Here is a 144,179-nt window from a genome sequence, read left to right as displayed (position 1 = left end):
GGACAGCGGACAACAAAGGCAGAGCACAGAACCTTGTACTGCCCAAACTTATCTCATTGTTCCCCTGTTTGACTTCAACTCATCCCCCCTCTCCCTCCTCAAGGCACTGAAAGTTCATTAAGAATGTCTATATATCACATATGGTGTATCTTGTGAATATGTTGTTTTTCCTTTTCATGTTTGGTGTCATTTTAAAGGGCACAGTGCGATTGGTAAAATGGTCTTAATTTCATTGCAGTCATTGGTTTAATGAAAAAGATTGAAGAACTTAGGAGAATCCTGTATCTCCTCTCTGGCTGATATCTCTTTACGATATCTCAAGAAACCAGGTGCTACCCCCCTGGGGTACATGGATTGGCCCAACCAACTCTAAACAACATTTGTTTAACCCCTTTTGTTCTGGTCTGGTATTTAAGGTGAGGGGACAGAGCAATCATTGGGAATCTTTTACCGGGATCATCCCCCACACAGTAATGCATGGCAGTATTTTCCTGTTGGAAAATCCTGACACATTACTGTGTGTCTTTGTCAGGAGAACATTGCTTACTTTTAGATTCATCTTTGAGTAAATGTATATTTGAATTGGCTTTTAATAAATTACTTCTGTAATTGGCATAATACATTTTTACCTGACAAATAAATGTTACATCTTGATTTATTCTGAGGTATTCTGAAATCATTATTTTAATATATTTAAGGAGGCTGGTGCTACCGCAAACTTAGTTAAGGTAGGTCAAACTACAGGCACATGAATGAACGGAGCAGTAGGCACGTCATCTTGGAGACCTGTTGATTTCTGTCTATCACTGGTTTAGCAAGTTGTATGGAAATGGCTAAAATAAACTACACTCTCTAGTCCGTAAGCAGTAGGCGACTGACTTTAGGGGTATATTAGCAAACCCTACATCCTCTGACTCAAATCAGAATTAACAAGTTTGTGTCCGTGAGAAACACGAATTGGCCGACGTGATCTCTGTGCGGCATTCGGGTCCATAACGTATTAATAACTGAAAGTATGGGATAATCAGGATAATCAAAGATCTAAATTAATTCATAATCGATGTTTATGATTAATTTCTAATCAGAAATACGATCTAAATTTGATTATCATTTGAAATTGGAGTCAGAGCAAACGTAGAGCTAAAGTAATACTAAAACTAAGTTCCAATAGATTAAGTGAACTTCACTGGAGCGCTGAAAAGACATACACGCTTTAAACCTTCGCCAGGCCGTTGGATTCCGTCGTTGGGCCAATGGGTGGTCCTTACAACATTCACTGATACTCAAGAAGTAAACATCATGCATTAAGAGCCAAGGTGTGGCAACTTTTTTGAAAACAATGATCAGGGTAAATCGTACTTATTTTGTCTTCTGGGAGACATGCAGGTATCTTCTGTAGCTTCTGAAGGGCAGTATTAATTGAAAAAATATGTCATGCCCCAACTCTACTTAGAGTTGTAGAATATGTGTCTAATTGAGATGGAGCGCTATAATCACTTTCCTGTCTTTGAAGTGTCCTTTGCAAGTATATTCATTATTGTTTTTGGTTTTAATTAGTGTACAGTCTTTTGGTTTCATTTTTATTCACTTTGTTTATTCCGTTTTGCTTAAAGTGTCATGTTTTTTGCAAAATATTTAAAACCTTTTTCTCAATGTAAATGTTAAGTTGAATGTTGCAGTCCTGCTGCGTTTGTTGAAAATATTTGCAGTCCTGTTAAATGTTGCATTCCTCTGAAAAAGAAAATCTAGTTTTGTTGATGCCTTGCTGTGTTTGTGGCTTTGTTGAACTACTTTTGATTAGACTAATATGAAGCATTTTTATGTTGAAGGCCAGTAGCATTTAAAATATGTTCAGTGTAGCCTACGGTAATTTATGGAGGTTTATTTAGACACGAGTGGCCGTTTACAGAGATTTAACTGCTTGTACTCTGGAATTTGTGGAGATTTTACATCTCGTGCACAAGAAGGTACGGGGATTTACCGGTGAGTGAGAGAACATTTCCGTCCGTGTCCGGAGGTTTATCGCGTTGATGAACGGACTGAGAAATGGCTGCACACAAAGTGATCCGTTTCTGGCCGTGTCAAGAAACCAGACACGCCAGAGCACATACACGGAAACTGTCAGAATCATGCTGTTTACTTCCCTTTTCATGCAGTGGTATATACTGTGTGTGTGTGTGTGTATATATATATGTATATATATATATATACACATACGTGTATGTTACATGCGATTAATCATGATTAATTTGACGGCAATAATATACATAATCTGAGTTCGATCAGATTCATCAAACAATATTTCAGCCTCTAAACTCTTGGTGATAAAGCTTTGATATGCATTTTGTTAATCTATGCTGATGTTTGACTTCAAAGGTAACCTAGAAACTTTTTAAAAGCATTTTTGTAAAGGCCACTTTGCTTTGCAAATTATCCTGAGTGTACTTTAACAAGGGCCCATTTTGTATATTTTTTCATCAGCAGAAAAGAGTCTGTCCACGCCTGTCAAATCTCTCTTCCTTTTAACACTGCACGCATACCCTCTCCAGCCTCTCAACCTCTCTCCTAATTGCATTGCTTTTAGCACAGTAAATCTCTCTGTGTCACTGGCTGCACTCTCCGCACATAACGTATTGCCTCCGCGCCGGCACGCCTGGCACTTTCAAAAACTTGCTGCCTTCAAAAATCTCAACTGTAATGACAAGATTAATGCTCTTATTAATTAATCGCTAAATGTATGCTAATTGTTTAATTGGTCGCTTGATCTATTTAAGATCATTTATAAATTAAATGAGTTGATTTACCCTGTGTATTGATTGGATCTGACAATGAATTATTTGGCCAGCTACCTGATTTGCAATTTCTCCAATTAATTCACAAAACGGATGTGTGAGGCTACCGAGGCTCAGGGTGAGGTAAGCACCATCCAGGTGATCTACACAGGGCCTGACAAAAACTCTGCTTATTTATGAAACCGAGCAGGTGAGAATAATCCATTAATATTAATGCAGAACTGTAAATTTTCATAAGAGCTGGCTTACGGAGAGCTAATCTTCGAGCATTTGTCATTGTAAATCTAAATGTGCTTCAAAAAATCGGGTTAAAAAAAAGGGAGCTTACCTTTGAAAATCCTCAAGGGGGATAAGAACTGATTTTCACAAAGCTTTGGAATGGTTTAAAATCAGACAAAACACACACACACACAAACTGAACGCTCTGCGTCTCAAAGTTTTGCCTCAGCAGGAACAAATGTTTCAATTGTCATTGTGATCTCTTTATATTTGTAGGTATAAAGTATATAACACAAAACAGAACTTATATTAAATTAGGTCAATGTTAATATAAATGCATTAAAAAAACATGATGCGTTAAACAATCTAATTCATTATAAATACAAGAAAAATCAACCTATACATATCAAGAATTCCATCATCTTTTATAGGCCTATTCTATATTTCAGTATCCATCCAAATGTAAATATTCCATCCAAATATTAGTGAGATTATGTTACAATTTTGCGTTTATGATGCAAGATGAAAGCAATTTACTCTGTTTTGTCAGGTTAATATATTTACATTGCACATACTACTTCAGAATAGGGCTGGGTATCGTTCAAAACATTTTCAATACCAATATCTTGACTTTGGGAGACAGCGTAAACTAGTGTTTTTCCACCACAGCCAATCATGCTGCATGCTTATTGTCTCACTGACGTTGACGGAATGAACCCCTTAGGTGTCCAAATTTGTTACCGAACGACAAGACATGTTTCGATACTCAATAGTATCCAGGCAATTCAGTCGGTGCCTAAAAAGTATCGAAGTCGATACCTAGCCTTACTTCAGAATGACCAAGTAAAAAAGAAAATTCTCAAAAATGAGAAAAATGACAAAGTGCCATGAAACACCTTTAAAAGCTCAGAGCTGTTTGTGCATTAAGACCTATTTCAATATTGGTTTACAAGCCTCTGAGATGATAAATTCAACAGGATTTTGCTGTTGCAGTTTCTCTGGCACCGATTTACGGTGGAGTTTAAAGACATTGTTTGGTGAAGCGTAGGGAACTACTGGGGCCCTCGCTATAAACCTACTTAGAAACGAGCAAATAGAGGAACAGAGATATAGAAAGCCATATAAGTTCTCCTAAATGCAAGACAAAATCAGACCAGCTCAGGTCTATTATACTCGCCTGTACTAGTGCAATAAAAGCTGCTCTGGTGGTCTTGTTGCCTTCAGGCCAGACATTGAATGAAATGTATCGCTGCTCCTCACTGTAGGCTAAACACCAAACAGCTCTTCCATAGAGATTGAATGATTTAATGCAATTAACAAAAGGACAACTAACAACTTAGTTTTTAGCAAAGTAAGAGTCATTTAAGCACAAAAATTTGTTTCCATTTGTGATTTATTTTGTTGTGACACGTCTTTGCTGTGGCCATTCATGTATTTCTTTAACATCACACATTACTTCACAAGCTAAGATAGCTGTTGTCATCTTTCAGTGGGAGTAGTAGCATACTTGACAAGAACTGTAATATCATTTTAGAAGAGTACACCCACTGAGGGAATAAATAGAAGAAGAAAAAAAGTCAGTGGAGAAGCTCAAATTCATGTGAAATATATGGAAACAATAGTGCAAATTAGCTTCACAATAAGTGCAAGTACAACACAAAGGGATTATCCCTGTTACCTGTTATACTTTTTATACTAGACTTTTAGGGAATATTCTTCAATAAAGCATGGGTAGTTAAATGTTATTAACTGTTGATTATTTGAACAATGACAAGAAAATGAACAGAATGAAACAACAGGATGGAAATAAAAAGCTATTGTTGGCAACTGCTCAGTGAGGGATTGAGAGTTTGCTTACATGACAGTGATTTATTTGCTGTCTTTTGAAATATATAATACTTATTTCAGTATGGAATAGGAAGTAATGTTTTAGAGTGATCTATTAAATCTATTGCTAACACTTAAATATGTTTGCCTTTGCCGTGTTGTTTACAAACCAACAGGGCCGGAGTGGGGCCCCTTTTCAGCCCGGGAGTTTCAGGCCCAAGACCGGCCCACTTTTTCCATGGTGGAATTCCAAATTAGCACTTTTTCTAAATTGGATAAATGAAGCAACAGTTCAGCTCTTACTATTGTGTAGCTTGTATTAATACCATGGGTTAACAAATAATGTAAAAGTTAAATAATAATTCACTTAGACTTTATGAGAAGCAATTACGATTTCACACAATTCTGACTTTATATTTCGCAATTCTGACTTTATATTTCGCAATTCTGACTTTATAACGCGACTTTATATCACAATTCTGACTCTATATCTTGCAGTTCTGACTTTATAAGCAACTGCAACTTTATTTCACGCAGTCCTGAATTTATATCTTGCAATTCTGACTTTATAAGAAGCAATTGTGACTTTATTTCACACAATTCTGACTTTATATCTTGCAATTCTGACTTTATAACACACAATTGCGACTTTATTTCACACAATTCTGAATTTATAACACACAATTGCGACTTCATATCACACAATTCTGACTATATATCTTGCAGTTCTGACTTTATAAGCAATTGCAACTTTATTTCACACAATTCTGAATTTATAACACACAATTGCGATTTTATTTCACACAATTCTGAATTTATAACACACAATTGCGACTTTATATCACACATTTCTGACTATATATCTTGCAGTTCTGACTACATAAGCAATTGCGACTTTATTTTACACAATTCTGAATTTATAACACACAATTGCGACTTTATTTCACACAATTCTGACTATATATCTTGCAGTTCTGACTTTATATCTTGCAATTCTGACTTTATAAGAAGCAATTGCAACTTTATTTCACACAATTCTGAATTTATATCTCGCAATTCTGACTTTATAAGAAGCAATTGCGACTTTATTTCACACAATTCTGAATTTTATGTCTCGCAATTCTGACTTTATAACACACAATTGCAACTTTATATCACGCAATTCTGACTTTATATCTCGCAATTCTGACCTTATAACACGCAATTGCGACTTTATTTCACACAATTCTGAATTTTATGTCTCGCAATTCTGACTTTATAACACACAATTGCAACTTTATATCACGCAATTCTGACTTTATATCTCGCAATTCTGACTTTATAACACACAATTGCGACTTTATATCACACAATTCTGACTTTATATCTCTCAATTCTGACTTTATAACACGCAGAATGTAAGGTCAGAATTGAGAGATGTAAACTCGCAATTGTGAGATAAGTCGCAATTATCTATTAAAATGTTTTATTCTATTCTTAAAAAAAGCTTCCATACCTCCTTGCCTCTTACTCCCATCCATCCTCCCTGACGCGTTATGGTAGGGCTGGCCCAGCTATCGGTAGGCGCCGGCGGTGCCGCGGTAAGCCTACCTGAGAAAACGTTTTGGAAAAGATGGACTATGGACCCAACCAACTCTATAGGAGGGGAGGGGAGAACTCCCTCACATGGTACAACCCATGCAGAGGCTGCGCGCTACGGTGTCAGAATGCGAAACGTGTGTAGCCTATGTAACTAACGTGATATTGAAATGTGAAAAAAATAAATAAAATAAAAAAAATCCTCGACCGGCCCAAAAGTGAAGCGGCCCACCGAGAATTCTCCCGATTACCCACTCCGGGCCTGCAAACCAACAATTATGTCACTTCCTGAATGATGATGTCATCAGTGATTTACTTTTGTTATTTAAAGGGATATTACGAAAGAATACATGTGTGAAAAAGGTATGAAAGGCCTATACATACATTACTAATTTATTTCCAAGAAAACACGTTTTGCATGAAACATTTCAAATAGAACAGGTAAAAAAAAAAAAAAAAAAAAAACCTGCATCCCTAATATACACCCTCTCAGTATCTACCTGCCACATGTGACACATTTCAATCAGATACATTCTAGAGTAATTAAAGTAATAACAAAAGTCTGAATTCTGGATCTTATGTTTCTCCCTCTTTCACACTTTTATTTTCTCCACACTTTTTTCAGTCCATATATCTTGTTGTCTGATGATTTTTATGAGCTCCGTTGCTATTATGGCTTTATCACAATCTTTGAGGCCAACTGGATAACAGCAGCCATTTTTGATTTAGGCTAATGTTAAGCTCATTGATATTGTGATTCGTGAAAAATGTACATTATCTCTCAATCTCTTTCTCTCTCATTCTCTTTCCAGAGAAGAACCTCAGGGGATCGTGCACCCCATTTCACTTTTGTAGACTTATTACCTTGCATGCCTAAAGACCTGTATGTGATCAGAGCCGAAGTTTCTTGACTGAATAAACTTGCACATAAATGCTTCTCCAAGGTGTTATTCTGTGACTCTGAAATGGCATGTTGCCTCTAGTTGGTAAAGTAATTCCGGTATCACTAAGATTAGGCTATGCTGTAGTGACAGTTTGAATAATAGAAAGATATACAGAATGCCATTTACCATACGAAACAAAGCAGTTAACTCTTCCAGCAATCAATGGTTCACACACTGGCCCCAAAGTTTAGTGAGGAACTCACAGCAGTTTTGACATGGTAGGCTACTAGTGATGCAGTGGTGTCTGAAAAGGTGAGTATATGAATTTATCAAGATGGCAAAGCTTTTTATAGCTTATATGTTAAGCTTTTAAGTCATACTTCATTGCATGAAAGTTATTTTGCCTGTATATTGCACTTTACTAAAAACCATAGTTTAGATTATATGACAGTTATTTAAAAACAATATCCATATAATTTAAGTTATCAATTCAAAAGTGTGGCACCAGTAAGATTTTTTTGAAAATAAATTATTATTTTTTTCCACAAAAATATTAGGCAGCACTATTGTTTTCAACATTGATAAGAAATAATTCTTACGTACCAAATCATTCGAATAATTTCTGAAGGATCATGTGACACTGAACTGAGTAATGGCTGCTGAAGTTTTTCCCATTACAGGAATAAGTTACATTTTAAAATATATTCAAATAGAAAACAGTTTTTTATAATTGTAATATGTAATTTGAATGTAAAAAAATAAATATTTATGTAGCCCTAATATGAATAATAGATATAACCTTCACTACAGTATATTTAGGTCATGCTGACAGCTAAAGCTATTGTAATTTGAAATTGGCCTTGGTGATGAAGTTTTAGATGGGTGTGTGGCAAAATCCTAGTTGGTCGCCGTACGCCGTATGGTTGCTCTCAGCTACACTATTGGTGGTGCTTTCCGAGAGCATCAAAAGAGTCACTGAGAGGGTGGCTGGACGAAATGCTCTCTTACTGGTGGGTGGTGAAGACTGTGAGATGGTCTGCACTACTTCCTGTGGCCTTTAAGAGAGCAGGAAGGAAAGGAGGGAGGTGATGAATGGCGATGGGTAGTGCCAGCAGCGAGGACTGCAGGAGAAGCTCATTCAGGCCTGCCTGCCTGTCTGATTTATAGCGCAGGGAGGGCACTGTGTACACCTCACCATTTGCCATTTTGCCCTCTTGCTGTTCTCCTTCACTCCGTCGTCGATGCAGAAAAGGTTAGAGGGCATCGTACTGACACAGGCGTTGCACACATCTGGCTAAGTGTGGGAGTTCTTTACTTTGATGGGGAAAGCACCAGGGATGTAGCTTAGTAAATACACTCAGTGCCAGAACAACACCTGTCGTAGTTTTGATTCGCCGCTCAGCCATCCTTTTTTGTTTTTTAACTATCAAACGCAGTGGATGAGTGACAGAAAGACGGACAGATGGTGAGATATTGTTATAAACAAGAGTTGAAAGGCAGCTGATGTTTGAAGGGCCTTTTCACAATAATCACAGTAAGGGCGAACACAGTAAGTCGCAAACATTGGCGCAACAGACCCGGCGTCTACCTGAGTCGTGTGATTACTCCACCCCTGAGTCGTGCCCTTCTCTGGCTAATTACCACCTGTCACCTCAGCTGCGTTTCTCAAACACTCCTCTTCTTTGATGAGGTTCAAAATATCATCTTTCCGATGAAGAAAAAGCAACGTGTGCATGTGTGTGACTGGTGGGGTAATTATCATGTTTGCGCTGTCAGTGGAGCTGATTAGCCTGACTCATAAAAACATGACCCTCCGGCCCAGCAAAAACAAGGCCACCCATATTTATAACAGGCAAAGGGAGAAAACACCTGAGCGGACTATTAGTCTGTCACAACACACTTTTGCCATCCAACACACACACACACACACACACACACACACACACACTCACTTAAACACTTCCACATGGAGCTCAAGTCAGCATTTTATGAGCTCTCGTTAAACGCACCTTGACAACTCAGCAGGCGAGCTTGTTGTCACTCAGTTTGAGTTTGTTTAAATAAAAAAAAAATAAAAAAAGCAATTTAAATATATATATATATTATATTTACTATTACTACACTATATTTACTTTTTTTTACTCATTTTATCTGTTATGTTATTCCTAATCAAATGAATATAATCCCTTTTCATCTATCGTTCTATCGATCGTTCTATCTATCGTTTTATCTATCTATCGTTCTATTCATCTATTGTTCCATCATTCTATTCATCAATCTACCTATATCTTCTTTTGGAGTTAACATAATTGTATATAATTGTATCTTTAATAATAATAATAATAATAAAACTTGTCATGAAATTAAAATATAAAAATATATTTTATGATCGCAGTTTATATAGTATCTTTAAAGATTGTGAGCAATTATTTTTTCACTATAGGTTTTAATGCTATTTAGAACTTGGGAAACATTCTATAAATGTTCCCTTTTATATACATACTACTTGACTCCACACTTGATTTTTCATGCAGAAACTGTCATTTAAGAAGTGAATCAAATAACATCAAACTGAATGAAGAGAGAGGGAGGGGGGAGAGAGAGAAGGAGAGAGAGAGGGAAAAAGAAGAATAAAATTGGGAGTTTGTTGGCAGCTGAGTGACAGAAACAAACAGTCCAGGCTTGAATAGCGCTGCGTGTTGACTCTGACAGGTAACATGTCACCCAATCGAAGGCAAGCCGTTAATTAAGACTCTCTCTCTCTCTCTCTCTCTCTCTCTCTCTCTCTCTCTCTCTCTCTCTCTCTCTCTCTCTCTCTCTCTCTCTCTCTCTCTCTCTCTCTCTCTCTCTCTCTCTCTCTCTCTCTCTCTCTCTCTCTCTCTCTCTCTCTCTCTCTCTCTCTCTCTCTCACACTCACACACACACACACACACACACACACACACAATGAAGTCTGACACACCATGCTGCATATGGACTTGCACTGTTAGCAGTCTACACAAAAACAAAGTCAGAGAATTAGCAGAATATTAACTGTTAACAGAGTCAAAGTCACAGAAACACAAACATGCTAGCAAAAAGAACAAATTCAATCTTTCTGGCATTTATTAAAGTGTCCTTGTTACAGTGAAATTATACATTTAAGTACTGAGTAATATTAACTACATGTACTTGCTATATAAGGGTTTATATTAGGGTTGCTTGTAATTATGCATCATTTACTGTATTACTATAGTAAATAAATGTAGCGTGTAACAAGAACAGTGTAAAATAAAGTGTTACCAAATGTAAGTCTGTTTCAGCAATAATTAATATGCTATATAACAATATACTGAAAATTATATTGCTAAGACAGATAATTGTTTTATCTGCAAAGACAGATAATTTTAACACAATTTCGTGAATTCTTCAGTAATGCACTTAGTTCGCAATGAATAATAATATTATTTCTTCATAAATATCACCAGGCTGTGAGTTGATATGACCAGTTAAAGTTATATGTCATAGTGAATTTTCTCCAACTTCTACATGGAGTAAATAAGCTGCACCAGGTACACAAATAAATGCCTCAATGAAAGTCATGCGTAACATTTAAGCTTCCAAAAATCCAATACCAACGTGAATTGATCTTGCTGCCGTATATTTTTATTGTCCCTATGCACTGTTAGAGACCCTTGTCTTATTAAATCATATTTAAATAATATAATCAATGCTGTTAAAATGTTTTGCGAGGATTTTAAGGCCATGGAGATGATATAAGCATTTGAAACTCTATTAATTTCATCGGTACATGGCGTCATATTTAGATTTAATAGAAAGTTTTTAATGAAGCACGATTGGAAAGAGGATCTTCTACTCCATTACGGTTTGATGGATGGTGGAGAAAGGTTAGCAGACACTCATTAGCACTCTCTTAAATTACCAAAGCAGTAGCCACCCTCTCTCTCTCTCTCTCTCTCTCTCTCTCTCTCTCTCTCTCTCTCTCTCTCTCTCTCTCTCTCTCTCTCTCTCTCTCTCTCTCTCTCTCTCTCTCATCATTTTGCTCTGCTGAAATAAATATAATCTTGAGGGAAGAGATGCGGTTTTGGGTGTATGTGTAATTAGGACATTTCCCCCAGAGGTAAAGAGTGGCAGTGAATCAGAAAATCTAAATGTAGAAATGAAGATACACTAAACAAAATGTACAGATGTGCTGCCCAAATATCTGATTTCTGATTTTTCACATGCTTTTCTAATGCAAACTCCAGTGCACAAAACAATGTCACATGAAAAAAATTTGAAAATTGACATGAAACGCAGCAAAATTTGGACATGGCGTTTGATGTTGATCCTGCGGTAGGTATAATCCAGGTGGGCGTCCGTCTCTGAGTATGTAAATGTGCTGGTACATTTGATGTGATATTATCATAATGGCCCCTGCAGGAAAGTCTGCATCTCCATCATCTCACGTGCCATACAGATGATGGAGACCCTGGTGAACTAATATACATATTAAAATAGATGTACATATAAATTATATGGGGGTGTTTTATATTCGGATGAATGATGACACAGAGCTAATGCAATGCCGTTATGAATGAAAGGCAGATGTTGGGCTGGAATATCACATGCATGTAGCATGGAGATGGAAAAAAGGCATAAATTATAAGTTGTGCTTAAAGCAAGATGTAGAGACATGGCCAGGATAACTACAGTTTATGTTTCTCACAGTATACTGTAGAAATGGCCCCTTGTTTGCAAACAAAATAGCCTATAATTTAATTAATATAATTAAGAATTGAATAAAAATAAAAGCTTCAGGATTATCCCAATAGGTGTGATTTAAACTAAGAATAAAAGAATAAAAAAAATAATAACAAAAAACCTACAATTCTTAGTAACACTTTACAAACAGGTTTAATTTGTTAACATTAGTTAGTGACCAATGAAACTAACAATGAACAATATTTCAACAGCATTTCGTAATCTTAGTTAATGTCAATGTAAGCATTTACAAACACATTTTTAACAAAAGTTGTATCTGTTAACATTATTTCATGCATTTTTTTTTAATATATTTCGTTGACTTGTGAACTTACATTATCCCAAATGTTTCCAACAATGTTTAAATCCAGAGAAAGCGGCTATTTTATTTAACCTGTGTAGCGGCTCGTGTCATTGCGTCGCCTGTCAATTACGTCATATCAGCAAACAACAAAGACGCTTTAATATATTACGTGGTTTGCACTTTATTTTACAGTACGTGTACTTACAGTGTACTAACTTGAGATAGTACTGGGTAATTAAGGTAACTACATGGGCTAAGGTTAGGTTAGGGGTAGATTCCGGATTAGTTATTACCCAGTTATTGCAATTACATTAATAAGTACATAGTACTATGTACATGGGGATCAGGACTGTAAAATAAAGTGCTACCATTATGTGTTCTATTAGACAGTTGAGCAACTGTTTGGATACTTTTATCGGCAGAAAACTAATCATTGTTAAATAGCTCAGTGAATAGTCTGTGAATCTCTTGTGCCTCTGAGACAATGCTATTTTGTCAAGTGGCGAACATAGCATAATCAGAAAAAGCTTTACTTGTATTAACAGTAGCATATTCTCCACCATACAATATATTTTTTATTAATTGCATGCCATTTAGCAACACAAGTTATCCAGCTTTTATTAATATGATATTCTAATATCGATCTAGCTTACTGCAATGTTCAAATAGTGTCTCATATACCAGCCACTGAGCGAATGCACAGAGTAACATTAACATAACTTTCAACGCACTCAAACGTATTTATAGTACGATTGTTTTGACCAAGTAAAACAGCCCTGCATTACCCTACAATTTTAATTTGTCAACATACACACTATATATATATATATATAAAAACATACTTGTATATTTAAAAATACTTTATATTATATACAATATATTCAAAATACAGAGCTAATTTTAAGCATAATTAATACAGATAATACGCCGACAGCATCATGACAGCTGTAGGAGTAACATGGTATGGATGAAAACTGCTCTGGAATGAACTAAGCACACCCTTGTGCACATACCTCCGGCTTAGTACGCCGATCATTACAAAACCCCTCAACTCCCCCCGACCCTCTGCCACAATCCATTGCCCCTGCAGCCTCCTGTCTGCAGATCATTACAGCTCTGATTATTAGTGACAACAGCGAACGCCCATCACTCAGCCTGCGTGCCATATTGGCAGATGAACAGTACCCTCCGCTCCACACAGCCCCGCTCCTGGACCACAAATCTCGCTGAGAGGGGCCCAGACTGATGATGAGTTCTTTCAGAGGGTATGGCTTGTTGACTTTGAAAGGGGTCAGTGCAAGTGCACCATACGAAACTAACTTGCAAAAACAACCAACTCTACCTACCAGGGCCGTAGGTAGGGTTTTATAATTACCAAGGTCCAAAATTTGAGGTAATTAGGGGGATTGGGGGGCATACTCTCCCAAGAAAATGTAGATTTTTCTGATCTGTGCATTCCAAGATGTTTAAAAAAATTGGCTTTAAAACTATGTCAGTGGGCATTAGATTATTTGTCAGTACCTGCTTTCTCCTCTACTCCATCACTCTTCCTTTTTCTCTTCTTATCTTGCCCTGTATCTCTTCCCCTCCTAAAGCTGAGCTTTGACTGATAGTCTTTTCATTTTCATCTGTGTCAGTGAAGAAAGTAAACATAGGGTTAGCCTATATGTTTTATTAACCATTTTCTTAGACAAGTTTACTGAAGGCTATGAACGCTAGCTAAAGAAGTTTATCAAATTCATTCACAATATGTACACATTCATTATTAATCTTATGCCTAATATGATGAAAAAGGCTTTGTTAATGTTTCTTGTACCCTCACATTGACAGCTACTAATTATTACATTACATGAATAAAGTAAATATTTTCAATTCAAAATGCAAAAAGTTATATTAGTTTGACTGATTATTTTTGTAAGTTGTTTAACATTTCTATCCTAAAACAGCTGTCAAATATGAAATGTTTAGTTTAGTATCTTATCTCGCACTTTATGAGAGTTTACTGAAGTGTCGCGTTGGAATTCGCTCTCATCAGCTTCTGTGAACATAAAGCCCGCCTACTTTGATTTGATTGGTCATCTCAAATATTTTGAAATTGTCGAGCAGTGACAGACAGACCGCTGAGGCAGCTCTGATGAGAAGATTTTGGTGTTGTGCAATATCCTTGCTGCATTAAAGTAGTGTTAGTACTATATAGGTAATTATTTCATAACATTTATTATATACACCTCAGAAAAATAACGAGTTCTGGACCTCTGTGACCTCATAGCGGCCATGGTACCTACCTATCTTTGTTAACGCCATAATTTTGCAGTGTCCATATTACACACATTACATTTAAATAGAATGAATTCCAATAGGACTGATACCTCTTTCCCCGCCACTGACAGAGGCTGCGTCCCAAATCACGTACTCTCTTGAGTAGGTACTTATTCTGAATAAGTAATTACTTCACGACCGCTAACAAAGTATGTTATATGTAGTATAAATGTGTGTAGTATGAATGTAATCCGGACGTTCTACATTCGCATTGTTGTCATTATCATGTGACCTTCCAGCGTCAGTTGCGCCGCTTCACTGTCGTTCACAAATCCTCTCCCGTGCACTCATGGGATAGTAAAGTGTCCATCATATGCACACTTCAGAATCTCGCCAGAAGAAGTAGGTCATCTGGGTACTTTTTGTCTGTGAATTCAGACTGTTTTTCACCTATTATTTAGTAGGGAAGTATGCGATTTCGGATGCAGCCATACATTTCCGTCATTTGTGAGACAACGCTTCCCTGCCATTGACAGAAATTTCAGAATTAAACAAAAAAAAATTAACTTATTGGTGGGTTTATTTAGTGACTTTATCTTCGTTAGGTTATTACGCCAGTAGGTGGAGACATCAGGTGACTGTCTTTATGAGTGAATCATTAAAATATTCATTCACATGATTCATTCTAAAAAACTGATTCATTTGGGAACAAAAGTAGTGACTTTCTTTATGATTACGTAAGTCATTAAATCTTTGACCCAACCAATTCATTCAAAAATACATTTTAATTCAGTTACGAAACTATTGACTGTTTTATGAATCACTGAATCAGTGATTACTTCATGACCGCTAAAATGTATGCTAAAAAAAATCCATGAATCAGTGGCTTCAGGTCTGTTGTTTTTTATTGTTAAATAAAATAAAACATAAACTAGAGTCAAAATTATTGTAATCGTTTGGGGATTTCAATGTGCCTCATCATTCATTTAGATTACAATAATGGTAATTATTTTTTTATTTTACTGCCTATTTACAGAGTAAGTAGCTGATATGAAGTACTTATGAACTACACATACTTGGAATGTGATTATTATGGACACATTGTGGATCCAAATGCTTCAGTAATTAATCATAGTAATATTCATACACTGTAATGTAAAGTGTTACCTATTACTCAGCATTGTGATCATATTCAGGCAGTTTATGATCTTTTCATTTATTAGCCAACAGTAAAATCCTCAAAGCAAGGTATAAGTGAGGAAAAAAAAAAAACTTCAGTTCATAAATTTGCATAAAGCAACAGTAATAAATTATTTTCTCATGCTTATCCAAATGGGCAACGCAAAAGAAGCTTAATAATAATTATTTATTCATGCAGCATGGTCCCCACTGAATGTGGTCATTTTTTAACGTATGTGTTTATTCTTTTTTAATAATGCTGGCGAAACAAAATAGTCTCCCCTCTGCCACTGGCCCGTAAATAATGATAAATCAAATGTTTCATCTCACTGGAACGCCAAATAAGCAAATAATGCAATTTTATCAATTAGGCTTTTGTCTTAATTGTTGACTTCACTTAGTGTGCGAGCAGCAGCAAGGCAGAGCGCTGTGCCATTTTTCAATTAAAAGGTCCAGATGTTTTCGGAGGCATCAGTAGGCACCAGCAGTTATGAGAAATGCTTCATCTGCATTGTAATAATCACTACAATATCAGCTCCGGGCAGCATTTACATACTCATGTTTTATTCCGGCCCTCTTTTCTAATGTAGCGCTTAATTATAGTCAGCATCCCACAATAGCAGGCCTCTGGAGCACCCAAATTTATTTACTCTGTAATGTGGAGAGGCACCGGTCTCTTTCCCAGCAAAGCTGTAATGTGCCACTCTAACTGTGAGGTTAATGACAAAAAAAAAACATATGAAATGGCACCAGTTGCACTGTAGGGAGGAAATAAGAGCTTGGAAAAGAAGAAGTGAAATGTTGGACTGGTCTATTTTTTGGCATTTGGTTAAAGTTCACAAAAAAATGGTTTGTTTGACACACAGACCAAAATTTGAGTCAATGAATTGTGTTGGCATTTCAAGCCTTTCCTCAGGAATGGGGCACAGGCCCCCATGATATACTCTCTCTCTCTATTTCTTTTTTGATAATGTTATGTATATGGACATAAATAGTCTACCTGCAGTCATTCACAAGCTTCACATGCAAAAAAGAGCTGATTCATCACATGTGCTTTTTTGGTTTTCTGTCTTTTCCCATACTCTTTGGGAGTGGGAAAAAAACTACAAATGATTCAGTGCGTGAGTGATCTGTCCGGATGAATTGCAAAGCCGTTTGACCAGTTAGATCAAATTATTGGTTCATTTGTGTATCTGCCATCTCTGATTCTGAGTGGATAGACAACATGGATGACTCGAGTGCTGCATTATAATCAGGGAAAATGATTCCCAGATTGACATATACGTAATCTACATCATCAGATGAGTATATGTCAGTTATATTTTACCTCAGCACGCCAATATTTCACTGGGGCTCATGCCCCAATAAAGGGGTCTAGCGACGCTTCTGGAGAGTTGAATTTGAGAACTGAATCAGTCCTATTTGAGAATGAATCAGACTGATTCACTGAAAAGATTTGTCTTAAAAGAATGATTGAAAGAATGAAGTGAATCAGTCAAAACTAACTTTAGAAAATAACTTTATTCTAGAGCTGCTCTAAAGCCAAACAATCTCTGTTACTTTAATTTCATATTATCACTGTAAAGCTGCCTTGAAACAATATATATTGTTAAAAGTGCTATATAAATGAAGGTGACGTAAAGTATGTAAACATTTTCATTCAATAGCAAATAAAAGTTTTGTCTATTCCTGAAAGCATTCAGATGACTCGGAATGTAGTGCACAAGTCTTATGAAGTTTTTTTTTTTTTTTTTTTGCCCAGTCCACATTTTCTTTTTTTACTGAAAACCATTGAAGTCTATTTAAAAAGTGAGACCAGCATGTTATTCAGAAATCAGAAGAGGAAGAAAGAAAGAAAGAATGAATGAATTTTGGTAACACTGCACAATAAGGTCCCATTATTAACATGAATTGTTACCTAATGTTAACAAATGGAACCTTACTGTAACATTTTAGCAGAATTTTTTTTTTTTTAGGTGAACTATTCCCTTTCCTTTAAAAAATATATAAATAAAAATGACAGAATATTTATTTTTAGGTTAACTATTACTTTAAGACTGGCTACACCATTATGTTCTTGAGCACCGAGTTCTTCCAGTTGTGAAGGGCAGGTCATATTCCTTCTTCCATGTCTCCATGCGTTCATTAGAGAGAAAAAGTGAATGAGGGCAAAGGAGGAACATTACAATTGGGCAAGATGCATTCATGCTCAGATAGAAAGAGCTATTCTCTCTTTCTCTCTCTCTCTCTCTGTCTGTGTGTGTGTGTGAGCATGCAAGCAAGAGTAAGAAAGAGAGAGTTGTAATCCACTTTCTGTTCTCGCTGCAGAAGGCAATCAAATGTGCTGCTCATGTGTAAAGACACTTATCTGCTCGGGGAGTATTTCAACATCATATTTCCACAGGAAGTGAGTATCAGCCTTGACAGGCGATTGCCTCTGTTCTCTCATATGTCTCTATAGACAGCACCTCAGAAGGAGACACAACAGAGCGAGAACACAGGGAGGGGGAAAAAGTGACATTTTCTCAAAGAAAGGCCTTTTACAACAATCATATAAAAGTTATCGATATCCTCAGGAGTGTCAGAGCCGTGCACGTGAGGCGCAGTCGTCACGGGGGTGATCGCCTGGTGATAAAGATGGAAATTTTAATCAGGCCCGCTCATCTTCCCTGTGTGCGGCACCCTAGTTCTGCAGCTTGCTCAAGGCGCTTTTTATCATTTCTTTGTAAAACGATTTCTCTTCATCATTTTCAGAGCAGGTAATATACCCCTTGCTACTGCTTGGAGCTAGACAGACTTAATGTGTTCTTAAATTCACAAACAAATAGCTTATTTTGTGATTGTTTCGCCGCTCGCGTCATTCTGTTCAGCTGGTGCGCTGCATCTGCATCTTGGAGTCGATTTCAGTAAAGAGGGTATTTCGCTTGCTCCACTCCTGTCCTATTCTTCAATCTTCTTCAAATCAGGTAAATGTCACCGCTGGAGTATTACTAGCACGGCGCGGGAGGAAAAAAGTGTGTCAATTTCAATACCACCCAGATAAAACAAGCTCAGCTCGGCTTCCCACCAAGCAAGAGAGATGCTAATCAAATTCACACAGTCTGAATTTTTTATAGCTTTAAAGGATTGTCAAGGCTAATGGCGCCTCCTCCTCTGAACGTCGTCTGGCAGTAAATCAGTGCGCGCGGGCCTCTTCCCCAAAAACAATGACTAATACCGCACTCTGTCTCTCCAAACGCCGGACTGGTGTGAAAAATCTGGGCGAAGTGGCCCTCCTGACACTGATGCATCGCAGACGCAGCCACAGCTGCATTCATCATGTCCAATGCTAAATTAATCTTGATAGGCTGGAAACCAAATTACATTAGTCCTCTGTTTCACACACTGCTCTCGTGAAGGGAGCTGAACAAATATTTATGGTTAATTACTGTTTTTAAGATAATTAGAGACAGGTTGTGCGGCGTTGAACATGGAAATCTGAGATATGAATTTAAGAGATCAGGTTGGGAAAGATGAAACTTTAGCCAAACTTTACAATATATTAGGCTAAATGCTATTTAACAACAACTACAACAACAATAGATAAATATAGCTATTAATTCATTCCTATAGCACATACCAGGATGCATATGGACAATTTTAGGCATTTAATTTAATTCAAATTATTGTAATATTGCACACCAATGTCTCGAGAAAAAAAAAATAACTCACATGATTACATACACACACACACACATGTTGTGTCATTGTTTTGAGGACTCTACACAGACAAAATTATTTTTATACTTTACATTGTAACCCTTACCCTACCCCTAAACATAACCCTTACAGAGAAAATACTGTTTTTTTAATTGTATAATAATTTTAAATATAATGATTAATAAAATAAAAGATAATAATGATAAGCTGTTTTCCTCATGGGAATTTTTATCCACAAAATTGACCACAATGTATACACACACACACACACACACACACACACACACACACACACACACACACACACACACACACACACACACACACACACACACACACACACACACACACACACACACTTAGATTGCTAGCTTTTTAAGCAAATAATTGCTTGACTTCATACATCTACTAAAAATGAATCTGACACTAGCTGGTTAAAACCAGAAATGCTCAGAAAAAGCTCTAACTGTGTTTGTTTTCATGATTTCTGCCTGGGTAAGTTCTAAGTACCAGGTTTGGGTTAAAGTACTTGAAGAGACAAAGTCATGAAAAATAGGTTTGCAAGTGTGTTATTTGTTAGTGAAAGGTCCATAATTGTTTGTAATGTTGTTTTTTTATTGTTTATGTGTTTACCTTTGTTCAGCTGTTTAGTCACGGAAGTGTTGTGTGTGTATATATAAATGTGTGTGTGTGTGTGTATATATATATATGTATATTATATAATATTAAAACAATATTAAAATGTAAAATGTTTGTTCAATTTGAAGTAGACACTGATACACACAACAGCTATCAGAAAGAGAAAAGAAATAGCAGTCTGAATGAGATTTATTGCCAAGTTTGCTTAGACACAATTAATTTGTCTTGGTGAAGTTTTCAGTACTTAAACAAGCGCACACACACACACACACACACACACACACACACACACACACACACACACACACACACACACACACACACACACACACACATTAAAAATAGAATTAAAATAGCAATTGAAAGCTGCCGCTATTTTAAATAACTGAAGATAAATTCATTTACATTTTCACATACAACACTCGGGAGACAAACAAACTCGCTCTCAACACATGCATAACTCAAATTCTTCATCTCACAAATGAACTTGTTTTCTTCTGAACTAATTAATACATGTCGCAGGAGAAGGACCAGACAGAGAGCTTTTGTTCACTTGTTGTATAATCATTAATTCATATTTACATGTGAGTCTCACAGAACAGAGCAGCAGCAAAAAAATGCTGCACTTATACAAAGCGAGTTGTCCTAATAGGTAAAAGGAGCCGTTTGCAAGCTTTTGCTAGTGTTGACACTTCATTTGCATCAATGGGAACCCTCTCCAAAAAAAAAGAAGAAAAAAAAAGTTGGGAAGTTTGCCAGCCTGGCAAGGTGGCCATATTTTAAAATACATCATCATGTCACTTCTTTAATGTACCATAATCTATTAGGCACATGGCAAACTAACAGGAATCTTTTTAAATGATGGCTTTTTATGGCTTTGTGCAGGTGATTAATTAAATAAAAAGTCAGCGTTGCACAAATCATCCCTTTAATTAGTCGGAGGAACGTCACCGCAGCGTTCTGCGACGTTTCGCGGCGGGAGGACGAGGCAGCGGGGGGTGCCAGTCAAAGTGCCACCAAGAGCGAACACAGTTGTGGGTGTGTGTGTGCGGGTGTGTGTGTAGCAGCTTTCTCCGGGCCTATGGTTGTTACCCGGCAGCAATTCCAGGTGCTCATGTCAGCTGGAATTCAACTCCAGCTGTTTGGAGAAGATTGATTTCATTATGTTCTTCTGCCTCGATTGTTTTCTCTCTCAGTTTTCTCTGTGTTTTTCTTTAATTGCTTGTCTTGTGAATTGGCGAATGTTAAATCAGAGAATTACCGGTTTTATTTCCTCGTTCGTTTTTTTTTCTTCAGCGCCCTGAACTTTTCATGCTTTGCCAAAACTGCGAGAAGCGGAGAATATAAATAAATTAAAACAGCAATTTATTCCCATAATTGTGCTTTGCTTCAAGGCCCACAATTATAAATATACATCATACATCTGAAGCCTAATTAACTTTTGCCAAATTAAAGAGCAAAAATAAAGCCTCGAACAATAACGTTCGACAAAAATTCAGCTGTGACATTCCTTTGGATTCATATCCGTTTTGATATAATGTCACCGTTTTCCGGGGTTGCGTCGTAATTACTCTGCGAGAAATGTCCCATAAGTCTCTGCTGCTTCGCAGATCACATGAATTGTGTTATCAGGACTCTCCTTTTATTGAATTTACTCAGGTTCCTCTTTTCTGATTAGAAGAATCCATTTCTCTCTCCACTTGGATAGATCTGTCCTCCATCATGGTTAATGTTAACTTCATGTACACACTGAAGAGGGACTGCTGGGATCATCATTCTCATTAATGAAGCTCAGACACTGGTCCCTGTGTCCTCCTCTATACAAAATGCTTCTTCATTTCAGAGTTGCTCTGCTTTATTAAAGCTCATTACCATTTCTCTTTTAATAAGGCCTCTTTAAAGTCATTACCTGCAGTGGGGTTTAAAGAGTACTGCTATTAAAAGGTTACTTAGATGTGAATAATAGCCCTGCGATATACTCAAGTTAATTACTATTGGAAACTGGTTGAGGTTTAATTTAATGCTGACCCGTTCCATTGAAGAATATGTTGCGCTGACAGAATTGACGAAAAACGAGGGAAAAAGAAAACCATTCACGGTCACTAAGCCCATTTATGTCAGATCGTTTTGAGCTGGATCGTATTCATTTTCACAACAAAGAGAAGCGTATCTTTGAGCAGAGGCCAGATGTTCGTATTCTTCAGCGCAGTCCATTGGAAACTGTATCTGAGCGGCGATATTTTTAAACAATCGAACGGTCCTGTTAGATGTTCTTTTTGTATCAATCATATTACGTGCCTGCAATCAACATGAAAGAAGGAGAACTAATGATTTTTCCTTCTCGTTCGCTCTCTCTCCAATCACGCCCTCCTCCGCCGCCTCATTGTCACCATTGAACCAGACATAATCTGACTTCAATTGTTCTTGCTGTTCCAGACTCTTTACTCTGTCTCTGTCTGTTGTGAGCGAATAAGTGTGTAACAATCTGAGTCGTGAGCGAAAAACTGCTCTCATTCATTTGGAGACGCTTTCTAACCCGTTCTCGTCTCGGTAAACGAGGACGCACAAGTTTACTTCGCCTCAACATCGATATCGTGTGTCAGTCCGGTACAGAGACAAGACACAAAGGAGAACAGCAGAACTGGTGGTGGGGGGGGGGTTCAGAGACCCCCCCTGCTCCGACTCAGATGAATGTTGTATCCCTGGCTGGCGTCTCCTCATACATAAATCTGCAAGCCTGCTTAATTCAATCTGCCTCGTGCATCTGACTTGGCACACCACAATTTGATTACCACAACTGTACTTTTTAACTCCTGTCAGGGAGCAAGTGAGGCTTATGTAAACATCTGCCAGAACACATGGTTGCTTCCGATTAGGCCGGCCTTAAATCAAACCGCAGCAATGAATCTTTACCTGACACTAATACTTTTAAACTTCATACGCACAATTAAAATGAATTGCGGCTAAAGAATACAGGACAAACCACATTAACGGGTCATCTCCCATGTATAGGATCTTTCCCTGTGTCTGTCTGCCACGGAAGCTAGACGATGTGGTTAGCTTTCTCTGCTACACTGGAAAACAGATAAACACAGGGCTTACAGACACACAAATCAATTTGGCATGAGGGTAAATTACCCTAAACATAAACATGATTGTATGTTTCCCAAGTTTTAAATATGTATTTCAGACATTTGACAGTGATTTAAGAAAATGCTAAGTTATTATTAAAAGTACAATTTTATTAAATCGTATTTGCAGAAATAGACTGTTAATATGTTATTAGTAGTAGTAGCAGTAGTAATTTTAACAGTTTTTTTCAATAGTTTTTTTGGACGATTGTTGTTGTTCAGCATGCACATTATAGTCTATGTGGTTTCGTGAATGGAGAACAAACTTCACCTTCTGTTTCCAAGAAAACATATTTATTGCTATTCATCTTAATGTGTTTGAAAAAAAGAGCAAAGTTACAGCTATCCATTTTTTAAAAGGATTTGAGTATTAAATGAGAAAATGGGGTGGTGAATGTTAGATTAGACTGGGTTTACTCATTAAACCAGAGGGACTCTTAATGACTTCAGCAGTGCTGAAACGGCACATTCATGAGAGATGAACAGGCAACAGCACTGCATTATGTATCGCTCCGCTCCGCTCACAAAGTTAACATTCAAGTTGAAATGCGTCGTCGTAGACTCAGTTCCTTCACTTTTTGTAAAAATAGCACTACAAATACACCCTCAGATTAATAGTGCATGTATTGGCAGAACAAGCTGAGAAATTAAGACTCATCGGCCATTACCTTATTGCTCTGTTATCAGCCCATTTGATTCAATGCATGGAAAGCTCAAGTTTGCTTTGCTTTTATTATCAAACCAGAGGGTCTCCTCTCAAATTTTTTTTAGTGTAATGTAACATATTGGAATGTAAAATTATTCACTGCTTATGGTATCATACACTATAGTCTCACACAGTGTAAACCTGAATAAGTTGGCGTTACTCAAAAAATTTGAGGTAATCAGATACCAGCTATTTTTTTACATCTCAACTTAGATATTTTTAGTAGTGGAAACTTGGCTAGTTTTAACTAGATAATTCAGTAAATGCTACCTTGCTAATTGGTTACACAATGCTTTAATTGCATTGGCATAGCATAGCTTAATGAGCACAGAAAATATAAAACATTTAACAGATATCTGTTCTTAAACTAAGCTCGTGCATACAAAAAACAACAAGACAGAACTCTTCTAAACTGCAAAATATTAAACACTACTAAATCAACAACAAAAACATTATATAACACTTAATTTGAGCATTTACTCTCCCCTTTGAGTGTCATGACAAAGCATGCTGGGAAATAGAAATCCCAGCCCAGTTTCAGTTAAATTTAAGTTTGTCTAAATTAAAAGAACTCACAAAACACAAAACAATGAAACAATTCAGATTACTTAAAATGTTTTAGTTTTGTGAACTCAAAAGAGAGAAAAAATTGTAAATACTCATAAAAGTTAATCTGATTGAACTAATTTGTTTAATTCAGTTGGCTCTACTCAAACTAGTTAATTATTTTGAGCATTAGGGGTTATCAAACAATCATTTAAAACCATATATAAAAATAAACTTTTACATTTAAATCAGCTATAAATCCTATATATTGATCAGACCTCTAGTTTTCTTTTAAAAGTGAGAATTTAACACCCCTCATCTGCCACTCACTCCAATGATTGACAATTTGACTTAATTCTACGTCAATTCATTCACCAAGGAGCAGAACTTTAAAATCCACAGTTTTTTTTTTTTAATCTCATTCACAAAACAGCAGGCCTGATAATATTATTCAAGCTAAAAAAAGAATTGTGCTTTTTTTTTTTTTTTTTTTTTTGGCTGGAGTGGAAATTTCCCTTAATGATAAGGATGTGGAAATTACTGCATCACTCTTAAAAATGCCCCAATTTCTCTCAGTAAAAAATATGTATTGCAATTGGCTTTTTAATTAATCTTTGTGCGAAATGTGCCGCATGAAGATGTTTTCTTTTTTTGTGAGCAATCTGTTTGGCTCCGTCTCAAGGTTGCTTGACTTTACACCGGTGCACAGGAAAGACTTACGGGTGTAGGTTCTAACCCTTTCATAAATCTCCAGGCCTTTCTTGCTGGATTCTAATTAGCAAAGGGCAAAAAGTCTTCTGATCACTTTTTCACCACAGACTACATTAAAACAATGGCAGAGAATGAAACGGGTGATGTCATACATGGGTGGTAAAAAATATAGTTATTCTGCACTGACTTTTTTTGTATGGGTAATTTTTAAATATATATATTTTTTTTATGATGCAGTTTGTTCAGACACTGTGTTGTGTTTGAAATGATAATATTTACTCGGACATTCTGTGATGAACCTTTTTAACTTTAATCTTCTTCAGTCTTATGTGAGACACTGGTAAATTTTTTTGTAACTTTCAAGAAAGTGTCATTATGCATACATTATTTATTTGCTGAATTTATTGATGTACCTTCAGATATATATATATATATATTTTTGAACATATGACCATTTGAATGTTCATTCATGATCTGTGAAGCATTATATAATATAATAATGTTTGTTAATGTTATCAATGAAAGTTATTAGCCATATTAGACTATACACATTTGGACAGTCGCCGATAAATTAAAGAATTAAAGAAATGTAACATAAACAGCAAATACAAAAAAAGTTGAGTTTAAAAAATATTTGACAGTTTATTGAGCAATAGGCCATCTTTTTTGAAATATTTTTTTTGTTTTTGTTTTTACTTCAAAATGCACATTAAAGCAAGGGGGGAAAGAATGTAAAGACATACTGTAATACTGAAATATGTTGTAAACCAGTAGGGTTGACAGTCATTGTGTCTTAATGGTGTGTGAATGGTTCAGTTTTAATCATTTCAACTTTCGACAGCCTCTCAATTACAAGTGATGTGGACAGCAGAAACAAAGGCAAACCCTTTCAACTCTTATCAAGAGTTGATAAGCAGCCTTTTGTGTTGCTCCCGTGGACTTCCACACATTGTGTCTGTATCTGTCGTTCTTTCCTTCAGACGCTTCAAGTCTTTGAGCCTTTGCAAACGGACATACAAAGCTCTGCTCATAATACAGAGAGCTGAGTGATCACAGGAAGTTGTCGCACATTAAACAAGTCCTCCTGTCTGTGGTGGGCCTTTGAAAATAACACTGTCATCTGTATCTGACAGCAGAGATGAGCAAGTTCACTAGCAGAGATAGCTGAGATATCGGCTGCTCACTTAGCGTGGAAACACACCACACAGCGGCACTACAGAGTGTGTAATCTGGTGAGGAGAGAGAATGGAATGGAACCAACATGACATGACTGCTGGTCTGGGAAAAATTATACTGTATATAGTATATACTGTATAGGCCAGGCCTAGTGTATGTGTGTGTGTGTATATATATATGTGTATATATTCACATATATATATATATATATATATATATATATATATATATATATATATATATATATATATATATATATATATATATATATATATATATATATATATATTCAAAACTTTTTCCATACAGAATCATTTAAAATTAAAGTCTCAACAGTTCACACTGAAATCATAATGGGCATTTATGAGACTTAAATATCTGTTTTATGCAAATATATGCTTTAAAAATGTTATGGTCATGAAAACACACAGATTTGTCAGGGGAAAGGTTGTCAAAGAGATAAAAAAAAAAAAAAAATATATATATATATATATATATATATATATATATATATATACGAATGGGAGAGATTAAAATATTGCACAATCTAGTTCAGCTGAATAAACAAAATCTTAGCATTCAAAACACAAAAGCTTTCTTTGTTGAAGAAAAAGGTTCACTAGGAAAGAATGGTACAAAAGCTGTCACTGGGACGGTTAAAAGGGTTTTAATATGTACCATTTAGGTACTAATATGTACAGTTTTGGTGTAAAAATGTACATTTGAGGTACTAATATACACTGTAAATAAATTGTATGAATAATAAATATGACAACATATGTTTTTACATTGCTTCAACTCATCAAAATAAGTTAAGCAAATTTTTATCTTTTTTATAAGATTCAATTCATTTTTAAAATCAGTTTAATGCAATTTAAGTTGACAACTTTTGTACCTTTTTTTCTGAGTGTTCTTTAGACTAAAAGAAAAGGTTCCTCAGACCAACACTCTTGGAAAAAAAAAGGGTTTTCGTAGCAATGTCATTAAAGAAGCATGTTTGGTTTCTTAAAGAACCTTTGAGTGAAAGGCTCATAAAAGAACCATTTCATTCTTCATTCTTAAAAGTAAAGGCTCTTAATTGGCATCTATGGTTACATGAAAAACCTTTAACAACCACAGAACCTTTCCATTTCCCAAAAGGTACAAATAGTGGAAAAATGTTTTTTAGGTTCTTTTCAGACCTGATCACTGAAAGGTTCTTTGTGGACCACAAACTGGTTCTTCTATGGCTTTGCTGTGAAAACCCTCTTTTGGAACCTTTATTTCAAAGAATGTTGGTCTGAGGAAAATTTTTTTTTTGCATACATGCCAACAAAGAACCTTAATTGTGAAGTGTGCTGGTTAAATCTAAAAGAGAGAATTGTAGAAAACCATCCACAATCTGCAAGTCGTCTCCCATCAGCAGCAGGATTATGCACATTAGGCTGATTAATGGTGTCCGCCACCAGATTACTTTGATTTGATAAGCAGTACAACCCATCACGAACGTAATACATCACAAATTGTTTTGTCAACAATTTATGGTACTATTTATCAAATGACCATCGCGACTCGCTGAGTAATAGTGTCATATCTGACATTATGTCAATAGAGAAGTTGAGCTAAGGGCAGCCGGGCTGCAGTGATTTAGACACACTGTGTGCTGACCTGCGTCTATGTTTAATTCATAGCAGATGAGCAGAAATAGATGGATTACTGTTCCTAGATCTGTGTTTAAAGCAGAGATGGTTAGGAGTGGCTAGGTTGGTATGCCAGTCACATACCTGGTCCTGGTATAGTGTTAATATCTGTGAATGCACAGATGTGATAAGAGAAAGCATACGCTTCAAATAAAGAATTTTTCCTATAGCATATAAATACTAAACATGCATGAATACTTGTCATAGCAATCATGTTTATTGAACAAGTTAAACTTTAACGATAGAATTAATGGCATAATGCTTTTTTTTTGTCTCTCATTTGTTTGTTTTTAAAAAAAGCAAAAATTATGGTTTAAACGGGTAGTGAATGGGGCTATTTTTGGAGTTTTAAAAGCAGAAAGGTTAGACTTTACACTTTTCATATAATCATTTTTTTTTCTTGTTTTATTTAAACTGTAAAGCTGTTTAAATAATCATTTTCATTGTCGTTTTAGGGTTAATGGTATTGTGTTGTCAGCGATGAAGTTATAAAATTGGATAGAACACAAAAAAGGTAAGTATGTGATTTCTTTCCCACACTAAAATCATGTTAACATTCATATTGTTTATGTCTTGAGTTCATTGAAACAATGAATAACGTTTACAAATTGGCCCTATTCACTTGCATAGTAAGCGCCTCACTTTAATCCAGATTTGAGATATGAAAGTGAAAATTCATCAATATTATGCTTGCAAATGCTGTCGATTGAGCTTAACTTGTACTAAACCCAGAATATTTTCTTCCAGAAACACCACTACTTTATCAATTTGTTCACATAAATGGTGGTGATGACTTGGCTCTTTATAGGTCAGATAAACACTCCTTATATGATAGGACTTGGCGTATTGTATCAAAAATCAATAATAAGTATAGAAATAGGAGATATTCAGGCTGTCTAACATTTTCAAATCAAGAACAGCACAAAAAAAAAAAAAAAAAAACAGTTCCTCATTCAGTCCAAAATAGTTTTTCGCTTCACAGTGCGAAAAAAAAAAAAAAAAGGCAATCTAAAATCCCACCTCCTCACATAATCATTCTAGTCATCATCATGATGGTCAACAATTTCTGGCTGCTTGTTTTATGATGTTGTCAAAACAGGTCTGCACACCTTCGTAATTTGACAAGCTTTCCGGATAGCTTGCCCTTGGAATGAAGGCCGCGGTTCAAGCCGTCATCGAGGGGATCAATGCTGCTCCTGAGATTGGGCTGCGAGTGGCAAATAAATTCCACAGCAAAAACATCAGTTCCACAGGTATGAAAATGGCGAGCCAGCGCCGGCTGTATGGCTCTCGTCCAAAGCACCACTGGCTCATCTTAAAGGTTACAGTGACTACCCTGTGCACTAGTGTTAACAGAGCTTTCCCTCTCTGGGTTTATGGTCTGTGTAATAATTTTAAGCAAAGTGAAGAGTGTGTTTCCACAGGAGATGTTGGAGGAACAGCTGCGGGCCAGGGAGGAGGACAAGTGGAGAATGATTGATCACTGGGAGCGGAGAGGCTGTGTACCTCTCACCTTCCCCCTGCGAGGCTCCACGTCTGCCCCTGATCCCTTACATCTGCCTGCCCTTAGCAGAGCTGGAGGAGGAGGCCCGGCTGGATCTACTCATGTGTCCCTGTGCTCTGGAATAGGGGAGACGCCGAAAACACGGGCCAAACCTTAAACTCCGATGCCATTGCTTTCGTTATATGTGTGAAGGATATGTTGCATATGTTTTTCAATTAGCCTACTTGCAACAATAACAAAACTGTGTGAAAGGAGACTTGAACATCACACATTATAAAAGACATACATGCTCACATGGAATGTATATTGAGTAATAAAAAATAAAAATCAGAATCAGTGATATTCACTTTCAAAACAAGGAGCTGCTTAAAAAAAAAAAAAAAAAAAAACATGCCATATTGACAAATTTTATTATAGTCTAAAATACTAGATTAGTAGCCGGATAAATTTGCACCGCTTTTTCCCTTATACATCGTTACGCCAATAGGTGGCGACAAGTGTCTTTAGAGTGAATGAATGAATCGTTTACCGATTCGTTTAAAATAGTGATCGAGTCATTGAACCATTCACTAAAACTATTTGTTCAAATCACAGATTTATTCAGAAACTAAACAAACGACTGCATATATGATTGAGGAATTAAATTATTTACTTTACAGATTCGTTTAAACACTGGTTCATTCAGGAACGAAACAAGTATGGGTGACAGAGTGAGTCATTGGACCATTCACTGAAGCAATTCGTTCAAAATCACTGATTCATTCTGAAACTAAACAAATAACCGCATATACAGTATGAGTGAGGAATACTTTACAGATTCGTTAAAAACACTTTTTATTCAGGAAGGATAAGTGAGTCGAGTGTGTGTTTGTGAGTGAGCCATTCATTCAAGCGAATCGTTTGATTCATTCATGTTGCTCGGAGACTGATTCTGTTTTGGGTTCTTTTGGACCTGTTTCGATGGCGGTTCAAAACAGACAATCGTGTCTAAAATGTAAGTTACTCAATTTTAACTTCTTGTTTGTGTAAGGGAGGTGTAAGCAATACTATAATTGCCTAATTATATTTGAAATTAATTTTAATCAGCTGTCAAACACAGTATTCTGTAAACCAAAAGCACTCTCCACTCTGAACACGCACGCTAACGTTTTTATCACGTTAAAGATCTTCTTTTACAACCTGAGGGGCCTATTTCTTTTTAACAGGACATTGTTACTAACCTGTCAAAATTGAAGCGATACTTTATAAAAAACATTAATTTGATATTTGATTGAAATACACCATTATGGTTTCATTAGCTCATCGATTTAGCAGTAATCTCATACCAGAGACCATCAAGCAAGTTACATGCAATAACCTGGGGCTAAATGTTAAAATATGATCCAGACTAGCTAATGACCCTATTACAATCGACCCAGGAAGCTGAGAAAGAGATTCTCCAGGTTCTGCGGTGCCTCATGCGGGCTGCCCTCTGCTGTACCATCATCCTCACTATTACAAACCATGTGATTCATCCAACCAACACAACTCATAATCTAGCAAATGAGAAATGCAAGATAGAAAGGGAAAAGCCCTCCATGTCTCTCATATTTTTCTGCCTCTTTCTTTTCTTTTGCTCTATGATGTAAGAGGTGAATGTTCACCACCAGTGACCTATTAAATCAGCCCTCATTCCTTCAATTTCTTCGCCAAACAGGCACCAGACCAAAATGTCTGGAGAGACCGACGGTCAGAGAGAGAGAGAGAGAGTGAGGCTGAAAAAAGAGAGACAGGCAGACAGACAAACCGAGGGGGGATGAATCGGAACCGCCCAATCAAAAATTATTGCAGCTCCATGAATGTGTCCTGTAAATGTTGGCATGCTAATTGTGCATTTATAACATTTTTAATGGTTTGTTAATTTACCTCCCACTCTATGATTGCACTTGAAATGAGTTAATGACTGTGGGGGGAGAGTTAACAACATGCCCTGGCAGACACACAATATTTCCCGCTTATTTATCAACCTGGCCTGTGAGAGAGACAGATCGGCTTTGGGTGAATGAAGGGGATGTCTGCTGGGTGAAGAGCTTTAGCTATAGGGACATATACAGACCAGAACTGGACAAATAGAATTAATGTTTTAATTTTCTTTTGCCCTTAAAAAAAACATAATAAGACATAATTATCAAAATAACAGTCAGTTGGATAACAATTTTGCCTGTTTAAACATAAAAAGAAAGTGAAAAACTCATCTAAACTACACTTAAAATCACATCACAGTGTGAAAAAACATACACTTACTAACCTGCGTTAGTGAAAATGAATAGAGCAAGTTACTAATATTTTAAAGTAGTAAGAACACAGAAAATGTATTTATTGCTATTTTCAAACACTCATACTATTTTCTTCAAAATATTGATTTTATTTTCAACACATTTTCAGCACATCACTATTAAAATGTAGTTCCATTACTATAGCTACAAATAGTAATTAAATGCTATTTTTATGTTTAAAACTAAATTATTTTGGAACTGTGTGTGTGTGTGTGTGTGTGTGTGTGTGTGTGTGTGTGTGTGTATCACGCAGAGTTTCACCATCATTTTAATATAGTTGTTGCCATTTTTATTATCAGTGTGTAAATGAACTGGATTGAATATAGCATGTGCGGCTGACAGTGTGTGCATGTGTGTGTATTTCTTTCTGCAATTTCGAGTAGCATTTATTTAAAACACAAAATATCTCAATTAGGGTGACCACTACAGCATTACGATAAATACAACAAATGAAACTAGAAGTAAAGTAATTTAACTTAATATTTAATTAATTTAACTTAATATAATACTTAACTTTAACTTAATATTTTGATATGTAATAAGATAAAATATTCCACAAAGAGTTTTCTACATAGGTATGAATTAGCTATAAGTCTGTGAATAGTTTATTTGAACTGCTTGGTTTACATGAGCCACTGTGAACTGATTCATTCAAATGAATTGGACTTGCCAATTCAATACAAAAGATAGCACAGTTTAGTCGAGCATGTTTGATTACTCGCTAGACTGTAAAGCTGCATGTGCAATAAATATGACATAAGAAATAGTGATGTATCTTTTAGTCATTATAACATTACTTGTTCAAAAGTTGCAGAGACACTACTGAAGAAAAAAAACACTGGCCTTCTTAAACATAAAGCATGCCTGATGGTAACATTGACATATGACCTGCATGCAGTGAATATCGGTAAATGAATAAACAAACACATAAACTAGATAAGAGACTGGTGCTAACATAGTTAGTAACGTCTCTGGCACTGTCCGTTCGAGTCATTTCCTCCAATCTTCCTCAGCAACAGGACATGACTTGGCGACATATAGACGAGAGACTATTGAGTTGCTAGACTACTTGTGCTGTATCCCGGGCAATCAGACAGAGAGCAATGCTCAGCAGTTCAACTGGAATCTTAAACACATTGTGAAGGTATGTTTGCAATTCTTAGGCTATTTAGAAAATAAAATAAAGCAATATAGCAACATAATGTGTTTATTGTTAAATCCTCTCTCCTAAATTTCTTCTTAAATTTAAAAAACATTTTTTTATCAATAAGTTACCATTTATGTGCATAACTTTTCAATGCTATTTTCTTTCCATCAAGGCTTTTAATCTCTGACCCGGATAGAGATCGGAATGAATTGGGAGGCACTTTAAGGCGACACATTCGTAACTTACTCCACTGGAACTCCACTCCACCCCTCACTAAACAAGCCACTCTATCAGTAAATGCTAATCTCCTAATTAACAAGCTAATTAGGTAATTATGGCTTTGCAGAAGGATGCCTAAATGAATTATGACAACACAGTCACTGCTTTCTGAGACACCTGTGGGCCCCTTTTTGGCTGTCACCACAAAAAAAAAGTAAGGTGACAGCCTGTTCGGTTTTCAAAAACTTAATTCTCTCGGAAATGATGTGTATGTTATGAGACAGGGGCTATTTGTTTTGAGACTGTCAATTAAACCTGTCAGATAAGACCGATTTTATGACTAATTAGCACCCCATATGCATAAATAAGCGGTAAATAATTAAGTATTTATTAAACATTGAAGAGATAAATGGAAGCTATGTTGTATATGCTGGCTTTTTCCTTAAATCTTACATTAATGATATAATAAACATACATTTACAGATTAATATTATTGTTTAACACAATTTTTCTTATATAGCCTAACTCATTTTGTACACTTTATTTCGATGCACTTCAGACATTCTACTAACTACAAGTAACATGTCAACTAACTCTAATTAGAGTATAAGTAGACTGTTAGGTTAGGGTTTGGGTTAGCAGAATAAGCCGACATGTTCTTGCAAAGTTACTTATAGTCAGTAGAATGTCTGTTGAGGATCCATCAAAATAAGGAGTTAGCAGATGTTAAGCAGACGGTGTACCAATACTCTAATGAGAGTTAGTTGACGTGTACAGTGTAGTTGCAAAATTACTTGTAGTTATTAGAATGTCTAAAGTGGACCATTGAAATAAAGTATTTTAGCATATTTTGTCTGATACGATTATAGAGAATATAATCTGATATATAATCACACACACACACACATATACTATATATGGAGTAACCACTTGGGGTGAAAAATTGTATGAGTAGGAAAAAAAGCCTGGTGTGCTCATTAGTGAAAATAATCATGAACGGTGGGCTTCTTTCCAAGAGCAATAATATCAACAGTTACCACTGACAACAGCGAGGTTACCGTGGCCATATTTGGCAGAAACTTCAGCTGATATTTTCAAGACGCTCGGCTTATAAGCAGCACTGCATTGCACGATTTTCAGTATTCACTGCTTAAATGTTCATACGATTCAAACTGCTGTTGAATTATGATTTCATTGCTCGTTCTCCATAAATTGTACCTTTTCAAGTCGGTTGAAGGAAGTGGGCAGTAAACATCCAATAATAGAAATTGTGTTTATGTCATTATGTAAGCATGGCATCATGACCACAATAAGCTGAAGTGTCTTTTTTTCCCCCTCCCACCAAAAGATTTGCTGTCATACTTGGGGAAAATGAATTATGTTGACATATGGCTGAAAACAATGGTGGAAAGGCATGCAACGCAAGGCAATGAAGAATCATGCGGTGTTGTGGAGGAGAGGATCTGGAGCTGTTCCTTTGAGCCCTCTATGACAGGTATACAGAGCCACCTGACAGCACAGTATTTCAGTGATAAATGCAGTGGGTCTGGGACTTCCATTCACTAAACTCAGGAGTGTGCCGGGCTGATACTTCAAGGTCAAGTGAATATGAAAGAGCCGAGCCACACAGCTTGCTAAAAAGAACGAGAGAGCGAGCGTCTCTTGCCGCCTCCTTAACTTCGACAACTTCTAAATGTTATGTTGCTTAAATTCATGTGACATGCTTTATAAGCACAGATGTTGTGTTACAGCATCGTTCCGTGATTATTGGACGCTTGCGATTTTAAAAATCCATAATCCGTCAGCCGCACATGCTATATTCAATCTAGTTCATTTACACACTGATAATAAAAATGACAACGACTATATAAAAATGATGGTGAAACTCTGCGCGATACACACACACACACACATGCGCTCAGTCGCAGCCAAAACAATTGAATTACAGGGCTTGTGGCATGTTGTCTTACTCTGTGATATGTGTGAAATGGTTAATTAAAGGTGAGCTCATTATTCTTGCTCAGGATCCAGTAACTGTGTTAACATGATCCATGACTAATATATCACCCACTTATTGCACCCGAAGAATTGAATCAATTGCTCTGAACACCAATTCATACACAAGAGTTGAAGTAAATATGCCACTATAAATTCTACTGTTTGATCTGTATTGTTCAGGAGGATGCGTGTAAATCAAAAGCCTATGTTTGTGTATTAATAAATATGGTGTCAAACTATAACAGAACACAATCATGCTGTGGTGTATTTAAGCGAAATCGCCTAATATCACATTTAATTTCTGAACATGATGGGGGATGTATCTCAAATGTTGCTGTAATGTTTCCATATTTATCTGTTACAAATTAAAGTCGTTTAGAAAAAAAGAATTTGAATGGAAACATGTACGAATGAATTAAAACTTCAAAACAATTCCAAACAAATGCAGAACAAATACATAAATCAAGCTATAAAAAAAGGCACTTAAAAGTCACATAAACATATTTTGGGGGACATTTGTACCCAGAAGTGAGCAGAAAATGTGTTCTGTTAGAGTATTTATGGAAGAATCAATAGAAGTCCATGGAATGTCACCATTTAGAAAGCCACTAAGTAAACGTGTGCTCATGCGCTCATAATTTTGGCAAATACACCTTCCCCAGTTTCCCTTTTTTTGTGTGTGCAAAATCTACAAGTTCTTTGGAAAAGAGGTTTACAACCCTTGCCGTCCGTTCAAACATAATATTTTTAAAATATAGATGAAAAACTTGTGTAGGTGTTATAGATCAAATTAAACAACAGAAACCGCTGATTCAGATCATACCAGTTCTGTCACATAACGTTCATTAACAATCACAAATCAAATTATAAATAAGACATGAATTTATTGCTTCAAATTAACTCATAAGTGAAGGTGAAAATTATTTTTTAAAATCTCAATCTGTTACAACAATGTCCTATAGGCTACACTTCTACTTATATGTTCTACTTGCATAAAAAAAAAAAAAAAAAAACATGATCACTGGTTTCAATTTTTTTTTTAATATCATGAAGCTCTTAAAGCTCCAGGCATGCTGACAGATTCTTCAGCGCTTTTCGCATTGTTTATCCTCAACTGGATCATCCCAGAGGAAGTTTTGATTTTCTGCATATCTGATTATTCGCTCTTTAATTAGCCTGCGTTAATTTCCCGTGTTGCGCGTGTCAGTGATGGAGGCGGTCCACAGGGCCTTCAGTCAGTTCATGCACTGTATGGAACGGGACTTTCTGGTGCCAGCTTTCACAAATTCTCAGCGTAGCATCACATTGTTGCCATTGGAAGGGTGTCTGATTGACTTTCTTGCTGTGCAAAAATTAACAGCTCTGTTTCCTCTGTATGTGTCTCTGATTCATGGTAATTAGTCCCATCATATCAGAGACTGTCATGTCACAAGTGCAACCCTGCAGAAGTGCATTACCTCAACTGTGGCACCAGAGGATTTCATAATGAACATTAACTTTAGATAGGTACATATAGTATCTGGTTGCAATGTGAGTGTCTATAGGTCATTAAATTTTTTACAAATCTTTTCTAAACTGATGTAATGCATATTTTTTGAATCGTGAACAATGTGTTTAAACAAGTTTCAGTTGTTAAATAGCATTTCAAAGTGTTTACAATTTTTTTTGACTGTTGTTATGTCAGGCGGTACAACCAAATAGTCACTGTAAATAGAAAAATGGTCAATACTTTATGACAACATATGTTTTACATTGCTTTAACTCATCAAATAAGCTCATTTAAGTCAGTTTAATGTAATTTAAGTTGAAATGACTTAAACATCCAAGTTGATTGTACTTGAAAATTGAAGGCAGCTTTTTTTTTTTTTTTTTTTGCATGTGGCTAGTTGTACCACATGGAAAGTGTACCAACCCATACTTGAAATTAGCTATTTTTTACCAGTATTTGAGATAGATCTACAAACTGTTTCACTCTGCCACAAGGATCAGTTGGGGTCCTCTGGAAGATGCATTATGTTTACTGTTATTACCTTATCAATTCACAATAAAGAGCCATGTTTGCAGTTGAGAATATAAAATATTTCAATTATCTCAACAGCTGATATTTATTTATTAGGTTTCAAACCTAAAATGATGCCAGTGTTTTTTTTTTCTTTTCTTTTTTTTTTTCTGTTAAGACAGTATTTTAGATATTTTCTTAATCTGTTCATTTGTTCGGACAGTTGCACCACCTGACATTTTTGCGGTTTAAGATAACAAAGCATAACATAATTATATGTATTATTTAATTGTAATTCAAACTAAATATGTTTTGTAGGATAAAGTGATATTAATTTATCAAATTATTTTAAAAGGAAATAATGCACTTGGACCCTTGTAGAAAATGAAAACAAGAATAAACAGTGTCACAAATGCTTTTAACCACTGTGTAAAGATACATTAGTCATTACAACATGCAAATAAAATAGATACAAATGAAAAAAACTAAGTGAATGGATTAATAAACAGTAGCCTAGAGAATAAAAAAAGTTAAAGTTTCTCATAAGGATGTAAAAATATATTTTAGTAGACCTAAAATATACACATCATCAAATAATGCAAATCTGTATAGTGGAGTTGGCAGTAGCCAGTTTTGGTCTCTTATTTACCTCTGCACTAGAACAAAAAGCAAAACGGTTTAGGTGTATGACATTGAACAAAAGACGCGCAGCCCGTTTTTAAGGCGCTACCACGCCAGGACATGAAATGTAGCGATTTGGCATCGGAAATACAGTGGTTTGGCGGGAAAGCCACCGTGGGTTTAGTAAAGGCGTATGTAAGAAGCGAGGCAACCGGAGGAAGGCGCAGAAATGTTTCAGTGTGTCTCTTTGCTTCGAGCCCACAGAGCGCAGTCTGCTACCATAGCAACTGCCGATGAGTTCTGCAGCGCAGCGCCGCCTGCTTTTGCAGTAGATGTCACCCTTGGCAACGGCCAATCAGAAGTTGATATCTCTCTGTACAACCGTAGCAAAGGTATTGAGCTCTGTAGGCGGGCGTTCGTGGTCAGCGGGAGTCACCCATTGGTCCTTCGGGCCGCCACTCAAAGACGGACTCTTCGCTGATTGGTTCGGGGCGTCTATTTCCAATATTATAAACATGTCCTCTGCTTTCCTGCCCCTGCAAGCACGGCTTGTTGGAGGCGACCATACTATGGTGTAAGGAAGCGAGGGGGCCCGTGCAATTCATTATTAGTTTGAATCAGACAATATCAAACTCCGACCTTTTGTTTGTTTTATTGGAAATTGGTATAATGTAACGGCATCTCAGTGCACGGGCACGCTTTTAAATGTGGCACGCGTAAAGTGGAGACTTAAACGCTGTTGATTTGATGTTCTGCTCTCATCATTATCATCACCAGCAGTATCATTAGTAGCTAACTGGCATTTTGTTTTCGGGGGCTTCGGCGAGAAGTGACAAGAATCTAAGACCCCTCCTCTGCAGGGCGGAGCGTGCATTTTGATGTCGATTTTGTATCTTTTTTTCTTCTCTGACACGTCCGCACTGAGTGAATGGCATTGGCACATTGTCAATCGCTCACTACCGCTGCCATCAAACAACATAAAGCACACACAGCCCTCGCGCTCGACTCATAAATTTCCGCCAGCAGATATTTTTGCGCATCGCTTTATGGCGCGTGATTAATTTTTTCGCCAGTTTTTCTATTTTCCCTATTGAAAGTGAGAAAAACTTTTTTATACATTTTTATATTTTTTTTCCTACAATCTTTATAGCTCTGCGCGCCGGTGCTGATGGTTTAATTTATTTCGCGCGGCTTCTTTTATTTTCTTATATTTTATTTTTTGAAAAAAAGAAAGAAAGAAAGAAAAGGCAATATTTTGCCAGTTGTTCACACGCAGTGTGCTTGTTTTTAATTACATAATCATTAATTTTGATTAATTGTTACTTTCCATCAGAGGCATGGGATGTTTTGTTTGCAACTCTTTGTAATACTACGGATTTGTCCAAGTTTCCAAGAAGTGCACAAGGCGAAATTATCCTAAGAAGACTGCAAATAAGAATTCCAGACATCTGCAAAGGACTCCAGCTCTTCAAAGAAAAAAGACAAATTGGCATGAAGATTCGGACAGGATTGAACGGGAAACCGCTGTCACTTGAATGCTGAAGTTTACTTAAATAATAGACAAGAAAAATCATCGCTAATTTTTCTCCAATGGACATTCATACAGGAGGATCAAAGACGATTTAAATCTTTTTCCATAAAGTGATTCCTGGGACATCAATTCCACTATATTTCATCCAGCGATTTATTGTATTTGCCGCGTTGCTTCACGGTCAATATTTTGTGCACGATAGCGACCCGTTAAACACCGCACATGAAATAATCAAGTTGTTTTTGCATGTGCATTCTCCGAGTTTCCTTCACCCATCTCAGTGACTGAGCACGAGCGCATTGATTGTGTTGCGGCGGACTATGGACGAGCAAGCCCGGATCATGCAGGCTCTCGGCGGTGTCAGCCTGGCCGGTCACTCGGTACAGGGAGGCATGGCTCTGCCGCCTCCTCATGGACACGACGGAACCGATGGGGATGGAAGAAAACAAGACATCGGTGACATTCTGCATCAGATCATGACCATCACCGACCAAAGCCTGGACGAGGCGCAAGCAAAGTTGGTGCATTTTTTTTGATAGCTAAACGTTTTCATTGTCTTGTTTTGAGAGTCTTTTATATGTATATGTTATCTCCTTTCATTTTATACGATAGCTTATAGTGCTAACATTAACACGTCACAATAGCTAACTTTTATTTGACGGTAGTGTCCCTTATTGAAACTCTTGTCCCAACATAATCTTCACAAATGTTACCATAGTAAAACCTTGAGAGTCACGTATGCATCTGAAATCAAGGTGGCCGTATCTTAGGTTGAAATCACATTTTTGTAGCCTATTTTTCAAGTTGTACAGTTTAAGACAAAATATCACTTACTGTTCACTAAACTTGTGTATTGAAATATTCAAAATAGCCTCTCTGTCTTTCACATTGAGAAAGACGCACAGGTAAAGTAGCCTACTCAACACATGTGGGCATCTCATTAAAAGTTTCTACATCACACTTTACTACTTCTAAGGCCTTGACACTTTCACAGCCCTTATAGCAACTACGAAAAAATAACTTAGTTGAGAATTAAGAGAAATATTAGTCATTTTATGTAGCCTTGTTTTGAGCTTTTGTGATGAGTAAAGCCATGTTTGCCACTCTTTTTATCATCACTGTCAAACTAATGCAGTTTAAGTGTAAATTTAAACTCAAGACTTGTCTTATAAAGTTTCATTGCGAGAGAATTATGAGTTTTAAGTGACTATATATCAATCTCGTCTCTTGCTCCCAAATGGCACAGGAAACATGGGCTCAACTGTCACAGAATGAAGCCAGCCCTCTTCAGTGTGCTCTGCGAGATCAAAGAGAAAACAGGTAAGATTATACATACCCTAACAAAAAAAAAAAAAAAAAAAAAAGCAAAATTACCTACAGACATCTCAAGAAAAAAAAAAGCAACAGTACAATGCCACTAATCCTTCAGACACCGCCATCTTTACTGGTGTATTTTTTTATTTGGTCGTCAGCGGAGTCCAGTTGTATCAAGCCATAACCAGCATCCACATTTCTCTGCTTCTCACTTCTGAAAACGAATAGTCATAATTGGATGTATCAGCATAAGAGAGCGAAATATGATGATGAGCTTTCCCCCCCCTCTGCGTTGCATCGTGAGGCTGAACTGAGCGCCTTCTTTTGGGGGCATGTGTGAGAGAGGCACCCCGGCAGTTCCCTTGTTTACAGCGCGCTGTTCTCCCACCGTCCGTTTAATCTTTCAAGACCCACAGTTGGTGAATTGCTAGACAATTATGCATCTTCGGGATATTCAGCATTTGTCATTGAGGATATGGTTTGTGCGGTGTTGGTGTTGTAGGCTATATCAAAGCTTGTTTTGCTCAATTGTGCCACTGCAAGTCCAGTGAGCGTTTACGCGTGTCCGTGGTTCGGAGAGCGGTCCAATTCCTGCGCTCCTCTGCCTAATTATGCGACCAATTTACTGGATAATTATTGGCACTATCGGCGGTCCTGCAGTTAATTATTGCCCCCGTTTTATTATGAAAGACGCCAGCGCTGTGAAGGTTACATCGTTCACCGACACGTGCAGACGCTTGGCGTCTATGGTGCGTTATTGTTGTGTTAAAACGGACTGTGACCAGGAGTGATCGATATGCCATTTATTATTAGTTTGGTGTAAGTGTAACCTGTAAAATATATTTAGATGACTTAGTTTACATTGGAAAATGTTTTCAGTGGTATACAGCAATTTTGCTTTTATCTTGTCATGATAATTTATGCAATGCTCTCATTTGTGCCTGTTTAGAGTTTCATCTTGATTTTCTTTATCAGTAATTGAATGCAAAGTGGTTGAAAAAGTGTAACGAACTGTCACTTTTTCACCAGCTTAACATTTTAAAACTGCAACTAAACTTGGTTTAATCGTTGATATTATTATTTACTTTTAACTGACCATTCACGAGATCTTATAAGTATTTTTTATTTATTTAGTATTATTAATATTATTATTTTGTACATTTCTGCATTTGACTGAAACAAAACGTTGACCCTGAGTGTCATGCTTACTTTAATTGACTACTAACACCATTTAGGGACCTTTTATGTATTACATTTTGCGGCAGAAGTACGAACGCACGTTATTATTCAAAATGTTTACTTATTAAACCACATGTATTGTTGAAATTAGAACGGTGCTGTCAAAAATATTTTTGAGTGCTTATGCATGTCTATCCCAAACAGACATATTATATCCCCACTTTTTCTGACACTCAAGCACCTCTGAAATAGTCTGTCGCGCGCGCACTGTAAATGAAGTCCAATGACAGATACAACATCAATTCAGCACGTGCGTTACCAAGGCTATACCGCCTGCCCCAATGACACGGAACATTAGCATATGTCACTGTCTCACAAAAGATAGTTTTTTTTTTCCTTTGAGGGAGAAATCAGCTCCCGTTGAAGCAGAATCAATTCAGTACGTCCAGTAGCTTAGTGGATGTAATTTAATGTGCAGTTTTCCTTTATGCTGCGACGGTTAACACAGGCGCGTGATGTGCGCAAAGGCGCGCGCGTTCTGCAATCACGCAGGGCGCAGGTATAAAGAGAGAATGACCACATAACCAGATATGCAGAATCCAGAGAGACCCTTAGATAATGGGCTTTTACCAGGAATGTGCAGTATGTATTTCTGGATAATGCGGAAGGAGAATAGCAGAGCGAAATCCGTAAGGTGAGCCCAAAACACAATGGCAAACGCACTGAATTAGACTAAGAAGTTTCGTCTTTACTTTCAATGTTTAGAAATTTGATTCTTTAATATCATGTTGAAATAGTTATGTTTTTAAAATATTATTTTAGTGATGTTTTTAATCATATGTACTTTGTAAATAGGTTAACAAACGATTGATTTCATTTTTGAAAAAGAAAGATAGTTATTTTACATAGAGCCTTAGTTTTTGGACTATGATAAATACAGCAATGTAATTACATTTGAATATCAGTTCATGTGTTTATCTCGTCTCTGTGTGGTTGTATCGGCAGAATAGTGCTTTGCCAGATTTGTGGCCTTTGTGGCTTATAAGCAGAAGTGACTGGAGGAAGATCATAAAACTTAATGAACTTCTCGGCTGTTGGAGGTCTCAACTGTGGGAGGGCAAGGCCCTGCTCCACCGCCCGGTCTGCTTGAGTTGTTCTTTATGCCTGTCCAAAAACAGAGAATGAGGAGCAAAACAGAAAGAAAGAAATTGATTACTAAATGTTGTGGCTGTATCTTAATGTAGCTGTTAATGTAAGCCGTAGCTTCATGTAGCTACCGTTGCTGTTGTGTCTCAAGAAAAGATGATAGTTGCAAGGAGAGAGGAAATTTACATGTGTATCTGGTGTGAGTAATTTCAAATAATATTTCAGTATATTACATTTTATATTTACTTAAATCTCAGTACCTTTCAACTATACAGTATATATGTGTGTGTGTGTGTGTGTGTGTGTGTGTGTGTGTGTGTGTGTGTGTGTGTGTGTGTGTGTGTGTGTGTGTGTGTGTGTGTGCATGTGTGTGTTATATTATCTCAAAAACTTGTGTTGGATTGTGTGATATATAGTTGGACACATGCAATACTTTTCTTTGAAATTCTATTTTTGCGTTTAAACAATCCAAATACCGTTAAATGTAAGCACATTTATAGCATTTTCATATAAAACCTTTTTTATATTTAATTTGACATTGTACATGTATTTTCATTACTATAAAGCCACCTCCAGCTGTTGACTGTGTTTCCATATGCACCTATCATGTTACGTTTAATACAGCTATGTCCCTTATTGCATTATAGCTCTAATTAAATATGCATAAAGAGTAGAGTCCCTAAGTATGCTAATTATTTAAATGAGCTTGTTTACTAGCTCAGTTGCTGTAATCTCGGTTAATCCCTTTGACGCTGCCTTTTTGAATGGTTTCCTTCCCCCCCCTTCTTAACGCATCCGGACTAATTTCCTAACAAGCTTCTCTCTGCTAATTTGTTTATTAACTCACAAGTGAACATAAGCATGATATTTTCTTACTCTGTACATATATGTTTGCTTTTCTTTGTTTCCCGCTTTGTAAAATAAGACATAAAAGAAAAGGCTTTTATAATATCACAGGAACAGATTTTTAAAAGTAAGTAAAATTTGTTTTAAAGTAGACAGTGTAGAACGACCGGTACTTCAATTTTCCTGCTATAGTGTGTAGGTCTTGAGAGATGAGGAAAGCTGTCTTTTTTTTTCCCTCCCCTCAGTGCGAGACATTTTTTTTTCTTTTTCTTTTTCTTTCTCCACAAGCCCGTTGAAGGACATTGTCTCATCAGAGTGATAAGAGACACTTTCTCTGATAAGCATGCTACTCCTTGTTTTTTTTTTCATGGTTTTTTTTTTTTCATTTTCAGCCATACACATCTTCTGTGAGGCTTTTTTTTCCTCTAACAAACCACACACATAAGTGAACACCTTGTGTCAGAGCATTATGTATTTTGCTTATCGTACTCAACAGATGCGTAGAAGAAATGAGGAGTTGAGAGGTTCTTGTCAGGGTTTGATGCCGTTGCAGTGAGAGGAAATCTGTGAAAATGGAAAACTATGACATGATTAAGTTCCTGAAAGTTATTGGATGATGCTTGCACAATTAGCAAATGCAGTCTCTGCAACTTGTTGTACATGTCGGACATGTTCTGTCAATCTACGACTGCCATGGAGATTTTAATATGTTACGTTTAGCTAATTTTTATTACATACAAAAGAAAATAACAAAACTTCAAAGTTGCGTCTCAGCTCATTTAATAGTTATTTTTTTCGTAAATAGTAGTTTTCATCATTGAACTTAGTGTGTGTGATATTGATATTGTACAGTTTATGTCATGCAGTCACTGCTAAATGTATCTCTCTTTATACAGTAAGAGAAAATGCTAACAACTGCCAGTGCTGATGTATGAATAAGTTCCAATCGGAGAGATTTCTTGGCCTTGTATTTGTGAATCGCAGCAGAGAACAGAGCTTTGAAAAGATGAAACATTCATTGTTGCTTTTGGATCTGATGCAAAGCGGGCTTAAAGGCGAAAAGGGGTAAATCAAACCTGAAGTGTTTGTACTGTAACTATGTAAACAGTGAGAAGGAAAAGCTGTGTATGTACATCTGTTTGTAGAGCGAGCTAACAGAGATTTGACTTCGGGATGCTTGAGTGTGTACCTTTGCCTTAACTATGAGAATGTCAGGGATGTACACAACATATACGCCCTGAAACTGTGAAATGTAGATGTGCGGAGAGACTCAGATCTCACTTATCGCTCATTCCGAAGGTTGTGAATGACAAACGTCATGTTGACGAGTACAAAAACGTGCCGAGTTAATTGTCAGATTAACCACAGATTACTGCAAATTCAAAGTCTTGTCGGGCTGATAGGTTTGAGTTGTTTTTGGGATCCCCGGGGCACTGCGGAGAATCGGCATGAAAAAAAATTCTTTCTTTCTCTTTTTCAAAGAGTAGCTGGGGCTAGATGATGTGTTTGAGAGAGAGAGAGAGAGAGAGAGAGAGAGAGAGAGATACATGCATGGCGGATAAATGGATAGAAGCGTTTTGCAATGCAAAGCTGTCTGTAGTGTTGGGGAGCTTTCTTGGCACTCCACTAACTGCTACTGGAGGCCCTGAGTAGATTTCCCCATTGCTAATGCCCTAGAAGTATTAATTCACTTTGATATGCTAATTAGAGGGCATTATGCAAGAAATGAGATTAAGTGGCAGCGTGAAGTCATTTGCCTGTCAGTAAATTGAGTGTTTTTAGCAGGAGGGGTTTGTTTTTTTTCTTCTCTTCCACTTTCTCTCGCTTTTGCATTTAAATGAATCAAATGAAAGGAATGTGGCAGAATGCTTGAAAATCATTTTTTGTTAGCAGATGCTGTTTTTTTCTTTCTTTTTTGCTTTCTCAGTCTCTTCCTCTCTCCCATTTAATTTTTTTAGGTGTCTGTTTTTCCGAGGTCTCTTAAGCACGTTTCGTTCACTGCTATTTTTTCCACGTTTCCCCCCCCCCTGCATAATCATTATAACGCCATTATACAACGTCACCGCTAACATGTTCGGGTCAGATTATTGGGCGGCATAATTAACAAATCAGATTATTTTAGTTTAATGTCCGCGGTGCCATTAAGATATAATGTGTCTGATCCGGGCTACAGCGATGGAGGAATCCCTGCACAAAGGGCGAAAGAAGCCTTAACGTGTGGAGAATAAACTTGTCTGGTTTGTTTCGAGAGGGAATACAGAAGTGCAGCAGCGAATTGAGGAAGACCTCTGCTGGGTTGACTGTGTGCTAATCAGACAGTGAGTGTGTGCGTGTGTGTTTGGGTTGTTTGCTTTCTCTCCGCCGGTAGAGAGCAGGGCTGGCGGCAGCAGTGGCAGATGCAGCGGGAGCAGCGAGGAATAACAAAGGTGAAAGATTACCTCCATATGGCATTTCTGACCAGGAAAGAGAGAAAGAAGGGAGGAGGAGTTGGGGGGGGGTTAGGTGTGCTCCGAAGCAACACTCCTTTCTGAAGTGAGGTTTAATCAATACAGAGAGATTACAGAAAACTATTACAGGGCCAAAATCATAGGCTCCTCTTTCTCTCTCGGTTTCTCTCTTCTCTTCTCTTGTTTGCTGCCTCGGCGGCGGCTGCCTGCCTATTGACTTGTTGTTTTTCTGACCTTTGACTCATCAAGTTCAGAAACGGGAGGTCTGGAGGAGAGACTGCAGGAAGCCGGCAGTGTGGCCCCCGCAGCGCTGTTCCCCTCACACACGCACACACACGCACACGTACGCTATTTTTCAGCAAAGGGCTGTGTGTTGTTATTTGTGCATCGGCGAGACCTTTCTTTGTGCACTCTGAACCGGCTGAATTAATTTGTAGGCACCATCGTAATTAACCACATGCGAGGCCGGCTAAAAGCATTACCTTGAAAAAATGGAATGCATGGATTTCTAGAGTAAGCGTTTCTTAAACCCTCGGGGACCATTCATTTTGAGGCGCCCCGACAAAGCGGTAATGAGCCAACTAAATCTAGCCTGAAGTTAATTTGACATCTGCTGGGTTATTGTTGTTATTACTTGAATTGTCATTGTTATATATATTTTTTGCTATTTACTTTCTATTTTTAAATAATAAGAGGAAAAATAGCATGAAAGCGATATTTTCGGGATCAGTTGACTGGATTATTATGAATGTGACGGCTTATTTTAATACTCCATGATTACAGATTATTAATTAATGAGAGAACATACTCATTAATTGTTTGCTAATTACGAAATAACAAAGGAGCACTTAACCATGAAACTATGAAAAATTGACTCCGGCTTGCGATCCATATTTGTGTAGGTGGGAAGCCGTGCGTCTCAGTCTCTTTATGACATCATCAAGAGCCCGGTCGTTATGATCCAAAGTAAATATTAGTGAGCGTCGCCCTCCTCTCTCGCCTTTAGTTACAATAGCAAAAGCGTTTTTTTTTTCTTTCGCGAATGTCTGAGTAAATGTATGCAGCCAGCAATAGAAAGCCATTCAGCAGTGGAGACAATTGACTTTGGGCTGCTTTTTGTTCCCGTCTGCCCCAGCGATGCGTCTGCAGTGACAAGATAGTGTAAGGCAGAATGGCTTCTGCTCAGCAGGGCGCCTGGACTCCTGAATGCCGTGGCCTCTCTCTCTCTCTCTGTATCTCTCTGTCCTTCTCTCTCTTTCTCTGTTTCTTTCCATTACTAGACTTTGTGTTTGAAATCGAGGAAGAGTGACTGCTATCTTCCTTACAGTGCCGTAAAACCCTTTGATTTTTCCTTTCCGGTAGAAGGTGGGTATGGAAAAGAAAGAGCAGATGAAGGAATTAACAAAAGAAAGAGAGAGGGTACGGATGGATGTCAGGCTGGTGAGAGGCAAAAAAAGACTGCAAAAAAAGGAGAGGAGAAAATCTTTAATCACAAGGTTTCACACGCTTTAAGCATTTGTCTTTTTTGAACAAATGTTCCCACTCTGTGCCTTGTCTGAAATATTTTTACATATATGAGGCTAATCTACTTCTTGTTGCATATGGCAAAGGCTTTGCTGCACAAATAATGCTTCTATGCATAAACATACATATTCACATCAGCATGATTTCTCACTGTACTTATCCGCTGTAGTCTTTGTCTGAGGTTTTGTGAAAAACAGCTCCATAGTTGTTTTTTTGTACTTATTTTTTTGTTTACGTTTTGTGTAGCACATTAGCTATGCAAATAAGCCTTTTATGGCGTAACATTTTGGCAGGTTTATTGGGAAATGTCCCAAATGTACATGTAAATAGACCGTTAGCAATGGCAGAGCTGGTGAAAATGCTGTTTCTTATATGATAAAAAAAAAATGTTGTTTTTGAAATGGCTCTGGCTTGTGTTTTTTATTGAGAGACAGTCAAGGAAATGAAAACAGGACATGTTGCAGGTTAGATTCAAATCCGTTTTTCCCACATGAGCACCAAGGATCAGTGTGTCTAGAGCTACTGCTAACACTTAGACTTTTTCAGTGATCGTGAATCTCAATCTCCTTTGGGTTCAATAAAAGGCTTAGTGTCTTGATAGAAAGTGTGACTTTAATAATCCACTGCAGTGTTTCTCAGTATGTGCTCTGTGCATTAGAGAGAGAACATTCAACTCCCCAGAATCTGTACGGCTGTTTGTGGCATTGTCTTTATTTTGCTTGTCTTATTCATAAATTGCCTCTTGATTCCTCAACACACACACACACACACACACACACACACACACACACACTGCCAACCCCTTTCCCGTTCTACCCAGGCTAAGATGAGCTCATGTTTCATTTAATTATCTCTGACTTCAGATTGCTCCTGTAGCCTGTATATGAGGAAGTGGACATGAAAAAGTTGATAAAGATCTTTTGAAACTCATGGCCAATCAGAGCAGGATTTCCACAGCCACTTTTGTCTCATTGTTTTACTTTGTCTTATATAAAACTACACTAATTAAATATGCTATATGATAATTTTTTTCCCCCCTTGATGCTTTACCTACACCTTAACCGGTGTCACATAAATGCTCTCTATATACTGTACATACACACACGTTCCTCAGATGCGGTGACTGGTGCAAACCTCTGATGAATCTCACATCACCTTTGAATTGTCAGCTATCCTTTGCCGTTTAACTAAATTGTGCTCTGTATTGAAACATTAAATTTTCATTTAAAAAAAGTAAATGTTCCCACCCGGCGCTGCTGTTTTAATATTTTACATCGCCCCCCCCACGGCCTGTCATCTGTATATGAAATAAGTGCAATTTGTGATGCGTTGTCATCAATAATTTTGTCACCAGGGCGTAAAAGCTGTGAAACACCCATCCACCCACAGCACTGTTTGTGTCGCATACAGAGCAAACTGTGATGCGATGAGCAATGCTAACGTTGGCCAAACGTTCTGGATATGATATTTGTGTAACTCAATTCATACGCCGCTGTCTAACACGGGTCCCATTTGTTATTGACACTAGGTTCATGGGCTGTTATGTTCAGTTTTATATAGATATTTTCGATATTGCAAGCTGTGGTACTGCATCCAGTAATGGAAATAAAGCCTTTTTTCTCTTGAATTATTCTCAGTGTTGTGTTACACTGATTTACGTTCAACATGGCACTAAAATAAAGCCAAGGTTTTCAACCATGAACACCCTGGAGGCCCGTGAAGGTTCTGTAGGGGGTTCTTAGACTTATACAGAATATTTTTACATATATCTCAAAATTTATTTCTCAAAATGTGGTTAATTCATGGTAGAAAGACACAAAACTCTTCTAATCTGATTCGGTTGATTCCATAGAGCATAAAACCACCATTTAAAATTGTGACAACACACTGGCACAATAAATGTAAATGTAGTTGAGAGGCTAAGCATTTTTCAAGCATTTTCATATTAGTTGAGTCCTTGGACTGAGCAAAGGCCAAAAAAGGATAAGAGTCCAAATGTTACTGTAAAATTATTGGGAGCCCCTGAAGGGTCATATTTAGGTTTCAAGAACCACCTGGAGAACCGTAAACTACCACTCTGCAGTACGTGCAATTATTCCACCTCCGCTACTCTTACAGACCTGAAAAAAACTCTGGCATGATTATTAATTTTGCAGGTGATTACACAATTCAAGTGCATTACTCAATTACGTCTCCGATTTTTTACAGTCGCACACTGAGGTAATGTCCAAGTGCTTGCAGAGGTTTTCCTGGGTCACAGATACCACTCTGGTCGCAGGACCTCGGCTCTGCACGGCTATCCAACAGAACCTGCATCACTGTCAGGATGCTTATTAGCACAAAAAGGGTCAGGTGGGTGGGAGGGGAGGGGAGGAGAGTGGTCCTCTCATTGTAATGACATCGCTATTTATAGATCTCCATTTCATTAGCCTCCTCTGTTTCAGTGGTGAGATTTTCTCAAGGGGCAGAGGATGCAAGTCCATATACTTCCTCATGTGTGTAATATGAAGGGTTTGTCGATGCACACTTGCCTTTCTAGGGCAGAACTATTGCATAGCCATATAATTATTATTATTATTATTTTTAATCCTTATGGTTGAGTTTAATCAGTGTGATTGGTTGGTGGTTATTTATTTATTTTCATTCAATCTCACAGTAATCCTTATATGTATTATACATTTTTAAAGAAAGTTCAAATTTTGTTTATAATCGCATGGATATTCTGGTTTACTAAGTTTACTTTTTTTAAAGCAGTTTATATGTGGAATGTGTTCAGAATATCTAGTGAAACCGCATACTATTGGCTGATGCATTTTTAGAGCTCAGATCAAAATGCCTGATGTGTGTGCAGAAATCCAAACGTTTCCTTTAATAGTAAATTAGACTCAAGTAAGCCTGTTTTTTTTTTTTTTTGCTTAAAGCAGCATTTCAGGGTCTTATTCTCCCCACAGCACTGCTCTATCCTCCCCTCTTCCTATTTGCATTCCTCAAATGAAGTCCCTGTGCCATTGTTCCTTCAGCATTTCATACGTTAGAATGATATATTGAAAGCAGAAATGGGAAAAAGACTGCAACGCAATGAAATTTTAATCATCGTCTTCTGCTGCTTTAACAAGGCAAATAGTTCTTATTGGCTGCTGTGTTAAGATTTCTAATATTTAATTCATAACAAAGCTGGCGTTATTCTGCCACTGCCTTGTCAAGCCTAGCTTCGTCTGCACAGAGCAGCGGCTAAAAAAAACCTATAAGCAGACGTAAATGTCCGAAAGCGAGCGGGCAGCGTCCTCAGGAGTGGTTTCTAAAAATCGACTACTAGGCATTCCTTGGATTTAATCGCTGGAGGGGTTATATATCGATTGATTTGCACTTATTTATTTAACATCAAGAAAGCAGCCTAATGCCATCGCTCACTTTGACTGTGGCGTTTTCGGTTAATGCTCACACGTTTAATGTTCCTTTTTTCCCCGAGTTAAACATACACTCCCATAAATAAATGATTTTTTTGTCACACACACAGTTGACAGGAATTTTTAAAGCCAACCCGCTACTGTAACCGAAAAGTTAAATGCTAATGTATGTGTTTTTGCAACCATGGGGACATTTACTGTCTTGGGAGAGGAAACAAGTTATGCAGGCCACGCAGAGTATCTCACTGAGAGTAAACTGTTGAACTCCTGACTGAACTAGATTTACGCTACGTGTTGCTAACGGTGCTAGAGGGAATGCTCCTCTGTCCAACTTTTCCATCTATATACATCCCATCAGTTAAACAATCCAGATAGCCTCAACTAAATGTAACAACATTCTTTTCTTCAAAAGTCTCCAGTGAGCTGCCTACGTAGGCAGCATTTTAAGTCGTCATTCCAAGGTGAAGGCCGTTCCAAAAGATGGTCAACATAATTATGCTACTATAATATGCTACCTATTTTAGTTAAATCCTAAGGCAGCATCACATGTCTTATAATCAATGAGAATTGTAAGTTTTTATTATTCAGTAATATAAACGGAATAGTTTGGGGTAAAGATGATTTTAATGTTTTTGAAAGAAGTCTCTTATTCTCACCTACCTGCATTGATTTGATCAGAAAATATTATTGTGAACTATTATTACAATTTAAAAGGACTGTTTTCTATTTGAATATATATATATATATTATTCCTGTGATGGCAAAGCTGAATTTTCAGCAACCATTAATCCAATGATCCCTCAGAAAGCATTCTAATTTCTTTAAGATGTTCTAAAAACATTTCTTATTATTGTCCATGTTGAAAACAGAATTGCTGCTTAATATTTTTTTGAGGAAAGGATGATACATTTGGTTCTGGATTCTTTGATAAATAGAAGGTTCAAAAGAACAGCATTTATTTAGAATATAGCCTAAGTCTTTTATAAACTTATGAATGTCTTTACGGTCACTTGATCAGTTTGCTATATCCTTGCTGAACAAAAGTGTTAATTTCTTTAAAAAAGTCTTATTCTCTCAAAATCCATGAACAGACGTGTATGGATAGAATTAGTGCATTGTGATTAAAAATAAATGATTTTACCCAACATTTATCTGTGCTATTTAATTGTTTTTACAGTAGTGCTCCATTAGTTTAGCAACATGCCAACTGCCAACATGCTTGAAATCAATTGCCAGTCGAGCGATCGCTATTTATGTCCCACAAAGATTTGTCGAGTAGAGCGTTCCAAGTCACTTATGATGTTCCATGATAGTCAGAAGGCAGCTGTCTGTGTAGGCAGCTCACTAGGTTTTGGAACAGTGCTTGTCTCTTCACCCTAAGCCCTTGAAGTTCATTTTTGTAAGCTGAAGCAACGGAAAGATGGCGCAGGGCCAGCCGGAGCTAGGTGCTGTCTCATGTTTCAGGGAGAGGGGGCAGATCCTGTTCTGGGCTCATGGTGAAATGGCTTAATTGGTGTCAGAGCCCCTGGGATAGTCTCTCTCTTTCTCTCTCTGGTTATCTCTCTCTCTCTCTTTCCCTTTCTCTCGGTGTGCTCTGAAAAAGCAACTTTACATCCTCTCCTCTCCTCTCCTCTCCTCTCCTCTCCTCTCCTCTCCTCTCCTCTCCTCTCCTCTCCTCTCCTCTCCTCTCCTCTCCTCTCCTCTCCTCTCCTCTCCTCTCCTCTCCTCTCCTCTCCTCTCCTCTCCTCTCCTCTCCTCTCCTCTCCTCTCCTCTCCTCTCCTCTCCTCTCCTCTCCTCTCCTCATTGAAACCTGGCCAGTTCGTGCTGCTTGAATGAGGAGTGAGCAGCACCATAACAATACTTGCTGATGTTTGGGATGACAGAAATGAATACGCACTCAGCTCCTGGGAAAGTGGTGATTAATGGCAGTGAGTAGGGGAACATTCTCCCTTCCTCCTGCTACACTTTGATGGGGATTGAAAAGCAGCAGAAGTAAAGGGTCAGGTTTTTATTCTCTCCCAACGCGGAGGTCATCCTCAAAAACATTATTGCTATTTCCTGGTGCCTTTCTTTCCATTTTCTTTCCTGTTCTTACTTCTTCACTCTCTATTTCTTCATCCTCGTGTTATTGTCGGTCGGAGGTCCTTGCCGTGATATTCTCCCATTGAGGCGTCCCAGTATGTGGTCGAATGATATGGGATTTTCAATCGCTATTCGTTATTCTCAACTGGTAGGTTGAGAAGGTTCTGTTCTGATAGTTACAAATAGTAGGGAAAAATAATGCTAACCCAATTCTAAAATGCAACTGAATGTGTAAAATGCCATAGAATTGTGTATTTTTATGATAACAGCTTGTGTCTGTTGTTGATGTCAGAGGGAGGTGTGTCCATTCAAGGTTTATGGTATTTTTCAACGTTTTATGTCACTTTATGCAGATGTCAACCAGAAAAGGTTTTATGACATGTGCTTCCATCTTTTGAAAAAAAAATTTAATAAAACTAGACAAAGCAAACGGAATACACGTACAAAAAAAAATATAGGTTACTGTGAGCTAATGCAATGAAAGACAGCTAATCTAGTTTTATGGTCTAATAGTATATTTATGGCTGGCAAATTTTCTCAATTCACCTGCCAAAAGGTTTGGACCCTAGTTAAAATCATTCATATGTAAAACCACAATTCACAGACTAGATCTGATTTTGTTCACACCATGTATTCATGCCTTCATATCAGTTAAGATAGTGAGGTTAATCACTGTCACACAGTTTTTCCTCCTTCGCTCTCTTCTTTGTCTCCCTGGCAGTGGCAGGGTCCCAGGGACTTGCCTCAGTTACTTGTTAATTCATTTAATCAGGGATCTTGGCACTCTGCTCTTCTCCTGGCTGGTGCAGTAATCTTATTTAGAGTGAGACGCAGAGGAAACCGCATGTCCGCGACCTGAGAATTTCATCCCTGTCAATACACACACCGCTCCGCTCAGCACAGCAGGGTTCCCTCCTTACCACTGCTCTGGACACAATTCAGATGCATTTCTATTTAGCATTTATTTTATTTAGTCATCAGACATGTGAAAAAAGTTGAACTCAAAAATCCTTTGCATTTGCCCTTAGATTTAGATCTCAAATATCAAATGCATTTGTGATCATTTTGAGTTAAAATAGGTGAACTGGTTGTGTCCTATTAGAAACAGCGTGCTTTTTTAATCAAGCTGTTCATCTCTTCACACTCCTCCTTAGGTTTCATATTAGAGAAAAACAAGAGGACCATGTCTGTACCTGCGATGAGGGCTTTTGGGGAAGTCTTGTAGCTGCAGAAATGTAAAGTGAGGGTTTAGACACTGGCCACTCTGCTGACAGCTCCATTTTTTTTTGCTCACTTTTGCCTCTCAAATAAGCGGCAACTCTGTCAGAATGATTGATAGCGATTTGTTTTACGTGGCACAGTTTGAGATTTTTCACTCTTTTTCTCTGCCTTACAAGGAGTTGAGAGTTTTTAGAAGTGGAGCAGAGTTTAGTAAAAAAAAAAAAAATATAGACAGACAAGTGCTGAAGAGGGTTTTTTAGATTTCACAGGGAAACTACTTGTCAACTATTGATGGTAATGAACTAGTAGAATAGTTTGACTCTTGACATCCCCTTTTTGTGACTAGAAAAGCTGATGTTAGATGTTTCTAACAAATATTTCCCTCTTGTTTCACTTTTTTTTTTTTTTTTTTTGTTTAATTAAAAACAATATAAATATAGTGTGCTGGCGAAATTAGACTTTTTTTTTATAGCTTTTTTAGTTCATTCCCATAACACTTCACAACCTTCTTAATTTGCCCTAACCTTTAATATAATCATGTAGAGTAAGGCATCCTAACACATGCAAATGAAGATGATACACCAAGGACAGAGGGCGTTTCTAAACTTCCTCCTCAAATTAGAGACCCTTTCAACGTGACACTAGGTGTACAGTAACATTCCTATCAGATCATTTTAGCTTATGTGTGTCTGCTTGCATTGAGTGTTTAACTGACTTTTTTTTGTGCCGGAAATATTATGAGCATTAAATGTGCATATACGTGTGCATGCAGAGCACGGTCATAGTCACGCGGGTGCGCAGGGATGGTAGTGTAGCAGAGTTAATTTATTTAATGACTGAACCTCTCCTGTCTCCTGAGCCCTGATTATTCCTCTGCCTGATGAGAGCAGAGATAGAGTGGAGGAGAAATAGAGCACACACACACACTCCATAATATGCATTTTAACATGTATTTTAGATGTTTCAACACACATAAAAATATGTTTAATTTTAAAATGCAAAAGAATGCAACCCTAATACTAAATATAAATGTATATATTATTATTACTACTAATTAAATACAATGAGAATGCGTCAATTATTAATATGTATAGTGTGTACTGTATATATATACAGTCAATAGACTGTACACAATAGTGTGCAAACTCTACCTCTCTCGCCCTGTCTATCCAGGCACCACTGATCAACCTGGACTGTAGGGCATACTGCTAACACACAGGGTCTGCAGTAGAATGGAAGCACTGGACCCTTTAGCTCAACCCGAACTTGAAATGAAGTAATGAAAACACAACATGATGGCTCAGAGGATGAGAGAGAGAGAGAGAGAGAGAGAGAGAGAGAGAGACAGAGAGAGAGAAGGAAAGTCAACGTATAGCATTTCCATAAGCCATCATCAGCAATCCAGTGGAGGGTCGCGCAAACTGGAAATTATTTCTCCAGGCATTCGCTGTCAAGTGTTATTCAAATAGCGCCAGCCTCATATTTGAATAACAGCCGACATTTTGAATTAATTAATCAGCCCGAGATAGTCCAGGGCCTTTTCTCATTAGCGGACGGGTCAGGCCGGAGAAGATATATGCTCTGGTGATGATATACTTGTCTTTAATCGTGATTTATGGAGATTTGCGATCGCACACAATTTGTCAGAGGTTCCGGGAGCATGCTAAAAATAAATAGATAACAAAACAGGACAGAGCATATTTCATTACCTGATCTTTGATTGATCTGGCAAATGCTGGAAAAATCGTGTTTTTTCTTTTGCAACACACCGTAAGCATCACACTCGCAGTTGTATGTTCCTCTAGTTGCTGTCAGCTCTTTTTTTCTATTGCTGTTTAATGTCAGTATTGGAATATTTATATAATCTTTGTTATTATTATTATTATTATTAATAATATTTAATAATAATTATTTAATAATAATAATAAATTCTCAATTTAAATACAATGACCATTTTTCAATTGTCAAAAATATGTAATAATGTAGGCATAATAGTTATTTATGTTATAATTATATTTATGTTACAATTTTAAGTTATAATTATATTATACTGTATTTTAAGTATGTAACTTTAGGGTCGTTTCTTATGCTTTTTTTGCATTTATTTGATCAAAACATACAGTAATAGTAATAGTAATATTGTGAAACATTATTACAATTTAAAATAACTGTTTTCTGTTTTAATATACTTTAAAATGTAATTTATTTCTGTGATGGTAAAGCTGAATTTTCAGCATCATTACTCCAGCCTTTAGTGTCACATGATCCTTCAGAAATCAAAAGTTGCGCTAATATTTTTGTGGAAACCATGATAATTTTTTATTTTTTTTTTTTTTTCAGGATTGTTTGATGAATAGAAAGAAGCAGAATTTATTTGCATTCATTTTTTTTTAAACAATGTAAATGTTGTTATTGTCACTTTTGGTTTATTTAATGCATCGTTTTAATAATTGAATGCATCCTTGCTGAATAAAATAAAATGTAAATAATCAATTCCTTTCAAACATCTCACCGACCCCAAACTTTTGAACGGTAGTATAACTATGTGTAAATGTTCTCTCAGTCCCGCAGAAAACGTGTCCTAAATTAGAGAACGAGCGTTCCTATGTAAATAACATCCCGCGGAGTTGCTGACAGTCCGGTGTTAAGCAAACTGTCACTTTTCTTCTCTTGTTTAGTGCCGGACAAACATTTCCAGAGATGCTATCTGATTTAAAACAGGGATGCTGGTCTGTTGCTGTAGCTTCAGTCAAGAAATGTAGAAAATCACTTTACATTTTGTGTATTCATCCATTAATATGTATTATTATTTTGGCTATGTGTGTGTGTGTGTGAGTGTGTATATTCATATAGGTAATACATTCAAATCCAGATGGCTCGTGGCCAAGGAGCATTTCACATCTAGGATTACACAGACCTAGTTTGAGTCGTGCTTAGAGACTCGTTAATGTGCTTGTGTTTTCAGATGAATTAATCATTCCTCCTGCCGGTACTCGTGCACTGTCAAGTGGACTTGTTCTAAGTGTGTACATATACACGCTTAAGTAGTATGTATGTTTAGAAAGGGAAAAGTTAGGCGCTCTGGAAAATAAAGGCATGCTGGTTTGCGGTTTCGTGTTTGTGGGTGTTTGCACACGCTCGCGGTGGTTAAGTGTGTAGAGAAGGAGTTTACGTTGTAATTGGTGTGTCTAGTGCAGAGCGAGGGCTGCGTGTTGGAAGTGTTACAGAGTAATAGGAGAGGCGATCTTCTAAATGCCTGAAACAGCTGCTAACTACGTCTGACTGTGTGTTTCAGCATTAACACTGCCCTAACAAGACTCACCCAGATGCCTGCCAACACACGAGCGTTTACACTAGACTTTTTCTGTTATGTTTACGGCTGTCTGATGTAAGACGTGAAACCGCTTCCTACAGGTATATGAATCTGCGCTAATAACCTGTTAGCACCCTTTCAGTGAAGTGCAAATAGAATTTTTTTTTATGCCAACACCATATGTAGATAAAACATAAGTATAACAACTTTCACCATTTCCCAAGATGCATCAATAGCTTTAATTGTTTTAAACTTCTGGAATGTGTCACCACATTTCACGGGAATCCAATTATAAACAGAGACATGCTTATTTGCATCTCACTTGCATCTTATCTATGTTATTATTCTTCATTAAAAAGGAGGCAAACTGAGTCTGTGTGGATGAGAGTGTCAATATCTACATGTTATTATATTTGGTTCATATGTGTGTGTGTGTGTGTGTGTCTGCATACTTATGGGCAGGGGGTAGAAGTGTCATATTGGCGTGCGTGCGGCCTTCATATAATGCAGCACCACGCTGACAAAACATTCAAATAAATTGCTGTCACTAAGTCCAAACGCCAGCTTCTGCGATTTTTATCTGACGGGCAGAGGACTCAGAATGTGCCCCCCTGACAGCCAACTCCGGGACACCTATGGCAGAGAGAGGGAGGGAGACGGAAAGACAGAGGGATGATAGAAATCATGGATATGGCTGATCCGTTACACCACAGCACTCATCAATGCTTTATATTAGGAATGTAAGAAAAGAGCAATGCATGTCACGAGACGTGACTGGGAGAGGATGTGACATCACGCAGTTTGCACCGCTGCTTGTTAACATGCTGCTGATGTCACTTTTGGTGCCACTGGACAACTGCTGTCATGAGAGTTGTGTTTTTTTTTTGTTTTTTTTGCTACTTTTTTATTTGTTGTTTTTATTACTTTTTATTACTTTTTATTAATTATTAATCAATTAATAACATTTAACTATATTTTCTCTCTATTTTCTCTCTTTTTTTGCAGACTTTTGTTTGGATGCAAATTTCTATGCTTATTTCTAGGGCTGTCAAAAGATTAATCGCGATTAATCGCATCCAAAATAAAAGTTTGTGTTTACATAATATATGAGTGTGTACTGTGTATAATTATTTTGTATATATAAATACACACACATGCATGTATATATTTAAGAAATATTTGCATACATATACTGTATATATTTATATATAATTTATATTATATATAAATATAATTTTTTTTATATATAAATTACACATTTTTCTTAAATATATACAAGCATGTGTGTGTATTTATATATACAAATTTAATTATACACAGTACACACTCATATATTATGTAAACACAAACTTTTATTTTGGATGCGATTAATCGCGATTAATCTTTTGACAGCCCTACTTATTTCTAAATCTCTTATAGTTTATTAATGAAAAAGCTCCCATAAATATATTTTGTCAGCTTACAGACTTACTGTAATGTTTGGTCAGGGTCAGGGATATATATTTTAGTGCTGTCAAATCATAATATATAATAGCGTTATTTTTATATATATACATATTTCTATGTATTATATGTGTATGTGTGTGTGTGTATACTGTATTTACACGCACACACAGATATCTATACACATATACTGTACATATACACATACAAACACATATTATGTAAACAAACGTTTATGTTAGATGCGATTAATCACGATTAATCAATTTGACAGCACTAATGTTATTGTTATTGTTAACTTGATCTTATTATTTTTCATTTATTTTATTTCTACATATTTGCAATTAATATTTGTTTTTGGCTGCAAATTTTAACAGTAACTACAGCTATTTCTATACATATTCAAGTTTGTTTATCAAAATATTAAATCAGCTCCCAGTTTTTACTGTTACGAAAATGCTAAACACACATCGCAAAGCTGCAATGTTAAAACTGCTGGCTCCTCGACTCAGCCACACACATTATTAAGCTATCTTGAAATCTTGCTCTGTCATTTATTGACAAAAGAGAAACAGCAGAAGGATTTGGAACTCGTGACGACGGACCTTCCTCTGCGTGTCTTTCATTCTCTGTAGCATTGTTATTTTGCTCGTATGCCATCTTAATGAGAAATAGAGCCTCATTATGATTTTAAGGATGAGAGGGGAAAGCTTTTAATTAATGATATGTAAATGGTTCTGAATTGATTATGTTACAATATCAAGAGAGATGGGTAGAAGCTGTGGTGTAATATATTTTAATTAAGAATTAATTAAAAATGATGGCAATTTCAGAAAGCCTCACAGAAAATAGTGGAATTTACTCTCTGTCAGAAGTGAATTAGCCTCTGATTAAATGAATGCCTTGTATTTATAGCGTGGTTATTTTTAAGCCTCGCCAGGAAGAATTACACATTTTCTCAGATATAATTAGCTCTTGTGTCTTGGTGGTCCACCAATCGCTGGAACGATTAGAGGTCACGTGACTTCTGTACATTCTCGTAATCAACCACGTTCCCTAATTGAATTCAATTTTGAGACATTTTCAGATTATATTTTTTCAAAGCCAGTGATACTCTCTCTCTCTTTCACATTCATTTTTTTCTATCGTGATGGAGACTTTCTATGGACTTTTGTTGTTTTTATACTTAGCTAATGACCTTTTTGCATTTTCATATTTTTATTAAGATGATTTTGGGTTTTACTAGGGACATGTTGGGACATTTGGTCATCACAGTGCTGGTAAAACTTGACACATACACACAGTGTTGGATCTGTTTGTATTCATAGACATGATCTGACACATCAAGCACAAAACTGTCTAACTCAATCTAAATTTAAGCTCTTTAATATCCACATTCTGTAATACAGTCATCACAGCAACAAAGCATGAGCCACTGGAAGTACAGATACATATGCATTTTAAAAATCAAAATGAAACACTGTGGACTGAGACGCACAACTGACAGAGTTTATCAAAGAGTCGACACTCCAGAGAGAGTGAACTGTGAACATGGAAAGACCCTGATTAACCCTTTAGCTGCATAGATCTTCCAGTCCTTTGTTCGAAAAGAGAGACGAAAGAAGATGCAGTTCTCAGGAGTGTAGGAGGCGGCGAAGAGGCCTTTGTTCTTGGCACTGTGTAGCACGCGCTTCAGGAAAGATCTCCCCCGCGATCAATGGAAGCGCGGCTGGGATGGGAGTAATCGAGGTGGGGTGGGGGTCCCTCGTGGTCGGGTTTGATTGGAGTGCTAAGTTTGGTGTTGAAAGGCAGAGGGGAACAGCCTGCTGGAATCAAATCCCGCAGGATCAGTTAGAGCTTCGCAACAAAAACACCTCCGTATTCCACAATAAAAACGAAATGCCTCACATAAGAGATCTTACATGAACGGCTCTTTAATAAACGCAGGGAAGAGAGAGACGCAGATTGCTCTTGATTTTGTGTGAGCGTGTGTGAACAATTGTTGCTAACGTGTTTACATATCGCACATATTATGCACAATCGGACAACGACAACGAATGTTAGTTTTACTCTGAAAATCATATATTTAATATATGTAAAAACAAAAAAAGTATATATATGTTATACTATATATATTATACTTTTATACAAATATATATAATTTTATTTATTTATTTATTTTTAAAGCCATTGGGGATGTTTGTATACAGTTATTTCTAAAGTTGATCATAAACCCATATGTCTTAGTCTGTTGTAAGTTTTGGTCCTGGGCATTTCTTAATCAATAAAATAAAATAATCAAATAAAACATAATTCATTACCTCTAAACACATATAAAAATAAATAAATACATTTGAATATATATAAAAATATAGAGAGATTTTGCTTTTCTCACATGAACACTGCATTGAGGAAACACGATGAAGAGAAAGAAAGACTGAGTACTCATGATTTAGTATCTGTGTGTTTTGTATGTTTTATACTATAGTATAAAACGCTATATATATATATATATATATATAGTTATATATATATATATATATATATATATATATTTTATGCAAAGGTGGTGAGGCTTATGAAGACAAACAGCAAATATTAGTTTAACATTTTTTGGGGTGTGAGGTGGGGGGTGAAATTAGATGTCAATACTAAACATGTTTTAACAGTGAAACTCGATAGATGTAAAAATTCCCCTCTGAATGATAGAGCATTTGAGAAATAGAAATAGAGAAAGGCAGTAATAGGAGTCCAAGTCAGACAGCATGGAAAGCGAGAGAAGGACAGAAGAAGTGAAGGGGGGTCAGCATGTAAACGGGGGGTATCAGTTCCATTCCCTACAGAGCATCTCTCTCTCCCCCTCTCTTGCGGTTCACATCCCTCTCTCTCGCCCACCCACCCATGACTGGTCGAGTCTCGCTCCTCTCTTCGACACCTGCAACCAGTTGCAATACATCACTGTCAGGTCCGCTTTCCCCACCCATCCGCACACGTGTATGTGCGCGAGTGTGTGTACGGGGAGAGTTGAGCGCTCCTGACACACACTCCCCGGTGGGAGCGGTTGTAGGTGAGGGTGCGTATGGAGATGCCAGGTCCCCTCACCACCCTCCACTGCTCTCACGCTCAAAATATCATTCAAATGGAAGTCTGAGGATTTCTATTTTTTGTCCACTGTGCGATCTGAATGCATCAAGAGCGAGAGGTGTACCCGTGACATCGTCCCGGCTGTGTCAGACGCGGCTCTGTGGACAGAAGCGGCTCTGATTGGCTACCTCGTTTAGGGCACTTTGATCTAGTTAATACACTTGGTTAGGTTTGAGGTTGTCTAGCACTGACAGACTTTCAACTGTTGGCCCAAAGTCTGGTAGACATTGCGACCAAGAACCGCCCACTTAGACAGGAATAGGACGTCGACATGTTTCACACTCTCTGCTCATGTTTAGGAATTTATTTGGGTATTCTGGTTTCGAGGTTAATGTTCTTATTTGCATATTTGCAGAGTCAGATATGCAAAACACATACATATTTGATGAGGCAAGCACTGTTCAGTGTATAATTGGTTGTTTGTTGCTGAAATTAAAGTGGTTTAATTATGTATGGTGCAATGATGAAATTATATGATATGCACTTTTCACGAAACATATGAGAAAATCCTCATGCTCATTGGGTGCCGCCTCTGTAGACATGTTAGTAGCGTAACAATTTAGTTTGGTGATGTGAAGTGTGAAAAATCGACATTGGATCACACCTATAATGACAAAGGAAGATTCAGTAATATGTACAACCAAAAAGGAAGCCAGAAGACAGAAAGACATGAGTCAGTACGGCATACACAAGGTGGAATGATGCAGAAAATCCTGATTTCCAAGTTTCTACTTGTTTGTAGGAAAGGAAATGTATTATTGTGTAATCCGCTTTCTAAAACTCACTAGTATCAGTGTTGTACATAAAATTCAAAGATGATTTTTGTTTTCCATGTTAAGAGATGGCAGTACAGCGTCTAACCTAATACCTAATCTCTCTAATATCATTTATATTATTTAATATATTAGTATGCAATGTAAACATATTAATGCAATGTATATATAAATATAATATTTATTTATGTATTTATTTATTTTATTAAAATATGTATTTAAAATATAATTTATATATTTATATTTAATTTATATATATATATATAAATGCATATATAAACTTAATTCATTCCTTAGTATCTTAGTTTTGCTTCATTCTCAAATAAATTTGCGCCCTTTTTTAAGGATGGTCAAGCATTGTACTAGAAAACAAGATGTGGCAGCCTGTTAAAATGTAAACACAATTTTCTCTCCTATCAGAATAATAAAAGCCTGTGCACCTTCATTTCTAGAAACTTTGTAAAGCCAACCAATCAGAACAGTCATTTTTGTGTGCAATGTGAATCAGTAGGTCTGTCAATAGTTAGCAAGCATCCCATCTGCGACTGAGAGGTTTAAAGAGATCTTAAAGAGGCTAGTATTCATTATAAAGTCCAACACATTCCTACTTCTGATGATCGTGCACACTGACATTTCCAACTGTGAATTTGAAAACTGTTTCACTTTTGATTGTTCATTAGACTTCCCCACATGAGTCTACACTCATGACACCTGCTATGCCTAGCTTGTGTGTGTTTCTGTGGTCAGTGGCCATACGCCTCAACAGGGGTGCGGAACATGGAATGAGGGCCGGTGTGTGTGTGTGTGTGTCGTGAACGGGGCAGAATTACTGCAGAAAGTGTGAAAGCAGACTGTAATGGGGTCATTTGGAATGCAATTGGCAAGGGTTAATGTACTATGGAGAGATGAGGTGATATTGGAGTGAAATTTGGGACCCGATAATGTGTTTAAATGAAAAAGGCAGCCATGAGCAGAACAGAAGAGTTGAATCAGGAGCTGGGAAGTGTGTTTGTGTGTGTGGGGAGAGGAGGTGGGACGTTTCGAGGGGGCCGTGAGAACAATCAAACTCACAGGCATACAAATGGACGTCAGGCCCTCGCTCTCTTTTTCAATCTCTCCTTCATTTTTAAAACAAGAGTCCTCTCTGTGTCTCAGCAACCACGGAGGAAGTGTTATTTTACTGAAGGCCATCTCGGACAAAGCGCTCCATTGTGCTCTGCAAATTTATGAAATCATTTCCTGTATCATCAAGGAAAACACCAACATGAGAGTATGACAACATGAAATGTCACTTTGAAGGACTGCTTTGAAACTGAGCACCAAGGCCCCTATGATATTCAATACTCGGCATATGTTTAACATTACGGCCCGGATAAACAGCGCAATGGCCCGGTCTTGTCCTAAGATAAGTGTTTCAAAAACAGCCATAATGAAACAGAGAAGAGGCCTAGAGAGGACAGATCTTTATGCTTTGTAACATTAGCTAGTTCATTAGCCTAATTGCTGTGGGTAATCCTGTTTTGGAGGGGAACTTTAAGTGCAGTTCTGGGAGTTTCTCTTTGCCAAAGATTTGAGGAAGAGTTTCACACTGCGAGAAAAAAAAAAAATCAGTTTCTTAATCAGTATTCCCTAAAAAAATCCCTAAAAGCAAGTAAAGTTAATGCATCGAAATTAATTTTAATATTATTTGTATTCTAATTTACATAATTGAATATATGCATATGTAATATATTTATAATATTATTAATATATTATTTTAGTTTATTAGAATATTTATAACAAATAGAAATTAAAATGCAGTTATTACTTTCTTAATGCATATAATATAATCCTTCATATCTGAAAAATATCCTAAAGGGGTTAAAACTGTACTTAAAGATTCTTTAAACGCAAGTTATAAATTAAAGAATACTGTTTTAAGGATGTTTACTAATATTACTGGAAAATAAGACAGAAATACTCATTAAGAAAGCATTTTTTTTTCAGTACATCCATGGGACATGCTTATCTTCTGTGCTACCCAGCTTAAACTTTGATCAAAGCCAAACTTCCTTAAGGTCATTCATGTGAATTCCCCCAGAGGTGTTAGTGTGCACTGGAGCGCAGGGCAAGAGGAGGGTGTGTGTGTGTGTGTGTGTGTGTGGGAAGAGAAAGAGAGTACAGTTGGAGTGCCCGTGCTGGATCACTGACCACCAGCCATTGCATTATCATCAGTCCTGGCCTCCAGTATGTGGATCCCTCTGATCATGTTTAACGCTGTAGCTGGACAGCAGTCTTGACTGAAGGTTCCTAGAGTGAGGATGTTTTCTTTTATCTCTTTTCTTGAGTTCACCTTGCGAAACGCTCTCTCGGTGCGTGTGCAGATCTCTCTCTCTCTCTCTCTGTCTTTCTCTCTCACACACTCAAACCGTGCCCCTCCGCTCCTCCTGGGATGAGGGTTTTGGCGAGGAGCCGGCTACTTCAGCTAAAGCAGATTTTCCCAGGCTCCCACAGGGCTATTTGAGCATGATTCCCATTGGGCCTTAACCCATTATCAATGTTCCAAATCATTTACAGAGAATCTATTGAGTCTTATACTGTAATGAACTCACTTCTCATGGCCTTCTCTCTCTCTCTCCATTTATATGAAAGTCAAAGTACTAAAGTACTTCTCCAATTTCATCTGACGCCACTGCTCTGTTTCAAAAGCCAGTGTTTGATTTGATTCAAAGTGCTCGAATCCAAACAATTCTGTGATTCCAATCAATGTGAGGCTTGATGTCTTTGAGTTTGATGTACTGAGCTCTGATGCCATATCACTTCTTTCAAAGAGATTTACCTCACACAAACACTTAAATGAAGTGTTGAATGTGCTTTAGTGGTTATTTGCAGCACTTCAGGTTCAGCTGAAACCCTGTCCTTGTCAAGAACAATTTTTCGGTGTGTGGAGTTCTTGAGTTGGCCAGATGGTTGATGTTTCATTATAGGTTCTTCAAAAGAACTTCCTAAAATATAAAGTATGCTATTCATTTTCTTGAATAAAGACCCGAAATCTGTTTGAGAAAAACATGCTGTTTTTCTAAGTTGAATAATTGGCTTTTAGATTGTTACTGTATTGAAGCCAAAGCAAATTATTCAGATATTATCTTGGAAATAATTACTTGAAATTTAGATGCCATTGTATCATTATTCCCTACTGTTAATGTTAGATGTAGAATGGTGGGTTTTTTTTTTTTAGCTTTTTAATTCAGATAAGAGATTTTGAAACTCTAATTTGAAAACCCCTGGTTTATAGAACAAGAAAATAAAAAGTTCTCCTAAGAAACTTATAAAAAGGTTCTTCTGTGGCGTTAGGGGCTGGTTGCATAAACCACTAAGACTAGTCTTACAAGTTAGTCATCCCATTTTTTCCTTTAAGTCTGTTTATAAATGTTTTAAGTCAGTTACATTAAAATGTAGATTGGTCTAATTTGATAGGGAAAAGTAAGACTGATTATTACCCCTAACTAAATGCTACTTGGTCATACTAGTTCTTAAAGGTATAGTTCACCCTGTATGAGTTTCTTTCTTCTGCTGAACACAAAATAGTTTGAAGAATGCTGGTAACCTGACAGTTGATGGTAGCCATTGACTTCCGTAGTAGGAAGTCAATATCTACCGTCAACTGTCTGGTTACAGACATTCTTCAAAATATCTTTTTTAACTGGCTTAAACTACACAGGACTATTATTTTTTTATAAGCCTTTATCTTTTCTTATATTATTCTTATTTTGGTGCCACAGCAAAGTAAACACAAATGATCAAATAATGTGTGTTTCCCATTTTAGACTTACAGTGGTGGAGCTGGTGTTCCTTAAGAACTTTCATAAACAGGCCTCCGAGTCTGGAGTGAGTGTAGAGATCTCATTCCTGGTGTCAGGCCATGTGCAGGCTCTATAGCAGACATCTTCCCCTGTCTTTAGGGATAGCCACTCCTCCTCTTTATCTCCCCACAGCAGACATTGGTTGAGAGATGAGGAGATTAAAGCTGCCCTCTCTTTTGTGTAACACCATGTCTGCATTCATGTGAGACGTGTGATTGAGAGAGGTGAACGAGTGCTTAGAGCAGCTCTGCTGTGGATGATATGAAGGGAATTACTCTCATCCCTGTCTCCCTTTTTGTGTGTGTTGTTGCGTTTCTCTCTCATTCACCCTCTGTCTTTCTTTCTTTCAAATATATTATACTTTGTGTGTGTGTGTGATTTATAATATAATGTATACACACTGTATTGAAGCAAAGTAGCATAATACTACGAATGTGAAAAAACTAAATACTACATACATGATGTCCCTGCATTCATGTCATTTCACTGGAAAAACACTATCAGAAAGAGAGAGAGAGAGAGAGAGAGGGCAAGGGGAAGAAAAAAATCAATGGCGCAATCTTTTTCTTTTTGCCTTCTCCAATCCGTAATTGAAATGGAAAATCAAATGAACGGCGAGCAGATAATTGTTTTATCAATATTCCCGGGCTGCCCTACAAGGGTCAGCGGCGAATGATCACGAGGCAGGGATATGACGAGGACGAAATGCGAAATTGAACAGCTAGGAGGCAATAAATCAGTCCTGACAACTAAGAGTGACCAGCACGTACCCGGAGCGACCTGTATATCCCCCCTCAGAGTCTGTCTCCGGGCGGAGCGTGCTGAATGAAGAATATTCATCGCTTTACCCATCTCTCTTAATGTCCTTATCAAATATTAGCTTAGGAAATTTCTCAGGAAACGTCAAGGTCAGTTTGGACGATCAGTGCTGTCATTGTTCTGCTTAAATAACCTGAGAGTAACCGAGAACACATGCTGTGGCAAAGCGACTGACTTGGAAAAGTTGAAAATGCTTTAGAAAACATTTTCCGCTCCATTATGTATTTTCAAACCACCAACACGTTTGGCTGACTTTACAAATCTCGTAAAACTCAAGGCTAAAACTGTTGCTGAAAATCAACCTCTTAAATCAGACGTCAGTCCTTTCAAATAGGAACCATCCTCTAGCCAGACGTTGACAAAAAATATGAAATTGATTTGGTTGACGGGTGTTAAAGAGTCGACTGTAGAATGTCACAAACAATGAATGGTGGCAGTCGCTGAGAAAAAAATCAATGGATAAAGGTACGTGCTCGGGGGGGTGGTGTGTTTAGAAAAGGACTTGGCAAGTGCCCGCCATCCCACGGCTGAAGATCCATCTTCCTGGACTTGTGATCAAAAAGGAAAGCTTGATGGGTTTAATGAAGGAGGGATCCAGAGAAAGCTGACAATACAGATATAGATTCAGCAGTGCAATGCTTCGCACATCAGAGCAGACTACTGTCAGTCTGACTTATTGAAGATACATCTTAATCAGATGTGCAGAGGCAGTAGAAAATGATTGAATCCTCTGTTGTGCTGGATTTGGTTAGGCAGTTGATATTGAGAAACGCAAAGCTCTAGTTTTAGTCAGCATGTGATGTTTATACTGTCAACTTTTCATGATTTAGCTTTATAAAACTATTACAGATTCTGATGGTTAAAGGAAGAGTTTATCCGAAAATAAAATGTCCTCACCCTCATGTCTTTCCAAACCTATATGACTTTCTTTCTTCTGTGGAAAACAAAAATAGAAGTTTAGCAAAATGTCCAAGCTGCACTTTTCCTTAGATTGAAAGTGAATAGTGACCATGGCCGTCAATTTTAGTCTGTTCCTCACACTAAGCTGTTGTTTGGCATCAGAAGACTTAGAATATTAGTTGTATAGACTTTTGGTCACCTTTGGGTTTGAAACAACATGAGACTGAGTAAATTAATTAAAAATAGTATATAAATAAAGTGTCGCCAGTTTTGTTTAAATGGTCATTACTGTTAACCCCTCCTCTGTGAGTCCCGTTACTTCGTTGGGATTGCATTTGTAAAGCCTGGGCCATATGCCGCTTCCTCTTTAGCTGGGATTATGCCACCATTACTGCTGATAAAGGCTGTTTACAGGCTTGGCGCGGGGTTGGTGCTTAGGGCGATTGGAAACTGGCACTGGTCTCAGTAGAAGTGTTTGGCTGATGCCAGCTGCTCAGTGCCCCGGCCGTTCTGTTTTGTAACAAGTCTCTCAAAGTAGAAATGCTGCATGTTCATGACGTTTATTTTACTTTCGCTGTTCAGTGTTGGTTTAATTGGAAGTGTAATTATGTTTCACTGGTGGTGGTATTTTAGGAATGTGCTGTTTTACCTAAATGACCAGTCAACAAATCGATCTTAAAAAAGCTCTGAATAAGTAGTCTGGGTTCGAGTTCACCTGACCTGGCAGACTTGTTTTCTTGGGGGGCATTTACATGAGACAAATATTCTTGTGTTCTAAAACAATTTGATGTAACTGTATGAAACAGAATGGAACAGATTGCAGGGGTCGTGTTTTTCAATGTTGGATTCTTTTTGAACTCGACACAACAGCCTACAAATGCAATGCTCATGGCAGGACACTCAAAAACCACAACACAAGTCCAAAAACATCTGTCTAAATATCTGTTTTCATAGCACTTTAAAAAACTTAAAAAACAGCTAAAGCACAGCACATTGCTTGGATGCTAATTAATGCATCACTAAAAATCATAAAAATGTAAAACTAGTGTTCGTTAGTGAGTAGTTGGACACTTATTATCCCTCCCTAGAGGCTCTGTGCAAAAATCAATGGATTGCTTTTGTTGTATTTCAATGTATTAATGCAAGGACATTAGGCCGAGAGTTTCTGTTTTATACGATTAGGTGCGGTCACGTTTACCATTGTTTTGCCAATTTGTTTGTGGGCGAAATCTAGTCACTTCCTTGTGATCAAAGTGTGTTCAGGGTGAGCTGTGCTTAATGCATTATTGACAATAGACAATTCGCTGAAATTTTGCTTATGTGACGCCACCTTTAGCAAAGGGTTAAAGCTTTAAACTTTAAGAAAGAATCCCATTGGTTGATACACATCGATTGTGCTTCCTTACAATCAATTCAGCCTTCGGGACGTCAATCAATGTGCGTGGTACGCTTAGCGTCGCGCTATGATAATGACCCGTTCCCATGACACCGGGGGCCCCGATGGCCTTGCACGTCTCTAATTAATAATGTAAAATCAACAACTGCCTGATTCCCAAGCAATTGTCTGGCCATCCTTTACCTGCACTTGTCAAGCTGATGCCTTTCATGCAAGCTCATCTGTCTGGGAGGGAGGGGAAAAAAAACAATGAAAAAAAAAAATTCTCTATTCAAGTTCAGCCAAGACTAGCATCCACGGCACAGCTGATTGAGTGTATTGATTGGCACCACGAGAATCAGCCTCTTTGATCAAATGCACATTGAGGCTGATGTGTCTACACATGATATGCTCTTTTGTAGACTTGCCAGACCTGTTTGAACTTAGGACAGTGAAACTCTTATTAGCTTTTTGTACGATTTTGTAATCGGTCTGCGAGCTTGATGCTCAATGTTTTCCCGTGGAGACGTATTTCTATAGCAGTTAAAATCGAGTGATCCGGGATATGATTGTGTATGTGGTGTCCCTTCATGTAGTGATCTTTTTAATGATCTTATTTATTGATTTCAACAATGACTTTTAAGCTTTTAACATCACATTTTTATGGCTCTTCCATGTCTTGAGGCTTTGTTGCTTTATTTTGTTATGTTGGGTGTCTTAAGTTATCTCTCTCTCTCTCTCTCTCTCTCTCTCTCTCTCTCTCTCTCTCTCTCTCTCTCTCTCTCTCTCTCTCTCTCTCTCTCTCTCTCTCTCTCTCTCTCTCTCTCTCTCTCTCTCTCTCTCTCTCTCTCTCTCCACTCTTTGGGTGCCCAGGGAAATCACGCTGATCAATATTTCCCATTTTAGAGGAATTGCAGCAAACATTCAAGGAGAACAGAATTTACTGTACCTTCTGCTCAGCTCTAATCAAACTATAATTTAAATGTGCCTTGTGAACAATTGAGCTGAAATTAAAACAAACCACACAATCATCGTGCTTATTTGGTTTCTTTTAGAGGTCAACCTAAGCTTTATTTCAGTATAGTATATGTACGGATTCTCTTGCTATATTGTGTGTTTGACAGAGAAGGCAGTTCGTACTCTGTTTGCACGTCTATATTTATACTTATTCGTAGTTTGTCTTTTTAGTATATAAATCAAAGGATGTAATTTCAGCTGCCTTTTATGATGGTCAAGGGCCATTGCACAACTCAACCTCATGCTGTCTTACCATTTCTGCTGCGGGGAGATCCTTTACATACCGATGTGCACTTCCCAGCTCCCTTTAGCATGCTGGTCGTTTTCTCTTTCTGCTACTGTTCCTGAAAGAAGAAACCATTTGCGCAAATGACCACAGCTTTCAGAAAAGAGCTTGGATTACATGTTAGCGTTGTCATGTTGAAAGCAAAACCTTTAGTAGCTGCTAACTGGAGAGTTAGGTGAATTACGACAACTAAATGATTCCACTTATTTGTGAAGTAAATGCACAACTGGGTCTTTCTTCAATAATAAGTACTTTTGGCCCTATGGACTTAGTAATAAACTCTTTGACAACATTTCTTACAGTCTCACTAGTTTAATATGTCCACTAATGCATCACACTATAATTATGCAATTTTAGTAATTGTTTCTGAAACGCCATGAACGTTTCCACCACAGTGTCTTTTCACCAAATTATGTATTGTTTTGTCTTGCCGAAGCGATTTTTTTTTTTAAATGCATTTTGCACAATTTAACATTATTATAACTTGTAATAAAGTTTTAATAAAATTACACATTCTAAAAACATTTGACAAAATATGAATACAATTATATTAATTTAAATATTCCACTTACAAGTAAAATTTCCTTCAGGGAGGGGTAGGGTAGGGTTAAGACAAAGTTTTTTGGTTGTGTTGGAAACGACAGCTGTAATTTTTGAAAATTGAATCTTGAATTTTGAAACAAGATATATAAATATTGAAATGGTGTATTTAATTCTTTGTTTAGATCAGAATAGTTTTAAACGTAATATTTCATATTTTAGGATGGGCTTTCATTGTTCAATATCGAAAGTCTGTGATGTAGGTAAAACTAAATTGGTACATAAAAGTAATTTAAAAAGTAGCAGAAATAAATGATGAAGGTATGAAAGCAATTTCCAGGGAGGACATTAATATTACAAAAATAATGTTTAAATTTGTTAGTTTTAATAAAGCTCAACCCCTGGGACACCAGGAAGGAACACCCAATTACGTAAAGAGTTTATAAAAAAAAAAAGTAAAATATACACTGACTTTTCAGATAAATTGCTTTTATGTATAACTGCGTTTATTTGTTTATCTAATCAGTTGTGTATAACCTCATATAACCTCCAACAACATCCAGGTTCTCCACAGGGAAAAACACCTTGAGGCATTTTCGTACAGACGGCGAGAGCAAGAAAAGTGAAAGAAAATATTTATACAGTCCCCTAATGTGGGACTTTTTGGCTGCAGAGATTCTTTGCTGGAGCCCGGGGGTGTTGTGTAGTGCTTTCTCGCTCATGCATGTCTGTCTGTGCACTGAATCACGCCCCAGTCCCCGTACAGGAAGCCCTGCTTCGAGTCTCAGGGGCCCGGTGAGACGCAGACGAGATGTTGGCAGCGGCCGAGTTAAGCCCTGCTAGTGCGGACGGACCGTGATATATGACTTACGCACCGTGCGTATGTGTCAGTGATGAACGCTTCTGGAATTTCCCTTACTCCAACTTTTTTTTGGAGTGTTAACAGTAATGGTTTATGATGGCAAAGGTTTCTTTTTCCCCCTAAAGTGTTTTCACGGTACAATTTTGGAAAGGAACAAGCCAGACTGCTTTTAAAAGAAGTTCTTTTAAAAGTTCTGTTCTGAAATGTGGCTTTCCTTACAAGGCCCATGTGGTCATGGTGATCTGTAATGATTTGTTTGTTGTGGGTTGGTTTGCTGAAACGGAGCTCCTGGCTGGAGTTATCTGATGGTATCAGTTACAGGGTTATTCAGTCACAGAAGCATCGGACACTGCCAAATGGGTCGGGATGTTCAGGGGGCGTGTGCTCGGGGTGAGTTTGAATTTGAGTGTCTGTGAACGTCTAGGGTTCATGGAGTGTGCGTTGGATTCAGCTGGTTTCTCATGACAGGTGTCGACAGGGTTCGAGCTCCGCCTGTCACAGGTGTGTATATTCAGATCTTAGGACAGTCCTGGACAGCCATGAAATGAGACACTAATATCTTCCTCTATCCCTCCTCTCCCTCCATCCCTCCATGACCCTCTCTCGGTTGAAATCAAACAAAAAACGATTGTTGTCCGTGATCGGCCTCTCCGTATTTCGTTTTCTTTTTTTTTTTACTGAGAAAGTTGGCAAAAATATCTAAATTCAAGTAGATTTACTTAGTGGCATAACTTAAAAAAATAGCTTTAGTTACAGTATTTAGTTCAAAAAAGTTAAATTTAGCAGGTTTCTGTTGGTCAGTGAGGAGAATTTGCGCACAAAAACTCGAACTCAGATCTGTGTGGGGAAATGTTTCGCCCTTTGCAAAATTCTCAATCATGTGGATTCATATTGAAACGACTGCATTTCGCCTGTGACATTTTTACATGTCATCTCTGTGATAAAACGTCACTAGAGACGAGTCAGTTCTGTCAACATTCAAATCTGAAAATGTGCTTCTTGTGTATACTCAGTCACATGACTATTACATGGTTTGTGTAAGTTATAAATGATAATATTTCTATGTAGTACTTGTATGTAATAAAAGTTTACATGTTCAAATGTGCAATTTAGCTCTTTTTGCTATAACCACAGTTTTCTTAATTTTCTTTCATGTTCTTGAAAGTTATGGGAGAAAACACCAACATTTCCAATTCAGACTGCAATAAAATCCCATGTAAAGCAATTACAGTCCGAATAGGGGTTTTGCTGTATCATTTTTACTAAGGTTCAATTTGGACTGGATTAAAATCATAAAATACATTTGTGAAACACATATTTAGCCAAATAGGGTTTTACACAGCACCACCTGCATAATACCCTCCCTTCCCTCTACACGCCATGAGCCTTCTGAAGAGGTGTGTGTGTGTGTATGTGTTTGTGTGTGCGTAGAGGAGGTAATGTTTCGGAAAATGTCACTTTCACTGGCTGGCCGTGGCTTGTCGTAGGTCAGGCTCGGAGTGCGGGCTGATCCAGTTATTAAGTCCAAAATCCCATAAACAGCAGTCTCAGCCCAATTAATAATTTACATAATTAACATGCAATTTTAAGTTGGGGCTGGCAGAGCAGGAGCCGTTTAGGGGAAGGAGGGGTCGGGCATGGGGGGTGGGGGGGTAATTAGGGCTAATGCAGCCGTGCCGCTAGGACCCCTGTTGACAATTCCAGCACATTCCCTCTCTCTCTCACTCCCACGTCCTCCTCAGCATGGTCGACTGACAACTGGGCGACAGGCTTTCCCAGCTAAAGCGAAAGCCCCCTCTGACAGTATTAATAGTTGACAAACTGCGCCTAAAGCCCGGGCATTGTTTCTGTCACTTGTTTGGTTTGATGTCAGTGTTAGCCGTTATAAATCAATAGTGTCAGGATTTGGTAATGTTTATAGCAGAGCCAAGGTTTATTATTTCATGTGACTGTCATGGACAAATAGTATTTATCATAGCTGTCTATAAATTACGGCCGACAGACTGTTGGTTTACCCAAACCCACTCCACTCTAGCAGGGACCATTCCGACGTCCACTTCCATATTTAAAGCAATTTATTTTCCCTGAGCCGGAGCCAGACGTTAACCCCACACTGGTTCTCCTCTCTCTCCATCGGCTTGCATGTGCGTATGTGTCTGTGTGTGTGTGTGTGTGTGTGTGTGTTTGTGTTGCTGCAGTGGTTTCTGCTGTCACATTAACACTTCCTAAACAGCTCAAGGGCAGACTTCGAAACATGACCTCTCACATCTCTCACTCCAGGAATTTTCTTTTCTTTTCTTTTCTTTTCTTTTCTTTTCTTTTCTTTTCTTTTCTTTTCTTTTCTTTTCTTTTCTTTTCTTTTCTTTTCTTTTCTTTTCTTTTCTTTTCTTTTCTTTTCTTTTGACCTTTCTTTTCTTATCCAATTCTTTCTTATACTCTTAAAAATAAAAAGGTCCTTTATTAGCATTGATGCTTAAGAACTTTTAACATCCACAGAAACTTTCCTATGCACAAAAGTTCTTTAAATTGGAAAAAAACTTGTCTTTAGGTTATTAAAATGTTCTTTACACTAAGAAAAACATGGTTCTTTTGAGAAAAACATGGTTCTTTTGGGGAACCCAAAATAGTTCTGTGGCATCGCTGTGAAAAGCCTCTTTTAGAATCTTTATTTTTTGTATGTATTCTCTCCTATACTTACATTTTATTTGTAAGTATAAAATATATTTCCTGAAACAGGGCAAAGTAGGTCACAACAGTATTTACAAGGTGGAATAAAATCACTTTACTATAGTTATACTTATACCAGCTATTACTGGTGTCACTTTAACAGTACAATGCTATCTTTTAAAGAGACAAAGATGATTTAGACTGGAAGCTTTAGTAAAATATTACCACTGCTCTTATTTGCTCTCAGTATATGTGAATTATGTCATGTTTACAGTAAGCCCAGACCAGGATGAAATTATGTGTATGGTGAAGCAATTTAGAATAGTAATATAAATAGCTTTGCTAACTTTAAAAGCTTTCCATATTTTTATTGTTAATGTTAATGGCTGTATGTCCAATTAAAGTAATATTAATATCTTGGGCTAAACCGTGGGTTGCATGAAATGCCTTTATCCCCAAATGATGTAATAATAATGCGTTTCAATATTCGACCAATTACATTTTTGTTTACTTTTGTACAATAAACAATTTCGAGTTCTGGGTCATCACGTAAAAATCAGTTGCGAGCCACTGCAGCGAAGTGATAAATTAGTGCATTAAGATTCTACGTCAAAACATTTTTCCTGCTCTCCCTCTCTCTCCTTAGAAACTGACCATTCCCTCTCTCTCTCTCTCTCTCTCTCTCTCTCTCTCTCTCTCTCTCTCTCCATGCCTTTGATGATAGCCGTGCTGTCTCTGCGTGTAAGAGATGTCTTTGGCCTTGGAAATGATTTCTCGGTGGCCAGGCCCAGCTCTGTGCTATTGATCAGTGGCAGCCATTGACTATCAGTTCCACTTGCAGCAAGGAGGTCATTAGTTACCCACACACACACATTCATCAGAAGGCAGCCGTGGATCACTTAGAATGCTAATGCACACGCTAGGAGCTGACAGCTGGACCAGGGGGAGAGAGAACGAGGGAGAGAGAGCGAGCGAGAGAGGGGTGGCTGTAGTGTTGTTCCTGTGTTGAGGAGGCTGCATCAAGGGATCGCATGCTAAATTGTTTGCGTGTGTGCACAATTGAACTCCGTATTCTATTCTTAGCGGACCGTTCTCCAACGTGTGAGCACTTTACCTTACCGCACCACTCCTGTGGCCAAGCCTGAGAAATAGTGACGCAAAAGAGAGATGACATTGGCTATCCAGAGTGTACCTGCATTTGCAGTCTTTTCTGACAAGGGCCACCATGCCTGACCTACCTTGTTTTAGCCTACGGCTGAACGTGACCATACCCTTTAAAATATAAACAAACAACGCGCAAGGAAAGCAAGGGAGAGCGAGAGAGAAAGAGAGAGAGAGAGCTTTATAATTGGGCCAAGCGAAGCTGCGGGAGGTGGCCGAGTCTCCACGTTCGCCTTTTGTATATTCATGACCCCCCTGACTTGATTGATGGAAGGATAGCGTTTGGTGACACTGTCATTTGCAAGTTGAAAAGGTAGCACAGTGGCTGGAGCCGCGGGCTGGGGTCCGGGCTAGGACTGTGGTGCAAACCGAGAGAGAAAGAGAGAGAGAAGGGCTCATTTCTATGCTGATGATATCCAAAGCCCTTCTCATTTCCTTTGTCTCCAGTGGAATGACATCTGCTGACAACAGACACTTTCCAAAGGGCTCCACAGTGGTGGAACAGAAAGAAAAAAACGTGGGATTCTGGTTATGTTAGTGTATTTGAAAGTTATACAACTAATTTAAAAATACAATTATTTTGAATCCTTAATGTATTCTATGTGCAAAAGTTCCACTTATGGCAACTAAAACAGCGAACAGCTTGTTTTCGTGATTCTGACATCACTGTAACACACTGTATCACTGTCTACATTTACATATAAATGCCTTAGTCTGAATTACAACTGTACTTGAAGGTCTGTCAGCCATAACAAAGGTCATTTGCATAAAAACATGCCCTAAAGGTACAGTAGCAAAAACAGCCTCTTTTTTTGTTGCCAAGTAAAATAAATGCATTTATATTTATAAAAAACACTTTGATTTTATAATTATTATAATTATAAAATAAATCATTTTCCATCTTCATGTTGTTCCAAAGTTTTTCTGCCTTTCTGTAGAACAAAAGCTATTATAACAAATGGGGACTGATGCTTTCGAACTTCAAAAAGGACACAAAAGCACTATAAAAGTGCTTTAACGCTTATGTATATACTTTTGATAATTAAGTATCAAAAGTATCTGTTAGCACAATGCCATTTTACTGCAATTCTGTTTAATACTGAACATGCCACTTTTTAGATTGTATTACTTACATAGTTTATATTTATAAGTGCTTAAAATAGTAATAATGATTCATGATCAAATTGTTCTTTTGAGTCTGACCATTTCAATTAGTCAATTGATTTAATTAACAAAGCCAGTCTGAATGATTCGTTTTGAGTTGGACTGATCCAGTACATGACAGGCTTGTTTGCCTGTATACACAGATAGACACATGCATACACTCTGTTCGATCGGCTCGCAGTTTCAAGTTGTGATGTGAAATGTGCAGGTGTAGCTCCCGTCTTTGTATTTACACCAATTAACACATAAAGTGTAATTACCCCTGTGGAGTCGGTTGGAAGTCCACAAATGAGGGCACCGCCGAGGCCCCTGGCAGCTGACACACAGAACCAGAGAGAGAAAGAGGAGAAATTAGTAAGTATCAATTAAGTGACAGTGATACTAATGAATGCTCACTCTGAAAGGTGTCAGATGAAGACTGTGTGTGGGGACTAAACCCAGAAGACTGCAAGATTTGAATGCGCCATGGGGTCTGTGTCACTTTATGCTGTCTGTATGTGCTAAGATGAGGACAACAGATGGAAAATGAGCACCGAGGGGCTGCAAAGCCCAAATATAGCCCAAAGTTTTGCTGCTGTTTCAGAAGTTTCAATGTCAAAGGTTTTGATTTAACATAATATTTTATATACACTACTTTATAATAACTCTGATGGAATTGTATGATGCTTAAATCATTACTTCAGTCTTCAGTTTCACATGATCTTCTAAAAATCATATTAATATGCTAATTTGCTGCCCAAGAAACATTTCTTATCATTATCAACACAGATGAGCTACTTGATATTTTTGTGGAAAGTGATCTTTTTTCAGTATTCTTTGATGAATAGAAGCTTCAAAAGAACAGCATTTATTTGAAATATAAATCTTTTCTAAATTATAAATGTCTTTACTGTCCCTTTTGATCAATTTAATGTGTCCTTGCTGAATAAAAGTATTATTTAAAAAAAAAATCGTATATACTGACTCAAACTTAAAACAGTAAATACTTAGTTTCTATTCACATTGTACAGTAAATGTACTGAATCTGATAGAATATCCGCATCTAGATAGATAAGTAAATATATGCGTGTTTGTAAGAGATAGAGAGACAGTGTAGTTGCACTTGTCTTTCTCACATTGTCTTGGATTCCATGGCTATACAGAGATGAAGAGCGAGAGAAAGAAAGAGAGAGGGAGAGCGTGAGAGAGCGCAAGTGTGATGGATAAGCTCAGGGGCTGTTTACAGCAGTGTGTAAAGCATTAAAGTGCTGGCAGAAGGGCCATTAGCATAAATGTTTAAATCAGACAAACAAACTTATGTACCCAAATGAAAATGTTTTCCTGCATTAATCTGGAGCAGAAGGCTCTAGTAGAACAATTAGTGCCTCTCTCATTCGCTCTTTCCCACTCTTTCTTTTCCCCCAACTCGCTCTCTCTTTCTCTCTTTCTCAGCCTCCCTTTTATTTCGCTAGTGTTTATGTTTAAAGACCTAGGACGGCACTTCTCCGGTCCCCTATTAGTGCCGAAGCATCAGACACTTTAGAGACCCTGTTTCAAGAGTTGGCGAGTAATTGTCAGCCTGGTGTATTATGACTGAGTTTGTCAGACAACTGTGAAGTTTCACAGACCAGCTGCGAGGCATCAGACTCTCTCTGTCTTGCTCTCCCTCTCTCTGCCCGAGCTTCTAGTTTTGAGGACCAGACTGAAGCTAGGCTGATTTAAGGCCTTGTAAAAGTGTCGGCTTTTTAAATACTGTTTGCATGCCGCCTCCCGGCAGACATTTCATATTCAGCAGATTTACATGATGGCCATTATTATGATTTTATGAAGCGTGAGCTTTTAAAACTATTGCCTCAGAAACGCTGGGGCAATTTCTGAGATAGTTCACAAGCTCATGACTAGAAGAGACTGTAAAGATCGAAGAGTGAAGCTCAGATTAGGGATAGAGAGCACTTTTCATAAAGACAACATTATATATATATGTATATTAAAAAACATTAATTATTTTTTAAAAAATCAAGACTTTTAGTACTGAATTTGTTAGATATATTAAATTTAAATGTTGAATAAATTTGGTTCAGAATTTTAATTGAACCTTTTTGTTTTATGAATACATCAAATTACGGCAGTAAAATGTGTTGTAAATGGCATTTCTTGTTGACTTGTTAAGGTGGTATATGAGTTTAAGCTGTGTATTGGAAACCGATGTGTGTACAGTTCTAACCAGGCTGCTCAAGATGTTCTATGTGGGCCCTCTCAGCTAGTATTTCAGCTGGTCAACCACTTCAGCTAATCTTGGCCCACCTAATGGCCATCTTCAAGCTAGAAATGATATCAAACCAGATACCACCTTGAGCTAGTTTTAGCTGGAGTTTGTAAGATTTGATGTTTCCATCAAAAGAGTGTATGCCTGTGTGCTTCAGTCTGAGGAAAATCCCCTTTCACATTAACCTTGTGTGTGATGGAATGGCATAAATCCAGCCCGTTTTTTACATATGCCCTGTCGACACAGCCTTACATTTGCTGTTTGTTTTAACTAGCTGATAAGCTCTTCAAAGTTTAGCTGCTCAATTTCTCTCTCGGAGAGGTTTTCTACTCCCTTTTTTCTCCTCAAATGTTAAACTTGCATAATTTACGGCGGCCCGTTCCAGCGCTCATGGCCTGGCTCTTTGGGCCTGCCTCCATCCATCTTTACAGTAGTGTAAGCACTGATAGCAGAACATGCTAGGTGTGACAGAACCTCTCCTCTTGTGGGTCGGACTTGACGTTTCTCTTGTGGAGAGTTATGGCTGTTTTGGTAAGACTGGCGGGCCAGGAGGGCTCTTTGCTGCAGGGTGGAGTGATAGATTCAGCTGCCTGAAGCATCCCAGTGTGTTTATCCATGGCTAGTATGGCAGCTTTCAGAAGACATTTACCCCATGATTTGCGATGAGCTTATGTGTGAATAATTAATGGCAATTAATCCTTAATTACAGTAATTAGGCAAGTCACAGGAAATTAAGCTGCAGCTGGAGAGGCCCTGCGCGTCAGGGAGGAGAAGAGGGGAGGACGCACAGGCGAATGTGGCATGGCGGTGCTGCTGGAGTGGCAGAGGGTGGCTTGGGTGGCACGGTGAATGCCGGTGTGTGCCCATGCGAGATTGGCAGCCTCGGTGTGGCGTGCGGTGACACAGATGCTCAGCGGGCATAGATCCGCCTCACTGAAGAGTACACTAGCTGTACGAAGCAATACTCTTTCAGTTATCCCTTTCTCCCACAGTCCCACATTCATTCTTCTCACGCTTTCTTTTCAAATATAGTCACTGACCCATTGCCTTTCTCAGATCAGAGGTCCACGGAGATTAAGACAGCCATTTGAGTCATCTTCTTAATTCTCTTTTAATAAAACGGTAAATTTATGGCATTTCCGAGCACCTGGGCCATAAAGCAATCGTGCCAGGCTGCCAGAAAGACCTGGTGGGTAGAATTTCAGGCGAGGCATCCTAACTCATCCGATATGCCAGCGAGACTCCTGATGAGCTGTCTGCGGTGAAAGAAAGTACAAGCAAAAAACACGAACTATTCAGAGATCTTAAAATAGGCCAAAGGCAGATTTGTGCTTTTATTGGAGCAAGTGGAAATGGGGAGATGTTTGGATTGTGTTAGCCGTTAATTGAGACGGGAGTCAAAGGAGACGCTGGTCTGTTTTTCCCATTTAGTCCAGAGCTCATTTGCGTCGTTTCATGCCTGCCTGTGTGAATTTCCGATCCTTTCTTCCACTGTTACTTCCAATTACGCTGTTATGCACATCACTAATTTGTGTGTCAGGGTCTCTGGATGAGCCTTGGGTTTTATCTCTGGCCATTTTCAACATAATATGACCTTCATCTGTGTTTTTCTTAGTGTTTCTTCATGCCCCGCAGTCAACTTACATTTGAAGTTTCTAGGTGTTCCACAGGGTTCGATACTGGACCCTTTTTTAAGGTGTTCCACAGGGCTCAATACTGGACTCTCTTTTTTTTTATATTATAATTTTTTTGGGGGGGGGGGGGTAATTCATGCTTTACATTTAAAACACCTTAATAATATTTTCATAACTTCACATTCATGGAATTTAATGCTAACTCCAGTTGTTCCTTTTTATGTTTTTTGGTATGATGGGATTAATTATAACTGAGAGCCTAGACTCGTTTTTTTCCGAATTCACTACAAGTTTTTGACAGTCTTCTCTCCTGTGCGTCATTGAAATGGCAGCGTGGGTTCATTTTTATAACACGGAGGGAGAAAGGGAGTGTTTTACTAATAGGGGGTTTAAGTGGCATGGTGAGGCACCCAACTGTGATATTACATTAACCCACCCTGCCTCACATAGCCTGCCACCGACGACAAGATTAAGAGAATACACACCACCCTGCTCTTAGCTCTCAAATACTCCACTTCAAATAATGAGAATTTATTGAGGAGCTCAAAGATGCTCCTCTCACACCTCCTTTACCTCTTCCCCCTCTTTTATCAGGACGCACAGCGGAAAGCATGCCGTAGCACCGCCAATGTGGATGTGCATGCTCTCTAATGATGGTGCGCCTGCCTTTTTCTTCTCTGTCAATTTACAGCAGAAAAATAGTTCAGTTCCACATAACAGTCACACAGTTAAATCTCATACCCTTTTATATGAGATAAAACCCTTAACCCTTTTAGCAGTCCATTATAATATGAGCTCAAGCATTTGCACGCCATGGGTGCTCCGACTGTACTGATATTCAAGCATCATCTACATGCTCTCTATAGGCGTACATTTTTCTCTACGGCTTTTTCGGATAATCGTACAGAACCCAAGCACCAGCGAGTCCTTTAGCTCCAGACAGAGAGCAAAGGAGGAAGAGAGGCTGGTGGTGTGAAGTGACAAGGTCAGCAGGTTCTCTCGTCGCTGTACAGAATCTTCTGGATAAGTGAAATAAATGAGGCAGTGTTAGCTGCTAACGGAACGCGTGTCACCACGATGCTAAAGGCTAACTGCCGACTGCCACGCCTTCAAATCTCTGGGCAGGCTAAGCTTCACCATCAGCGTAGATGTCCTGTTAAAGTGTCTGGGAAAAATGCAATGGAAGCAGATACTCATGTAGTCCAGCTCACTGATTCAGTTGATACAGAAAGCAAGACAGAACAACATAGGTGAAATGCTAACAAGGCAGTTATTAGGTACATTTCATTAAATACTGAGAAATTAGAAAACCACTCTGAGATATTATTAACACTTTTAATCATTACTAGTCACAGTAATAAGTGGGACCTTACTTTTTCATGTCCAAATTATATATATATCTTAATATATTGTGTAAAATATTAAACTTTTCTTTCATTCTTTTCAAGCAATGTTTCAGGTGCTACCTCCTTTTTTTAAACCTAATTAAAAAGTTTTTCCTTGGCAATATTGTTTTAATTTTTAAACAATATAGATTTCCATCCTGTTAAGTCTTTTGTAAGATGCCTTTAACAAAAGCCAGTTTCCTAATGACATCCATCTTCTTGGAAGTAAAATTCACTTTTGGCTAGAAAACAACAGCAAAGACATCAGTAAGTATTGTGTTTCTGGCATTAGTTGGTTCCATTCCATTTTGTTTGATCTAGTTAAAAAATTCTGCATATTATCAAAAGTATAATAATCAAGCTATAATCAATAAATGTGAATTAGTAAAGCATTAAAAGTTCAAAAGGTACTGCATAACAGGAATGATATGTAGTCACACCGGTTGCTTAAATTTCAAAACAATACTTACATTCCTCCCCAAATAGCAATACAAGATTCATTTCAAAGTTTTTGTTTGACAGTGTCAGGTCCCAGGAAGATGAAGAAAATCCAATTGAGGGAAAGCATAGGAGACTGTACTCTGCATTTGCGTTTTCTTAATACAGCATTTCCAAACAAGCAAACTTTATTGGAAGACGCAGCGTTATAGCTGGACGTGGACCTCAAAATGTAAACGTAATCGAATAAGGACGCAATTTGTGAAAATTGGCCGATGCCCTGAGTCTAGCCCCCATCCTCTTTCCCCCATTCAGCCCTTGCACAATTAAACATCCAGGGCACACAGAAGAGGGGATTCGTGCAGAAAGTATGTAATACCATTAGCAGGCATTTCAAAGTGGGCTTTTATCCATGTATGTTTTTATTTTGTTTAAATACAGTTCAATTGTTTTAATAGCAATGTTTAATTTAGAGTGTTTGTATCCATATACTGTACTTCATATTCCTACTGTATACTCACAATGGACACAGTCTGCTTTTTTCCATCTTTTCACATCTTTCTCTCTCTCCCCCTCTCCTCTCTATATTTTTTTGGGCTTTAATTGTCCATTGCAGTGAGTCAGAGCCGCGCTATCAGAGAACATAAGTGCAGCGTGTTGAGGCTATTTCTCCCTGAGAAAACTCTGCAGGGCTGCACCAGTGACAGCACTACTGACGGGCTAATGGAGCAGTCTGAGTGTGTGTGGTTGTGCGCGTACGTGTGTATGTGTGTGTAAGGCTATACCTTCGCCCCTGCGCTGACCCCTTTGTGGGCTTGAATTCCTCAAATGTTTGCAAGATCAAGTCACTTAATCTGTGTCTCTGCTCGAACCCCAACGCAAAAGGCCTCGGAGAGAAGTAGAGATAAAAGAAAGGAGAGAGTTATTCAGATTGAGGGATACTGTACATTGAGGTCCCTGTGTTTCAGTCAGTAGGCACTAGGCAGTATGTATTATTTCACACTACCTCATATTGTCCTCCACCAATTGTTTTTGACAGGTAAAACGGTCAGGGAATCAGCAAGGGAATTCTATGTATTCCCACAAAATGGCAGGCATCGGCATTTAATCACAGAGTCTACGGTGTGAAACGGCTCTCTATTGAAATGTACGAATTTGCTGCGCTGGGAATGGGGCGCATCCTCTTTACGTTGAAGACTATTCCGGAGGGATCGTTCCTTGAGATAGAATTCCGTTTGCGTCTCCAAACAGCACTCCCTTCGCCCGGCAATCACCGGTGCTCCCTTCATCAACTTGCAACAGCTCCCACTTGATAGGAGCAATTCATAATTTCAGCTCTGTGTCACACGCGCACACAACCGCGGCCCACTCATGCCTAATAGCGAGCGAGTCTGAGGCAGGAAGAATAGGGGGTAAAACACGTCTGAGCCTTGAGAAATATTTGAGGATCAGTCAAAGATATATTCCAAGAAGTCGAATGCATAATATATACGGGGCCTCGTGAACATAAGCCGCTGTTTTGTTCCGCTCCTGTTTCCCGCTCAATCACAATGATGAAACAACAGAGTATAGGAGGAGGGTGGTGGGTTGAGAGGAAGGTTGGTCCTCCATGCCGGGCTGTGTGCTCATCTCCCGAGTTCCTCTTCCTGGGTGAAACGACAGTCGTGTGGTGGGGGAGCGAATGACTCCTCAGTCAGTGCGTGACACTGCTGTCAGTACATGCATTAATTATGCAGCCCGGGGCCACGGAACGAGAGCGGGAATGTGTAAGACTAGGACGGAAAGATAGGGAGGGAGAGATGAGAAACGGAGATGGATAAAGGAGACGTGTGTGTGACAGGACAAACAGTGGAACGAAATGAACTGTGTTTAAGAAATGGCCCCAGAGTCCATTTTAACCAGGAGGATTTCAGTAGCGGTACAGGGCCATATATTACGAATGAAGTCATTAGAATTGACGTAAACCTGCCGTGACCCTTAAAGTCAACATGAAGTTAACATTAAACTGTTTGTTTTCTTACTGCACGTTCCTGGTCTTATTTGATGCATGCTATGTTCAAGGATTTTTTTTTTTTTAATCGAAATGTAATTTGCTCTTTCTTGAAAATGGCTTTCCTTTAGTTTTTAATAATTAAGTTGTTTTTACTATTGTTGATAGTTATTATTAGTTTGTATTTTCAATTTAGTTTTTAAATTTACCAGGGTTGGGTATCGTTTGAAATTATATACTGGTATACATCCGTTTTCTTTCTCAAGTGTTTATGTTCACTTAAGACATAACCGACTGTTTACGAAGATATTTTGACATCATTTTGTGTGTATTTGTCCGTCCAAGCACAAGAAGACACAAAAGTGAACTGAATTCAGTTCTCGTACACTATATTAGAGGCGGCTTTTCTCTGGATGTGCCCAGCACAGAAAACAGTGTGCGGGTGCCGAATTGAGTTGTCTTTCGCATCATCTCGCGCTTGAATTGTTGAAAACCACATTAAAATACGCACACAGGAATTCATAAGCGGAATCGAAATTTTCATTTTATAACGAGTATCCGGTATCTGTATCAATATCACTTACTCGCATTTAATTGTGTTCCATAATGGTGTGCAATGCTCACTTTTCACTGTCCATTCAATTTTGTTGGACAAAACCGAAAAATCATAATTTTCTTGAAAATCTTTTTCAAATACAGCTTACAGAAATAAAATGGTTAATAGTGATTAATGTTAATAGCAATTTGCATGTTTTAGTTTCTTTTTTGCACCATGTATGCTATCGTTTATGAGCTATCAAACAGCTTGTAGGTGAACTGTGCAACAGTTTTATGGAAAAATACCTCTAGGAGAATAGCGCTGTTAAAGTGAAGAATCGAGTCTCCAAGCCATCCACATACCAAGACTTATTTACATTGGGACAAGTGACTGTTTGAAGAAATGTTTGCGTGTTCATGTTCAATTGGGTCGTCTGTGTTGTGTAGACAAGGCCAGCTGTGTTTAAGATATGACTCTGCTTTTTTAAGATGGACCAAACTGAACTGGACATGCAATGACAGCGAATCGCCAAGGCAGGCAGCTCTCCATGAGAGATGCTAATTTTAAACCCTGTCCTAGATTTAGTACAGCCTAGCACAGCAGTTTCCTTCCTGTGTGCGCACACATACTTACGGCTCACTGTGCTGTCTTCTTTCCTGTCACTCATCCCCCATCATCCACCATAATTCAGAGGTGATGCCTCATGACTTCTCACTGCCATCAGCCTTCTGCTCTGTAAGTGTTCCAAGGTTTGAATCCGTGGCTGTCAGGATCTGTTCTATATTCAGATATATATCCACAGAAAGCAATATATTTATATTATATATATATATATATATATATATATATATATATATATATATATATATATATATATATATATATATATATATATATATTGCGCTCGTCCGGCAATTGCAATGGAGCTTTTCGAATCAAATTCAAGTAGTTCTAATTGAGTCAAATGCAAAAAAAAAAAATCAACATTTTTATTCCGTTGATTAGGAACTGCTACTATTATTCGCTCTGAGATCTTCTGCGTCTTTATAAAGACTTAACCCTGCCGGATCCGGCATGCTCGCTTTGTAGCGCACACAATTTTGATCTCAGGAAAACTGCTGTTCCGTAACTGTCACCTGTCACTTCCATTTTTCCGCAACACAAAAGAACATATCTTGTATTACATGGTATTCCACAGGGGTGTTTCTCTTTCCTTCCCCCTGATCTCTGCAGTTATTGAAAAATAAATGCTGTTAACTAGTGTTTGAGTGGGCTTTGATTCAAATGGCATGAAAAGGAGCTGGTTGCTTTACTCTCGGGGAGTACAATTGAAACCATTAAAGAATTATTCACTCTTTCTCCGAATGTATTCATTTCTTTTTTCTACGTGATCATAACCATATTCCTTTTGACGGCACAGTATAAAAGCGATATTAGCAGCCCAACACAGCATGGAAGCTACATAGCCCCGGATGGCACGGTTCTGTGGAAAGAAGTAGGCGGCTGGAATGAAAATCTATGGATTCGTTCCCAGAGGAATGACATGCGTATAGTGTAGCTTTAACTTCAGCCTCTGTTATACCTTAAACAAATTCACGCCCTCCCACAGACCTCTTAAATATTTAATTTGACAACTTTTTAATCCGTCACTACGCCATGATGAAGTAATTGTCACATGTCGGGAAAGAGAGAGAGGAGAAAAAAAAAAAAGATTAAATTATACTTTGAAATGTGAATTGAAGTGATTTAAAAGGTGCCAGGCTCTTATTTGTTTTAGGACCTCGAGTAATAAGCCAAGCCTAAGAGAAATGGCTTTTCTCATGTACTTGCGTGTTTATCTGAGGGCTTTGGCATTACAAAGCCGAACTCCTTGGTGATTTGCCCAGGCTAGCGTTCCCTGTGATCCAGTGGCTGGTGGGGGCTTCAAACCATAACCTGTACTAATGGAGTTCATGGGTCTGCTCACTCACACACACACACGGTTCCACACTCAGCAGTGCCGTACATGACCGATGACATTTTGTGAGTGCTTTTAAAACCTATGCCTAAACTATTGCCCTCGGTTTTGCTTGGATAATGTGAAGCGGGAGGCAAAGGATTTGGCGTTTGAAGCGAAAATATTTCTGTGTACGAGTCAAACTCCTGAGCTCACCTCGGTGACTAACTGTCTTTTCTTAGCACGCCTGATCTTTTCTGATCACAGATTAGCTATCACGAGAAAGACATAATGCCCTTCTATCTCGTCTGCAGAGAATGGGAACAGGACAGATTATACTACCTATAATCTTCAGGGGCTGAACAGAATGGTATCCAACATCCCCAATGTTAATTTGACCTTCATAATTTAATCATTTTAAACATTAAAAAGATAGATTTTATATCTGGATCATCTATCCCTTTATATGTAACTATTTAATTCACACTATCGTATTTGTCTTTCTGGTTTTAGCTTTTTCTCTAGACTTACCCACTGATTTTTTTTCTCACCCTCTCTGCCTGGCATGGGAGGTGTGTGTGCCTGGTTGTGCCCGGCTTGTGCCCAGCTTTGCAGGGCATGGCGCCGAGAGCAGCGGGGCAGACCCTTCAGGCTCTCTCTACCTTTCATCCACTGCTGAAGGTGAAAGTGCCCCCTCAGGGTTACTGAGCTCTGCCCCTCCCAAAGGCTGCTGTGCAGGGAGTCAGATAGAGGAGAAATGATTAAAAAAATGAGAACTGCTGAATTTGCCCTTGTCTATAATATATAATAATGAAGGCTTTTTTTCGTTTCAGAAATGAACTTTTGTATTAAGGGACAATATTTGTCCCCGGGAGTTGATCTTCTGGGCTTTTTATCTTTATGAAGGCTTATTTTTTCAAACTATATTAAAACGCACAGCATGTCGCCCTTTTACATCAGATACCTCTATTGTAAATCTATTCTGAATCGAGTAATTATGGATGTTAATTATACAATTAAATCAAATATAAAAGTAGCTGTAAATAATGATCATCAGACTTTATTTTCTTCTTTTCTTCTGTCTTTCCATCTGTCCGTCCATCCTTTCTTTTATTCTATCTACCATCCATCCATCCATCCATCCATCCATCCATCCATCCATCCATCCATCCATCCATCCATCCATCCATCCATCCATCCATCCTTCTTTCTTTCTTTCTTTCTTTCTTTCTTTCTTTCTTTCTTTCTTTCTTTCTTTCTTTCTTTCTTTCTTTCTTTCTTTCTTTCTTTCTTTCTTTCTTTCTTTCTTTCTTTCTTTCTTTCTTTCTTTCTTTCTTTCTTTCTTTCTTTCTTTCTTTCTTTCTTTCTTTCTTTCTTTCTTTCTTTCTTTCTTTCTTTCTTTCTTTCTTTCTTTCTTTCTTTCTTTCTTTCTTTCTTTCTTTCTTTCTTTCTTTCTTTCTTTCTTTCTTTCTTTCTTTCATCCATCCATCCATCCATCCATCCATCCATCCATTCATTCAACTGTGTTCATTGAGATGTACTGTTCAGGAAGGCAGGACACACTCACACACACAAACCACTATTACCCTGTTTAGAGGCAGCTGAGATTTATGAAGTCCACATGTTTAATACATTTCATTTGGTCCATGGGATTTGTACTTGCTTTGGTTTTTCTGTGTGTCCACTAGTGAAATATTCAGTCCATGCACAGCCAGTATTAATAAGGGACTCCAGAAGAGAGGGGGGCACGACGTGCATAAACATTTAGTCCTTATAGACTTCCATGAGAAATTAAGGACTGCACGGTACATGTTAAGTGCTATGAAGCCCCAATACATAATGTCCCAGAGAGCAACAGCCTGTTGAGAAATGGAGAGCAGTGTTACATATTCCTGCAGGCCTTCTTGTATGTTAGACAGTCAGATATGAAGAGTGTGTCGACCAAGAGAGAGGGAGAGGCCCCAGTGTGAAATACCGCCCTGGAAAATTTAAAGCCCCTGCAGTCTCCCATTTTCAGAAGGAATCCATTCATTTGTAAACACATCCTATGAAGATGGCAGCTGGAGGAGTGCATGAGGCAAAAGGGGGGAAAATGAGGAAAAAGAGAAAATAAACAGATTACTCCACTGCCTGGTGTGGTCACTAAAATATTTGCTTTGCTTAAGTGCTGTTGGTTTTTCAAAGGAAATAAAAGAGAGCAAGTTAGAGAGGAAAACAGACCCTCATCTCTGAGGTACCTGCTAAGCAGGTGAGAGTTGTTTTTAACGGAGTGTTTGCTTATCTAATGGGCTTTCCATTTTGATGGCTCAAAGTGTCATCACTTCTCCATTTACACAGCAAACAGGAACCATGAATTAAGACAAAAAGATTGGACTCTTTCTCTCTTGACTGAATGAGTAATGAGGGCTAAAGAGAGTTCACAACCTGACTAAACAGCTAGCTGTGTTAGCCGCTGCCCGTAGCGTGATACTTGCTAGCTCTTGTGTTGTTTTGCCCTTGTGGCCGCAGATGCACTTGCAACGGCGGATGCTTTTGTTTACATGGGTAATGCGGGTGTATTTAATGTTGACAGATATGGCTTTTGGGTGAAAGCTAGCCTGGGTGGATTGAGGGGCCCATAATGTGGCTGTCATCTGCACGAACAGAGGTTGAAGAGAAGCAGCCCACCTCCGTTTCCCCCTCGTATGGAGCCCGCGCTCCTCTCACTCAGCGGCGCTTGTATTTATGGACTGGTTTTACTGGCCTCAGATATGGCGCTTTTACACAGATCTGCTCAGACTCAGGGTTGTTCGGACATTTACGTTATTCCTGCTCTGAGTTACGTTCTCATGTAAAAAATGAGAGAAATTACTTGCAAGCCAGGGGATATGTAGAAAACTCGTGACTGACGACTGTTCTCACACTGTGAACCTGTGGCATATGCACCCAAAATGCACCACAGGCATGAAAAGGTGTGAAATAAAGTTTAAAATGTAAAGTTTTATGGTGAGAAAAGTTTAAAATAGTAAATTAAATCACATTACGAGATATAAGCTCTCAGTTATGAGAAATGCATTTTGAGTGGCAGAAACGGACTTCCATTCAATACCTTAGTTTTCTTACCCTTTCAAAAAATTGTGATTGTAGCCATAATGATTTCTTGCCAAATTATTACTTTAAATCACTAATGTAAAAATGTTGTGGTCTACATACTGATCATTTCTGTCAAAAAAAAAAAAAAAAAACCTTTTACACAGTTACACAGATTTTTACACAGTTCAAATTTGATTCTACATCAATGTCTTATGGTTTTATAATACTAAAAATAACTGTGCTAATTTTATGGTATTTTTGTTGGAAATTACAGTTACCAGGGTAAGTTTTGCATGGGTGCTTTACTTTTGTTTATAGCATATAAAATTAACCATAAATTTACACCATATTTCACGCAAACTTTCAGGCTTCGTTGTGTATCTCCATGAAGCCAAAATCCATTACCAGAGAATTTCTATCTTATTAATAAAAACCCATGCAATACACATTTATAGTCAAATCTGTGAACTGCTGCAAAGCTCTGAAAAAAAAAAGCAGCCAGAAGTTATCTGCGAAAGTCTCCCTCGCGCTAAGCCCTCGAGTTTATATGCACAAACACACTGAGCGCACAAGAAACGAAAGGGAACAACGAGAGCAAGCGAGACGGCGACAACCCCTCCTCACCCTCCTCTCCCAAATCCTAAACACTGTTTACTCATATTTTAAAATCAGCCTTTCCACTGCCCCACTGCGAGGATATCGAACTCATTCAAACACGTCATCTTTACCAAAGCTTATTAAAAAGACGGACACAGCAGCAGAGGATCCTCATTTTTCAGTCTGTGCTGTAATTGCCCAACACAGACTGGCGAACAACAATCGCAGAGAGAGGGAGCGAGAGCGGGTGAGCGGAGGCAAGGAGATAAAGGGCTTTAGAGGGCTGGAAAAAAGGAGGGAGAATGTCTCGGAATCTCTCAATGGACCATGTTCCAATAAATCCCCTTGCATTTCAAAGGGGTGTGGGATTTCACAAACACATTTTGAAAGACGATCCTGTGAATCGAGCGAGCACTTTACGGTATAAGTGCCAGCTTCTTTAAGCTGAGAGAGCGAAAGAGGACGGGGGGCAGGGAAAAAGCGAGCGAGCGAGCGAGCGGGGTGGGCTTTTTGCGCATGTAATGTCTTGTGTTTGACCTGAAACTGCACTGGCTGGCTGATCTTTTGTGGAAATGATATACATGTGGAACAAAAACATAAGGCAATCCAATCTGAAAAGGTCAGTCGCCACTGCAGTCGGCTAGAAAATGGAGATGAAGTGTATGTTTCCCCTCATGTTTCATAAAAATGAAAAAAAAAAATAAGGATAATAATAACAGCTTCAGCCCTCAAAATGCTCTTAAAGCTTCATGTTCAGCCTGAAACCACTGATCTGAGGTGGCTGAAAGCATCGAGTCCTGAGAAGAAAGGACGCATTGTTTGCTGGCAAGCTAGGCTAATGGTGCTGTTGTTGTGGAGAGCTTGCGTGCTCTCATTAACCCTCTAGCTCGTTAGCGCCGGCGGTTGCGCGTGCTTGACGAGCCCCGGCATCTCAACCTGACGCATGTCGTGTCAACGAGCACTGTTCCTCGCCCCGAGACAAAGGCACGTTGGCAAGACACTGGTCCACCCCGACCACAACCGACAAAACGTTATCCCCACTAATGTCTTCCCCTCCAATTAAATCTGTAACTGTTAATTACTGTAATTAGCTAAGCAAGACCTTTCTCTCTCTCTCTCTCTCTCTCTCTCTTTATCTCCTTCTCCACCTCTCTTTCTCTTCAGCGTTTAACGATAAGCTGAAAGCTGTGTTTGAGTGCAGTTTGAAATGGAAAGGTGTGATGTTGTGAATATTTGTGATTCAAATTTTAACATACTAGCTAAAAGCTAAAAGCCAGAAGCCACAGTTCAGACCTAAACCCTTATTAAGAGAGATGTAAACAAATACGTTTATTTTTTTATTAATTTGTGCTAAATTAAGGAAGAAAACAGTGCAGTAACTAGAGTAATTTATTTGGTAAAAATACTGTTTATCTGTATTATTCGATGTTAAAAAGTTTTTGTCTTTGTATATTATTAGTGTTTATATAAAGAACCACCTTCATCTCATTCTTGGTACTGTGTAACACATTTAGCAGACTGCACTGTTGTCCAAAGAGTTGGGGTTCCCATTGACTTTCATTGTATGGAAAAGAGGACATTATGCTAAATTAGGGGTGGGTGAAATGAAAATCTTATCTAATAAGATGAATAATCTTTCTTCACAATAACAGTATATATCATGGTATAGTTATATTGGTTATTTTAGCTTATATTTTCTTATTAAAAGTAACAAACAACAGAACATACAATGTAAGAAATAAGACATTCTTTGTTTTTTACAGGTAAAGTCTATTTATTAGTAGAATTCAAGTATATATATTAATCTTTATTAAAGCCACAATAGCTATTCAGTCACCAGCACAGACGCACAGATCCAGGATATTAACACACATCCACTTTTCGCTAAACTGTTTACATTCACTTAAAGGTATAGCGGAGGATTTTTTACTTCCGGGTGGATCACCTATACTATTGGTCCTCCTAATTGTCAATCATTCTGGTGAATCAATCAGACTTGTTCAAAAAATGGAGAGGGCGGGTCTTATCTAAAATTCGGAAAGATCCTCCGCTATACCTTTAAGAGTTAAGACATAACCGACTTTTTTTTTATTTTGACATAACACTGTGCGTATATGACCGTTCAAGCACAAAACACACGAAAGAGATTGAATTCTGGATTGCATACTGTCTGAGAGTCGGCTTTCTGTTTGTGCTTTTCGGGTTTGTGTCAGTCAGCGCAAGTACATTTGCTTCTTTTTTTCAAGGCTTATCTCACCTAACAACTTTAACAGCGATATAAAACGTCCATTAATAAATATTTTGCTATATTGCTATAAAGTAAATGATGACATTTTGGGTGAACTGTCCCTTTAAGGGCTGGTAAATAAAGGTTTACTCTCTTTTTTTATTGTTTCCCAAACTGTTCATGCTCATTAATAGGCCGGTGCAGGTGAATGAACCGCTGTAGGCATCAGCAAGGGATTTTACAGGAATTTCAGGGAACTTTAGACCATCATACGTGTTCCTTCACACCTGATTTGTGTGCTTGTGCGCTACGTAATGGATTTTGAAAAGTGTTATTGCTGAAATAATTGCGTGCGAGTTCTGTGGTGAATGCGCATCCTCTGTGATTGGAGCTCCGCAGGTTTCCTGCCTCAGGATGCAGAAAACAAGGCAATGCTAATCTGTAATTTGGAGTGTAGTTCTTTCTCGGAAAGCAAGAAGAGACCCTTCAGAGGGAGCTCTTTCTCTCCTTTTCTGTCTCTCTCTCTCTCTCTCTCTCTCTCTGTCTCTCTCTCTCTCTCTCTCTCTCTCTCTCTCTCTCTCTCTCTCTCTCTCTCCGCTCCAGGCGGCAGAGTCTTTGCTGTGGATTCACTGCAGCCAAATTTAAATGATGGACTGTCAAGTCTGGCACAGAGGACACCATTGCAAAAAGTCATTTCTTTGGCACTGGATCACGGCCCAGCTGTATGTTTCTAACACTGCTTTTGTTGTTTATCAACACACCCTTGCACATACACGCACATAAAAAAAAAAAAAAAAAAAAAAAAAGACACACACATGTGGGCATCTGACATGCAGGAACACTCCAGCGCACTCACATATCACAGCGAGAGAAATGAAGAAACCAGGCAGAGAGGATTCTGGGATTAGTGCGCCTGTATATTACAGCAATATTCACGTCTGCCCAAAGCTTTTTATTCTTGCCTTGCATGCAGTCGTGCTCATGCGTGTGTGTAAAATGACACTAATACACCAGAACCTGCCATTTGTGTGTCCTGTTTTTTGTGTGTGTGTGTGTGTGTGTGTGTGTGTGTGTGTGTGTGTGTGTGTGTGTGTGTGTGACCTGGTTTTACATACTTCTCCGTTGCCTAATTAGGCAGTGGCGGAGAAGGACGAGGCGGCTTGCATAGATTAGTTGCCTGTGGGTATTTCATAAGTGCCTTTCAATGACACATTTGCATTATTTGCTGGGGGTGTACATTAAGAGGCACACTACCTTGGCCACAAATGAAGGCCAGGAGCTTAATAAGACAAGAACAAATAACCTAAGCAGATATTAACATGAAATATGACAACCCAAAGCAGGCTAGAAATTGAGAGAGTCGAATTGGAAATGTACAATATTGAAGTGTAACAATGCTCAAAGCACATATACATATTTCATGGAATACTGGAAATATGAAGATATTTTGTATTTGAATGAATGAAGAAACCACCGGCATAATCCATAGTGGAGTTAGGAAGTTCGAGTCATTTTAACGATTTTAGACAGACTCAAATACTTTTTTTTTTTTTTTTTTGCCAAATACATTACAGTACTGCTGTTTATCATTAAGGTTTGCATTAAGTTAGAAAGATAATAGAGCTTTATGTGAATCATTTCAGCCTAATTATTCAAAAGAATCCACTCAAAACTAAGATTGATTTTCAAATTGGATCAACAAATCAGTAGAGATTCATATCTTATCAATACTTTTATTTTTCACTTAAGTTTTCAGTTAGGTTATAGATTTCCACTTAGTTAGATTAGAACGCTTTGCGAAAACGTTGCAAATTGGACATCCCTAATCAGTAGATATTCTTATCTTAGCATTGCTTTTATTTTTCACTATGTTTTCTATTAGATTCGAATATAGAGCACTTTGTGAATCGTTTTTTTTTTTTTTTGTGTGGGTGTGCATATTTCAGTCATTAAAGAAGTGGTTCAAAATAATGATTTATTTTCAATTTGGACAACATTAATCTGATTTTACTAGTGCTTCTATTCATAATTTTGTTTTTGATTATGTTATATATTGATATATGTCATTTTAATTCGTTTAGATTATAGAACACTTTGCAAATCATTAAGGCCAAAACAAAGAAAAGGTTCAAAACAACAATTTAATTTCCAAATTGGACATCACTAATCAGTTCATATCTTATCGATACTTCTATTTAAAACTTTGTTTTCCATTAGTTTTTTTAGTTAGATTTATGTAACAGTTTGGTTTAGTTACACATAACCAGTTCAAAACAACAATTAATTTGTAAATTGGCCATTACTAATCAGTAAAGATTCAAATCTCTTACAATGCTTTCGATTAGGCTACGTTATATAGATTTCCTTTAGGTTACATGGGTTAGTGCTTTATGAATCGGTTAGACTGAATCATTAAAGAGAGCAGGTTCAAAACAGCAGAATACCTAATTAGTAGAGATTCATATCTTATCACTACATTACATATATTACCATTAGGTGTGTTTCGCGAATCTGTTCGACTGAATCATTAACAAGAACTGGTTTCAAACTGCTATTCTGTGAACTGAACATCTTTAATCAGTAAAGATCAATTTATCACTGTTTTTGATTAGGTTATATAGGTTCCCATTAGGTTACATGGTATATAGAGCACTTTGTGAATCGAATGAACCTGTTAAAAGTAATGATTTGCTTGTGATTTGCACTTCACTACTCAGTAGAAATTCTTATCTTTTTCTTTTTAATATTAATAAATAAAGGCTGGCTTTTTAATTGCGTTGCCAACAAGTTCTGCGCCCATCACTATGTGTACCAAAAAATGCTGGCTACAGCATCTTGACCAGTGACTAATTATGCATACTGGCTAAACAAATGATTGAATAAAGCTCAGCCTGGCCAGAGCCAGTGACCCCGTGAGATCCAGCACAGGAGCCCATGCTGAATAGGTCCCGTCAGGTCACTGTGTGTGAGAGAGAGAGAGAGTGTTGATCTGTGTCACTGTGGCCTCGCTCTCTGGTTTGGCTAGCCTCCACACAGACACACAAGCAGGCCTGCTCGCTGACCACTGTGGTTCTTGGCCCCAGGCCGACTCCATGTCCAGGAGGGCACACAGACACACACACACAAACACACAAAGAGGCAGTGACAGAGGCCCTCTTGTTTAGACACTCTCACTCTTTCTCTCCGTCTCTGTCGCGCTTTCTCCGTCCTCTCCCTCTGGACTCTCACGCTGCGTGTCACTACAGACAAATGTCAGCTCCTCAATGGGACAGTGATTAATTTTGGTGTGCTTGGCAAAATGTCTACAAGATGTTTGTTTGGGTTATCTTTTCCCACCCCTGTCTTCTCTCCCCTCCTCCTCTCCCTCACCCTGTCACAAACCTCTTTCCTGGGGAGAGGAAACACATCATCATCTAGGGACATCCAGGCTACCTGAACTGACAGGAAATCCTCTACTCTTGACTGCTGCCACTTTTGGTCACGTCTCTCTCTCTCTCTCTCTCTCTCTCTCTCTCCCCCGCCTCCCTCTTTCTTTCTCTTTTAAAATGTAGATGTTTAAACTTGAATGCCCCATCCCAGCTTTGAGGTTTGTGTGTATTGTCACGCATCGCTGTCAACAGTCCTGATTAGCTTATCATTCCGTGCGGAGGGCAGAGATACCGTGTATCATCAACATCATCTTCCTCCCAGTCGAAGTTGTACTGCTCCATCATTTCTCTTTCCTCCTGCACTCACTGCCATGATGTCTCCCAATCTGTAAACACTGATCATTTACCAACCTTGTAGTGCATTTTAAGATTCCACCTATCTCAGCAACCAAACACTAAGATGTTCATTTAACGCAGTACTAAGCTAGTTAGCTAAATGACACCACCAAATGTGATTGGTCTATCCAGAATGCTTTATGGAAGTGGTTCTCACTTCAGAATTGTGGGTAATGTAGAATTTTCCTGGATTTTTAAAAGATTTTAAAGGTGCAATGAAACCAGAACTTTTTTTTCCTTCATATTGTGACGTACATCTGAGTGTAATGGATTATCGGAAAGAAAAATAAGTAGGGTGGGGACTTGATTCTATTGCAAGGGCAGAGTTTAGGCGGGATAAATGATTGGAAAAGTCCTGCATATGTCACCAGAGAGAAGTCTGTCAGTTCACTGGAAGATCCAATATTTAAAAATACAAGGTTTTTTGGTCACACTTCAGATTAAAGTCCAATTCTCACTATTAACTATGACTTTTGCCTCAATAAACTCCTAATTACTGCATATTAATAGTTAGTAGGGTAGTTGTTAAGTTTAGGTATTGGGTAGGATTAAGGAATGTAGAATATGGTCATGCAGAATAATGCATTGATATGTGCTTTATAAATACTAATAAACCCCAAATATCCTAGTATTATGCATGATAATATGTAACTAGTTAATAGTGAGAATTGGACCCTAAACTAAAGTGTTACCAATTTTTTGTTTTTGAAAATACAAATAAAACACATGCACAGATTAATCATTCAATTTAATATCAATAACATGCATTTAGAAAACGCATTGAGTGAAATTTCACTTTATGCCGACTTCACCTTGAAATTGCACTGATTCGTGTCTCTATAGAGAAAATCAATAGGATTTGTATGTGCATAACCCAACTGTTGCGTTCTATAAGCATTGCAGACTTTATCCCAATAGTCTTTCTACATAAAAATTCATTCTATCTCTGTCACTATCTCTGTTGTAACATTACATTTAGAAAATGTCCAGCATGTTAACTCTGTCAAAGTCGACAGTCTGGGCAGGCAGTGAGCGTGGTCTCGTGGCACAACAGCCTCTGACTGTGGGGAAATAGAGAGCCTCTAGTGTGTGACTGGGGCTCTGATTTGAGCTGGCTGAGTCGATTTGGTGGGAGGGCGCAGTGCGCTGGCCTCCCCAGTGCAGTCTCAGGTATGGTAATTAGTCTGTCATTAACATTGGGAATAGCTAATGTGTATTAATGTGTTAATGGCATGTTAATTACCCTACATGTGAGAGCAAGAGAGAGCCCGGAGGCGCTTTCCCTTAGTGTTTTCTTTGCCATGTGGATGTAGGCCAAGACTCATATATGGACACGCAGAGAAAGACACTTGAAGATGCATTAATGTGGCTGATTTTGTGGTGGTTTTACTTGGCAGAACAAAGTATTTTTATCCACTTTGATCTTAAAGTTTCTTCAACAGATGTGACAGAGAGGTAGATTGTGTTGTTTGAAGAATATGTGTGTTAGCGTGTATGTCCATGTCCAATGCGCATCGTATTTGCAAAGCTGATTCGATTCCAAAGGCTCTTGTAATCTTGCTTTGGTTCTGCACTCAGTTTAGCACTATCTTCATCTAACCTGCCTTCACCAGCTTGAGGATACATACAGTACACACTTTCCAGTTTGTTTTTATACTGAGCTAATGATGTTTTCTATTCCTTAAACATCACACAAACCTTTTACGTTTTATTTAACACGTTATTTACTGTGTTTATTAAGCCATTTTCCTTCTGGGGACATTTAGTCGGCAAAACTGCCCTCACATACGCACTTTTCATGGTCATGAACGACTGAGCACTGAGCTGTTCTGAGAGAGATGACCTTTCTAGATATTGACAGGAAATAAATTCCCTTTCGATTAGTTAGCTTTGGGAGACCTGCGCCGGTCGATGCAATTAGACGTGCCATGGTGTCGATAGGCAGCGGTTTGCTGCAGAGCAACTCATTGAACAGAAAGAGAAGGGATGTGGGGTTATGGGGTCAGTCGGAGGTGTATTGAACTGAACCCACAGACCGTGGAAGCGTGAAAGAGAGCGCTCGAGAAGAAATCACTGTTGGACCGCTCGCATGCAGGGATAACTGAATCATAACTATTTTTTTTTTCCTGTCTCCTCATGTTGCTTCACAAAACCAGATGCTCTTCCTGATATGAACAAACACAGGGAAGTATTTCTGCTGTCAACACATCACGGTCGGATTTCAAGCCTCCCGTTAAATGGATAAACTGAAACCAAAGAATTTAGTTGTCTGTAGTGTTACTTAACCTTCTGTACTGCCAAAGCTTCAAGTACTTTTTCATCAATATAAACCCGAAATATGTTCTTTTAAACATACGTTACACTACTGTTCAGAAGTTTGGGGCCAGCTTTTTTACTTTTATTCAGCAAGGATGCATGACATTTATCAAAAGTGACAGTAAGGGCATTTATAATGTTACAATATATTTCTATTTAAGTGTAATCTTTTCAAAGAATCTGATTTTTAAAAATGGCATGGTTTCCACAAAAAAAAAAAAAAATTAAGCAGCACTACTGTTTTAAAGGAAGAGATTCTTTAATATCAAATCAGTATACTAGAATTATTTCAGATTTCAGAAGGATCATATGACGCTGAAGAGTTTTTTTTTCTTCTCAATATTAGTGATTTTACTGTATTTTTTATCAAATAAATGCAGCCTTGGTGAGCATAATAGATGGCTTTCAGAAATATTAACACATCTTACTGACCCCAAACTTTTAAATGGTAGTGTATATTGGATATAATTATTATTTTCATTCATTTACAACAATTGATAGTGACAGTGAAAGTAACAGACTGCAGAAAACAGTATCTTCAGTTTGAGAAACTAGAAAACGAATCGGAATAGAATTTTATAATTATATATATTGACAAAATGTACCATTATGTACAAAAAAATATAATAAAATATATGTTGAATAGTACTATTTATTATTCTATATATATATTATATTATATTACTTTATATGAATATTGTTTTAGCAAAACAAAGTTGAAATCCCTGGTTGGGAATCACTAGTCTGAGGTTTGTGTAAGTGTAAACAAACACACATCCTCCCCAAGTCACTTGACCGTACCAAAGGGGAAAAAAACGACTCAGTGGTGCTTGTGTGTGTGTTAAGAGCTTGGCACGCTCCAACACTGCACATTAACTCAGCGGGGATGAGTCTTTATGGCTCTCATGGCCACTCTTAAGTGATGGGAGTAAACAAGGTAGAGGTCAGAGGTCAGTCGTAAGGGCATGCCCAGTGCCTAAGGGACAGATTGAGGAAGAGAGACAGGAGAGCAGGTGTAAATTCACCATAATTGTTGTGACGGCACACAGTTGTCTAATCCTTGTCTATCACAGAAACAATGTGTCTGTCTGGTGAGTTTACTAAAAGTAAAAGGCCAGTTTCACACTGCATTGTCCGTGTTGGACATGCAGGCCTAAGTGTATCAAGTTTTTTTTTTAAAGATTCGTAACATGCTAGCAACAGTTCCCCCTTCATCGTGTTGTTCATTTTGAGCTGATGAAATCGAGTGACAGGCCTAAAGCACGCGTTTAATTGAGGCTGGTTCTGCGCCGTACTGTGTATTTTTAGGGAACTTGTGAAGGTGAAGCTTGGCCTCCATTCTTCAAACGAGCTCCCAACCCCCTATTGTCCATTTACCATGATACCCGCAACGTTGCATCAGACCCAGCTGCTTTTTCTGTCGCCTTGGCTCAAGGTTTAAGTCCTAAGGAACTTGCATCAGACGGAAAAAAGGCAGAAAACGAATGTTTCGTACTACTACCACGGATTGTTGCGTCAGTTCGAAGGTAAAAGGTTTGGATAAAGGTGCATGGTGTTTACACATGCCGTCAAGCTTATGCTGAGAGAGTGAGGTATTAGGTAAATCCAGTGCGGATATCTGTGACTGAAGCAGTGGAAATTCTCCTCTGCTTATTTGCAGCTTTACTGCCAATGAGAGATCTAATCGTCACAAAGCCTATTTTACCAGTATCATGGCGCGATGTTTACATTGCTCATCCTAAAAGTGTTATTAGCTGCTTAGCTTAAAGGAAACCACAGGCCTCGGGATGAAATAACCCGCTGTGTGGATGTGATAGCACTAATTCATTTCAGACATATTGGGGTTTAGTTTGAAGTGATAAAAGTGTTGTTGCAACTGAGGAGATTTGGTTGTTTCTTATTTGTCTGGATCCTCTGTGAGCCGGAAGTTATATGAATAGTGTCGGTACAATAAAATGGATAAGAATAAAGATTAAGAGAAGTGAGCAGAGGGAGAAGAGAACAGAGGGATTATCCAAATGGAAAGGAAGGAAGATATGGTGAAGTTGCTTATGAGTGTGTAAAGAAAAGGAACCGTTCGTATAAAATTACAGTTTAAAACACGTTCTTTGAATGCACTCTTTTTATTCATGTTGGTTTGGAAAACTTTTAGACTTTTTTAGACTTTTTCATAAGGATCTTGCAATCATTTTCCAAATAACTGGTTTCCTTTTTTCCATTATGATGAACAAAAAATGTTAATGTTCAAATTAAAAACATGCTTGTCATAAAGTCATTGTTTATATTGTTTATATATATTTTTTAATAATTAATAAATTGGATACATTTGAAAATGAAATTAAATATGAATAAACTTGAATAGGTTTGGTCAAAATATTACCCTTATACAAGATGGGAAAATGTACGTTAGCTGAAAGAGAGAACTGGAGCACCCAAAAAGACATGTGGGAGTGAACGGAGTAATGATACAACAGGAAATGACTTGACTCTTATTTCTGTTGTTAAAAGAAAGTGGTCCCATAAACCACAACGCTGTTTGCTTGAAGCTCTTGCAGCAGGTGGAGGTGGAAGAAAGGAGGGGGAGACGAGGAGGGGGTCCTTGTCTACAAATGTGCCCATTATGGATGGCTCTCCTGGGCTGTCGTGGCACCAATGCACCCGGTCTACAGCCTGGAGGGGCCCGGCGCGCTCTCCGCACAGCCGAGTAATCATTTTTATCCCCGCCATTTCCCAAATAGAAATGGACACGTATGATAAAAGTGTCAGGGCCAGTGTGGGCGACAGGACCTTCTAACTGCATTACATGTCACATCCTCACGTCCCTCTCTGTTTTGCTTTGCCTGCGAACGGCCGTGTTATTGCTCGCAGGAACTTGGCGGTAATATACAGTGCGAGACAAGCAGCTCTTTATGGCCTCAGATTATTTGGTTTGAATGAAAGTGCTGATTTATGTCTGTTTAAGTGAAAAGCTCTGTAAATTCCCTCAGCTGCGTTTCCTGTTCTGGTCCTTCAGGAGCGACTGAGCGGAATGGTAGTGACAACTGAGGCTGGTGTGGAAATGTGTCAGTTTGTGGTATATTTAATATACCTGACAGAATCGTGAAAATAAACCACTCTCAAAAACTAAGCCTTTACCTCCTCTAACGTAACACAAATCAAACGCAAACCCAAACATACCCATGCTTTCATATACTATAGTGAGACCGCAAATCATCGCATCATCTGGAAAGAATCATGCTTCTTTAAAAAAAAAAAAAAGAAGCCATATTTGTGTACAAACGTCTGATAAACATCTTAGACCGCAGACAACATCTGCTGAATGTCGTTCTAACATCCGACAAGCTAATCCAGATGAAAACGTACACATCAAATCAGGCTTGTATTATAGTAACTGAAAATAAAACTTATTTTTATTTCAGCTAGTTGCCAAAGCAGCATTTCTCATTTTCTTGATGTACTAAAATAACAAAAAATTGAAATAAAAAATAATAAAAATCATGGGCAGAAAACACACGGTAAAAATACTAAAACTTTAACTAAAATCAAAATGAAATCAGAAAAAAAATGTATATAAAAAAACAAACTAATTCAAATTTGATCAAAAACTTACCAGCAAAAACTTACCAGATATTACTAAATATCTAAACTAAAACTTAAAAATCAATAAAAACTGTATAGATGTATTTAAAAAAAACTAATACAAATGACAAACGTACAAAATTACTAAAACTTGAACTAAAATTAAATAAAATCTCAAAAAATGTAAATATAAAAATAAGAAAGAAATAATTCAAAATATTAATATAGGATCAAATTGATGTACTAAAAAAAACCTAAAATAAAAACATGAATAAAATCAATCAATAAAGACGTTTATATGTTTATATACTGTGTACAATATATGTATTGTGTACAAAAACACAAAAAAATGTGAAAAAAAAAGAAAAAGAGGAATGATGTCTCTGCCATGTAGATGTGATATAGTGATTCTGATTGGTTCTGTGTGTGTATATAGTGTATGTAGTTGTGTGTCTGCTCTTGGAGTCAGTGGAGCAGGGTCATATTGTCCCTGGTGTGGCCTTGGCTCTACACGCTGACACTGCATTGTCCAGCACGGCCAGCTGAGCGTCTCACACAAATGACCTCATTCATCCTCTGCCTCTCACACCATTACACCCCATGGCCTAATATCAACAGCACATACATGCACTAACACCTGATCAATACAGCACGGGCCAGGCAGCTCCTCCATCGGCAGTCTGGGCTGAAGGTGCCGCTCTTTAGATTTCTTGTGTTAGCTGAGTAAATGGTCTCTTCAAATTGACAGCATCTTGTCTTTGTTTATTTACAAAAGTGGGTTAGCTAGAGTGTCCGTGTTCGGTAGGGGTTTGTTTGTACTGTTGGTTTGCTCGCGGTTGATGGATTGTAGCTTTTTTTGTGTGTGGTTGTGCTTTATGGGAGCGAGTCTTGAAGTCTGTTTACAAAACCATAAAACAAATGTGTAAATATATGTTTATGTTGTAATGTGCACAAGAATTGGAAGCGACTGTAGCGTTGCCAATGTATGGACCTTTAGTCAATTACATTAGTGTGTATATATTTGAACGACATACAGTAAATAAACTGGGTAGTTTTTTTCCCCTTCACTATACTGTTCTTTTATTTGTAAACTACCCAAATGTGAAATAAATATCTGAATAGCTTTAAACGGTTTGGCCATCAAGAATACCTGGTTGGGTGTGTGTGTGTGTGTGTGTGTGTGTGTGTGTGTGTGTGTGTGTGTGTGTGTGTGTGTGTGTGTGTGTGTGTGTGAGAGAGAGAGAGAGAGAGAGAGAGAGAGAGAGAGAGAGAGAGAGAGAGAGAGAGAGAGAGAGAGAGAGAGAGGCTTAGCTGGTTGCCAGGCTTCCACAGTGCAATAATAAACTCCGTAATCTCCTCATTTAGGATTCAGCATCTCACAGTATCTTAATGAAGCCTGTAATGAAGCTCTCAGAAACTCTCAGAACCCCCAAATCACCCACTAGTTAAACCATCCAAAATACCCAGACCAACCACAGCATACACATTCTCGTCTTAGTCCTACATTTATGGTGATTTTTCACCCCCTGACTAATAGTATGGTAATTTCAACTCATTTTTATTCAGGTTTAATGGCTTATTTTGTTGTATTGTTTTTTTTTTAAAGTCTGGCTTTTTAAACTGCAGAATGCATGTCATGCCAGTACAGGTGCACATTCTTATGTGTTTAATGAAAGCTAATTAGGATCCACTGAAATATCTTTTACTCTGAAGCGTGTATCGATGGACATTTTGCATTCCCATAGTTCCTTATTAAAAAAGTAAAATAAAATGTCAGAGAACCGTGATCCTGTCAGCTCTAGATACAAAGAGCGTTGTTCCTTCTGGTTAACATCACTACTACTATGAAAGTAGAATTTGGGATGTTTTCCTAATAACAAAGACTGAAGGCCCACAGCCTTCTTCATATTCTTCTTCATATTCTTCTTCTTAAAGGCACCATTACAAATACATGTTAAGATCAAATCGTTTGATTACAATCTTTCACAAAAAGAACTTTTTCTGCTTCATTATTCTCCCATATGAATGGAATTCATTATGCAAACACACAGAGAGAGGCAAGCATGATGAGGAAGTTTGTAATCAATCTTAATGGCTCTTTACTGCTCTGAGGTTCATTATGAATATCAGGCAAACACAATGAGCTATCTTTCACCCTCATATCGATTGCTATGCAAATTTACATACATTTCAAGCAGCCTTGCCTCTGTGGAGAGCAGAACCGGGGTTGTATAATAAAACAGTTTGTTAACAACAAAATATAACGGCACTTATGAGAACACTTTCTGCTCATTATTACGCCGTACCCGTGATTTCGGACCAGTAGGCGAGCGCGCTGAGACACAAGTACATGCATGCCTTTCTGTTTAGCATCGCCTCAGCGTGGAGAGGTGCCATCACGCTGTTGAGTGTGTGTCAGTCGGTGAGTGTCCCTGTCATGTATGGCTGTGAGTACACACACCGTGTGTGCAGTGTGCTGTGAAAATTCGAGAAGGCAGCACTGCAAAACAGAGGAAAAACAAATTCGTACCTACGGGCCTTTTCAGCACTCTCTCAATACACCCCCAGCACCCTGATCCGTCTCACTTTAACTCAAGCATAGCGATGGGTCGGAATGGACGACGTATTTTTTCTCTAATACAGTCTGGAGTTATTTTCGCCTGTTGTGACAGATAGTGGTATTTGCTGCCAGACAGAGGCTTGATTGCAGAGCTCACAACCCGTGTGATAGTGCGTCAGTGATTAACGCCTATATGAAATTCAATCATTCGTCAATAATTAATTCACTCTTTCATCATTCACAGCTCATGAGGGCAGCAGACAGGCACAAGCGAGGCAGTATATGTCTTTACATTATCTTTGCTTTTTCAAGAGCACCAAGAACGCGTTGCGTCATGTGACAGTGTAGTATCCATTGCATTCCTTTACAAAAAAATGGTTATAGTGATCTTGTGATTAAGGGGATAGTTCAGACAAAAATGCAAAAACTCATCATTTGCTGTTCCAAACCTCTATGGCCTACAGTATGTCAATAGGGTCCAATGGTGTTTTGGGCCCAACTGACTTTAAATCGATGAGCAAAAACATTTTCAAATCTAGTATTTTGTATTCCACAGAAGAAAGAAAGTCATACCTCTTTATGATAAATTGATTTAAAGCCATTGTGGTCTCACTTCTACCTCGTCATGTCACTGACCAATCCCTTGTTTTTGTTTATCAGGTCTAAGTATCCGCGGGGCTCAGGAAGAGGACCCACCCGATCCACAGCTGATGCGTCTTGACAACATGCTTCTGGCAGAGGGTGTGTCAGGACCGGAGAAGGGCGGAGGATCGGCGGCGGCGGCAGCGGCGGCAGCAGCGGCCGGCAGTCCCACTGACAACTCCATTGAGCACTCTGACTACAGGGCCAAACTCTCCCAGATCAGACAGATCTACCACACCGAGCTGGAGAAATATGAACAGGTGAATGTCAGTACACCCTATAGTCCAATAAGGCATTATCAGATTGCAATGTATATTTTCTTTCTGAAGATCCTGTATGACTTCTCTATAAGTTGCTCCAAAAAAAAAAAAAGAGAGAGAAATAATCCATTTTCATATAACAGTTCATGTACATATAACTAAAGCCTAAAACCTTTTCCAACCTTCTGAAAACACCTATCTTAGGTTTTACGAAGCCCAATCTGATTGTATGGTGCAGAGCCAAGAATAATACAAAAGAACTTTTTATCTGCATTCACACATTTGCATTGATCCTATGAGTGTGAATAATCCCAGCTTGCTGTTCTGTCTGAATAGATGTTTTCACCTGAAGCTTAATGACAGGTTTAAAGGGAGACCTAGAGGCCTTTATCTGAACTGAAGATGTCAGAGGTCTAAACCTGAGCAAGCATTTTGAATTTTACAGTCCTGTCTATCATGATTACAACTGAGAGCAGATGTGATTTATGGTGGTATTCAGGCATTAGGACATCTTCAACTTACCTGACCCCTGAACAACGGTAGTCTAGACATCCTCTTATAAATATTGAGCAGACGCTTTTAGTTACATTGTGGAGAGCAGCCTCTGATTGCATAGTGCATTTGAGAGTGTCGCTATGCAGGACTTGCTGCTTCATTGAGGTCATGTATTGATTCTTTAATGGAGCTGACATTAATTTTTGATTCAGCGCTTTAGTTATTTTCCTCATAATCAAGGGCAAGTTGAACGATCGCCCTTTCAATCTTTTTTTTTTTTTGAGATACGATATAGTTAACATGCTGGATGTTTTGAAGAGATGTCTTGAAAAATTTAAGTAATAGCTGTATAAATAGTCTATTGTCCCTGGGTCAATGACATGATGCTCATTTTGCCCAAATCTATCCTTTCTTTTATATTATGAATCACATAGGGTTGTCAAAAGTACCGGTACCAAGTTGGTACTGAAATTTTAAAAACATGACATACCAGCATTTCTGTAGTACCGGTAGTCAAGTCATGTCACCTTCATTTATATAGCGCTTTTTACAATACAGATTGTTTCAAAGCAGCTTTACAGTGAAGTAAATACCTATATATTCGGTACCCGCTGACAGGCGTTGCTGCTTTCAGTCGTTTTCGTGTTTATCTAAGCGCAGGGCTCCAGACTAACTGACCACAAAAAGACTATTTAAATACGAATCCTGGATGTTCTGCGCATCTCTGGTTGAATGTCGCAGACGCATGGTTTCAATTACCGCACACACAGACACACACTGAAGCACGCGTGACGTTGGCTGTGTTATCAGCCTCTTCCACCTCACTATATGAGGACATGAATGCATGAACTAACTTCATCTCCAGAGCCGCTCTGGGTCTGATTCACTTTATGAGCATTTTACCGTTTACTGTGAGAAAAAACTATCATCATATCATACACCCACAGAAACTTAAAGATCTTCACGGCAACCCGTCAAAATCAAAGTTTGGTTTAACTTGAATAAATTGACTGAAATATAACCCTAACAGCATGTGGCCTTCAAATGGTTATATGTATTATTTACTCATTGAATTTATTTTAATATTTTTTTTCAAATAGTTAAATAAAATAGTTCAATAGTTCCAACAGATTTTGCTGTGGTACCGAAATTGGTACCGAGAACCGTAAAACTGTAATGGTATTGGTACCGACTACTGTAATTTTGGTATTGTGACAACCCTATTGTACACCCATGTATTTATGTAAGAATATTCATGTATCTTATTGCGTTTTACTTGATAGTTACAGCCCATAACATTTTCATTAATTAAATTCAAGCTTTTGTTTCAAACCATATACAGTAAAACCAACATGAATAGTATATTTCTAAGAACTTGTGTTAGGTTTTTCCTTTTCTTTACCGTGGTTACTCTTTTTTTGTCAATGACCCTGCTACTGTCGTACGTTTAACAGAAAACAATTAAGAATGGTTGAGAGAACACTTTTATTTGTAAATAACAATCCTCTTAATATGAAATGGAAGTTGTTTAGTTGATGGCTTAGCCGGCCAATGGGCTCAATTAGTCTGATTAACTTGCAAGCGTTTAAAAAGGGAGCATGTGAATAAGGTTGCTCAACCCTTTCACCCAGAGTAAATGCATCTTTGTTAGGGGTGTTCCCCATTTTAATAATCTAAATGTAAATACTTAACAAATTTTACTCCGAGTAATGAGCTAAAGTGTGCACTACCTAAATTAGTTATTCTAATTAATCATGTATGAACCACTGCTTTAACGAAAAGCTGTTTAATTTCTACGGCGCTGGGCAAGTGCCAAATTGCAAATCGGCATTTGCATTCATAGATGACTTCACCTATTAAGCCGTTAAAGTCCTCAGCAGCACTACAAACAGTATGGATGGTGTTTTTTCCGTGCTTTCAAGAGCGTCAGCTTTGAACTTGCTTCAAAAATTGCTGATTGCTGCTCCAGAGAGCTTCAAACGAATGCAGTTGAACTGATGTGCTTCTTCTGCCGAATAACGTCAAAGAGCATTTCTGTCACTGTGCTGAGAGTATATAATGATTTTAAAAAGAGTGTCAATCTCTAGGATGTTTTTTGGGATGTTAGGTGAGAAAATAATGACAGAATTGTATATTCAGAAATTATTTATTACATTTAGTCTCAGTAGGGTGTCCTAAAGACTTCAGAGTAATTTAGTTTTGCGTAATGCATTTTACACCTACTCCCTCTGTGTCCTCAGATCAAAAATGTCTTTCTCCACAGGCATGTAATGAGTTCACCACCCACGTCATGAACCTGTTGAGGGAGCAGTCTCGCACACGACCCATCTCACCCAAAGAGATCGAGCGCATGGTCAGCATCATCCATCGCAAATTCAGCTCCATCCAAATGCAGCTTAAACAGAGCACCTGTGAGGCCGTCATGATCTTGAGGTCCCGCTTCCTCGATGCCAGGTTAGTATCCATATGTGTGATTTGTCTACATTATAAGACATGTAATGTGCTATATACAAGAAAGTGATGATTAGAGAATATGATTTCAAGTTAACCATCAAATATGATGGCCCAAATGTATTTAGGGTGTGGTCACATTTATCATTATTTACTGAAATTTTAGAGGTCAAGTCAGTCATATTAATAGGAAACCTGTGCAATTGGACATTTCATGTGCGGGCAAAAAAAGTTCCCCAATCAAATTTTGCCCTTAGTCTTGAAGAGACTTCTGTGTTAGCGGTGCTTCATTCATCGCTACACTATAGACAATGGACCATATTTGCCTGTGAAATTTAATACAAATTTCACTAATGTGACTGCACCTTCAAGCACACTTAAAAATGTAATTTCATTATATAACAAAATATCAAACCGAGTGATATTTATTTTAAAGAAAAATAGCTATTTGTTCAAAACAAGGACAAAAAGTTGTTCAAAATGAGGATAGCAGATTCATAATTCCATTAAGAGGAACTTTGGATCAGTTATTTTACAGTAATGGCTTAGAAGGTGAAGTTAGCTCTGAAAAAAATCTCTAGCATCATTTGTCTGCAGATGCCACTTTAATGTTTTATTTGCATAATTCAGACATTAAGTACAACTTAAATTCAGACATTTTTAAGTACAACTTAACGTAAGTGTTAAGGTGCCATTGTTACTTGAAGTAGGAATAGTTTTTAGCTCAATTTTGAGTTCATTTGACCTATAATCTATGCAAACAGGGTTCAGGCACCTGTTATCAGTCGAGCACAATAACATATTCAACCTTATTCAACCATTAGCGGTTAAGATGTGGTACTGCCAAGACAAGGGTTGTAGAGCCTAGAGGCCATCCACTAAACACAGTCATACTAAGCACCTGAAAGCAGTTAAGAGTTTTATAGAGTGGAAATGAAGTCATTTGCATTTGGTGGGTAGGAGGTCATCGGCAGGTGGTCTAGATTACTGTAATCACAAACAGTTGGTAGAGGAGATCTGGAGAGACATAGAGGGGAGAGAAATGATGCAGTGAACACGAGAAAAGAACGGATGAGGTCTCGAGGAGAACGCTCAAGTGAAGCGGAAGCACAATCATTTGGCCGGCCACTCGTGTGAAAGGCATTAAACAAGGCGAGAGAAAGAAGCCAGCGCTTAACTGTGGCGGGGTGGGTCGCAGTGAGTGGCGGTAAGTGCAACTCCATCAGGCCCTGCCCCTGTACTTGAGGAACAGTGTTCAGCTGGCCATGGCCTGATTTCCCTAATGTCCCAAGATACAGCTCTGACTGGGAATGCTTGAGCAACTCTAAACGCCCCCATCAGAGTGAAAGAAAGCACAAGAGAGGGAGAAAGAGAGAGGGAAAGCTCGCTGCTCTAAACACTGAACATTTCACGCTTCGCTTAGAGCTCAACCGATAACGTAACAACTCTCCATTTGTGTGTCTACATATGTATTCCGATAATAGCCTTCCTGACTTCATTTCCTGCCAGCAGTTCATTATGAGTTTGGCCATCACACATGGTTTTATTTGAGTTTCTCTAATTGCCTTCCTCCACTTGTTGTCCAACGGCAGACGGAAACGGCGGAACTTCAGCAAGCAGGCGACCGAGATCCTGAACGAGTATTTTTACTCACATCTTAGTAACCCGTACCCGAGTGAAGAGGCCAAAGAGGAGCTGGCTAAGAAGTGCAGCATAACAGTATCCCAGGTGAGACCACACCACCCATCCATGTAGCACATGCCCCATTTTTGTTGGATAGTCTGGAAAGAATGAATAATGACAGATCAAAGCCTGAAGACTTAAAGTCACCATGCCCAGGGTTTAATTAGGTAAATCCAATGCCATCCCTGTAAAAAAAAAAAAAAAAAAAAAAAAAAAAAGCATTTTAAAACAGTCTAAGCTATTTTGCAGGCCTATCCTGGTCTTAGTTGGTTTAAGATGGTCCTTCAACCTGGCTAAGCTTGTCTTCGGCTGGTCTAGCACAGGGATCTTAAACCCTGCTCTTGGAGACCCATAGAGTTTAGTTCCAACCTGCTCCAACAAATATGCCTCAAATTTTCAATTGATCCTGAAGACCTTGATTCAATGGTTCATGTTTTTGATTTAAGGGGCGGTCACACTACACTTTTCGTTCCATTGACTTCTGTTTATACACATACAGTACTAATGCAGGAGACAAGAAATGCTTTCCAAAATTCAAGTTTGGTGAATTCGTATCACGTGAAGATGTGTGACTGATAGAAGACTGAACTCGTAACTCATTTAAAAGAACGCAAACTTTAAATCTGCAGGATTGAAGAGTTGCAGTAAAGTGGAGTAGACTGCATATTGTTTACATTTTGGATGTATAATATGTTGAATTGTGTTTTTTTTTTTTTTAATGCTACAGAGTGTGACATCAAATGACCGCTGCAGTGTCTATAGAAATTTTGCTCAAAGTCGCTCAATGTTGGAGCTAAACTCTGAAGGAAAGTTAGTCTCCAGGAGCAGGGTTGAAAACCCCTGGTCTAGCTGGTCTCCCATCCTGGCTAAGGTGGTGCTCAGCTGCTTTACATGGTTGGCCAGTTGGTCTCCTAGCCTGACCAGCTGAAAAGTTCCCAAGACCCCTCTAAAATCAGCCAACAGAACAGCTTGACAGGCTTTGAGACCATCAAACCATCTTAGGCTATTTTAAGCTGGTTTTGGCAGCAGGGTAGTACCATAATCTAGGTTAACAGCAGCTAATTGGCAAGGCTAGGTCAGATGAGGCAAACAAAGGCCCTGTCTCAAATGGTGCACTTAATGTGGACCTATGGTCACTTGACCTTTGCTCGTATGGTGTCCAGTTTGTCATTTTAGGTTTCTAAACCTACCCATGCACCCACTTTGCAGCAGCTATGCATCCTTGAATGTTACCCAGCAGCCCATGTGGCAAAGTATGGACTCGGAGGAGGATCGCGAGGGCTATGGGTGCCATTTGGGACAGGGCCAAGATTGATCACACCAGAAAGGCTCTTCAGCGTACTCTCTCTCATTGTCCTCTTCTTTTCTCTCGTCACTGTCTAGCATGCATACCTGTTTGCTCTAACACATCAGTCTGATACTTCCACTGAGCTGAGTCTCATGCAGGGCCTGAAGACACAGCGTGTACCCTGTTGTGGATGGATGCCACAGTTTGTGGTGATCTGTGTCAGTCATTGTGTTTTAGAGTAAATGTGTGTGCATGCGAGTGTATGTGTGTAGGAGAGAAAGAAGAGGGATAAAACTTTTAGTCGCACAGTGTGATTCATTTTCGCAAAGCAATTAAGAGTATAGTGTTTTCCCACTCTAATAGCGAAATTCAGAATCCACCTGAAGGCAAGAGTACCCACCCACACCCATCTCCCCACAGACAAAACTCTTTTCCTTTTTTCAAATTGTCACAGAGGTGGTCAAGGAAAATGTGTACTGTTAACCTATTGGTCTTAGAGCATATTTGCATACTCTGTGATGTAATAAATGTTTATTTTTTCTCTGTGGGGAGGGGCTTATGGAGGGTTGTTCAGAGTCAGATCCTGTAAAAGCCATTCTTTTTTGCCTTCAGGGGGTGGGAACCACCATCACAGTGGCACAGGTATGTCATGACTTCTCCTGCTCCACTTTTTTTGTGCCATTTGTTTTACTTTATTGTTGATTTTTCCTTTATTCTGTCACCCCTTTATGTGTGTTCACTAATACCTTAGAATATGTTTAGATATACTCAGCACTCTGTTCCCCAAAAGTCTACCTTTTTCTGAACTTAGTGACAAAAAATCTGCACACTGAATAAGTGTCGAATGGGACTGTATTTGGAGTGCTCAGTAATCAAACTAAATATCAGACAGTATTTATGTAATATAAATATATATATACTCCCCCTTCACTCTTCCCTAGAGAATTTCACTCGATTGTCAAACTTCTAAAAGTATGTGTCCCTTTTGATTGTGTTATGTCTTGTCATTGTATATTTTGACATTTCTGTGATAGACATTTACCCCACATCGTATTTAATAAGTGTGTTCTCCATATGTTCAGGAACTTAACCTTTTTATATATATTTGGAAATATATTTCATTAAATTAATAATATGCTGGAGGATTTTGTTTTTCAATTTTAGTGTTAAAGATTATATTTTTCATTAAAAAAAATAGGTAAAAATGTTGCGGTGTGTTTAAAAAAAAAATATATATATATATATATATACATTTCTAAGGTAGTACATTTTTTTTGTACAAATTCTAGAACATGTACATCCCAGAGACTGCCTGCTTTGCCTTTTTCCTTGTATCTAAAACATATGCTGATTAGAAGTGATGTGTGGTGTTAATGCTATTGTTGATGAAATTTAGTCGCCTTTATCAGGCACCACTTCACTCAGTGCACAGAATCAACCTCATTATCTGGGCACGATCTGTGTGCATGTGTGATGTTCTGCCTTCTAATTGAGCACCATGGCGTACTGGGTCACATGATGCTTTTTGTTTTTAAAGAGTTTTCATAACAACTATGATTTTAGGCACTGAGTCTAGAGGGGATAACATGCACCCTGCAAATGAGCAAGCACAAAGTGTGATGCCCATCACCCAATTAAGTGCTGTTCTTCCGCTTCGATCTTCCTGTGGTTCAAACGAACGACACTTATCAATATTTCAGCTCATTATACATGTAGCAGAGCTCTGCATTAATAGTTAACACATTAACCTGAGGCAGACCGCTTCATTATTGATAATATCAGCAGCCCTGGCCACTGCAACCGCCAATGACAGGAATTGTGTGTGTGTCTGTGCGTGTGCGTGTGTGTGTGTGTGTGTGTGTGTGTGTGTGTGTGTGTGTGTGTGTGTGTGTGTGTGTGTGTGTGTGTGTGTGTGTGTGTGTGTGTGTGTGTGTGTGTGTGTGTGTGTGTGTGTGTGTGTGTGTGTGTGTGTGTGTGTGTGTGTGTGTGTGTGTGTGTGTGTGTGTGTGTGATGAAGCCAGAAGTCTGAGTCTCCATTTAAGCTCCACTCTCAGCAAGAGAAGCAGTATAAATCGGGAGGTATTGAGACCTGGGTAAGATCATCCATCCCATTTCAGTGACACTAGTGGTGTATTGACCCAAGCTTGGGGAGGGAGTAGTGGTGAATTATTTACTACACCCACACAGGCTTTCCTCTCCATTGGTTTAAAGCAAATAAACCAGGTATCGGGTTCCAGGCATAGAAGTCTACTGCATCTCTAGTCTAGGGTGTCCTCACATAAATATCAAGACCAAATATGCACTGAGGCAAAATATTAGTATTTAAAAAACATTTTGTCAAGTGAAATAAAACATTTTAATGTATGAAACCAGTATGAATACAAAGATTACATTTGAGAGTTCTTGTACTAGATTTTTAAAATAAATTCTTATTTTAAACCTCTCGGACACCCTTATTTGTTATTGACTCACCTAAAGGCAAAAAATGCAGCAAAAGAGAGAACAACCATTTAAATGAGTTATATGTTATTTTGTTAAAATATGAAATGTTAGGGTTAGGAACAGCTAAAGGAAAAGTTTAAGGAGACTCTGCGTGCCTTTTTTCCATGGCCTTAAACTGCTTCATAAGCAGGTTAAGTAAAAAGGATGACGGCTAGTGCTTTCATTGCTTCCAATTAAACCTTGCTTGTTAGTTTAACCTCTAGGTAAACCCATCAAACAATTGATGTTAAGGCAAAAGCCTGCCAACGGTGGTGGCTTCAGCTGAATGGTCATTAATTTTAATTGCCTAGATATTAAAGATTTAGAAGCGCAGAGGCATGGTGGGGGTAGAAATGATCTGATGTCATGTAAATTCAGCCGCTGTAGCATAGTGTGGCTCGGGCTGCTGGAGATATTAAAATGGAAGCAGAGAGGTGGAAATTAAATAAAGCATCATTAAGGGGCTGAGGCTCTCTGGTCCTCCAGTCCAGCCAGAGCTGGAATACGGCAGGAGAGATCGCCACGGCGACAGGCCACCGTAATTTATAGGGCTATTAAGAAACAACCCTTAATCTCTTTATTATTCCACAATTATGCAGTGCTAGCATTTGCACATCTACCACCCCCCATGTGACCCAGATCATATTGTTTTCTGGCTGCTGTTTTTAGTAGAATTAGCATTATTGTAATTATTAATGTATTGGGTTGAGGCGGTGTGGCTGCTTTTAGGTGTACTATGTGAGTTGTGGTTATTATCATGTCTATTATTTGTCTTCAGGCAAGAGCACAAAAGTGGTTTTATGCAAAAGAAAAGAACATTAGTGTTATTAAGATGCATAAAAGCCGTGCCTTCGAAATCAAGGCAACGAATGTTTCCAAGTTACCTTTAAAGAAAGCTAGTAAAAGTAAAAACAGAAGAAAGATTTATGTTAAAACAATTATTGAGAATATTTTTATTTATTATATGGGGTCAAGGACAAGAACAAACCATTTTTAGCAAGATCTCAGCTAGCCTTACAAGGAAAGTTTGGCATTAGCTACCTGATCCCACAGCACAACACTGATCCTAATTTTGCCACAAGATGAGCAGCCCCATGTGTGTTGGTTTTGTCTAGAGACAAACAGAGAGCATGTCACGCCTCCATCCGCAATAACGCACAAGCCCTGTCTGATAATCGCTTAATTAGTCTGCATGCCCAGCGGATATTACTGTGGGAGGCTGGGGACTGTGGACTTGATGGACCCAAACATGACATCTTGAAACAATCACTCTGCTCAGTGCACAGTACCTCGTCTGCATTGACGTCTGACGCCCCCTCCTATTTTTCCCCCTCTTTTTTTGCTTTCCATCTTTCCCTCAGGTATCCAACTGGTTCGGCAACAAGAGGATCCGCTACAAAAAAAACATTGGCAAGTTCCAGGAGGAGGCCAACCTGTACGCCGCTAAGACAGCCGTGACTGCCGCGCACGCAGCAGCTGCCGCCGTCCAGAATAGTCAGACCAACTCACCCACCACACCTAACTCTGGTAAGCTTACACCGATCCCGGACGAGCCCCCAAAAACCAACCAGCTGTACCCTATCTCAGCTTGGTCCCTTCTGAACCTCTGCTCCCTCTGGCACGCTGGTTGGCTGCTGTGACAGTGAGAGGTCCCAGCCTGGGGGATAAGCCTCACTCGCCTGCCTCTGAGACTATACATGCTGAACGAGACGAGTAAAGTCAAGCAGAAACTGTGTGAGCGGGTTGCACATGCTGAATATGTTTGAAGTATTGAAGGGTGGGAGGGTGGTGGTGTTGGTTGGTATAGAAGAGATAATCCTCACCCACTGTACTCCCTTCTTATCCATAAATGTGACAGTGTTGCCCCTGTTGACTTTATAGAAATATCTTGCTCGGAGCATGTTACACTCATAAAGAACTGTATAGTTTGGAATAATAATCAATATTTGATTAGCAGAATGATGCAGTGTTTCTTAAACGTATTCTCTTCAGACATGATAAGCAGAATATTTGACTGTGATATGGACATAGCATAGACCCTGAAGAGTTGTGGGTAAGCAATTTTTAAGGGGTCCCCTTTTTCTTGCACCCAGGATTCCAGATGAAAGATGAAGAATTTCAGCTGGACTCTGCAGAGAACAAAAACACTCTATTAACCAACATGTTCACTGGTACTGGCCTTTTCCATAAGCTTCTTATTGTCCTTCTTGTCATTGGCATATAATCCCCCGTATGAACTAGCCCACTAGAGTAGGAGTAGGTGTGAACCCCCGTGGAAAACTTAGACTTCCAATTCCATATTCCATCTCTGTCCTTTTTGTGACCCACCCCCCCATTTTGGCATTTTTGGTGACCCCCATGTGCCCTTGTAGAGATGTATTGCAACCTAGCCGCCATCACCATTCCCATCCTTTCATTTCTCCCTAGTTTCTTTTGCTTTCCTTTGTTGCTTGCTTTCTGAGCATCACTTCCTAGCGTGGTGTGTGGTGCGCGTTTGTCCTTGTACACATTGTGTGTATGTGTGAGTCTGTGATAGCCTCTCTTTCTCTTTCTCATCCTCTCGTTATTCAGCTCCTTACATCTTTCCTTTCTAGGTTCGTCAGGTTCTTTTAACCTCCCAAACTCGGGGGACATGTTCATGAGCATGCAGAATCTGAATGGGGATTCTTACCAAGGGGCACAAGTCGGAGCCAATGTGCAGTCACAGGTAGGCGCTACGCACAGGAACTGGGGCTGTGAACCAGAGCAGACCTGTCAGCTAGCCTACCATCCACATTAAAAACTCAACCCCCTCCCCCTCAACATATAGACAGTGATACAGATTTGATCAACCCCCTTAACAATTAGTCTCGTTATAGTCATGGAAGATTAATAAGTAGTCTGGATATGGACGGATCCTTCACCTTTCCAGTCTAGACCCCCAACCAAATTACCATATCACAGCCCATAAGAGGTCCTTCTGAATAGAAACTCATTATTTACAGCAGTATGCTAGTATATTGATCCTGGAACAGACCCCTTATTGTAGTTGATGTTGTGAATGCATTTGGCTCTGACTTGAGCTCTTGGGTTGGTATTGGTTGTATGGTACTGTTCTTTCCTCCAAACCTCTATATCCTTTTCTGTCCCCTGTTCATTGTGATTATCCCCATTTTTCCATATTCACATAAGCTCATTTCATTCTCATGTTAAAAGACACCATTTGAAGGAGAGAGAAATAGAGAAGTTAATGTGTATTGAAGATTGATCAGATTCTCGATATTTGCTCACGCTCTGTTAATGTGTTGTCACGTACCGTATTCTCCTCCAACTGTTGTCATGTGCGAATACTATTGTGTTTTGTAGAATTTCAAATCCAAATCAAAATGATTGCTTTCCTTCTTTCTATGTTATTATGTTTCAGGCTTGGAAATAAAGTAATCATAGCCAGACAGCAATAGAGAAGGGAAACTCATATGTTGTCCTAAATGTTGCATTAAACCACATATGTATCCCATTTATCTGCATATTCCATTAGTATGATTCATCTAGTAAACAACAAAGCCATCAAATTTTCGTTTAAACACCATTGCCTTTGTCTGTTTTAACCATACATCACTGTGTTGATGTTTGCATGCGTTCCTGAAGCACAGAATGTTGACAAGCTTGACTTCCTGTTGTGTGCTCTGCAGGTGGATACCCTGCGCCATGTTATCAGTCAGACGGCAGGATACAATGATGCCCTGGGGGGGAATCCGATGTATAGTCCACATGGCTTGAATGTAAGTACTGTCTCAGTCGCTATAAAAATGTACAAGTTGTAAAATGCAAAATGTATGATTTTGTAACAGTGTAAATGCTGTTATTTCTATTTAGAAAACTCTTAACTGTCACTTTTGATCAATTTAATGCTCCCTTGCTGAATAAATCTTCAAAAAATAACACGATTTTGCTATAGTTTACTTTTGTTAAGAATTTGCTATAGTTTGTTTTTTAAACATAATAATGTAAATCTCAAGCTTGGCATTTACTAAGAAATGCTGTTGTTAAACTTGTAACGTGCACTACATATAGTTATTATAATAACATAAATTAGAAGGATCAGACAGCAAGAAACCACCATAAATCCAAACTCCACAACAAACAGAGTGATGATTCAGAGGATGACAGGAGTATCTATCCCATAATATGCATAAAGCGGAAAATATGGCCATTTTAAAAGCGGGAATAAATGCTTTGCTCAGTAAAAGCTCAAGCGGCTGAAGTATTTGGGAGTGGTGTGAGGAAAATGAGATTCAGAAATATATTAAGTCAGTTTGTTGCCTGTGTAAACAGTTCCTATTACAGTAACCTATAACGTGGTAAGATGAAAAGGCTTTTACTAGCACGTCTTGCCTCTGTTTGCCTGTTTTGCAATGCTTCAAAGAATTTGCAATATCCTTATCAACGTGATGAAATATGAAAGTATGATTGCCTGCAGCCTTCTGCAGGCATGAATTTTATCTTCCTTGATGAGGTTTGATATGATGCGTTTTTTTTTTTCCCCACCATGCACTGCGTAATCTGAAACCATCAGAGTAAAGACTCATTTATTTGATGAGAGAGAGAGAAGAGTGAAATACAGACATTTATCTTCCTTGAGCTAAACACAGGTTTAGATGTTATATCTGTTCATAAATATATAAACTTAGATGTGTTAGCCTTAATCTAAAAAAAAAAAAAAAACCTGCTGACTGACAATCCTCTGTGGCTGCTGAGCTGATAAAATAGGAACTTACAAAACTTTTTCTGGCTTTGTAATAGCATCAGATGAGCCAGTAAAACGTGTCATAGATTATTATTTATTCATAATACAAAACAGCTTATTTATCGGTCCAAATGGTACTTGTACATTATCAAAAAAGATAAATGAGCTTTCCAAAAGCAAAACAAATCACTTTCTATTGGGAAACAGATGCAATCAGATGGAGGAATAATTTGCAGTGAGGTAATTAATAGAGCATAGCTGTCATATGTGTATTTTCTGATGACTGTTAGAGCTCCATTTGCATGAATTAACTCTAGCAAAGCACACAACGATAAATGTCATAAGTCAAAACGTATGCCTGATTTTTCACAGCAGTGAGGCCCAAACGTGGCAGTGTCTGTGGCTAATGCTGAGACGGCTGTGTGTGTGTGTGTGTGTGTTCGGAGGCCTCTTTGGCCTGTAGCTGTGCAGATGAAGTGTCAGCCTCTCGCAGACTCAAACGCCACACTTTCACACTCTCTCACTCTGGTCCACTGCTTAAGTCACTCTATCATTACAACAAGTGTGTGTGTGTGTGTGTCAGGCTGAATGCGAGTGATCCATGTCATCAGAGTACAGCAGACTTCCTTATAACGGTCGCGTTTCAGCATCAGTCCAGACATTGTGGCTGGAGGAGACCAGCACAATCTATTTATTGACCAGTTCCAGGAACTCTAAATCAGCAAAATCCTAATTCCGCCACTGAACAGTTCCCCGTACACACACACAGACACTTGCACAAGCACACACATCTCCCCATGATTTTTATAGAAACACAGACAGATTGTTTTGATAACCAAACACCTCATTAGCAAAATACGCAGTAGTTCTCAACAGTTTTTCTTCAGCATCCAGATTTCACATGAAGTAACAACTCCATCAAACGAACATTGTATTAAACAACTAAATAATTATTGATTATTCACCATATTCGTGTTATTATTGTTAGTAAGTTATTATAACTGATTTATATTAAGTCAATGATTCACCATGTTCATTAATATTATTATAATTCATTATAATTTAGTACCTTAAGCCCATGATTCACCATGTTTATTATTGTTTCATAATTTTCTATACTATATTAAGGCACTAATTTACCATGTTTATTTTTATAATTTATTATGTTTATTATATTAAGCCAATGATTCACTGTGCTTATTGTTAATATACTTTATTTGATTATATTAAGCCAATTACTCACCATGTTTATTTGACAATTTATTAGGTTTTACTTGGCCAGTTTATCCTTATTTGCAAATTTCTAATTTCACATTTTCTTTTTCCTTTCATAGTTTTGTTTGTGATTTTTGAGAATGAGAGCATTTCCTCAGGTTGGCATCTGCTTAATTTTACACGCTTTTACAAAATAATTACAATTTAAATACTGTCGCATTTGTTCTGATGCATTGCCTTTGATACCAAACATTTAAAAATATTCACCAAAACCCATGATAAAAGCACAATAATTTGTTTTTTGTTTTTTTCTGCGGCCCACAACCCTTTCGTAACTTATCTGCTACAGATTTTCAGGTCGTGACCTACCAGTTGGGAACTATGGCTTATCTTTACTCTCTGTTGTGGTGATATGGAGAAAGAGAGGTAGAATTAGATGGGGGGATTTAAGCGTTATTTTGGAGGGAAACTATCCAGCAAAGGCTAGTCTCCGATGAGAGCCGAGCGATTGAATCAGAAGCACTCAGGCGAGCAGGGTGGAGGAAAGGCCTGCACCGTCACTTCCACTCAGCATCCTTCGAGCTCCCCCCCTCCCTCCCCTTGACTGACATCAAAATATGGAGCGACAAGCTGTCGGCCCACCGCTGAAATCTGATTAGACATTGATTTCAGCAATCGTTCCCATTGGCCACAACATTTATGCGAATTTGTTTTCTGAGAGCGAGGGAAGCAGGGGACCGAGAGAGAGGGAGAAGCCAATGTGGGTTTAACGTGGCAAGATGGCCGTCGGCATGTCAGACAGTAGATCAGAGGAGACACTCTCTCTTATTAATTTCTTAATATATTAGTATGCATATGTATGCATGCTTCGCACGTACAAACCAGGATTAGGGCACACACTCCACTGCAAGCAGACAAACAAACACACCCGCACTTCTCGTCACACATGCTTCTGTGAATATATGAATACTGGAAATTTATATTCTTTTACATAGCAAATTGCACAAGATTTATGGGATGTCTCATAGTACATATAAATACATATATCTTTTTTTACTGTATTTATATTAGATTATTTACAAAATGGCATATATATTTAAAATTTTTATTTACACACACACACACACATTTATTTTTATATATATATATATATATATATAATTTATTTTATATACTGGGGAAAGTTACTTTTAAAAGTAATGCATTACAATGTTGCAACTTCCTAACGCAAGTAACTTTGGGTTAGTTTACTTTTTATGGAAAGTAATGTGTTACGTTACTTTTGCGTTACTTTTTCCCACGTGGGATGGGCTTGCTTGTTCTGATTTTGGCAAAAGTAAAGGATCTTTCACACCAAAAGTGAAATGACACAGTAGGAGAATGTTCAACACTCTTACTTGAGCAAAAAAAAAAATACAAAAAATAAACACAAACATGCTGTTTATCTAAAGCAATTTTTGCTTATTAGTATGGTTAAATTGGATCATCAAAGGTCAGCAGCAGAGGCACTGAGGCAGTGAGATTAATTACATAAAGTATATTTGTGCTATTTCAAATATTTCATTACTGCAGTTGGCATTTCAACGGTTTTATTCATTTTTCGTTACCCCCAACAATATTAATCGCAGTTTTTTTTTCCCTGTGTTTTGTTTTTAGGGTAATGGGGGATGGCAGGATGCTACGACTCCATCCTCTGTGATCTCCCCTACAGAAGGCCCTGGTAGTGTGCACTCTGATACCTCGAACTGATCTCCTCATTGACACGGCCCCTTCTCAAGCTGTGGATAACCAATCACAGAACTACAAAACCACAGACTGACCAATCAGAGACACAGAATAAACTCTCACAGCTAATCCAGAAACATCCTAATGGAATCATCCACAGTGCTTTTCCACAGTGTTTTGGAAGCTGGACATTTCTTAGCCGTAACATCAGTCCACTGCAGTTTTTACTAACGATCTCTCCAATCATATTAAACCAATATGTTTCTTTTATCATTTAAAGTGTACAAGCTCAAACTGTTATTTGTTTTAATTACTGGTCATAACCCCTCTCCATTGTTCTAACCGACTGTCGGCAAAGCTTTAGTGCAGGAATACAACTGATACTTACAAAGGTATATTCATATGATGCTAACCGATGCATTTAACAGGGCTAAATGCTATAGAAGGCAGCTTGGGGAATTCATTTGTGATTTTTTAATTTTTTATTTTGTATTAATGTCACACCTAGCAATGACCTTAACAAGTCCACCTACAAAAGGCAATCCACTCCATTTTGGGGGGTGATTTTTAAATGCCTGGCAATTTATGTCTTTTTTTTAAAACACAAAACGTTATCAATATTCAGTTCGCTACAATTATTGAAGAAAGTGTAGAAGACTTAAAAAGGAAATATGGGTCATCTTGTTGGATGCTTTTCTGGCAATTTTCCATTCAAAAACATTCTTGTATATGACATAGCTTGAGAGTATTTATACATCTCACAAATAAATACTCAGCTTTATTACCTCATTGAAACTCATAGAAAACCAATAGATTTAAAACATTTCTTTAGCTTATAGTGCTCTCACTGACTACCTCTCAACAAAATCACCACCACCGCTTTTTGTCTATTAATTTCTGTCATTCTTTTTTCAGTTTTTTTGGTCTTTTTAAAAATACTTTTTTACTTTTGTTAGTTTGGATTGGTTCCATCTTGTAAGAAATTTGCTCTCTCTGTCTCTCGCTCTTTATGTAATCTAATGTATATTTTAACCTTCTAAGAAAACTAAGTTGCTTTGTTGCAACTTTTAAATGAAAAAAAGAAAAAAAAGAACCATAATATTAATAATACAAATAACACTGAGAGTATGGAGAGTACAGTGGCTGTTGGAGGGGAATTTTGTGCTGGATCTCGGGGGACGGAACAGGGAGGGGGAAATACGATCATAAAATTAACACCAAACAGTAAAACTGTTGTAAATACTGAAGAACATTTTGAATGTTGCTCATCTTGTTACTAATTCATGCAAAAAAGAAATAAAAAATTAATAAATAAAAACCCATGATTAAAAAAAAAGAAAACCTGTAATGCATAGAGGTTTCAGTATTCAGAATTGTACATTTCAAACCCTGTGTGACAGGGTTCCAACTTTCTTTCTCTTTTTTTTCTTTTTTTTTCTTTTTTTTTGTATCGTATGTGATTCTGAAACTGATAAAAAAAAAAAAAGTCATACAAAATTTATTTGTGACAGTGGTTCTAATGTATTAAAGATGTTTCGTGTTTCTTTCTAACCAGACTACACCCTGGACTGAAAAGTCTTCCTTGTGGTAGTTATGTGTAATTTCAAACATGAATAAACGGTTTTCCTTTCATGACAGTTTTGATATTGCCTTGTTTGTTTTAATTGCACTTGAAGTGATGATGCTAATAATAATAATATAATGTAAACAGATTGAAATTGATTAAAGTTATTACATTGGTTTACATTACTTTTTATATGAAAACAACTGTACTTCTGTTATATGCATACACATGTGGATCCATGCACATATCAAAAAACAAGGTCTTGTTCATTTGCATGAATACCTCTTCATGCCAATTTCAACAAAGTGAAAGATTTATTCTCCTCCAACGCGCATGTATCAAATCAAGCACACACGCCGAACTAAACACAACACCCCATTTTGCTAACGCGTAAGTGCTTGTGTCACATTACTTAGACAATCATACGCCAATATCTTAAATGCATTAGTACACGTCTATGCAAACCACACATGCGCATGACAGAGCTTCTAAGAAGAATTGACAGTCCCCACATAGAAAGCATGGTTCTCCCTGCAGGCTTGTTCTCTGTCAAAGAGAAAGAGAGGGATTTTAGCATAGTGAGGGCTGCTGGGGCCAAATGAATTATTTGGTTTGATAGGGATCCATGGAACAGCTTGTGAGAAGCTATTCCATGTGGCATGGCGACATGTGACAAGATTGCATTAATAGTACTAATTGTTGCCTGAGCCCTTTGACAAATGCAACTAAATTAATAGCTTCCTTTAATTGGCCTGTTTGTGAATTCGCACTCCAGCCAAAATCTTTTTTATTTTTTATTTTAACAAATAAACAGGATGTGATGTCTAGACAATGAGTCAAGCTTGAGCTTCCTATGAGAGTCTGGCTTTGTAGAGAATGGATAAAGGCTAAAACGAAAAAGGAAAAAAGCTGAAAAATGGAACACATCCAGCGCTTTTTTTTATTTTAATAATACATAATAGTGACAGTTTGGGATGATGTGGTGATGAGGCCTAGTGGTGTACACATTCCATAGGGTATGTGGCCGTATTCAAAGCGAACGCTTTCCACTCTTCCATTTGTCTTGTCGACAGACTCAAGTGCGTGGAGTACGTCAGAAACTGAACGCGCATCTATATACTGTATTCAGTGTAGAGAGAGTCAGTGATTATAATGGGTTCTGTTTTCTTTTGGTGCGACGTGGCGCTCATATCCAATGTAGGCGAATGTCAGCCATTTAGCAACTGAATGCCAGTGGGCAGAGCATATGGTGCAATGATGCATAACTTTTCGTCGATGTCTTGCACTGGAGGCAGTCAAATGCAAATATATTTGCTTGTGTGGCGTCACAGATCCCGGATCACAGATCAAACAACCTTATTTTTAGAATAAGAACAAGTGCAGCCATTTTACTCTTATGCCGTTTCCTAACCAGATGCGGGGCCTCATTTATGAAATGTTGCGTTGAAACCATCCTACACTGATCTTATGATCATTCCTCCAATGTGCGATTACGATCATAGACAGTAAAACAAATGGACACAGCGATCCCATTGGATTCAACGGAAAAAAGTGAAGTTAGAGTGCAATTAGAAGCACTCACTTCCTGATGGCTGAGCGTACTGCGCAGACTCAAACTGAGCTTGACGACGTAGATGTGGACGTGAGCAACCCGACTGACAGTTGTAAGTCTTCTAGTACAGTGATCTCAAACTCAATTCCTGGAGGGCCACAGCTCTGCACAGTTTTGCTCCAACCCTAATCAAACACACCTGATCCAGCTAATCAAGTCTTCAGGATTACTAGAAACTTCCTTGCAGGTGTGAGTTGGAGCTGGTTGGAGCTAAACTGTGCAGAGCTGTGGCCCTCCAGGAATTGAGTTTGAGATCACTGTTCTAGTAGCTGTGCCAAGAGAAATCTGAATCATTCCCTTCCGAATCTTGCAGAGACAGAGAGCGTGAGTAGGAGTTGTCCATGAGCTAGGAGCAGGAGCAACTTTATGACTCTCTATGGGCTTCTCCCTTGACTTTATCGGACTTTATGCCTTCACGTCCCCCCTCGATTGCCTGCAAGCTTCTCCTCCTGTCTATACGGTAATTTCTCAACTGTGCGACAGAGAGTCGCGTGGTTTGACACAATCGTTAGCCTATTTTTACTAAAACGTCTTCTACGGGGCCATAACGTAAGATACAAGGTAATGGAACCTTTTATACATTGTCGTGTTTCTTTAGAAATAAACAATGGACAAATGGAGTCTTTAAACACCTCAGATGTAAAGTTATTCGCTGTCAAAGTGACGCCAAAATTAATGGGAGTCAATGGAATGCTAACAGCAGGTAGCATGGCTTGCTAGCCAATGGCGGCCCCCCCGGGTAAGGTACGCTTTCCGGGTGCTGGATTACCCCCTTGATTACGATCTTCTTACGTATAATATCGCTTGTTTTTGCTTCTTCTGATCAGGAAATTCAGTACTCTTTCAGAAGATGCCTAATAGCGCCCTCTACCATAAAACAGTGAAAACGCAGAAAGATGTAAATTTCCGTCAATGGCGGGGAAGCGTTGTCTCACAAATGACGTAAATTTCCGTCAATGGCGGGGAAGCGTTGTCTCACAAATGACGTAAATTTCCTTCAATGGCGGGGGAGAGTTAAATCTATAAATCGCAAATGATCTTGATATTGTGCTCAGCTAATTGGCCTTGTAAACGCCGCCTAAACTTATCGCACGCATAAATAGCGAATGTGTTGAGTAAATTTGGCCCGAGAGTGTGGATTGGTTAGTAGTGGGGCCTAAATGGACCAAAACAGCCATAATAACGGTAGCCTGGATTGCCAGCTAAACTTAGCAACGCCCACAACATTTGAGGTCGGGAAGTTTGGTCTTGACTTCATCCGTTGTGGAGCAACTATGCTCAAACCAGAGCTGTTCGGATCAATCAATTTGTCAGGACGTGCTTTATACGATGATGGACAGATGATCAACATCGCTTGGGTTGAATTCGTTTACAACAAAGATGACTGCCACTGGAGAATTGAGATGTGTAGAAATGAATGAAGAACATACATCACTTACTCCGTTGCTCTGATTGGTTGTAGGTCTATCCAGTTGAGTGCAGATGCATTGTCTTTCCTGGTTCGGTTGAAACACGCCCCTTAATCACAGCCCAGTGGAGCAGTATCAGACTCATATTCTGACTAGAATCTGAGTATGACGACGTCAGGCTATAATAACAGATCTTCTCACCCTAAATCAATGGTAAAATATGCACACCAGATAATAGAGCAACAATGCAGTGCAAATACTGGCTTTCCCAAGACAACTTCATATTAGCAGACAAAAGATAGAACCATTACCAAGCTCAGTGTAAGGTCATGCACTGCAGTTAATGTGCCACTTTAAACCTAGTAGTGCTTACTTAGACTAGGAGTTTTACAGCACTTTCTGTTCTGACTAATGACCTGATTGGCTTTGCAAGCAGAAAAAGATATAATGGTTCAAAGGGAAGAATGTCTATTGCTGGAAGACACAGGACTAATCATTTTGCCATGAGAAATTACACACTCTTTTTTGATTATTTCAACACCAAAATGATCGGAAACTGTTTTCGGAAGCTCGTCAAACCATCTGCAAATATCAGCCTAGTTTCAAGTCATCGTCATCCTTCCTTTATTTATCTTTTTTTTTTCTTGGATGGCCGGGAGAGAGGCACAGCGATAAACAGTTTGACCTTCAAATCTTGTTGCAGGTAAACCTATTTAGCATTGCCTCAGTCAACTGCTCCCGGTGGTCAGTACCTCTAGTAATTAGAGGGGCAGCGCAAATCATATACAGACCTTGAATAATGAAAGCCAATTTAAACAATTCCCCCTCTGATCCTACTGGAATGATTTACCTGCCAATGTGGGCCTTCAATAGCCTCATTTGTTGCATTTGTGTTTTTGTATATTAATGTAATGTGGGCGCTGAGAGGGGTTTGACTGCTAAGAGAGGGGGTGTGTGTGTCTGTGTGCGCTCATTTAAAGGGAAAAATGTGTTTTTATCCTGACTGAAAGCTGATTATTATGGAAGCCTGTTTCTGCCTCAAGAGGAAAAAAAGGGTAATTGCGACATTATTTCTTGTAATTGCGAGTTTATATCTACCATTTGGCAATTTCATTTCTCATCATTTTGAATTTATAATTTGCAATGTGAATATATCAGAGGATGTGAATTTAAGAGTGTTCACACTTGTAGTTTGGTTCTCTCAAAAGAAAATGACACATTTAGTCCTGGATCGTTTAGCGGTCACGCTGTCATTTTTAACACCAAACCTAAAGATAAAAAAAGGCTTTTATGACATGTATTTTGCTGCAAAACTTGTCGAACTGTGTGCTGGGCTAAATGCACTCACTGTATGTGTATAAATATGATGGTATGGAGCTGAGAACTTGTGAAGAGCTTATAAAATGTGTAAAAGTGTCAAAACAGCGGCAGGAATCCCTCTGTCACACACAAACGAAGATCTGCTGCGAGGAGACGCGGTTCTGATACCTGTATCGAAATGTGATACGCAACAGCGCAAATGGGTGCTTCTCAATAATCAAATTGATGCTTCCTCACTGTAAAAATTATATGATCAATAAGTTATAACATGTGTTTTTACATTGCTTTAACTCATTAAAATAAGTTAAGCAATTTTCCATTTTTTTCAAATAAGTTATACAAGATTCAACAAAAAGTCATTTTAATGCAATTTAAGTTGAAATGACTTAAACATCCAAGTTGAATGTACTTAAAAATTTAAGGCAGCAACTTTTTTTTTTTACAGTGCTCATTTCCTGGCTTCCCCAGCCTTCAGCCGGTGACCCGGAAACAGATCGAACTCAGCCATTTGAAGGGCATCTTAATTCTCTAATTACACTGCGAGGAGGTGAGGAATGGGGAGTGAGGACGCTTCCTGAGGAGTCATGAGGGAGGATACAACTGTATTAATACACAATCTGTAATACCCTTATTATTAAGGGGGTGGAGCTAAGATGGGAGGAAAGGAAACGAGGTTGCACAAATTATAAATGAGTGTAAAGTGTAACCGGTCCTGCTCGACCCTCTCCAAGCGGGATTCGAACTGGGGCCTCCAGCTAGGGAGGTGGGGGCGCTTACAAGGATGCTATAGAAAGGAGCTAGCGTGCCTCTTGAGGCCAGCGGAGTGAGGTTTACATGCACAGCTCTTAATGGCCTACGTCCGTACACTCACCCCCCCTAAACCTCACTCCCATCCGGGTCACGGCACCAAAATGTAGCTGTTCCTACTCAACCTGCTCCAAGCGGGATTCAAAACGAGGTCGCTGGCGTGGGAGGCAGGCACGCTAACAAGGACACTAAAGACCGTGGTCTCTAGTGTTAGTCGCTAGCGAGCTTCTTAAGGCCAGGGGAGTGAGGTTTTCGTACTGGCCTATGTACTTTACAGAAGCACCCTATGACGAGAAAAAGAAGGTATGCTTGAGCATTCTGTCTTTTATAGTGGTCGCATCTTGTGACAGAATGTCCTGTTTTTGGTTCGTTCACATGTCTTTGGTCCGTGTTGCGTTCATAACCGCACCAGAGTTTGTTTGGAAGTGGACCGAGGCAAATCTTTTCAGTGGTCTCGGTCTACTTGTTTGGTGTGCACCAGGTTTCGGATGTCTGCTTTCACACATATTCAAATGAACCGCACTAACAGAGCAATCGCACCAGGGTTTGTTTTAATCTCACCAAACATGCTAAGGCCCAATCCCAATTCTTACCCTTGCCCCTTGAAACAGAGTGGCAAGGCGTAGGGGTGAAAATATTCCCCTAAGAAATGGGACACCACTACTACACCGTTACATGTCATACATCATCGCTAGCGCCTACGTCACAGGAGATGCGCCAATGTTTATCACAAACTTCCAAGATGCCTTTGTCAATTGTAGTCTTGCGTGAGTTACAGCTATTTTTTTGCATTTTTCTTCTGAAGTTTGCAGAAAACAACGGAGATGACGATATCTTCGACGCCTAATGCTGCGTTCACACCAAACGCGAATAGAGCGTCTGGCGCGAGTGATTTCAATGTAGACGCGTTTACGCGCGTCTGGAGGTCTTGCTGCGCGAATGAGGCGTTTAGCGCGGCGCAGTGGACGCGAATTCCCCTCATTCGCGCGTCCACTTCGCTTCAAACTTTTGCTTTTTACACGCGTCATATTGTTAACGAACTTTGAACTGTTAAAGAAACAACAGTTTCTTTGAAGAACATGACCGTAAATATGAACACAAGATTGAATGTGACATAAAGAAAATGATTATTGGCAGTCATGTTGCCTCTGTAGCCGGTGTATGCAGGTACATTTCTCATACCCCTTCGTTTGGTTTCGTTTCGTTGTGGTCCCGAAAAATCTTCGTTTCAAGGGCTATCTGGCCCTTCCCCCTACCCCTACCCCTCCAATTAAAAGAGAATTGAGACAGCCCTACCCCTTCACGGGAACGCGCAAAACGGAGGGGTAGGGCCAAGGGGTATGGGCAAGGGGTGAATTGGGAATGAGCCTAAATTTCACAATGAAATTCTCATATCTCATAATGTGACTGTTTCAGAAAGTGAATGTCATGCAGTGCTTCTCTCTTTCAAGTGTGGCTTTGGCTTTGTTTCTCGTAATTGAGACTTTATATTTTACAATAGTTTTGAATCATGACTTTGTATCTTGCACTTGTAATTTCTTTCTTTACTTTTACTTTTTGTCATTTGCCATACTTCTCAAACTAGAATTAATATTATTTTTTTATTTTTTTTGATGAAAGACTATGAGGACACATTCATTTAAAAAAATAATAAATAAAGATGTGCACAGATAAATCATTTCTAATATTACGACATTCCATTAAAAATAATAATCGACAATTTTGAATTCATGGTGATTTTAAAGCAATGCAATAGCTTATTAAGCATAATGGATGGTGCAGATCTTTACAATGTGATTGTTGACAAAAACTTCACTTACAAAAACATTACTGCATCTTATGGATAGTGTTCAACTTCACCCATGTTGGAATTTTGAGAACAGTGATGTAAGTTGTGGTGTCTGAAATATGCTGTCAAAAAAGGTAAGATGTGATTTAAAAGGCTGCAAAAATCAAAGACATCAGTTTTTATCCCCACCCAGTCAGCCCTCTGCCAAAATAAAACAAGATTCACACTTCATAACAACTATTGAGACTTCATTGTGAGTTGTCAGCATCCTCGGTCTGAGCATCACTCTTCCTCACCGTCTTCCGTCTCTCCTCCCCTCCAAACACTCGGCTGTAAAGGTGAGGACTTAATTGAACCTGGTTTGGAGGTGACTGCAGAAGCCGGCCACACTCGCAGCAATTAACTGAAATGTCAGCCGCTTCTAATTCGAGTTATTCTGTCTGTCTGTGGTGGAAAGGGCTTCCTCCATGGGTCATTGGCTACCAATTTAAAATGGAAATTGACATCCATTTATTCCCATTTTCGCTGCAGACTCCTCCAAAATGAACCATGCCTTTTAACCCAACCGAGAAGATGGAAAAGTAGATCGCAAGAGTCCTTTTTTATTTTTTCTATTTTGCACTACTTTGAATAATGGATAATGCCGCAGTAATACAGCAAACAAAAGCAATAGGGAGAACATCATAATTCTCTGGTCCTCCATAACTGGCTAAATGTGTTTAAATCAGCAGAATCAACCAAAGGACCTTTAATGTAAGGGAAATTACATTTGTTAAAGACAATGTCTATTAGGATTGTCTCTAAGGTTCATTAAAGACAACATTTCCCCTGTAAAATTTAGCACGAAAAGCATGCATCATTAAATATGGAAATCCTGAATTTTATTAGCAATCTGCTAGATCTGAGCTGACGCCAATTAAATTAAAAGAAGATATCATTTATTAAGCTAGAGTTCATATTCTGTTAAATATGAAATGTAATTTTCTTCTCGTATTGATTAATTGCTGCTGGTGCATTGTTCAAAGACCCATGTAACATTTCAGCGAAAGGACATTGTTTATTCATTAAAATTTTAAACCATCCTTTTTGCTCGATGCTCCATCCGTCTAGTTGTTCCTCAGCTAGAAATAAAATGTCTGTAATTTAAAACTATAAATTAAAAAATACATTTGAAAGTGTAAAAAGAAAAAGCAAACCTCCTATTTTTCATTAGAGGGCTTTAATATTTCATTCACTTCACTGATGCTATTTTTTCTCATCTACTTCTCTCTTTCACAAACCCACACATATTTAATCAGTCAACTTTTTTTTTAAATGGGCAGCCCTCTGATATTAACATCTAAAAGAGCATAAAGATAACATTCAAATAGAAAACAGTTCTTTTAATGTGTAAAAATATTTCGCAATATTACTGTTTTTACTGCAGTTTTGCATCCCTAGTGAGCATAAGAGACTTTTTTCCAAACTTTTGACAGGTACCGTAAAACATGGCTATTGACCAATCAGCAACAAATATTTGAAATTGATCTGTCATTGATTACTGTAATCGATTACTCTGAGTTTTTCTCAGAGCAAGGTGTTTATTTATTCATTTTTTTCATCCGCTATTTTGTCGAGTCTAGACAGATCAAGCGGATCTTTGACAGGTGCTGATTCACCTCTCGTACCGTTTCGTTGAACTACAGTATAAAAACATCAACAGCAATATGACACACAGGACACTAGTCAGACTTCCCACTTGCCCACATGTAAGTATTCCACACACAATTTTCCAGAAGCTACCCTGCAGCCTGAGGAAGGGGACGGGGAGGGCGAACAGAGTGGAGATGTGTTGATTGGTACTTGTTAAAGTATGATGTATGGCCCTCTCGGAGAGTACAGCTATCTGGAAGTCATTACAGTGGTCTCTCTTATTCTCCAACCAAAGTGAACTCTACATTTTAAAGGAGAATGTCCAGCTCTTTAATATCTGAATATAAATGGAGTGGTTATTTTAGAATGAGCGTGTGATTTATGACAGATACTTTGTCAAATTAAGTATACTTTGAGGTTGGGAGTTCGACTGAGCTTTGAAGTTTGCCGCTGTGGTTCAATTCACACTTTGTTCACAGTTGTAGCATGTCACCGTTTGATTAATGTGACGGAGGACATCCGGGCTGCCGGATAAGAAGGATAGGTTATGATCCCTGAGTTTCTATCATGGTTCAATGTTTAATATGATCATATTTGGGTGGTGTGTAGTTACAGACACATGGACACACGTGGTTCCGGAAAGCATTATCCGAAGTAGACTATGTAGAAGGGGTCATCCTTGATTTATCATTTTACCCTTGATCAAGGACAGTTAACCAAAAAACACCCTCATGTCGTTCCAAACCTGTATGAATGTCCCCTGTGGAACACAACAATAACTGTAGCCTACTGGTTGCTCTTCAAAAATGATATAAGTCGTATATATAGCGTATATATATATAAAGTGACGTGTAACGGTTCATGTATTCATCCCGAAATAGTGCATACAGTCAGACGACGAATACATTCAGTCACAGGCGATCCACACTACAATCCAGAACTGGGCGAGTGTGGTAATGCAACGCTGTTTGTTAACCGTCACAACAGGATCTGTTCAGCACATGAAAACAAGTCCTCTAGATAGTGCGCATGCATCGAATGCATCTTTCTGTGCTCACGGAAAAGGAGTAGGCCTATACTTTGAAAGGCTCACGCACTCAGTGAAACAGCGCGGACTGTGAAAATTAAGTATAGGAGGGTTGAGCTTAAGCTTTGAATGTATAAATGTAGTTTAAGTGGAGCAAATTGTATCACTTCTAATGCACAAGTTTTATTTTTCATTATTCTATTTATTTTGTACTCTTATAACACAAGTTTTAGAGCTGACTGTGAACAAATACCTTTTGTTTTTGTATCAGCCCTGCGAAAAAATATGACCTGTGCAAGAGTACATTCTGTTTACTGATTGGTCCTTAATACTGTACACTAAAGGAGGCTGGAGGACTAAATGCCCCTAGGTGGAACAAACTGTAATTTACACTATTGTCTGTTAAAAATAAATAAAACCTAGCATTGGGGAATTGTTGCTTTTTCTGGTAACACTTTAGTTTAGGGTCCAATTCTCACAATTAAAGGAGAACTCCGGTCAATTTTAACATTGAGCTCATTTTTTTGTACATTTGGAGTGCTGTCAATACAGAGAACAACGACAAAAATCGGTGTTGCCTACACCGAGTTATTCTATTTTTAAAATTTGCACCCTGTTGACTTCAATGGGGCAAGTACTAAACCTGCTTTTAGCCTCTTAACATCCTTGATGTGTCATTACAAGTGCACAGAAAATGTGAGTGATTCCTTCTGAGTTCAACGAGTGAATCTGACTGCAGTAGGTGAAGTACAAAGTAGTCGATTGCCGAGTTCACGCGCGTGATCATAGGTACTAAACCTATGCGCGTGAACTCGGCAATCAACTACTTTGGACTTCACCCGAAAACAGGATGTAAACACAGGTATTTGCGCTGGCTTAAATAACATAATTTTTATACATTTCTTTCACATCTACTGCAGTCAGATTCACTCGTGTTCACTCTGAAGGAATCACTCACATTTTCTGTGCACTTGTAATGACACATCAAGGATGTTAAGAGGCTAAAAGCAGGTTTAGTACTTGCCCCATTGAAGTCAACAGGGTGCAAATTTTAAAAATAGAATAACTCGGTGTAGGCAACACCGATTTTTGTCGTTGTTCTCTGTATTGACAGCACTCCAAATGTACAAAAAAATGAGCTCAGTGTTAAAATTGACCGGAGTTCTCCTTTAACTAGTTGCTTATTAGCATGCTTATTACTAGGATATTGGCTGTTTAATAGTAATTATAAAGCACATATTAATGCCTTATTCTGCATGACCTTATTCTACATCCCTTAATCATATATACCTAAACTTAACAACCCTGCTAACTAATAAGCTGTAACTAGGGGTTTATTGAAGCAGGGTTGACGCCAAGCCATACTAGGACTTCAGATGACGCCTACTCTGAATCAACATACAAAACTGCCACATTTTCTATATATTGTAATCATTTTCTGCCTAAACGAAGACCTGAAGTGGGACGGTCACTTTTGCTCTATTGCAAAAAAGGCCCAGCAGAGGTTGTACTTCCTTCACTAGCTAAAAAAATACAACCTGCCACAAGTGCTGCTGATGCAGTTCTGCAGTCATTGAGTCTGTTCTCTGCACTTCATTAACTTAACTTACTTGAGTTACATTTCAATCTAATCCTCATTTAAAGGTATATCAAATGGGTTAAAGGGATACTCCACTTTTTTTGGAAATAGGCTCATTTTACAACTCTCCCAGAGTTAAACAGTTGAATTTTACCGTTTTCGAATCCATTCACCCGATCTCCGGGTCTGGCAGTACCGCTTTTAGCATAGCTTAGCAGATCATTGAACCGGACGAGACCATTAGCATCTCTCTCAAAAAAATGACCAGAGAGTTTCGATATTTTTCCTATTTAAAACCTGACTCTTCTGTAGTTACATCTAAGACCGACGGAAAATGAAAAGTTGCGATTTTCTAGGCTGATATGGCGAGGAACTATACTCTCATTCCTGCGTAATAATCAAGAAACTTTGCTGCCGTACCATGAGTGCAGAAGGCGTAATGATATGACGCAGCGCCTGAAAATAGTCCCCCCTCCCAACGTGACCGGGACTAAGTTTTTCTAACCTATTAGACCTATTTTCAGGCGCTGCGTCATATCATTACGCCTTCTGCACTCATGGTACGGCAGCAAAGTTTCTTGATTATTACGCAGGAATGAGAGTATAGTTCTTAGCCATATCAGCCTAGAAATTTTAGCAACTTTTCATTTTCCGTCGGTCTTAGTACACGATGTAACTATAGAAGAGTCAGGTTTTAAATAGGAAAAATATCTAAACTCTTTGGTCATTTTTTTGAGAGAGATGCTAATGGTCTCGTCAGGTTCAATGATCTATGCTTAGCTATGCTAAAAGTGGTACTGCCAGACCCGGAGATCGGCTGAATGGATTCAAAAAAGGTAAAACTCAACTGTTTAACTCTGGGGGGGGGTTGTAAAATGAGCCTATTTCCAAAAAAAAGTGGAGTATCCCTTTAAGATGATTTGAAATATAGAGCACAAGTTGTATGGAAGACTTTTATGCTTGTTTTTGTGTCTTGAAGAACCTTGAAAGATTCTGACCCCATTTATTGTAATTACATAGAAAAGAGCAACCTGTTCAATTCTTGAAACTGTCTATTTTCATACTGAAGTTTTGGGTGCATTGTTTCTTTAACCTCATGTTTCTGCAAGGTTTCTAATGAGGTGCTATTCAATGGCGATACAGTATGAAACAAATTCCTCAGGCTTTGGTTCTGTGGTGATAAATAAAGATTCGACTGATGTATTTTCCAGGTGTGTTTTAGGCATTCACAGCTTCAAAATAAAGACTGCAATACAAATAGTTATGGAACACTTGCTAATGTCCACACAATTATCATGAAGTTCTCTTTTGAGAATCCAATTAAAACTTTTGAGCTCTGAAACACCACGTTTTGTTTTCTTCACGCTTATGTAAATAGCTGGACTAATTATCACATGCCACAGTCCCCCTTCTTTAAACGCAACATTTTCAACAAAACCCTTCAACAACAATCCAGTATCTCTCACCTCCAACCTTGAGCTATCCTACATGCTATAAGCCTGCAGACGTCGTGTGAGGGAGAGGAGATAGTGTACACCGTTCATGGGGACTTATCTGTGAGTTTTGGGCATTGGCAGATCTGTGAAGACTGGTGACAGTAGACAGGTGTTCCCTTTACCTCTCAACACAGGGTTGTCAGGCAGCATAGCAATGCTTTTGTGCTTTTAAAGTGCAGTGACATAACAGACACATCACTGAATCTGACTTTTCCCCCTTTCTATCTCAATTTTGCCCTATATTTGCTTAGATATTTTTTTCTCAGCAAGGATTAGTTGACACCAAAATGAAAATTCTGTCATTATTTACTAAACCTCGTTTCAAACTTATGCTAGTATTTTTCCATGGAACACACACACACACACACACACACACACACACACACACACACACACACACACACACACACACACACACACACACACACACACACACACACACACACACACACACACACTGTTTGTTTACCTGTTATTGAGCACATTACATGGTATATAATTCCACTATAATAAATATAGTGCTGGGCAACGATTAATCGTGATTAATTGCATCTAAAATAAAAGAGTGTGTTTACATAATATATGTGTGTGTACTGTGTATAATTATTTTGTATATATAAATACACACATATGAATCTATATATTTAAGTAATATTTGCATGTATTTACTGTATATATATTTATACATATATATTTTTTATAAACAAATAACAATAAAAAAGTAAAAAATAAAATTATATATATATATATGAAGAGTTCAGATGCAAAAGCCTTTAAGTGCCATCTGAAATTTTCTTCTAGAATGATCATTTTTATCAAGCTTGTATATATAAGTTCAGTAATTTCACTTAAATGACAATTCATAGGTAATTTTCATTGTCATTTAAGTGAAATTACTGAACTTAAATATACAAGCTATATATATATATATATATATATATATATATATATATATATATATATATATAGAATTCTGTCTTTTTTATTTTATTTTATTTTAGTGGGCAACAATTAATAGCAATTAATCGCAACCAAATTAAAAGTTTGCGTTTACATACTATAGTACTGTGTATAATTATTTTGTATATTTAAATACACACACATGCATGTATATATTTAAAACAATGTGTTATTTGTATATCAATAATTATAATATATATATACTGTATGTATATATATATATATATATATATATATATATATATATATATATAAAAATCTTCACAGATCTTTTTCATATGGTTCACAGTGGTGGCATTATGTCAAGCTGCCTCCAAAATATAGTACTTAAGGTGCAGATCTGATGTCAATAACAGCACAGACTTAAATTTGCACAGGCATTGTGGAATGAGCGAGTAATTTTCATTTTTAGGTGAATTATCCCTATTATCAAATCTATCATTCTATCAATTTATTCCCTTTCCTAACTAAATGAGGACACTGACATTTATTGTACCAGGAGTGTCTGCATGGCAATCAAAACACCGTGTGTGTCTGCATGTCTGCATATAGTGTTTCTCAAAATTTGGCATGTTTTCATATTTTGTAATAAAGAGATATTGGTGGTAGGATCCGTAGATTTGCTTTCCGAATTCCCCTTGCGCTTCATTTATATTTCATATTTTGTGTTTCACATGGAATTAACAGCTGTGATTTGTTTTTGCCATCTGTAAGCTATTACTTGGACTTTATTTGGCTTTGTAACGATGGCGTGTTTTCGTCTTTGCATCTCTCTCGACAGGCGAAGCAGATCTCTGACAGGTGCTGAGGCTTTTGCTCAGGAGACTTGGAGAGTTGAGTTACTACTGCATTATTCAACTGAGCTTGGGTAAACAAACAAGGCTCCTCCGCCAAACAATGCGCTCTAACAAGGCAACACTGTGTAGTACAGGCCCCTGTGCTATATACTGTACTGTACTCACAATTTTCATTTAAAAAAGTCCTCCCTTCTCTGTAGATATCACTGAAATTCCTCCTCCCCCCTCATCCCCATCTCTCCCCACATCCTGACTTCTCTGGCTTTGGTCACACTGCACCCAATTTGTTTTTTAAATCCGATCTCTAGGACTGGCTGTCCACACTGTCATTTTGCAAGTGATTAAATCCAATCTGTTTGTTCAGACTGTGTCGCTTATATCTGGTATATCTACATGGGTTGCCATAATGACTTAAGCTCAGCATGGTGCTAAGAGACTCAAACAACATATGAGAGTATCTGTCACTGTGGAAAGAGAAGATGGAAAATTTGCATCATGAATGGAAAGCTTGCAAGGTGCATGCAACAACATAAGATTGAAGCTGTATTTTACATATTCATAAGTCTGTCCACCTTGTTTTTTTAAATGCAGAAATAAACTGTTTCCAGTGAAATACAAGTAAATAACTAGAGTAACAAAGGGCAGTAAACTGTAAAACTATTTGCACTGTATTTATAATTACAATAAGAAACTAAAATAATACAATAACAAATTCTAGTCTGCAACATCAACCAGCATGTTTTTATACAGACTATAGTATCAGAATATAATTGTCAGTCTTCTATTTGAGTACTTAATATGGTTACGGTTGTAAATCATTCGGTTATTTACTAAAGTGACAACAATCGCATTCTACTTTTATATTCATACGACCTCTCTCGTACAATATCGTAAGAATTTAGCTAAATCTTACTTATTTTACGAGTTACCCAATTCGTATGAATTCTTACGAATGACCTACCCCTGACCCCGCCCCTAAACCTACCCACACTGGGGTTTAGTCAAATCGTATGAATTTGTACTAGTGAGGTCGTACGAATTTGTATGAATTAGCCACCCCGTACTAGAATCCGTATGAAATGGTTGTGAGATAGCGTTGGATATTTCCTCTGAATGTGTGACTTTCTGTGAAAAGTTCCTTGCTTTGGTCATTCGTGAGTTTGGCTTCTGCTCTTCTACTCTGAATCTGATGGTTTGAGGTGAACACTGTACCTATGCCTTCAGTGTGAATATTACTAGCGACATCAAAACTCCCCCAATAATGAAAAATAGCCATATGTCATATGGTCATAGGCTTGAGGATGTAGGAGCGGGGAAACAAGGAAGCATCAATTTGAGTATTGAGAAGAAACCCTCTCTCTTATGTGATGACGTATTCACCGGAGGATGGGACAACCTGTCCTTCTCTCACATGAGATCACAGCAAAAGCAAACTCCACTGATCCAATAAATTCCCAATGGACAAAATCCCTGCCCAACATTTTTTCTTGTTTGAGAAGCCATTTCACTCAGATATAGGCTGCATCAAAAATGTAAGACATAGGTCAGTGGAACAAAAAAACAAGATCTAAAGACGAGATTTTTACAAAAAATGTAATTATTTTAACTTAAGTGTCGCATTTTTAGAACACAGTCATGCGCAATGGTCATACACTTCTGTCTAGAAGTGTACAATAATACCCCTTTTCCACCAAGACAGTGCTGGTGCCGGTTCGGAGCCGGTGCCTACTCGCGAACCAGTTCTTTGTGTTTCGACAGCCAAAGAACCGGTTCTCGGCCAGGAAAATTGGTTCCAAAGCGGCACCAACTCTTTGCTGGTCTAGGACCGTTCTTTTACCACATCATGCTTACGTCGGGGGCTGGGGGCGGGGTTATTGTCGAACTTCTTCTCGAACGTAACCTCCGTCTATATCCAGACGAGCAGCACAAATGTGTTCTAAACATCTTCTTCTGACCCCAATATAGGATCGCAAAGCCAGGAGAAACATTTGAAGAAAGACGATGTAGTCCGCCATTGTAATTGTTATGGTTGAAGTTGGCGAAAGCTAAGACGTATGGCAACGTACACCGTGACGTAACGACGTCGGTCGCTGAGCTCTCTAGTCAGTGGAAAAACAAACAGGTTCTGAGAAGGTTCGCAAGTTGAACCAACTTTGAACCAGCACCAGTTCCGAACCAGTTTTTTTTTGGTGGAAAAGGGGTGTAAGTGTACAATAAAAAGTAAACAAAAAGAACAAATGTTCTGTGTGTGTACGGCACCCAAAACTTTCTTTAAAAATGCATTGACCTTGCTTTTTTTTTTTTATTCCACCTTGCATCTTATAGCTATTTGAAAACTGTTTGTATGTTACTGTGTGAACGGGGGAGTTTGAGAGTCAAACCTGTTATATGGTTCTCAATCTCAAACACTGACTGTGTAGGGACCTACTTTAAATCTGATTTATACTTTCTTATTTATGAATGTGTTTTGGTTCTTATTTGTAAACACCCAATCCTCTGTCTTTTTTCTGCAAACAACTAAACAGATTTGAGACTAATAAAAAGATTTTGCTTTTTTTTTTTTCTCCTTCCTTGTTCATCTCTCTTACTCCTCCCCGTAGTCATCAGGTAGCAATTTCACCTCCTTCTAATACCATCTCAGTGATACTTGTCCTCTTCAGTGGCTCATTTGTTCACTCTCTCTCCTTCTTCAGTGACCTTCTCTTTTTCCTCTTCCTTCGTTCCGCTTTTCTCCTTCTACCTGACATCCCCGCTTACAGAGCGCTGGTCTAGTTTTCACCATAATAACTTAACACTTCAGATCGCATTAGTCCGTGTCCCCACAACAAGGCAGCATGACCTACGAAGTCAAAGAGCACACTCTTCCGTTTGCCTGTAGTAGCTATTTATCAAGACAACCCAGGGCTTGCTATGATTCAGCCCAGAATAAATCCAGATTAGAGCCCACAACGGTGACCTGTAGCTGCAGCTCCTCTGCAAATGTCACATGAACCTGCTGACATGTAAACCACAAAGCTGAGCATTTAGGTGGAATAGGTAGTTTGGATGTTTTTAGATAATTTTGAATTCCTTTATATATATAGAAACAAGTTCTTTTTTTTTTTTTGTCTTGAGAACATTAAATATGTTTTACTATACTATGCAGTTTCAGCTTGATTTGTCAAAAAAAAAAAAAAAAACATTTGTGTAACCCCCCCCCCCCCACCCCCCCAAAAAAACTTGATTTGCGCCCTTTCTATTTAGGACTTTAATAAAAAAATACTTACAATAAATGTTTTACTTTTATTTTTACATAATATTGTAGTGTTGACATTCGTCAAGCCATCCAGCCCTGTAACCCAAGCTCAGCCATTCAACTTTGTTGTTGTAGAAATAAATATCTAACAAATATTTATGTTCAAGCTTGGGAAAATATAAGAAATGAGAATTTGTTCAAAACTTAGCTAGCCCCTAATGATTGACAGCTTAACTTAGGCGACCCTATTCGGTGTTTGATTTTTGTTACATTTTAATTATTTTTTCATTTAATACACACTACCATTCAAAAGTTTGGGGTCAGTAGGACTTTTTTTTTTAATTGATAAATTAATACTTTTATTTAGCAAGGGCACATTTTGATCAAAAGTGACAGTAAAGACAAATAAATTCTGTTATTATGAACTTTTAATAATGTTTAATTATGGTTTCTAATAAATTACATTTTATGATAATAATAATAACGCCAAGTTAAAAAAAACGGCAAGTTAGTAATATTCTAATGTAATAATATCAGTGTTACTGTTTTTACTGTATGATTGATCAAATAAATGTAGCATTTGTGAGCATAAGAGGGCACTACTTTCAAAAACAGAAAAAAAAAACTTACCGACGCAACACTTTTGCCATCCAAGGTGTACAAATCGTAGTGCGTAATTATTTCGGATGACTGAATGACAGAGAGAGAATGAGATAATAAGGAAAAGCCCAACACCTACAAGAAAAAGAGAGAAAAAAACAAACGAGAAAGCATCTTAGGCTCAGCTGCTGCCGAACCCTGAGGAAGTCATTACAGGACCTGTGACCTCACTGGTGCAGTCCCTCCGACAGGCCACCCACTGGCATGATGTCATACTTCACATGTCAGGCCTCATCAGCACTCTGCTGGCCATTGGAGACGATCGAGCAGCACGGCACAAACCAGGAGGACGCCATTATGACAAAGACAATGTGTTAATATCAAACACGCAGCAACTGACAACAGCAGCTTTACTCTGGCCCCGAGACACAATGTGTCAGAATCTAAACACTGTGTGAGACAAAGTGCTGGGATTTTATCAAGTCATTTTTTTGATAGCTGGCACATGCATTGTGTGTAAAGGTATACACCAATCAAGGTCCAATTGATAAAAAAGACTTCTATTTCAGTATAAGAATATCATCAAATTTACGAAACATTAAAGGCATGTAAAAAACACAGGAATAATTTTTGTGAAGTTATCATGAGTTCACTGATCAGTACTTGTGGGAGAAGTCTCGACTCCTACAAAATATTCACTGACTCACTTCACTGCCCACTTCTCTCTCTTTTTTTTTTTTTTACTTTATCTTGCTTTCTCCCTCTAAATCCTCTCCTATGTGATCTGATACACATGTCTACATGTGACTGCCAGGCTCCCAAGGGTAATGGAGTGGGGTCCAGGGTCTGCCAGCCCTGAATCCAATATTTAAACTCATTTGTAGTCAATGTCACCACCCCTGCATGTGCAGCGGTGCAGAGCAGCAGGAAAACCCTAGAACCAGTGCTACTTACTTCAGCTTCAGTTTAGAGCAACAGACACACATAGTACAGCACATAATGCATGCTAAAGTGTAACATTAAATTTATATTTTGGGTTAAAAACTACTTATTTTATCTTCGGTGCTTAATTGATAGCCTGTTGCAAATGCTATCAATACGTTTTACACTGCGTTGTGCCCAGAATAAAATAAATAATAGCAGAAAAAAGGATGCAATAAATTAATTTATAATGATTTAACCTGTTAATCTTAAGCATTTATTGAAGATTAGCTGAATAACTGGCT

At 38.3% G+C, this 144,179-nt stretch overlaps 1 protein-coding gene across 9 annotated transcripts; it reads left to right on the top strand.

The window, feature by feature from the left end:
• The first annotated feature begins 38,407 nt into the window (after positions 1 to 38,407).
• pbx3b (pre-B-cell leukemia homeobox 3b) lies at positions 38,408 to 124,764 on the top strand. 9 transcript variants are annotated; one of them, XM_081349891.1, is made up of 10 exons: positions 38,408 to 39,923; positions 40,653 to 40,726; positions 106,821 to 107,062; positions 109,821 to 110,011; positions 111,601 to 111,736; positions 113,592 to 113,621; positions 116,822 to 116,987; positions 118,055 to 118,167; positions 119,132 to 119,221; positions 123,058 to 124,762. In XM_081349891.1, the coding sequence occupies exons 1-10, from the start codon at positions 39,727 to 39,729 to the stop codon at positions 123,148 to 123,150; spliced, it is 1,332 nt and encodes a 443-aa protein (XP_081206017.1). In that variant the 5' UTR covers positions 38,408 to 39,726; the 3' UTR covers positions 123,151 to 124,762. The 9 variants fall into 9 exon arrangements, with proteins under 9 accessions (XP_081206017.1, XP_081206020.1, XP_081206023.1 ...); XM_081349894.1 differs by lacking the exon at positions 118,055 to 118,167 and adding an exon at positions 117,554 to 117,631; XM_081349890.1 differs by having other exon boundaries at positions 38,831 to 39,923; positions 106,821 to 107,068.
• The last annotated feature ends 19,415 nt before the right edge of the window (positions 124,765 to 144,179 follow it).

This window comes from Scardinius erythrophthalmus (genome assembly GCF_964197995.2).
Source record: "Scardinius erythrophthalmus genome assembly, chromosome: 20".
NCBI classification, from domain to species: Eukaryota; Metazoa; Chordata; class Actinopteri; order Cypriniformes; family Leuciscidae; genus Scardinius; species Scardinius erythrophthalmus.
Note: the sequence above shows the minus strand (reverse complement) of the source record. Positions and strands in the feature narration are given on the sequence as shown.

What these genes read in the sequence shown, in the direction of transcription:
- pbx3b (XM_081349890.1), top strand. Translation starts at nt 39,727, where the DNA reads ATGGACGAGCAAGCCCGGATCATGCAGGCTCTCGGCGGTGTCAGCCTG. An exon ending in CCACCATCACAGTGGCACAG is followed by an intron (nt 113,622 to 116,821) that starts GTATGTCATGAC and finishes TCTTTCCCTCAG; the next exon opens with GTATCCAACTGGTTCGGCAA. An exon ending in GAGCCAATGTGCAGTCACAG is followed by an intron (nt 118,168 to 119,131) that starts GTAGGCGCTACG and finishes TGTGCTCTGCAG; the next exon opens with GTGGATACCCTGCGCCATGT.